The 144179-nt window shown below is 41.1% G+C and overlaps 1 protein-coding gene across 2 annotated transcripts; it reads left to right on the top strand.

The window, feature by feature from the left end:
• The first annotated feature begins 41380 nt into the window (after window positions 1-41380).
• On the top strand, window positions 41381-120319 carry HHIP (hedgehog interacting protein). 2 transcript variants are annotated; one of them, XM_054562822.1, is made up of 13 exons: window positions 41381-42145; window positions 47867-48059; window positions 53849-54005; window positions 54852-55053; window positions 97444-97595; window positions 97998-98171; window positions 98625-98768; window positions 101092-101213; window positions 103513-103636; window positions 104543-104673; window positions 107947-108028; window positions 116598-116746; window positions 119389-120319. In XM_054562822.1, exons 1-13 carry the CDS (start codon window positions 41867-41869, stop codon window positions 119580-119582), a joined length of 2103 nt encoding a protein of 700 aa, XP_054418797.1. In that variant the 5' UTR covers window positions 41381-41866; the 3' UTR covers window positions 119583-120319. The 2 variants fall into 2 exon arrangements, with proteins under 2 accessions (XP_054418797.1, XP_054418798.1); XM_054562823.1 differs by lacking the exon at window positions 119389-120319 and adding an exon at window positions 117490-117612.
• Window positions 120320-144179: the final 23860 nt, after the last annotated feature.

Raw genomic sequence — 144179 nt, 5'->3', positions numbered from 1 at the left:
CCATAAAATATCAAAGGTGAAAATGTCATTCAAAACCACAGTGGACTTTCCCTGGAATATTATATGCAGGGACTAATGGTCACTGACCCCTTAGAGAGAAAGGAAAATAGAATACTCTCAGGGACTGAGAGACTTATGAAAATAAACTTTAGAAAGCAGGAGTCTTTCTCACAGGTGCAAAGTTAAAATAATACTAATAAATATACTATGTGTTTACTGTGAGCCAGGCAGTATGTTAAATTCTTTCAATGTGCTATCCCATCCAGTCTTCCCAACCAGCCAAGGGGGAGGTGTTCTCACCCCCATGTTCCAAGTGAGGACATGGGTCTCCGACCTTGAGGTCACCCAGCAGGGAAGAGCTGAGCAGAGACCCCACAGTGGGCCTGTCTCACTCCAAAGCACATTCTCTCAGTTGTCAGCAACCTTAGGCATGGGAAGAAGCCACACGGGCGGGTCTGCCATGTATTAGGCCACGGGGGCACTGCTTGAAATTTCAAAGAGGGAAACCCAAGGTCAAGTCATCCCCGGCAGCACCCGTGGAAGTCCCTCCCTTGGAAGGCAGCGCAGGATGAAGCACGATAGATTCCCAAAGAGTCTTTCAACCACTTCTTCATCTCTTCAGTAAGTATTTATTGAGGCCCTGCTACGCACCAAGCATGGTGCTAGGCACTGAGTGTGAAATTCAGAATCAATTTCTCAGGGCAGAAAGGGACGCATCTTTAGGGAGGGCATTCTTGGCGTTTTTAGATCAAACTCAAGCATGACAAGCATACTTTAAAAAGGGGAGCCTTTTCTTGCCCTGACATAGTGAACATGATAAACCACAAATCTGACACATGTCCTACTGTCTAAATTTAACCCGAGCACATTTTGAGAGGTGGAATATTTGGACTATGGGTATGGTTTTCTGAACACTTGGAGAAAATAGCACCCGGTCATAATTTTGGAATGGTAGGAGGCAGCCTACTTTTTACATGTAAGATCTGCTGAGATTCCTTGTACATTTTTTCCTATATTCCCAAGGATCAACATAATAATTTTAGAGCTGGTTTATTTTCTACTAAATGATTTATCTTATATTGTCAGTGCTTCCTAATGTTTATCTTCAAGTTTCTCCATCCTCTCTCTCACCATGTCGACTTTGGGAGGACTGTAATGCCCCCTCCATAAAGCCTTGGAAAAGGGCATACACTTTCCTTAAAACATGTGACAGAGAAGGATTCTATGGGGGCTGAAGCTGTTTGGAAAAACATTATATTCTATATGAACAAACGAAAACATCAGGATATTTCCATAATTAAATACTCCCTTGTAACTTACAGAGAAGCTAATTTCATTGATTGAATTTGATCCTAGCTGCTAAAATTTTCCAGCTTGGGAACTCTATGTTTGTGTGAGCAGCTTACTTGGAAAATAATGGCTTTATGTTTATCAGCCGCCAAATGCCTAAGTGTAGGACGACAGACTCCCCGAGGGAGGGCTCCTGCTCAAGCCATTACGAAGGCGAGGCAGGAGCCCAGGAGGGAGGAAACAGGCTGCGCTGCACATGAGCATGGCCTAGTGGCTGGTTCACTGAGTGGCATTTATGGCAGTGACAGGAAAGGCAACTTGTCAGTTTTCCAAGTGTCAGGGCAAGTGATGTGCCTGAAGCTGTTGCTCACAGAGAGGTGGAGGAAAGGAAAGAGCAGCATCCCAGAAAGAAAGCACAGGTGAGGGAAGGACAGTCACGGCCTCTCACATTCGGCAGTGAGGTCTCCCCACTGCCTTCAGGAACCTGGACCCGTCAAGAGCACTTCATTGCCTAAGTAAACAGAATGCTCTTACTGATTCTTCACAAGGAACCAAAAATGATAAACTTTGCCTCGTACTGGCTCCCAAGTCATTGTGGTGAGTTTATTTAGACTGCAAAACATTTAACAGAGCGCATCGTGGTCAGTACAACTTGCCATACACATTCATCAGGGGCTGACTGGCCAGGGCGCAGGGATACGGCTAAATAATGGAAATACGATGCATTAACCCTAGAGAAATGGACAACCGCTATGTTTCATAGCCAAACATGTAATATACATGCCTAAGCACCTCTATAGTCCTTTGATAGCATGGCTTTGCATCCCTGTCAACATCGCCATTAAAGTTGACTAAATGGCAAATTATCTGAAGCACTTTTTATAAACTCTCTGAACTAAAGTGTTTCATCTTAGACACCCGACTATTGATGTAACAGTTAATATCCTGCTCCTATGCGAATTTATAGAACCAGACATTTCCTAGCCAGAATTGCAGACTTACTACAATATTCCTATAATCAGCCTCAGTAATTGTGGAGATAAGTAAGGCCAAAGATGCTCAAGTTACAGACTTGCTTAAAAAAATAAAATAAAATAAAAAAGCCACGTCTCAAATGTGTCATTTGAAAATTATGTTGCATAAATTTGCATATTATCTTCATGAAGCTCATCTGTATAAATTTAAATAATTGTTGGGCCATATTGCCTATATATGCAAATTCATTATTGAGTAGTAAACCCATGAATTGCTAAGAGTTTTTTAAAAAATTATCACATCTCTGATTAGAAGCAAAAGTAGCAGTATTGGAAGTATGAGATTCAGTAGGATTTACTAAAAAGGGGTTTAGACTAGGAGTACAGAGATGGGGTTCTAGCTTTCATTTAGTTGCAAAGGTGCGGCATGATCCAGGCCCTCAGCGTCCTGCTCTCAGATCATTGCTGGAGGGGGCAATTCATAATGTTCTGCATTAGAATGGTTCGTGTGGCAAGGACAGAAAAACCCAGCTCATGATAGCTGGAAGGATAAGGGACTGTTTAGTGTGGGGAATGTGTGAGTCAGGCGGCAGGCTTTGTGGTTGGCCTCCTGCTCTGTCTCAGTGGTATCACCAGTGATCTGCTTCTCTCTCTCTGCAGCCAGGTGTCAGCGTCATTCTCGGCCAGTCCACCCTCATGGTCACCAGGTAGCCACCAATGTCTGCGGATACACACTCAGAGACGATAGGTCTGTCTCATATGCAAAACAAAACACTTGCATTTTTACTGCGATTAGAGTAAAGGGGACTGCTACGCTCCAAGCATCTCAGCTGTGTGGGCAAAGTGTTCCTGCCCCTTGAAACCCTGGCATTTCTTAGAAGGAAGAAGAGGAAGAAATGAATGCTGTGTAGATAATCAATAAATATCCAGTGCAAGGTTTTTTAAAACCAAGTTTGACCTTCTATTATTCTAAGTTTCTTGGGCCTCATGAAATTTATGCATTTATTCAACAAGCACTTATTTAGAATCTAAATCATGGACCTTGGCCCACTCCCAAGGAGATTACAGCCCAGCTAGAGAGATAAGAGACACAATTATTTCTATAACCAAAGGAGAGAGTATATGAAAATAAATAAATCAGAAACAAATGGATGTGGAGGAGGGATGTTGTAGAATATGGGGGGAGGCATGAGGCAACAATCTGAGGACCATAGAGAAGGAAAGTGGCCAAAGAACAGGCTGGGTGGCGAAAGGGGACAGAAGATGACACGGAAGATTGTAGGGGTCAGACCATGGAGAGTCTTTGTGTCCCAGTGGGAGGAGCTTCTGACTTCTGCATCGACGTATTGAGATTTCTTTGGGGATGTGGAACACATGATGGTAATTTTCAAAACAGTGAAAGTATAATTTCAGTGCAATAGTACTTTATTATACTATTAATAAAGTATATTAATAGGTGGCCAACTCAGAACTTTGTTGATTGTCTCCTTTGCTATGCTGGAGACCTTTAGTTTGATGTGCTCCCACTATTCTGTTTTAGCTTTTGTTGCCTGTACTTTTGGTGTCATATCCAAGAAATCATTGTCAAGACCAATGTCAAGGAGCTTTTCCCTTAAGTTTTATTCTAGGAATTTTATGGTTTCAGATCTTACATTTAAGTCTTAATCCATTTTTAGTTGACTTTTGTGTGTGGTGTAAGGGCCCAATTTCATTATTTTGCATGTGGCTATCCAGCTCTGCCAATACCATTTATTGAAGAAACTATCCTTTCCCCATTGTATATTCTTGTCACCCTTGTCAAAGATAAGTTGACTATATGTTTCTGTGCTCTGTATTCTGTTCTATTGGTCTATGCATCTGTTTTTATGCCAGTAATGTTTTGATTACTGTAGCATTGTAATATATATTTTTTTAATTATATATTAATGATTATACTATTACAGTTGCCCTGATTTTTTCCCTTATGCCCCCTTTCACCCAGCAACCCCCACCCCCTCAGGCAATCTGCACACTGTTTTTCATATCCATGGGTCATGTGTATAAGTTCTTTGGCTACTCCATTTCCTATACTATACTTTACATCTCCATGGCTATTCTGTAACTACCTATTTGTACTTAATCCCCTCATCTCTTCACCCATTCCCCCACCCACTCCTCTCATCAGGCAACCATCAAAATGCTCTCTGTATCTATGAATCTGTTCTTCTTGTCCACTGAGTTTTTCTTTTAGATTCAATTGTTGATAAATATGTATTTTTGCCATTTTATTGCTCATAGTTTTGATCTCCTTCTTTTTCTTAAATAAGTCCCTTTAACATTTCATATAATAATGATTTGGTGATGATGAACTCTTTAGTTTTTTCTCATCTGGGAAGCTATTTATCTGCCCTTCCATTCTAAACGATAACTTCACTGGATAGAGCAATCTTGGCTGTAGCTCCTTGATTTCCATGACTTTGAATATTTCTTGCCAATCCTTTCTAGCTTGCAAAGTTTCTTTTGATAAATCAGCTGACAATCTTGTGGGAACTCCCCTGTAGGTAACTAACTGTTTTTCTCTTGCTACTTTTAAGATTTTCTTTTTATATTTAAACTTTGGCATTTTAATAATGATTTGTCTTGGAGTGGGCCCCTTTGCATCCATCTTGTTTTGGACTCTCTGTGCTTCCTGGACTTGCATGTCTATTTCTTTCATACCAAATTAAGGAAGCTTTCTTTCATTATTTTTTCAAAAAGATTTCCAATTCCTTGCTCTTTCCCTTCTCCTTCTGGCACCCTTATAATGGGAATGTTGGACCTCTTGCAGTTGTCCCAGAGGCTGTTTATACTATCCTCATTTTTTTGGATTCTTTTTTCTTCCTATTGATCTGCTTGGTTATTTTTCTTTCTTCCTTATGTTCCAAATCATTGATTTGATTCTCAGCTTCATCCACTCTACTGTTGTTTCCTTGTAAATTGTTCTTTATTTCAAATAGTGTATCCCACATTTATTACTGGATCTTCTTTATGATGCTGAGGTCCTCACTAAGTTCCTTGAGCATCCTTACAACCAGTGTTTTGAACTCTGCATCTGATAGATTGCTTATCTCCACTTTGTTTAGTTCTTTTTCTGGAGTTTTGATCTGTTCTTGCATTTGGGCCATGTTTCTTTGTCTCCTCGTTTTGGCAGCCTCCCTGTGTTTATTTCTATGTATTAGGTAGAGCTGCTTTGACTCTGTGTCTTCATAGTGTGGCCTAAAGTATTAGGTGTCCTCTAGGGTCAAGTGGCCCAGCCTCTGGTCTCACTCAAGATGGGTACTCAAGGTGCTACCTTTGCGTGGGCTAAATATACCTTCCTCTTGTAGTTGAGCCTTGGTTGCTGTTGGCAGATCAATGGGTAGGATTTACCCAGGCAAGTCAGCTGTCTGGACTGGCTGTGGCCATTGACCACCAACCTCCACCTTCCGTGGAGGATCAGCTGTGGAGAGGCAGGGTAGTAGTGCTCCAACATGGTCTATAGCTGTCCACTGGGTACAATAGCCCTGTGGTTTCCCGGGTGGTGCAGGCCAAGGTCAGCCGTTACCTTTGCTTTGCCCAGAGCCACCCTACATGAGCTATAAAGCAATATGAGATGACTATTACTTGTATTGGGCTTGGAAATTCCTAGGCAAAGCCAAGCTGTGAATCTAGGCTGACTGCTGACAGTACCAGGCCTGGGGTTTACTGAGGTCAGCTCTTGCTTGTTTGAGAAGATTCAGGAAGTTGTGCAGTATGGGCCAAGACCAATCATTCATACGGAAAAAGCAGCTTGGGTGGGCCTATAAGTTGAGTGGGGTGGAGTCTCTGGAGATCTCCAAGTCAGGTTAAACAGTGTTAACCAGGTTGACAGAGTCTCATATATGGCACCAGCTTGCCAGCCCTGTGGCTCCATGGGTAGAGGGTTTTAAAAAGGGACAATGGCCTCTGCTTGCCTTGATGCCAGACACTTCTCTTTCTCCCTGTATACCACTGATGCCTTTCAAGCTGCTACCCCAGTGCTGGAGCTCAAAGGGAGTGAGTCTGAGTAGGTGAGTCTGTGTGTGGGTTCTTTCAGAGGAACTGCTTGGGGTTCTAGAAGTTTCTTCCACTGACTCAATCTCTGCTGTTTTTTCAGCCAGAAATTGTGGGGATTTATCTTCCTGGCACTGGAATCCTGAGCTGGGGGGCCTGGTGTGTTGCTGGGACTTCTCACTCAGCAACACATCCCTCCTGAATTTTTATCTACTACACATGAGTGTCAGACAAGCCTAATCTGTGTCTGTGCCCCTCATATCAGTCTAGATGGATGTGATTTCTTTAATTCCATAGTTGTCAGATTTCCATTCAACTCAATTTCTGAGAGTTCTGAGTGATGGTTGTTCTATATTTTAGTTGTAATTTTGATGTGGTTGTGCAAAGAGACAAGCCATGTCTACCTATGCTGCCATCTTGTCCAGAAGTCTGTAATATATTTTGAAATCAAGAAGTATGATGCCTTCAATTTTGTTCTTGCTCAAAATTGCCTTTGGCTACCTGGGATCTACTGTGGTTCCCTATGAATTTTAAGATTGTTTTTCTATTTCTGTAAAAAATGCTATTGGGATTTTTATAGAGATTGCATTGGATCTATAGGTCACTGTAGAGAAAATATTTACAAACAATATATCTGCTAAAGGGTTAATATCCAAAATATATAAGGAACTCCTACAACTCATTAGCAAAAAGTAAATAAACTGATTAAAAAGACAAAAGAACTGAATAGAAATTTCTCCAAATAAGATATACAAATTGCCAACAGATATATAAAAATGCACTCAATATCACTAATTATCAGGAAAATACAAATCAAAACCACAACGAGATATCACCTCACATTTGTCAGAATGGCTATTTAAAAAAAAAAAGTGTTAGTGAGTGTGGAGAAAGGGGACCCTTGCATACTGTTTATGGGACTATTAAATGGTGCAATGTCCCTGGAAAACAGTATAGTAGTTCCCCAAAACCCTAAAAATAGAACTACCATATAATCCAGTAATACTACTTATCAGTATATCCCCAAAGGAATTGAAATCCGTTATCTCAAAGTATCTCAGACAATAACATAAATGAACCTACAGGATATTACACATAAATCACAATAGTGCAGCTATTTAATATACCAATTCTTTTTTTAATTTTTATATTTTAAATCATGTTTATTCTACTACAGTTGTCTCAATTTTTCCCCCTTTACCCTCCTTTACTCATCACCTGCCCCCCACTCCCACAGTCAATTCCCACACTGTTGTCCACGTCCATGGGTCATTCATACATGTTCTAAAACTACATGTTAAATGCAATAGTAACAGTAATAGCCTTAATCTTCAATGTGCATCGAAGAAATAAAACTTTCTCACTTTAGACTTCAGAACTCATTTCAGATGTCAGAATTATATTATGACTCTTGATTGAGTGAACTTATGGCTTCCTATCTAAGGAAATGTAAGCATCCTAGAGCTACAAACACAGGATTGTTTTGACTGCAAGAGCAAGATCTCTAATTCTTTGCTAAGAAGAGAGTGAAACTAACAACCCACTGGGCTATGCCGTCTTCTGATAGAATAAAGAGAGAGTGGTTTATTATTTTCAGGAAAAGGTACTTTGGCAATATGACTTTTCTTCTCAAATACAAATCACCTTAGCTTTCCAAATCACTACAGCCTTCAAATTAATATTCTAGAGCAAGTGGACAGACTGGAAGGTACTGAGGACCCTTGAATATGGGCCAAACGCCAGGCGCAGATGGATGTTAACCAAATAAATGCTCAGTTTCTTTATAACCAGGTGAGCTAAGGTTCTGGGAATTTGGGGGTATCTCTAGAGGATGTAACTTTGGATCAGAGAAGTTTCCAGGAATTTATTTGGAACCACTGCAGAAGGAAGAATTGCTAATGTATAGGAACCTACTTGAGAGGGGGCCCTTTCAGAATTGCATAAAACTAAATTTCTGTCAGTATCTTGTGGGACTCTCTGAGTGACTGCCCACCTCTGGACCCCTGTATTTTCTCCTGTGCATTTCAAAACACCTGGAGTAGATGTTCCTTTGGAAAAAAAGAAGACCAAGGTCAAAACAAAGTCCCCAAAGCAGCTGTGCATCCCTAGAATTCCAGGGATCCAGCGTGATCCTGGTGTTTTCTGGAGATTTCTTGAACATCGTGGAGCTGGACAATTTGGACCCAGTGGTCCAGGCTCTGACTCTGAGACCCTGAGGCAGGTCTGCTGATTAATTCAGGAGCAAAATGCCCGTTCTGTATTGCCAGGTGTTGTTTTCATGACTCAGCCTGACAGACAACAAAAGGCATTAAATCAGGGCTCCATTCCAAGGAAGAGGCCTTACTCACTGCCTAATTGCAAGTAAGAAATGCACAGATTTGTTTCCAGAGGGGAGGTGGTGTATAACCTTGAAACAACTTCAGTGGTCCCATAGCTAGGGGCCAACAGAGATTTTAGCTTCATTCATCTTCCGGAAAACTACTCAGCCATGTACATCAGCTGGAGTGTGAGAGCAAAACAAGTAATGAAGAAAAGGGATGAATTTTAAAGGAGAATCAACCACAACAGGACAAACAACCCTGAAACACAAATTAGAATGCTCCCATTGGCAGAGACGCAAAGGTAATATTTTCACTAGAATGAATAGTCCCAGAAAAATTTGTTCTCCAATATCAGACACAACCAGGCCTTTCCTTCCAGATGAGACATGAATGTCTCCTTTTTCCACTTCATCTTTTTCAGTTATCCAAACAAAATTTTAGCAGCAGAACAAATAATGAATTTAGTCCATTTTAGGTCCAGTATTTCCTCGTTAATGTATTAACTCCCTGGCAGTTGTCGCACAGGGCACTCTGACTCCAGAATATTTTTTCTTTTATCACCTTTAGAATCCCAATGCCACCCAGTAACCAATCATATTTTACTTCATTTTCAGGGCCCGGACACCTAACGAGCACATTAGTTTCATCCTTTGGCACCTTTGGGAGGCGTTGTACAGTAAGTAGCACAGAGGAGGGCTGCTGTTTCAGTGTTCTTGCTTTAATGTTTGTCAGGACACTTTCACTTTAACCACTCTGCTAAGAGGCAGTTGTTTTAGTTCAAAGTGTATGCGAAGGAGAGGATCTCACATATGAACTAATATTTGCTCAACTGTCTTCATTTCCCCAATGCCACGCTGCTCGAGCGCTCTGTGTTCCTCCCTTGAGCCGTCACAACAGTAAGTGAAGAGAATGTGTGGTGTTTCTGAGTACAGCATATGCCAGAGTCTAGTATTTGGCCTCGTGTTTCTCATAACTATGCGTTAAAGGATGCCTTTGCTTTCGTTTGAGGCTAAGCGGCAGCAGCAAAGGACAGAGTGTGGCCCTGGGGGCTGGCTCAGGCCAGTCCTTGGACCCTGACTTGCTGCTCCCTACTCCAGAAGCCAGAACGCCATTTCTAACTCCTTATGTAACCATTTTGCAAATAAATGAGTGCCACCCTGGGTGGGAATTTAAATGTAATTACAAAATCAACACCAATGAGAAAGAGACAGAGACACAGAGGAAGAGGAAGGAGGAGGAGAAGGAGGAGAAAAAAAGAGGAAGAAGAGGGGACAGGAGAAGAGGGGAGGTGAGAAGAGGAAGAGAAGGAAAGAGAACAAAGGTAGAAAAATTGTCCCTGTAGAAAGCTCTGGAAACTCACTTAGGACAGCCATTGTGAGTGCCCACTGCTCTTGGCTGTGGATGATAGCTGGGCGCAGTCCCACGCTGTCCATCATTCACTCCCGGAGCTGCCGAACGACTTGAGGTTGCAACACAGAGCCGCAGCATCAAAGTTCGAGGAGCGGTAGAGAGAGGAAGAACAACTTCTCAGCTCCTTGAATGCTGCTACACCTCTGCATTTGGAAAGACTTCAAACTGCCCTCCATTACTTCCTACCTTTCCTCTACCTGACCTTCATTTGCCCCTTCCCTCGTCTCCTCTTCGCTCCCTCTTGAGAACACACTATGCTGCACGTCGGGGTGCGGTCTAGGCGGTGGAGGATGGTGGAAGGCACATCCCGTACCCGCCTCCTTCGTCCAGCCTTCCCGCCAAACCTCCCGGCCACCTCCGCTGCTGCCGGTGGCTTCCTCAACACGAGTTCTAACGGTAGGCCCGGTAATTTCACAGCCAAGATTCCCAACATCGCTCTGCCCTTCTGTCCAGTTCAGAAAAGATCTTTAGCCTGCCTAGAGGGCCTAAAGATCCAAATGCCATAGCTTTTTAAAATCCACCTCTTCGTTGCCATTGCCCTGGGATCCATTCAATGAACCGCACTCAGAGCAAAGCTATCCCCCCTCCAGGTGCTTGGGAACAGCGTTGCCTACAGGCCTACCAAGCTCATGCCTTTGCAGACTTGATCCCAGGAGCTTCCCACTTTTCTCAGTGCTATTATACAATAAAGCTCTCTTTATAAGATTGTTTTTCAGTTGAGTGTTTGAAATAGAGAGGGGGGCGGCAAGTCCTATTTACCTTCACAGTTTGGGACACATTCATCTTGAGAGAGAGCATGTGTCTCTTTTGGACCACGGGGCAGTGCAGAGCAGAGCCAGGAAGTACAAAACAGTGTTCTCCTTCTGCTCCCCCATAAACCAGGCTCCGTGCCCCGAGCCAGGCAAGGCGGCAGCGCACCGCTCCCCGGAGCAGCTAAGCCTGTGGTCTCCCCTCCCGGCCTCCCCAGGAAACACAGCCTAGAACTATAGTTGATCCACCTCTGAATATAAGTGTTTTACTGTCTTTCTAAGGCCAATACCCCCGCCTCCCCGCCCCAAAGTCCTTTTGGATTTTTTCCCTTTACAGGCCCCACTGAGACGTCGCTCCGCTCAGTCAACATGGCAGTTGTCTCTGGCCGGGCTCTCTGGGCAGTAAATAGGTCAATTGTGACAAAAAGGTTCCAGTTGTTGCTGTTGCTTCTTGCTACAGGTGGCAAGCAGGTTCCCGCGTGTGGTTCGCATGAGCTTCTACTTACTATCCCAGCATATCTTACCTGTCCTCGCTGCCCCTCCCACCCTCTGGCCCATTTCTACAAAGGTAAGAGCGTCGTTTCTTCAACAAATAAAGGATTTCCTCTGCGCACAGGTTTGGTTAAGCTCCACTGCTTTAATATTTCTTTTCCCCACTTAGGAGTTCTTTCCAAAAAGAACTACACCACAAGTGCTATTGGATGGCATGCAATGTCAGGCTGTTTTTTGAAATTTCATTTTGAGGACAAGCACTTGGAAAACCTCAGTCACCTGCCTATGCCTGGGTTCTCACCAGGCTGTGGACTTGCTTATTCAGAGACTGAGTTCTTTTCTTTTATTTACCCTTTCATTAGAAAAGGGAGAGCCATGAGATTAGAACTGAAGCATTGGATTTTACTGCAGGCTGGTTAAGCCTCTTCTCTGGGGAAAGGGTGCTACAGAAATAGGAGAGATCAGTTTTTTAAAGTTTCGAAATAATCTGTAAGCATAGAAACCATTTGTTGAGCACTTCCTTCAGGCACTGGGCTACAGGCTGATACACATCACTTTATTTAATCAGTTCAATTAAACTGATTAATCTTCTGAGAGTCTCATTACTATCTCCATTTTACAAACGTATAAACAGGCTCAGACAAAGTGATTTGCCTATGGCCTCAGACAAGAAAATATCAAAGCAGAAGCACAAGTGTAGATTTTATTGAATATAAAACCTGTGCTACTAGATGCCTTGCCAAAGAACCCCCCTCCCCTGACTGATAAACTTATATTATTTGAGTTGCCCAACCTGTCATAATGGTCACTGAGAATTTAAGGCAACATAGCTGCCATCGATTTTTTTTTTTTTTTGCTATCTCATCTATCTATCTATCTATCTATCTATCTATCTATCTATCTTTCTATCTATCTATCTATCTATCTTTTTAAGTCTGGACTACTGATCCCCAGGATACCTGAATACACTTTTGCCCCTCCTGAACTATGTAAGGCCCATGTACCGAGTTTGGGTCATCCGTTGACTCCTGTGGTCTGTCACCTATCGGTGTCACGGCCTGTCCCCTTACATCAGACCAGTAGCCTGACAGTTGCAAAACTCTCTCAAATACATCACTAGAACACTTCAAATGTGTTACCCGCCCGACACGCTGACTGTTCAACACGGTGCTACTCTCAGTTTTTCCTCCTCAGACGCTTCAGCCTGTGTCCATGTTCCTCACCCATTTGCCCGAACCTCCTACGGTGCAGCATTCGTGGAACTGTACGGGGGAGGCTCTCCTCTTGTTCCAGCCCAATGCCACACGCAAACCGCCCTAACAAATTGGAATTTACCCGGATACGTAAAAGGCTTTCAGAGTTTGTCTATTCCAATCAGTATCAATTATTAATGTTAGTAGTACACATGAGGATGATTATTTCAGTGCATATTTCACATGTATGATCTCAATCCTCACAACATAAGGCTGATGTTATCTCATTTTACGGGGGGGAAACTGAGACTGAGAGATCAGCTAACCTTCCAAGAGCTCACAGCCAGGGAGTGACAGAGTTGGCAATCAACCCTGGGTCGCTGACTCCAAAATCAAGGCCACTATCCTGGTGCCAAATTAGGAGATACTTCCTTCCTAGGTCTTTACAAGGGCCTGTACCAAAGTCAAAGTGTATCCTTTCTCTTTTCCCTGAAGGATGGACTCTGAGGGTAAACAAAAAGAGACGAAGAAAAACTTAAAGCCATACCAAATGTCTTAGAAAACATTACAGAGAGGAGCCATTATCAATTAAGAGGGGTTTTAATTCTTTTTTTTTTTTTTTTTAGAGCACAGTGATTCTGCTGACCCAATCATTTATGAAGTTCAAGTCTGAAATATTGGAGCTAGTAACCCATGAAATATGCTGTTCATAGAAGCCAATTTGAAAAATCTAAGTTGCTAGCAATAACAGACACTGTAAATTATGGTATATATATAGGGTTTATATATATATACACACCCTAGGCATTTTGCATCTTGGAATAACCTAGCCAGTAACTGGTAGAATCAGGATGTAATTGCAGCCTCAATTTTGTCATCTGTACAGTGGGGTAAGAATATCCCTCACAAAACAATCATTATAAGAATTAAATATAATGGTGTATATAAATTTCTGGACATAATGTCTGGCATGTAAGTGACTATTAGTGATACTTTTATTTTTTTTTATTTTTTTTCCAAAGAAACAATTTTCATTATTTTATTTTATTTTTTTATTAATTTTTTTATTTACTTTTTAAATACATTATTAGTGATACTTTTAATTATCATTTTTTTCTTCTCTTCATTCTCCTCCTCCTCATGTTATATCTTCTCTGTCTTATTTGTGTTCCCATTCTTATTCTCATGCCTGGTATTTCCTGACTCCTACCTGTTGTTTGGGATGCTCTTTTCACTGGGAAACTTCAACCCTCCCGTTCTGCCTCTGTAATCGCATACTATGGCTTGTGATGGCTCTTCCCAAATACTTTCCACCACAAGGCATGGACCATCTACTCCAACCCGGAAAACTCCCCGTCCTTTGCAGAGATTGATATAGGAGAATTTATATGACCCAATTCTGGCCAATGAGATGTAAAGGGAATCTGCAGGCAATGGCTTTATCTTTCCAATGATAGAGACTGTCCCTCACCTTCATTTGGAGGTGGCTGTATCTGGATGTGATGCCTGAACTACTGTCATCCAACCAAAGATGAAAGTGGAGATGGAGGATGAAGGGTGGAGGAGGAGACAGAGGAAACCTGATGTCTTGAATTACTCACACTGAACCTAGAGCCCTGGACCTCTGGTCTTCTCACCATGTGAAACAAGAATCTTCTCTTACTGAAGCTACTCAGAGTTGCAGCTTTCTTCTTACAATAAAAGAGATACACAAATTTTATTCCAACTTTGTATGGTGACGGATGTTAACCAGACTTATGGTGGTGATCATTTCATAATATATATATAGATATCAAATCATTACACTGTACATCTGAAACCAATATAATGTTATCTGTCAATTATATTTCAATAAAAAAAAAATCGAATATCTCTGGTAGTTGGCCTTTTCCACTACATCAGTCAGGAAGGAACAGCAGAAAAATCTAACTACTGTGACTTAAATAAATAAAGATTTATTTTTCTTGGAAAAAAGTACTAAAATATTCACTGTCCTTCAAGGCTAAATTCCAATTCCACTTTCTTGGTGGAACTTGGCCTGTGGCTATCACGTGTTCTCTCCCTGTCCCTCATAAATTGCGGGGTCTCTCTCTCTCCTTTGCGCCTAACGCAGGCCGCAGCCATGTGTCTCCATGTACTGTAGTCTCCCTGGGGAGGTGTTCACTGCAGGTGGTCCCTGCATCTTAACCCCCTTTGCTTCCTCCTCAGGGCAGACCTTGGTGCCCTGTACGTGTGGAGGCGATTTGCCTAACAACATCTGTTCACATGGCTCATTTGTTGTTTGTTGAGCTTTTGTATATTGATTTTCTTATAGTTTGGATGGATTTCAGTGATTTTTTTTTTTTTATTAAAGGACAGTGGGCCTGGTACATGGGTGTGCAGATGCCCTTCCCAATTGTATTGTATAAGAACGTTTTTTAAAAATCAGCTCATTGGAAGAGGACCTCAAATAGACTATGATCAGCAGCTCTCTGATAGAAGAGAGCCTAAGAGGTTAAGTATTTACGAGAGGAAGAGAGATGAAACCCAGGTACTGGGCTTAATGGAACCTACTAGCAATGCCAGTGGACATCACTGAGCAAACCTGCGGGCACTAATGTTTTCCAGACATACAGATGACCTCGCGTGTGAATGGTTGTCCCTTTGCTGATATTACTGTGGGCAGGAGGAGGGAACATTCACAGGAGTGGGTTTTTTTTCCCCCTGCAATGAAAATAGTCCATACATTTTGTTCTTTCTTCTATTGGAGCCATCTCCTTATTTTTTCAGTCTCCAAACCCTGATCATCTGGACAATCACATTCAGGAACACAAAATATTTACAGATTTTGACTTTACTGCCACTTAGCATTAATTCCTTAATATAAGCCTCAGATAACTTTTAATTTTATTGGATCTAAGCAAAGACCGCATCATGGCCTTTGTTGGGATGAGGCGTAAATCACCCACCACTGTTGATAACTGGAGTTGTTATGAGAGGCCATGGAATTTCTGCCTCCAGGGCTTAAAATAATATAGGTGATAGATTCTCCTCTTCTACAGTTTGTTTAAATGCATCTGAAGCTTTGACTCAAATTGCCTCTCAATAGCTCTTTCAGCCTCTGATTTTAAGAGTGATGTGTCTGCCCCACCACAGGGTCTGAGAAGAGACTTGAGGGAATTCTAGCAGAAGGAAAGCTAGCAGTAGGTGTGCAGGAGGAAGTAAGGGGCTCTGAGGGTCTCCGGGCAGGGGCTTCACTGCTGGAGACTATTCCCTGATGTAAGGTCAGCACATAGAATTAGGCTAAAGCAGACAGTGCAGTGCCTTCTCACTGCAGGGCAGGCCGGGTAGTTCAGGGTGCCGTGGCCCCAAGAGAGGGCCCATCAGACTGGGAGAGAGAGAAGGGCAGGGACCTGAGCTGGGGGGAGTGTTCATTTCTAACTAACTGGGCCTGGTGGCATCCCAGCTCCTGCTTTGCTCTTTAGCAAACACTTCCTACTGCCTTGTGGGCAGGCGCCCTAGAGCAAGGGCTTCCTTTCCCCAGCGTCTGCTGGTGGGAGGGTACTGCAGGTGCTCCGTGGGCATGCTCCGTGGCTCCCAAAGTTGGTGGACAAAGAAAAATGGTTGACGTTGGAGACCACTGGGTGTTGACGTTACTAGCTTCCTCTGTGGTTTTTTAAAGCTCTTGATATTCTCGTGTTACATGGTGGTCTTCCCTGACTTCACACTTTAATACTTAGCTAACTCACTTTATTTTGTTGATGAATTGTTTATTCCTTCAACAAATGTTTCTGGAGCACCACCTCCATGCCAGGCACTGGGGCTCACACTAGGGACGCAGTGCCACCGTGGCCACCCAATGTGACTTCTGTAGTCAGGGAGCTTGCCCTCTAAAGTAGGAGGCAGACGATGAGAGCTTCAGTAAAACAGTGCCAGCCTTCAGACCCCTGCTTGAGGGGCTCCCACGGGTCAGCATGCTCTGCCCCAGATGTTCTCACCTTTCCCGTCTCTGCTCCAACGTCCCCTCCCAAGAGAGGCCTTCCTGGGTCTCCAATCTCAAAACCCTTCCCTCCCCACAGCCTCCCTCTGTCCTGTCATCCTCATCTGCAGCTCCCAAATCCAAACATCTCTTAGAAATAAAAGTTTTTCCTCTTAATTTGAGTGCAAACTAATTAGTGCTATAACCTTTATCCAGCTAACTATGCACATTTATATATTTTACTGTGTACCAATTGGCTTGCTTTGTTCTTGCTTCTCCATGTGGAGCGGTAGCAGAGACCAGGCCCCTCTTGCTCACTCTATCCCAGAGCAGTACTGGGAGCTTCATAAATATTTGCTCAGAGAGTGAGGGATCATTTTTGTATGAGGGATCATTTTTGTATGTGAAGCACCTCATGTTCTAGAAGCCATCCAGTTCTCACAGAAGTGAAGCGGCTTATGCTTATCCCAGCGTGAGCCCAGGGCTGAGCTGGTGTCTGGGTCCCGGGGTTGGGATGCCCAGAGCAATGGCCTTTTAGCTCACTGGTAAGAACAAAAGTCGGGACCCAAGAAAGTGAGAGCAAAATAATCCACGGACTTTGAAATAAAATCTATTTGTTTAGCAAAGGGGTGAAAAAGAAAAATGTTAAGAACAGCTCTGTCTGAATGATGGGGCTATAGATTATTATTTTCTTTTTATATTTTCCAATGTTTTACAATGATTTTATGTGCTATTATCATCAGAAACAATATACATCATTTAAAGGCACTTAAAATTATGAATATTATTGAAGATTATGAATACATATGTATAAGTTCTATTCAAATAACAAAATATAGACCATCTAACCTCTTCTCTTTCATGTCCTTCCTCTGATAAACTCACACATCCTTACAATTTTAAAGGTCTCCAAAGGCAAGAATAGCATGCTTGAACTCAGCACCTCACCTATGCTCCCTGTTTCCAACTGTCTGTTGTGCCTTCCTGACCAGATATCCTTCTAGACTCTCAAACCCAACACAACAGAAATCAAAGCAGACCTTCCTGGCTTTTGTATTTTTATAAATGGCACCACCAAGGACCTAGCCCAGGTAGGCTGCCAGGAGGTGACAATATAACACTTTCATTGGCCAATGTCCAATGCAGAGGAAAAAAATCTTGCCACTTTCAGGCATTTTGGGGAATGCTTGAGAGATCTTCATTAAGACTTCGAGGTGAACCAGTATTGCTCAGGTAGGTAAGATAGAAGTGCATGGTATATTAGGGGAATTTTATATCTCTGGTTTGAAGAGAAAACCTATTGCATGTAGGGATGGACAATGTGTACAAAAGACAATCTGGAGCGAAGATCTAAGGGGTCTTATAAATCATATAAGAAGAATGAACTTCATTTTTAATGATAAAGAGCTACTGAAGAAATTTAAGGAGAAGAATGGGATAATTCAATTTGCATTTTAGAAAGACAAGTCCGTTGGTCGTATTCAGGATGGTTTCAAACGAGACAGTAGACTAGGGATGATGCTACTACAATAGTCCTGGCCTAAGGTAGTGAGTAGGGAGGGAGAAGGAGCAAGTAGAAGTCACAGAATATCATGTGTGGTCAATGTAACAGTTGAGAAAGATGGAGGTATCAAGGAAAACTCCATGGTCTGGCCTATGCAACTGGCATCATTAATCAAATAGCTTCTGTTGGCCTTTTGAAATGTGCCCTATACTCACTCCTGCAGTCACCCTAGTTCAGGACACCAGTGCTGTCCCATGACTCCTTTAAGAGCTTCTATCTGGTATTCACAACTGGAGTTTCTTCTCCAGCCTGTCAACCCATTATATATATATATCACTCAGTACAATGTTTAGCGTCTCTGTAAGCTTGCTATGGTTTACGGCAATTCCATGTTAACTCCTTCCAAGACTTAATCAATTAGATCACAGACTCTACCTCCAGTAAGATTTTTCATGCTTCCCAATTGCAAAGAAAAATATTTAGAATTTAAAATTAAGAATTCTTCTTCATCGTAAGGCATCATTAGGAGAGTGCAGAGACCAGCCACAGGGTGGGGAAAAAAGTTACGACACACAAAGGGCTCAGATCAAGATTATATAAAGAACCCCAAATCGGTTTGAAAAAGATAGGTAATGCAATAGAAAAAGTGAAAATAATTTTAAACAGGAAATTCACACAAATATATCCAAATAGCTCATAAGCATGAGAAGGTACTCAACTTCATTTGTCATTAGGAACAAATTAAAACCTCATAACAAAACCAAAAAGTTGGAGAGGACAAAGAGCAAATTGAACTCTGTATACACTGAGTGTATAAATTGATAAAAATCACTTTAGAAAAAAATTAGCAATATTTACTAAAGTTAGACATACCACTTGACCTGGGAGTTTAATTTTTAGATAAATACCTAACATAGGAGCATATGAAGAGGGACCCAAAAAAGAAAACTGGAACGATCTTTGGAGGGCAGGCCCCTTGTAGGACAGGCTTCCCCCTTATTAGGTGAGTGTCCTAGGAACCCGTCTGTATCAGCGTTCCAGCAGGCGTGAGAGGCTGGTTTGGCCTCCGTGATCTTTTTTAAGACTCTTTCAATGCATTTGCCCATTTCATGATGGGTGATTTATGAGCATACTGTGCTGAGTGTTCAGCAGTTTTTGACCAAAAATGGGAGGACTCCCGTGGCCCACCTTCCCTGTTCACCCGATCTTGCCCTGAGCAACTTTTCCCTGGATTAAAAAAAAAAAAAAAAGGGGGGCCTCAAAGGGAAACGTTTTTGCCAATGTGGAAGAGGTAAAAAAAACCAAAACAAAACACAACAACGGCAGCAGAAGCATTAAAAGGCATTGAAGTCTGATGAATTTAAAAACTGCTTTGAGCAGTGGAAAAAACATCTCGATGGGTGTATTGTATCAAATGGAGAGTACGTTGAAGATGACTGAAGTTTTAAACATGTAAGAATAAGTATACATTTTTTAATAAATAAATTCCAAGTTTTTGGGGGTCTCCCCCTTATACATATGAGTACAAAAAGACATGTACAAGGATGTTCAGAGCAGCATGATTTAAAGTAACTAAAACTACAAAGAATCTAAATGCCCACCAAAAGTAGCATCAATCAATAATTTATGGTAAGTTCATATATTGGAAGCTATATAGCGGTAGAGATGAGCAAACTGCCATTATCACACATAATATTCACAGAACTACAGAATCTCCTAACAACGCTTTTATCAGAACATATCCCCATCGTTAAGTGCACGTGACTGTACTGCCATCGGTGTGAATAATAAACGTTTTCCTTTGTTTCAGATCCAGAAGTGACATGTCTCTGCCAGAAACCACGATAAGATAATCTGTTAGTCTGCAAGTAAGGAAAAATCACAGACCTTTCACTCCTTGACATTTATTTTCCGTGAAAATTACAAGATAAAAGCTCATTTCATAAGCGTCACACATGTGCTTCATCTAGTGCACCCAGAAGGAGATGCTGCATCTTCCCAGGCCTTTTGCTACAAACACCCTTCACGTGATAGGCTCTGCAACAGGTGCTCAGGGCCGGCTCTCAGGCCCCGCGGGAGTCCCGCGGGCCTGGGCGGAACTGGGCTCCGCAGCAGAGAGGAGGAGCACGCCAGTATTCCCTGAGAAGCTCGCTGCCTTTTGTCTGCTACGAAGAATCTTATATTGCCCTTTTCAGCGTATTATGTTATCAACATTCAGAGCTATGGTAAAACAGAGGATTGGTGATAAAACATTTTTAAGCCTGATTATTTAAGAATGGAGTTTACACAGTGGAAGGATGACAGTTTGAAAGTTCTGAGTCAAGATTCCCACAGCTACTTCTTCCAAATTCTTAGCTGTTTTATAGCAGGGTCTTAATCATACCCCGAACCTCTTGCCTCAAGTTCAGGCATCGAAGGAAGCTGGTACTATTTCCCTTTCCTCTAGTTTAGAGGAAGTTTCAGGTAAAAAGTGACAGGGACAATACCAGCTACTGAACACACACACACACACACACACACACGTATATATGTGTGTGTGTATATACACACACATATATATAAAAGATATGGTGACTCTCCTTTATTAGTAGAAGGGGACATAAAAAGAACAAAAGCTGAAAAACAATGTAAGAAGTACTATCGTGGTAAAAAAAAGTAACAACACGAAGGTCAGAATCATGAATTATGGTAATATTTTTATTCTAAAAAAGCCATAGCCTTAGAAAGTGATGAAGGGAAAGCAGCAGTTATTGATATTTTGTGAATAAAATATTTAAAAATTCAAGCAAACAAAGTTAAACATAATTAAATAGAATGGCTTCTCTAGAATGCGACTGCAAGATTAAATTTTCCCTTTGCAGAGCCCTACGGAAAAGAAAACAATTAAGGCTTAGCCTTGGTAAAGCGCATGAGTGTTAGTGTTCTCTCCAAGTTTAAATTGATAGAGGATTTTTTTTTTGTTCATTTAATAAAGAAGTTAAATAATACATCTTTTGAATGAGTGGAGTGTAAATTAACCAGAAATAACTTGTGCTTGGTAATGTCGTTTATAAAATAATTTAGTTTGGTCAGGGTGTTGTTAATTTAAACAAGGTGGCCTACCCTGCACATGACATTCTTGCCTTAACTAGAAGGTTCTTGGCTAGTAGCATCAGAATTTCCTAAAGATATTCCAGAAGACACAAACATATTTAGTGACGTTATCATGACAGGCTCCATGGCCATCACCCACCCAGGCCCTCCGGGTCCCTCTACCCTTTCATTCAGAAAACAGTCTCTGGAAGGAAAAAAAATGAGGGAGTAGTTGGAATAACTTGCGAAAAATGGAACATCTATGTTTCTCAGAATCACCACTTTTCCTGTGGAGTTTCAGCGAGTGTCTTAATTTATTATATTACCTTTGCTTTTATGTAGCCTTGGGTGAGACTCCATCTTTCCCTTTGAGTCATGTGGAACAGCTACTAATGGGAATGATGACAAGAAGGGCTGAGTCATCCAGTCAAGAGGGAAAGAAAAGCTGCCGCGAATGATCATGGTTTCCCCAGCCGCCACAGCAGGGTCAAGTAGCAGCGGTTACAAATTACAAACGCAGGTCCTTCCCTCCCAGCACTGGCAACGTGACAAAGGAAAATCGATAGACAACGATGTACCACGGGGCTTATGGTGTGGGGTGTCTTGTGGGTACAAAATATCTTCCTGTCCTCAAGACACTGGTAAACCAGTTCCAGAGACAAGCCCTAGTCACATGGGTTAGCAAATACCAAGCGGGAATCTCACTCTTTAGTCCTCTGTCTTTTAACAAATTTTTTTTTTCTACTACCACACCCATCTGAACACAGACAAGGAACAGTGTGTAACAGTGCTTTTCATGAGGTAGGGACAGGACCAACTAGTCACCATTCCTCAGGAATTAGTTAACACTCCTCAAGAGAATTCTTAATCCATGGAGTAGAGTACAGTCTCCTTGAATGTGGACGGAGAAGTAAGAAAATGGTTGGAATGTCCTGACCCCACAGACACGAAAGAAGGTGAGTTTCAAGATGGCAGTCATCAAAAGTGTGGAATGCTGAATTGACTCATAGCTTCTTTTTTTCAAAGTGCTTGTCTCTTTTGTGTCTCTCCATCCTATCTCTTCCATTAAAAGACCTTCAAATTTAAAATTCTTCACCGCCCCACCAGCACATCCATGGGGCACTTGGTATGCACTGTTTTTATAGAGACATTCTACAATTCATCCTTATTCATTGAGTCTTCTTACCTCCCACACACAGCTTTCTGCCATTCGTGGTTGTCCACCCAGACAGGTTAACACAGTCCCCTGTGTTGCTCTTAGCCTTTTCACGAAGTTTTGTAACTTCTACGCTTGAAATGACTCATCTCTGAAGGAGCTTGGGTTTGCCTCCATCAGTGGTTCCCTGAGAATTACATTTTAAGTGTGTTGGCATTTTAATGGCTGAGCTGCTCTTTAGCAAATGTGACGGGAACAGATATATTGTACAGTTTGAAACCAATGACTAACATAAAATTATGGAGTATTTATGCAAGATGTCACTTCACATGAGCAGGAATATTTGAGGTTGAACCTATCTTAAATCCTCTTTCAAAAACCATAACAATTTACTCAAAGACATTTGTTTCTCACAAATGATCTACAAGTAACTCTGTTTTGCTTCTCTAGATAAGGATGATCTGAGAAATAAAGAGAGAAAAAGAACTGTTTTAAAAGAGCATTTAGGTTATACAAGTCACAAGATGATTTTGTTTTTTGGTTGGTTCATAAAATGGTTCATAGGGCAATTCCAAGAAGGTGACTTTAAATTCTGTATGCGAAGGATGCACCAGTGGAAAAGAGTCTAGTTTTCTTTCTAAAGTGACTTTTTTCAGGGGTACAATGCCAGCCTGCTTTTATAGGTTTCGAAGGGCCTATTTAAAAAATTGCTCTCTCTACTTAAAAATTATACATATCCACCACTCAGATAAACTATACTCAGATTTTTCAATAATAACTGGTACCAACTTTATTGGCTTCAAAACAATACTTCAAATGTTTCTTAAAAACTATACCAAAATATTGTCAGTTTTTATCTTGGGGTGGGGGATAGAAGAGGGTTATTATGATTTTTTTCCTTTGTGGTTTTCTGTATTTTCCACATTCTCTGTGTTGTGAATGTACTTCTTTTATAATCAGAGAAAAATTAAAAATTATTTGTAAAGTTAGCTTATTCACATTGTGCTCTGGGGATGTTCAGCAGTACCATGATTCTTTCTGAGAAAACCCAACATTTCCTTTCAAAGGGGAAAAAATAAGGTTTATGTAAGGATTATATAACCAGACTCTGGTTGGCACCCTATTGAAAGAATTTTCTTTGAGTGACTTTTATGATTCAAAATATTAATTCAGCACATTTCAATTTTCTCTGCTCTTGGTGGCACATTATTTCCTCTCACTGACTTTCAAGGGGTCCTGCGCCGGAGCAAGCTATTCAGGGGGCGGGACGGAAACCTGGCCTCTCTGGCGCGCAGCACCCCGTCCTGGTTCTCTTCGTGGCTTGCACAGCTCAGGGTGCTTTGGGGCCAGGACAGCATTTGTTTATTAAATTTTCCTTAAAAGGCGCACGGAGCTTTAAAGAGGACTTCTTTAGAGAAAAAGCATGCAGGGGGTTCTCATAACACAAAGCATTTGAGAAAACGGAAAGGTTTCACGCATTCATTTGCTTCTCTCAATCAGAGTAATGTTACTTGTCCAACTTGGGACCTGGACTCGTCCCTTTATTCTTTGTAAGGTTCTTTTTAGATGGGTAGCCATTAAAAAATTATTCTACATGTTTGTAGTATAATGAAAATCCCAGCTTTTTCACTGCCTTGAGGACTTCCTTCTTTATTCCTGTTAACCCTGCTAGTTCAGGTACTAGTAGAAAACCTGATTTAAGAGTTACATATTGATGAATAAAAGTTAAAAGTTAGATTTTCCGGGCTTTCCTAGCTTCCCTCCAGCTCTATAAGGAACTATTATCAGGGAATCAGCAAGTCCTTTCTCTAAATAGATGATTCAATATTTGCCCTTAAGTATGTTGTATCATCAGCAGGACACTCGACATGAAAAATCTGATTTTGTCAGTGGATTTTAACTTAGTAATGAAGTAAAACAAAAATTCCCCCTGTACTTTTTGATTAGACAATTACTTTACTACATTTTTTTAAGGGCAACTCACCTTTGTTTTATTTTCTTTCTGTTCCTGGGCATCAACCTCCCTGGAAACAGCAGGTGTGAAATGGTATCAGTTAAGAAAGTACTAGCAGCCTGGGGTGTCTTCCCCATCTCTGCGAGATCCTCTTCCCCAGAGAGTGGGTGGGACCCCTGACTCACTTCAGATCAATAGGATATTGTCAAGGGGACGGGACAGACATGGTTACACGTTTGTGATCACACTACCCAAGACAGAAATGGCCACCTTGAGAGGACACCCTCTCCCCTTGCTGGCTTTAAAGAAGTAGCTGCCATGCTGTGGGGTGACCCCTTTCGGGGACCACACGGTAAGCAACTGACAAGGGCTTCTGGCCAATACTCAAGAAGCGACTGTCAGTTCAACAGCCTAGAAGAAACTGAAAACTGCCAACAATCACAGGAGCTAGAAAGCAGATCCTTCCCCCCATTTTGCCTTCGTGGAGACTGGAGCCCCAGCTGCCACCTTCAGAGCGGCGTGGGGAGGCCCTGATGCGGAGCCTGTGCTCCTAACGCATTGAAACTATGAAATATAACAAATGGGATTTTTAAGCTGCTGACTTGGTGATGATATTGTTCAGAAGCACGTGTAACTAATAAAGAGGATGCAGTGAACGAGAGGAATGTCAAACCAGAGGTGACGACAAAGCACAGGGTGTCATCTCAGAAGGAGGTAGAGGAAGTGGGGTGAAGGAAGGGGTCTGTGGAAATGAGGACACAATACAGAGAAACAGGTTGAATTGTCTGTTCCAAGAAGTTCAAGAAGTTATATATGCAGTGAGCTTCAGACTTCAAGACACACGATGAAAGCAAGTCCTGGAGACTCTCAGCAGTGCACATGCAGACGGGCGCGGTCTCCGACTGGTAATGAGCAGATGAGCACAATGTGGGGACAACTGTGTTTAGGATAAAACAATAATCACAGCTTTTGGAATCACCATAGTGAACTGACTGGCCATGTGTTTGTGCCATAACTCTGTGATTTACAAGCTATGTGACCACAAGAAATTGCTTCAGCTTGCTGAGGTTTTGTTTCTTGTGTAGAATGTAATTTTTTTTCACTGTACGATGCTACACTGATTAAATGAGATGGTATATGCAAAGCACTTATCTCCTGGCACATGAAGTAAGGGCTCAAATTTGCTCTTTCTACTGGGTTTTCACACAAGAAACTTCATGTCACATAAACTCTTTATCAAGTGAATTCAAAGACTAGAGGGAAATGTCCCATAGGTGTTGAACAGAGAAAGCTCTTACAAGAACCTACATGAAAAAAATAGGCATTCATTTATACAAAGAGAATAGCACAAAAGGAGTTGAGAAATGTATTACATCCCAGAAGGCATAAAGAGGGAGAAAAACACTAGTTTCAAGAGAAATGAGATAAGGCTGAATTACAAACTTACAGAACACAACCCTGAAATTTCAGAAGTATGATCTCATCTTTCCCCTGAGGATATACCACATCAATATCCATACCTCACAAGAGCAACATGTTTTACAAAGTTCCTTTTCCTAACTGTGAGGGAAAGACTTTATTGGAAGCTCATCTCCGTGTGTAGGACCGGCCTTGGGGTTGGTTTCACACCCAGAGCTCCTTCCTTTTTCTGGATGAAAATGAAGCCATTCTTCCTCAGGTGCATGCTAATCACATTAGGCTATTCTTTAAAGGCAATAAACAATGCACACATGGTGATTAGGAGAGAATTATTTTTCATAGGAAAATAAAGTCTGGCCCCATATGTTTTGGATTCATGCTCCCAAAAATAAACCCACAATTCTCCATTCCCTTACCAAAAAGGAAAAAAATAATCATCTGTTTTAAAGAATATGGAATCCTGACATTTCAGTTAATTTACATTTATAACTATCCAAATATATTTCAAGAACTAGTTAATATTTTAGAATATATATTTCAGATATTTTAAATAGAAAAATCACATTTTATGTAAGGTAAACAAACCAAAACACCAAAAGGTTGAATCTTGAAGAACCTATGGTTTTATGACATACAAGTAGACTTTAAAGTTAGAAAGCTTTCTCTTATATCCAACATTTATTCCAAATTTATGCATGTAAAAATATCTGTAATGTCTACAAAATGCCCAGGTGTTTACAACATTTAATAAATGAAAATGTTTGCAGAACTTCAGGCCCTTGGGTAGGACGTAAAATGTAGACATGTTTCCAACAAAGAACTGAAGAACTTCTTTATAAGTAAACCACTCATTTTGAAAATAAATTGGATACATACTATTCATGAATTTTAAAATAAGGCAAAATCTGTGGTCTCAAACCACACGACACAAATAATTTTTTAATTATATCACATTCTATCAAATCAGATATATAGTTACCTTGTATGTAATGGTTTCTTTGGTCCTAAAATTTAATGACTAAATTTTTGTTTTAGCCTGTCAGAACATTCTTTCACAAATATATCTCTCCCCTTCCGGACCGAATAACCACAAAACTATTGCAAGTCCACATTTTTAACTACATGATAAAGGTTTTTAAAACATACCATTTTTCCAGGGCAATTATTTATAAGATAAATAATATTTTAAATGTTTATTTGAACATATTTAAATGATCATATATTTAGGTTTGATCTGATTAGTTTCATACTGAATTAATCTTTTATATTTTAAAGAAATGTTTTGCCAGATTGTCAAATTACCACAATCGTACACAGCTTAGTATTTTTGAGGATTAGTTCAGTATCTTGATTAAGGTAGCCTGTTTTGAATAAGTAAGTCTTAGCATTTTTACATTATGCTTGAATTAAACACCTCTAGAAATAGAGCATGTTTTCATTCAATCATCAGTAAACATTCATTTGCATATGTTGTTTTTACAGATTAGTTGCCAAACATATACTTAAATGATAAATAGAAACTCATCGAGGAATTAAACTTTCCTACAGGGTGGTCTTGATATGAGTCAAAGCCAGAAAATTAATGCTTAGTTTCCAAAACACCTAATGCACACAAAAGTAATTAATTCTATAGCTGTGTGGGCTTTCAATTCTGTGAGTTTATAATGTCTTCCACATTTTATTAATTGTTTACATGGTGAAGGTATTGTACTTTCTCACATCATTTACGTAGGGTTGAGATACAAATGAGTTAATTTAATTGAGGTAATCGTTAATTATTGAATCATCTCAGTTGTGATCATTCTGTTTATGAGGTAATTTCATGATGCTGACTGGTTTCCATTATTTTATAATTAAGTCCCATTTCTGCACACCCTCCAGTCCTATTAGCTCACCCTTCCAATTCCATCGAAGGAAAACATATTAGCAAGTTACACACTGCAACTAATTCAGGTATTATAAGAAACTGACATTTACCAAGGAAAAACTCTAGTGGGTATTATAAAAATAACAGTTTAAGTCACTGCAATTAAATGAGGCTGTTTTTTAAGAAATAAATAAGTTTGAATTGACAAAACAATTCCAAGAGACACAGCTTCCAGCCATCACAAGAAATCTATACGAGAGATTCCTGGTGCCAAGCACCCAGGGATCTCCCTCCCAACCTCTCTCTCACTGACACCAGCTCTGGTCAATGTTCAGAGCTGGGGACTGTGGGTGGCACATCTGCAGAATCTTGGACACTGAAACACATAAGAGATGCAGGGCTGGCTGCACAAGAGGGAAGGTGACAGTGGCCATCACAGTCCCCGTAACTGTGGCCAAGGGCAGGGAATGCTGCAGATAGACTCCATCTAATTCAAAGGGAATGAGTCCATCATTCCTCCATGGTTCTGACATGATTAAGGACCAATTGTAGCTATTTAGTCAAGGCTGGTTCTCTGTAAGGAAACTCATGCAAATGCCATCTACTAATTGGTGCTGCCGCTTTTAGGGAATTTATACCTAGCAATAAAATTGTATTCAGTTGAATAAGTAAATAAATGTAATATGTAAAGTATAAGAAATAAAGGTGTACTTAGGGACAGTGGTGGTGGGAAAATGGAGGCAAATGTATTTGAACAATAAAAAAATGGAAAAAAATAAAAGCAAAAGAAGAGAAATACAGTGTAATTAATATGTAGTCTCTAAAAGTTGTTTTATAATTAGTTATATATAGTGCAATAATTATAAAGAGTTATGAATAAATTAAATATAAATGGAATAGAATGAAAGTTAATTATAGAATTATAATTCTATTTCATATGATTTAATGAATTAAACCACAGTTATTTACATCTACATAGTAACTAAGAGTAAATATCATGGAAGGAAGCTTGAAAAGACAACACAACCAAAGGAAACAATATGCAATTTTTGTGAAACTTATCATCAATACATTTTGAAATATAATTTTGCTTATGACACCACAAAAAATAGAGGTCACTACATGAGGTGAGAGATGTGTGATTGTGATAATGCTTTCACAATATACATTAAGTTCTCGACATCATTGATAGGCTGCTGGAAACTATGACTTTAAATGAAAGTGTATAAAGAAATCAATTTTCCCATAGACTAATTAGAGATAAGCAAGAATTAAGTTTTTACAGCATATTTCTGGTCACAAAATATCATCAAGCTTATAAATAAAGACCCGAGCATTTTTAATATTAAACAGTGAAATAAATGTGAGCTATACATACATTGAAGAAAGATAAGTATAAGCAAATAGGACCATTATTTTCCAACCAGGTTGGTGCCAGGTCAAGGTTACAAACTGAGCATATGAATTTATCTCCTCACACTCCCCAGCTCCCTTAAAATAGGAATATACCAGTTAAAAGGCAAGGGTCAAATACAGAGCAGCAGAAGAACAGGAGGAAGTTTCTCAGCGGATGAACTGTTTCAGCACAGTTCTAGAAGGTGGATGGCGAGTGGAGGAGTGAAGCAGAGCAGGAAAAGACAAAACCCAGAATAGATATGAAGAGGCCGCAGCTCAGGAGGGAGCTATTCTGCCTTTCGGAACTCGGGAGGGGTTGCAGGCTCAAGGATGCTGGGTGTGACCGGCAGCAGAGCACAGCATGGGGCTGAGAACAGAAGCATGTATTGGGAAGTCTGCTGCGGATTTCCCCATCTTTGTATTCAGAATACACAGCCAGGTGTTGCCCTCTAGGCAAAAAAGGGAAAAAAAGTAGAAGAAGGTGTTTTTGTGTGTTTTCTAAATATATTAGCACACTGTCCAGCATAAACAAGAGAAGTAACTGTTGCTGGTGGAGGCGGGGGGAAAATACACTCTGAGAGTCAGGGATCCCCAGGGTAACAGGGCACTGGGAAGAAGGCCTGGGGATGGTTGGGCACAAAGGGTGGAGGACCGAGCTCAACGGGCTGGAGAGAAGAAGGGGAAGGGTAGTTAGGATCGCTGCTCATCGTGAAGGGGAGACATGAAAAATTATTGAAATGAACTCCCCCCAGCTACTCTGTGAGGGTACAGATTATATGACGCTCTAAATCCCCCACCGACTTGGTGACTGAGCCTGTTATATCCAACACTTTTCAAGAAATTGAGAGTTAGTTATCAAAAAACCTCTCTCTCTCTCTTTCTCTCTCTCTCTCTCTCTCTCACACACACACATACACACACACACGCACACATTGTTGGACTTCTGCTTCTAGCCAAGATGGAATAACAGGGACCAACTCTACCACAGCACCTGAAACAACTGAACTGTCATTAGTATAACATTATAACAACAAGAACTAAAAAAACTGGACAAGGTATTTAGGTATTGCGCACCAACTAAGTAAGCAGAGGACCTTGATCCCTGAGAGAGGGAAAATGTAGAAGGTGAACCTTGTAACTGACTGAGCTTACAGCTTAGACAGATTTCCCAGGCTGCGGTACAGCGCGGGGGAACCCAAATAGAACAGGGCAGTACCTTGAGTTGAGCAGAGATACAAGGAGTCTAGAGGAGCTAGGAACTGGAGTTCAAACCTCAGAGTCCTGAGAGAAAACAGCTTCACAGAAGAAGAGCTGTGGGGATCCACAGAGGATACCCTTTGAGGTTTCAGCTGAGTATTTAGAAGCATATATGACTATAAAGAAATTACCTGGTGAAAGGAAAAGAACCATCTGAAAGGAGCAGATACTCAGAGCTCAGACAGGTGCAAGGATATTTCACGTCCCTAAAAGCCACAGGGGGGAACCTAATAATTCAAGGAAAATTAGGCAGAGCACCTGTACAATGGCATCACCTCAGCAGTGGAGAAAATCAGTCTTAGATTAAAGGTGATTCTGGTTTCACCTGACAAGTTTTAACAGTAGGCTTGAAAAGATCAAGCTGTTCCTAAGGTATTCAACTGTACTTCAGAGCATAACTCAATAATATTTATAGGAGTATAATATTATACATCTAACAAGACAAAAGTCACAGTCTTTGGAATTTAATGGAAAATTATCAAGCATACACAGAAGTAGGATAATATAAACTACAATAAAGAGAAAAAACCAGTGAATAAACACAGTCCCAGAATTGGTATAGATAATAGAATTGTCAGACAAGGACATTAATACAATTATTTTAACTACATTCCACATGTTCAAGAATGTAGCAGAATGATTGAGCAGGTAAATACAGACTTGAAAAACTTTTAAAGACCCAAATCTAACTCTTTTAGATAAAAGAGAAAGCATGTTTGAAATTTAAAAAAAAAAAATAGGTGGAATAGGTTCAACAGCAGATTAGACATTGCAGAATTCAAGATTAGTGAACTTAAAGATAGAGAAACTATCTAAAATGAAATGCAGAGAGAATAGAGTAAAAAAAATTGAAGAGAGCTTCAGTGAGTTGTGGAACACTCTCAAGCGGCCTATTGTACATAAAACTAAAGTCCCTAAAGGAGGAGAAAATGATTGAAGAGATAATACAAAAAAATTTTCCAAATTTGATTAAATCTATAAACTCACAAATTCAAGACACTCCACAAACCCTAAGCACAAGAAACAAGAAAATAAATGATGTACATTAGAATTAAAGGGCTTAAATTTACCAATAAAGGAAAAAATGTGACAAGGTATATTATATACAAAGGAACAAAATAGGAATGAGAGCAAGTTCTCATTGGAAAAAACATAATTAAGACAGAGCAGTATCTTTACGGCACTGAGGGAAAAAAATATCCCTCTAAACCTAAAATTTTATACCCAGCGAAAGTGTCTCTCAGAAAACAAAAGCAAGAGGTGGTCCTTTCCAAAGACCCCACAAGATGGTGGAAGTGGAGCAGAAAAAAGAAGTGGACCTTCTGCAAGCTCCCTTACCTTGGATCTCCACCAGCTGCTGGGTGTTCTCTGTGAGCAGCTGATGCAACTGTATAGCCCACAGCAGCCGTGGCTGCTGAACCCAGGCCTAGAGAGGAAGCGGCACTCTGCTGAGTGTCTCTGCACCCAAGAAAAAGGCTTCGCACGCCACCATGGAGAAGACACACCTGTGGCACACGTGATCATCCTTGCAGGAGATGGTGGGCAGCATGGAGGGCGTCTAAAATGGCAAGATGTTCAACCCGGTGGAAATCAAGCCTGAGATAATTGGCTACTACTGCACGAGTTCTCCATCGCCTACAAGCCAGTGAAGCACAGCTGGACCAGCACCGAGTGTCTCTCCTCAACTCTTCGTTCTGTTTGGGTTCCCCCTCCCTGTATCAATAAAAGTACAGACTTCTCTTTTTTTAAAAAATGCAAAATAAAAACTTTTTCAGACATACCAACGCTGAAAATAAAATCATCAGAATTACACACTTACTACAAGAACTGATAACACATGTTCTTTAGGAAAATTCTACACTATAGGAATGAAGAGCACCAGAAAAGGTAAATATGTGTATAAATATGACAGGCTTTTATTTTTTATTTTTAAAACTTTCTAAAAGATAAATATCTGTCTAAAGAAAAAATAATAACAATACACATTGAGGTTGATAATATATGCGGAGCATATGTACAAAGTGTGGGAGGGAGAAATGAAAGTATACTGTTAAGGTCTTTATATTATACGTGAAATAGTATACTATTATCCGAAGATACACTATGATAACCTAAAGACTCCAAACTCTAATGTAAACACACACACGAAAAGAAAAACTCATAGCTAATAAGGCAGTAACAGAGAAGAAATGGAATAATCAAAAATAATCTAAAAGAAGAGAAAAAGATTAAAAAGTGAATAAACAATAAATGGAACAAATAAAAAACAACTAGGTGATGGATTTTAAACACATCTGGATCAGTAATCACATCAAATGTAAAGGATCTAAACACCTCAACTAAAAGTTATAAATTATCACATTGACAAAAATAAGCAAAACTCAAATTATATGCTGCCTCCAATAAATGCACTTTAAATATAAAGATGGAAATAAACATAAAAGAATAGGAAAAATCTGTTAACACTAATCAGAAGAAAGAGTGCTTGTATTAATAACTAAGTAGATTTTGAACAAAAATTGTTACCAAGGATAAGGGACACTTTATAAAGACAAAAGGGGCAATTAATTCATCAGGAAGACATGACCACCTTAAATGCTCATGCACCCAATTATCAGAGCTTGAATATAAATAAAACAAAGACTGAAGAAACTGCAAAATTGACCATTGTCCTGTCCATGAAGATTTTTCAAAGTTTTTTTTTTTCAAAAAATCGATTCATACACATTATACTTACTCTACAACGGAATTGAATTAGAATCAACAACAGAAAGGTCTCCCCCGCCAAAAGCCCTAAGTTTTAGAAACTATATAAAACACTTTAAATAACATACAAGTCAAAGAAGGACTCAAAGAGGAAGTTAGAAAACATTTTGAACAGAATGAAACTGAACACATTTCAAAGTTTGTCAGACTTGGCTAAAGCAGTACTTAGGAGAAAAGGCATAGCACTAAATGCCTACATTAGAAAATGAGAGGCAGCGCCCTCAGGGGCCTCCCAGATCTGCCTCTTGCTTCAACACTGTTTGGATGGAACAGACCCAGGGACACCCCTTCTTCCAGCCTCCCACCACCCTCCAACTTTTTTCCAGTCACTACTGGAATCACCTCAGCCATCCTCAGCCTCCGAGACCAGCCAACACCCGTTTTTGACCTTAATTCCTATTGCCAAACAACTGTGAGCTTCCAAAGTCATCAAAATTATTCCACCAAGGTGAAGGCCATTGACCACGTGGTCACCCGGCATCTGCAGACTTTCTACACGTACCTCTTTCTGGCTTCTATTTCAACCGCGATGATATGGCTCTGTAGGCATGGACCACTTCTTCCTTGAGTTGGCCGAGAAGAAGTGCAAGGGCCCTTGGCATCTCCTGAAGATGCAAAACCAGTGCGGTGGCCACGTTCTCTTCCAGGACATCCAGAAGCCTTCCCACAATGAGTGGGGTCAAACTCAGGACATCATGGAAGCCGCCATGGCCTTGGAGGAGAACCTGAACCAGGCCCTTTGGGGTTTGCAGGCCCTGGGTTCTGCCCACACAGACCTTCATCTCTGTGGCTTCCTGGAAAACCACTTCCTGGGTGAGGAGGTGAAACTCAAGAAGATGGGCAACCAGCTGACCCACTTCTACAAGCTGGCTACCCTCAGGCTGGGCTGAGCGAGTATCTCTGAAAGTCTCACCCTGAAGCACAACTGGGAGCCTTTAGAGCCCAGAGGCCTTTGAGGGGCCCCTCTCCATCCCCCTATGTCTGGCTTCTGCCTGAGCCTCTCCCTGCAGCCACTAGGTAGGCTTTTAACCAACCTAGAGCCTCTCCTGTGTGTTGAACCAAATAGAAACAAAACTTTTTGCAGGACAAAAGAAAGAAAAGAAAAGAGAAAAGAACAAAAGAAGAGAGAGGTCCTAAATTAATGACCGCAGTTTCCATCTTTAGAAACTAGCAAAACCATAGCAAATTAAACCCAAAATAAGCAGAAGAGAGCAAATAATAAATATCAGAGGGAAAATCAATGAAATAAAAAACAAAAACAATAGACACAATCAATGAAACTAAGAGCTAGCTTGTTCTTTGAGAAAACCCACTAAACTGATGAACTCCCAGCCACATTGATCAGAAAATAAAACAGAAGACACAAATTAACAATTATCATTAGTACAGATTATGTAAATTAAAAGGATTGCAAGGAAACATTATGACCAACTTCATGCCAGCAGCTGAAATGGACAAATTCCTTGAAAATATATAGCTGTCCATTCTCCTGAGAGCTGTTCTTTGCAGAAGGTGCCCTGGTCTCCCTAGGGAGCAACACACATAATAACTAACTGTCACATGGGTTAGAAAAATTAGTCCACCCCAGCCCACTTGCCTCAGGTGAGGACAGATTCTATGGTGCAATTCAGGTCCTAAAGGTCATGTGAGGCCAGGCACCAGTTTCCCTCCTTAGCTTCATCCCCTTCTTTCTTTTTTTTTGAAAGAAGTTTATTTTTATTGTATTTGTGTGTGTGTGTGTGGGTTTTGTTGTCTTTTTATTTTTTAATTATCTTTTAAAAGATTTTATTTATTTATTTTTAGAGAGAAGGGAAAGGAGGGAGAGAGAGAGGCACATCAATGTGTGGTTGCCTCTTATCTGCCCCCTGCTGGCGACCTGGCCCACAACTGAGGCACGTGCCCTGACTGGGAATGGAACCGATGACACTTTGGTTCTCAGGGCAACACTCAAGCCACTGAGCCACACCAGCTGGGACCTTAGTTTCATCCTTACTTAGCTTTCTTCCCTTGCTTCTTAGGGTACTGTTTCAATACATTACTTGCTGACAGTTCCCTGTTTGGGGCTCTGCTTGACAACCTGACCTAAGACAGGACACCAGAGGGAGGCTGGAAGGGTAGGGGGAGAAAGGGGACTTGATTCTTCCTTTTACCTTGCTTTCCTGCCTGCACCACTCTGGCTGGCAATGAGCCCTTATCTTGAGTTATGGTTTAAATCCTGTCTCCCTCACCCACAGAAAAAAAGGTGGTAAAGTTCTAACCCCCAGTACCTGTGACTGTGAGCTTATTTTAAAATAAGGTCTTTGCAGATGATCAAGTTAAGATGAAGTGTATCTTATTCCACCATCACCGATGTCCTTATAACAAGGAGAAGTGTGGACACAGAGACAGACGTGCACACAGGGAATGCAAGGTACAAACCCTGAGAACCCAGCCGCAAAACAAGGGAAGGAGCCCCTGAGGCTGCTTGAACGAGCAGGGAGGCCCAGAACAGGTTCTCCCTCACAGCCCTCAGAAGAATCCAACTCGGCCCACCCCTGGATCTTAGACTTCTACCTTCCGGAACTGTGAGAGAGTACATTTCTCTTGCTTTAAGCCGCCTAAATTGTGGTGTTTGTTAGGGCAGCCCCAGGGCACTAACGCATCCTGACCATGGCAGTTGGTTCCAGTCTCAAGTTCTCTTCCAACACTCCCGTAATCAATTCATTTCACCAACGGGAAGGGGGTGTCTGTGCCAGCGGGGCAGCAGCCCCATCTCTTCGGTCCCATCAGGGCTCCCCAATCAGCTTCTCTTGTTAGCCCTGACTTGCCTTGTTCCTCTGCCCCCAGGTAGGTGCGGGAGCTGCTCCCTGCAGTGACTTGTGTACTTTAGTCACTAGTGTATTTCAGTGTTCCCTTTCGGCTCTTTCACTTTCCTGATACCCATTCAGCCAACCTCTTATAATTAATTCGTTCAGCAGAAGTAGGAAATAACGAGCAGAGATTCTTTATCTCTGGCAAGACCCCTGAGTGATCACCATGTCATTCATAGTAAAAGCCAGTCCACAACGTAGTTTACAAGAGCCTATGTTCTCCAGGCCCCTGACTCCTTCCCTCTCTGCCCTCCTTTCTTGTCACTTCCTCTGTCACCCACTCTTCTCTAGCCACCTGGGTCTCTTTGTTAATCTTCAAATATACTGAGCATGCTCACTTCTTGGTTTTTGACTTGCTGTTCCCTGTGTTGCCGGCGTCCGCAAGCATGCGACCCGCTGCCTAAAGTTTCCCTCCAACTTCCATGCCCTGGCCGGTGCCCACACCTCTGTGAACACCTTCTCTGATGCACATGCTGCATGACGACGTTTCAGTTAATGACAAACCACATGTGCAACAGTGGTCCAGTAAGGTTATAATGGAGCTGAAAAATTCCTCTTGCCCAGTGATGCTATAGCCATGGTAACATCACAACGCCTGTCATAGCACAGGGTATTTACTCACGTGTTGCGGTGACGTTGGTGTAAACAAACCTACTGGGCTGCCAGTTCTATAAGAGCACAACACATACAATCATGTAGTATCTGTAATACTTGATAGTGGTAATCAACGACTACATTACTGCTTTGTCCATTTACTATGGTATATAATTTATTGTTCTTTTAGAGTGTTCTCTTTCTACTTCCAAAAATGTTTTCCGTAAAGCAGTACACCGTGTGATGCCAGCAGCCACCATATGTATCTGGTGTTTACTGCCTCTCTCCATTGCATCATTTTCTCTTGTGCTTGATTTAATATCGCATCGTTTTGTGCGGTAACGTGCTGTGTGGGCTTGTAGCCCAGGAGCAATGGGCTAAAGCTCACTCAGCAGGGGTGTTTGACCTTTTGGCATCTCTGGGCCACACTGGAAGAAGAAGAGTTGTCTTGGGCCGCACATTAAATACATTGTGACACGTAATCACAAAAATATCTCACATTTTAAGTAAATTTACGATTTTGCGTTGGGCTGCATTCATAGCCATCCTGAGCCGCACGAAGCCTATGGGCTGCAGGTTGAACACACCTGCTCGTAGAGGGTGGGTGTGTAGTAGGCCAGCATTTCGGTTTGTGTATGTGCACTCTATGTTGTTCACATGTCTCCAGTGTAACCGTTGTATACAGGTAAAACTATATAGAACTATTTCTCTCAACCCCTGTATTCTGCTTCCCCATGACCCCTTGTCTTCGCAGCACTTGTCTTCTGGCAGACTGTTTATTATTTTTCTTCCCCAATAGCACATGAGCTCCATGAGACAAGTTTTGTTCACTGCTGTGTCCGCAGTGCCCAGAGCAGGGTCTGGCACACAGCCAATGCCAGCTTTTGGGAAAAGACCCAACGAACAACCAGAAAAAACCCTATCAGCAGCCCTACCATTGTGTCACTGTATTTGAATTATAACCAGTCTCTAATTTTTTAAAGACGCGTATTTATTCTTTGGCAGTGTTGGCTGGCCTTCCTCTGTGGAATCACACTTGATAGCAATGTCTCCTGAGACTCCTTAGTGATAATGTACATTGTCTTCCTTCCTGTTTAATAATTTAGAATTTTATAATGCAAATGTTTCCTCTAATGTCAACCTTTAAAAAGTATTAAGCCAAACAAGATTGGCCAGTGAGCAGCATTTGATGAGAGGCTGGCATTGAGCGATGAGACTGAACTAGACTCTTTTCTGGGGTCGCCGGAGAGGGATGTCATTCCTGTCCTGGTGGCGCTTACCATTTCATGCATGTTCAGCTCCCACACAAAAGAAAGTCTCAGGGTTATCAACAACACACAAATAAAAGCAATGAAAATGGACAATGTAAGTGCTAGTTAAATGAGACACAATGGCTGATGGGCCTTTCGAACTGGAATAATTCCTAGAAGCTGAGTGAAAAGCTGGAACTTCAAGATTTATGAGGATAAGGTAGGAAAGAAGAAATGGTACGTGCAAAAGGAAATGACGACAACAACGTGAGCACAGCTTCATTGGCTACCTTGTGTCTAAACTACACTATGAATTTGGCCTGTAGCCTTCCTCTTTATTATTGACAGTGTTCTGTGCTTTCCCTTTAATGTATCACATTCTATTTTGAATTCAAACGGTCTGTACTTTCAATGACAGGGCAGGGTGACTTCATAAACTCCTTCCACCTCATCCTCAGGTCTCAGCTGAAATGTCATTTTCACAGAGAGGCTTTTTCCGGTTACTTAATCTGAAGTAAGTGTGCCTTGTGATTCTCTATCTTGGTGTTTCTTTCATAGCTCTTAGCACAATTTCTAACCATAAATTTATGACCTTATCATCTGTCTTCCTTACTAGATTATTAACTTCCTAGAAGCAGGGTGCTCATATTTTTTTCATTACTGTATACAGATCACTTAGCCCAGTGCCTGACATTTAATATATGTTTGTAGAGATGGAATGAAATAGTGCATACTTCTGTGAAGTCCAAAAATCCATATGTAAAATTGATTGCAATACCAAAAATAATTTTATTTTAAACATTTACCAAGTTGGGCTAATTTCTGATACATGAGATGTGTATCAACATAACTATAATACATACATATACAAGTATATACATACAGAATTCATATATATGGTAATATTTGGAGCTTTACCTATTGAATTTCAACTGTGTCAAATATTTCATCTTTTACAAGAAACCTAAACTGTTCATGAGAATCTTTACTCTATCTGAGGTAAGGGATAGAATCCAGGGTAGGACTGGTATATGGGGGTGGGATGGGCCTGGTTGCTCCTGGCCCACACAGGGGGCCTTGGTGCTGATCAGAAGAAGGAGCCCCCCTCTGCTGGGTCGACCCAACCAAGCACCGATGCACGGAGCTCGGGAGCGGAGCTCGAGCAGGACTTGGCTCCCGTCCGCCGCCTCAGCCAGGTGCCCTGGTTCACATGGAGGTGGCAGTCCTGGATGGGGCTGCTCCACGCTGGCGCGAGCAGAACATGGGACCCAGCCACCTTTGTGCAGCTCCATTTAAGGGACCCCCACCCTTAGCACTCCATTCCAGTGCTTCAAAAAAAGACTGATTCATCTGGATGCATTTGGGCGGGTGGGGGTCCTCCTCACCCTCCTTTGATGAGGGAGCTCCCCCTGACCACTTCTCCAGAGTGTGCAGGTGGTGTGCGCCTCCAAGGGAGCTTCTAGGGTTTAATCTGAGGGAATAACCCAAAACTGATTCCTCATTCCTAGAAAGTGATGCTGTCCATCTGGCTGTAGTTGAGCTTTGCAATTTCCCTCTGCAAAAAAGAAAAAGAAAAAAGAAAAGAAAAGAAAATCAGAAGTTAGTTTATGTGTATAATACTGCTTAGTGACTGGAGATTCTATCAGTGGCACTGAGAATAAGCTCAGCTGTCTCATCAGTGACCCGATTTATTGACTGCCATGATTGTCTCATTTCTGTAATCCTTTATAAACTCTCTCGGTCTTGAAACTTAGGGTCATAGGTTATAACAGCTGCATAAGGTTCTATAACCAAAATTAATTTACCTTTCAGGAACTTTAGTCTCGAAGTGCAACCATAAGGCAGGCCTATTTCAAAACTACAAAGATGAATTCATCCCTTTGGGAGCCACAGTGACAGCTCAAACCACTGAGATCTAGTTTTAGAAAGATTTTTATTTTGGAAAAAAGAACGTAAGACCTTGGAGAGCCAAATACCACCTAGACTGGGTCCCTGGGTTCTGGTTTTTAAACAACCTGACTAGATGAGATTATGTGAATAATTCAGTCTTGATGGGGTTCATCTCCAGATCTGTGTATTACATGAGAGTTTAAAGTCTCAAAATCTTTATAACTCTATGCTTTATTTTATAAATCCTCAAAACAGGGAAAGTGTCAGATAACGTGTCAGTGGATCAGAAGGAACGTTTCGGATCACATGTTGCTGGACGTGTGTGCAGTGTGCCCTGGGAGACACTAAATTTGTTATAGAGGGCTCTACTCGGAGCTCAGTACTGGACTAAATATTCCAGCAGAACCTTTCCACTTATTCTAATTAGTCACCTTTTGGGGAACAAATCTAGCTCCACTAGCAAATCCGGACCCAGGAAGTGAATCGGGTAGAAGGCTTGTCTAGCTGCAGGGCCCACTTTACTAGTAATTAGCTCAATTAACTACCCACCTCCATCATCACCAACTTTGACGTTAGCTTGGCTTGGCGAAATCTATGTCCCAGCAGTGAAGCAAATCCAAATATGGCAAATATTTCCTCCATTGCCAAAATGGGAAAACTGCCTTATCTCCTCTTCAAAATCCATCTACCAGAAAAATCATCTCCCCTATTAAATGCTCAAGTGGCACTAGGCACGCCGTTGTGTGCGGTCCCTGTAACTTCAGCTCGTGGGGATCTCGAAACGTCAAGTCACCATTCTTGATAACTTACAGATCTTTTCAGAAACTTTCTTTAGGCAGACTACGTCTAACTGGGGGGAAGTTTAATTTATTTAGGTACACGGGATACATAGGGCATCTCGCTTCTGGACCTCAGCAAACCTGCTATGAATTCTTCCTCCAGAACTATTGCCTCCGTATTGAAACCCCCAGGGAAATCTCTCCGGGATTTTTTTTCCCCCCATTGAAAATGAAGCTGATTCGCGGCCAGCTCATTCGCCTCTCCTCCACCTGGGGCCGGGGAAGCCTGCGTTCCGGGGGATCGCCAGTGGGGCCTGGCAGAGTTCCAGGGCACAGGTGGGGGCCCCGCAGGGGGTGTCCGGGGCCAGCTCGCCCAGGTGGGCGCAATCCCTCCCGCGGGCAGACTTCGCCGCGCACCCCGTTCGTGCGGTTTCAGTAGCGCGCAGGACCTTAGGCAAGGATGGCCACCCTTCTCGGGAGTCTTCAAACCACCTCCACCTACACAGCGGCTCGCAGCATCTGGGTTGCACCCGCCACTAAATCAGACCCCAAGGAAGATCTTTATCGACTAGAGCTTCACATTGAAAATCACCAGGGAGCAGAGGGAGTCTGTGCGGGCCAGCAGCTGGAAAGGGGCCGAGAAGCTCCCTCCTGCCACCTCCAGCCGAGTCTCGGCTCATCCTCCCCCGGGGTGAGGGGCGGGCCGGGGCCGCGACGGGGAGGCCACGGAAGGGGCCCCTCCCTCCTCACCTCCCGCGGCCCACTCCTACTCACTTTCTCTCGGAGCCTCAGCTCGGCCGCCTTTAGCCTGGGGTGGTGCGGAGGGGCTGCTGCCAGGAGAAAGGAGAGGTGGGGACTCTCAGGGCCGCGACCTAGCCCCAGGCCGACCGGCCGGAGGACCGGGGCCGTGGACGCCCCCACCCGGGCACCCGGGGCGCCCAGGCCAGGCGGGCGCGTTGGGTTCCGCGTCCCGGAGGCTGGCTCCGAGAGCTCGGCCAGGCCCCCACCTCCGCCCGCCGCCGCGGCCCGCGACCCCTCCCAGAGCATCCCGGAGGTCGCGGGGCCCGGGGGACGCGCTCGCGCCGGGGCCTCCCCCTCCCCTCCCCCCAGTCCGGGCGGGGGCGCGCGAGAAGCGGTGACGTCAAGGGGCGCGCGGTGGCAGCACCTCCCCGCGCGCTAGTTAAAAAGAAGAAGAAAAGAGGGAACGAAACATGAGAGGCTGTGTGAGAAGCTGCAGCCGCCGGCAGAGGAGACCTCAGCATCATCTAGAGCCCAGCGCTGGCCCTGCGTTCGCCTGCCGCGCCGCCGCCGGTTCTGTGCCTGCTACTGTCTCACCTAAACAACTCCCGTTACACGGACAAGTGAACCTCTGTGGCCGGCTTCTCTTCTTCTTCCTCTTCCAACTCTTCCTCCTCCCACTGCCCAGCCGCAGCAGAAAGCCCCTAACCCCACTGACACTGGCACAGCTGTACACGGTGTCATCCGCCCAACTTTCTCTCGCTCCTCGGGCTCCCCCACGGCATTGGACCATCGTCTTTTATTTTTTGCAAAGTTGCATCGCCCCCTCCACCTCTCTCTGCCTCGCAAGTGTCCCGCCGCCCTGCAGCCTCCTCACGGAGCTGCGCCCTAGTGCCCCTGCTGGGCAGTGGCGTCCCCCCCCTTTCGCCCGCGCCCACCCCCGGCCGCTCCGGGCAGACGATGCTGAAGATGCTCTCATTTAAGCTGCTGCTGCTGGCCGTGGCTCTGGGCTTCTTCGAAGGAGATGCTAAGTTTGGGGAAAGGAACGAAGGGAGCGGAGCGAGGAGGAGAAGGTGCCTGAATGGGAACCCCCCGAAGCGCCTGAAAAGGAGAGATAGGCGGATGATGTCCCAGCTGGAGCTGCTCAGTGGGGGAGAGATGCTGTGCGGTGGCTTCTACCCTCGGCTGTCCTGCTGCCTGCGGAGTGACAGCGCGGGGCTGGGGCGCCTGGATCACAAGGTAGGCACGCACCCGCCTCACTGCTGCGAGATTGGCACGCAGGCTGGGTGGGGTCCCCTGCGGCTCCGGCAGTGCTGGTGGCTGTAAGAAAGGCGACACTTGTTTGGGAAGTTCTTTCTGATAACTTTTTTAAAGCGCTAGCGTGGCTCCGTTGTGCGTCCCTCCGGGGTGCGCAGAGGCACCTCGCCCGCCCCCAAGAGTCCGCGGTCGGGATGCTGTGCAAAACTGTCTGTCTCAGAAAAGAGAAGCTTCTGTGGTACCCATGTTCGGGGCCGGGTAAACATTTTAAAAGAATCGCGATTAACAGTGTGTTTTGGAGCGAATTGGGCACTGGCTGCGGTGAAACTGTAAATGAAGGTGGCTGTGGTTTCCGGTTTATTTTTCTAGAGTGAAAAGATTCGTGCAGCTTTCTCCACGTGCTCGGCTAGGGAGAGGGTTGACTCGTAAAGGACGGTGAAGCATGGTTGGTTTATGATCCCCAGCCCCGTCAGAGGGGGTTGTCTAACGTTACAATCGTTAAACAGCGAAAAGGGAACTCGTGGGACTCCAGCTGAGAACCCGCAACCCTGACGACAGATTTTGGCTGGGACGTGCCCACCGCAGAAAACAGACAATTCTCCGTCACTGTTGGTACGGCGCTGTCCTGTCATCGGTTCAGGCTTCCCAGGCTGTAGTTGTCTGGGACGATCTCCTCTAGAAACTTGTCTCAGGAGTGAGGGCATTTACACTTTCTTCGTGTTAGTCAGTTCAAACAAATGTGAGAATAGTGTTGGCTGAGTGAAAAGACAGGCTTATTTTTGAGTTTGCAACCTCTCTCGCGCGGTGGGACGCGGTAATGTGTGCTGTCTACTGTACTCCAAAGAGAGACTGGGGGGCACGTCATTAACAATCCCTGCACGTGAAATAAACAATCAGGTGTCTTTGCTCCCCCTCCCTTTCCCCATTTTAGGTTTAATTAAGAATTCCTCTGTTACAACACTGCAGTTGTCAAGGTCTGAGAGACTCTTGGAAAACTTGTGCTTCAGTCTTGCTGGCCCAGGCATAATAAAAAAAAAAAAAAAAAAAAAAAACCCAGGCTGAATCTAATTTTTATGCTCAGTTCACGGTAGATTTCACTCTATTCTCATGTAAACAGCTCCTACGAATCAACATATGTGTCTGGGTGGTATCTCTCACTTTGTTTTGTAACAAAAAGCCATATTGCATCATTTAATTTGCTCAAGTCATGCAAATAGGAAAAAATCAATAGGACAAAAAGGGGTCGACTTATCCTCCTCCCCACTAAACTGCTGCCCACACACAGAGTCCTGTTGCTTATGGCAAAAGAATAACAACAACACCATTGTGTTTGTTAGTTGGTTCACTAATGGGTGAAACTAGAGAACATCATTCTCTTTCAGTCCCCAGCTCTGTCCAAATGTTCATGCCTTTTGAGGGAGCATTTGTCCAACTCCCTCTATTCCCAGATGAGTGAGAGCTGTCTTGCTGCAGGTTTTCAGCTGCAACTCACTCTTTATTCTTACCATATGCAGCAGTAGTCTGAGATTCAGGGACAGATATTCCAGCATTTTATTCAAAACAATGTCATTAAGCTCCTGTGTTGTAATTGAATTAAGTTACAGCATAGCTACATTCACGTCATCTGCAGGGTTTTACCAGGATCCCAAAAGAACCAGGAAACTCAGAGGAAGGTTTAGAAATTTTTCCCAGCAGGTCTCCCTGTGTGCAGTGTGCACTGTGAGTCCACCCGTGATCTCCAGCCTCCTGCCACACTGAACAGGAACACAAGGGATGAAAACTCCGCTCTGAACTAAATGCGGTGAAGGGGCTGGGGGAGGGGACTGATGGGCGTTATAACCCTTAAGAGGAGTTACATTAAGTTTTGTTTTTTGTTGGTTTTTTTTTTTAAAAGAAATCACTCTTTAGGAAGCTATCTGCCACGTTAGCTATCCACATTCCTTTCCATTTTACGTTCTTCCAATCTCCACCAAACCCCTACTCGTTTGGGAAATGTGTCTGAATTAAATTTGGTACACTAGATTTTGCTGGTTTCATTACAAATGGTTTATAAACCAACTATACTCAAATTGTTCAAATCAGAGACTTGATATAGCTGTACCTATGCATTCTTAACCTATGGTAGCTCTCAGGTTGTAATAGTTTTTAAAACTTGTTATTTTTATAATAAACTTCACTCTTTCCCTTCTTTCCCTAAGCCTTCCAGGTTTATAATATATGTTAGGGTCTTATTTCATAATGTGTGCACAGAAGAGATGATGACTATTTGAAAGGGCTCTTTTTTGTTTATGAAAAAAATTCTCCCCCCGCCCCCGCCCCAGGAAGATTTCTGCAACTTTTCAGGAAACTGCAGAAGTAGCCTTTTCCTATCAGAAAAAATTTCATAGGCAGATAGTAGGAAACTAGGTAGGAATATTGAGCATGCTCAGCTGTGCCATTAAATCCAGTTTCCAGACTAACACATTTTCTTTCCTGTAATGAACCAGCTTTGAGTTCAATTTCTTAGCAACGGTATTATGCTTTTATATTTTAATTTTTTGTATACTTTAATAGTTTTGTGTATTGTAACGAGATGGCTATCTACCATTATAAATAATTATCGCCAAAATTTAGGAAGTTATATTGTCTTAATATATTTGCAGCTCCTAAGTACAACATGCTAAAAGGCTCTAATTCCCATGAGCCAAACTGAATCCACAACCAAGAGAAATACCCCCATTTCTAAAACTTAGATTGTAGCCACAGAAGCATAGAAGATCTCTCTACCTTGGGTGGTTTCACAGCCAAAGCTGTCAAGGAATGGGTGAAAAGTAATTGTTTTCAAGTGTGCCCTTTTACAATCATTTGTTTGCTCTGGCTCTTTCAGGGACAAAGGCTATTGTTGAACACATCCAACTAAACAAATAATTCATCCTGGGGTCCCTTTAACAGCTGCCTTAGTACAATGATCTATTTACATATTAGCCTAAAATTGAAACTGAACTCTTTAATGACATAATCCAGCACTATAGTCCAGAGGCCCATGTGTTCCACCCAACAGCTGAAGAACCTTGTAGCCATATGATTTTTAGAAATAACTTTTTATGTACCAAGTGATCTTAAGGTGACATCTTAATATACTGTCATGCATTTTCTCCTTTTGTCTGCTCATCAAGCCCATGTGGGGGCCTTTTTATTCTCTTTGTTTAGTTACTTGATAAAGAAAGAGAAATACAGAAGGTCTCTGTCACCCCTTTCACTGTTTGTTGATAAGCTATAGTTGTAGGCCACGCTTCCCTGTGTATCCCAGGATTTATCTTACCTTTCTTCTATGGATTTTACTTTCATGTGGCTAAAGATTAAAGGATGACCTGCCAGATGTTATAAATTAGTCAGCAACAGCCACAATCATTACTAGGCATGCTGTAATAATGTTTCGAAGTTTTACATGATTTCCAAAGTATATTTAGTTTAAACCACTATAATTTGATGGTTTCGTATATGGCTTTTAAAAATCGAAACAGGAAATTAGCTTAAATTTCTTCTTAAGATTGATGACATTGTCAGACATAAAGTTAAGGACCTATATAGACACAGACACATAGGCCAAAAAGAAAAAAAATACTCTACGCACACACAGCAGTACACATCTGTCTAAGACAGTGTTGCAGCTTGGGCTGAGTCAGTTTAATTGACTTCAGTAAGACTATTGGTTCATTGAAACCAAAGCCAGAATGATGGCTCTATCTATCTTCAAATGGGTATTTACACTGCAGACCTCACACAGAGCAAAATGTTACCATCCTGCTGGGCCGGAACAGCATGAAACTTTGCAAAGAATAATATTATACTTGATTTCAGATAATTTATTGAATCCTATTTCTGAAACTTTTGATGAGAGATCTTGTGGCCAGGACACATTCCAAAAATTGTAAAAGACAAAATTCTTTAGGCACTAAAATCAAGCTCTTCCTGGATAGCAGCTGGGAGAGTACATGGGGATCATTTTGTTTCAGCTATTAAAAAAAAAATGGAAGCATGCATATTCTCCCTAAAACCAAAGGTGATTGCACTGCAGTTTTTCATCCAGCAAAAGAGGTGGCTTCAGCACCCTGCAGTTGTTTTGTTCTTAGAGGACTGCTGTGTGATAAACAAACAGAACAAAGTCTAACAGTATTAATATTGAATAGATCTGGTGAGGTCTGCCAGCGTATGGACAATAAGAGACATTTAAAACATTCTTGGAATGCAAATTCTAAGTGTCTGGTGTATGTTTCCTTTTAGAAAACTTTAACCATTTAAGCTATTGTCATTTAGGTAAATTGATAAAAATTAATAGGCAAGTATAATGGTGATTAAAAATGACTTCTGAATCTTGTAGATAGTTACAACATATTGTGTATATATATTTTCTGAAATTGGGTTACTTCTGTTGAATTTTTAATGACTGCATGCTAAAATTTCAGCATGCTTTTATTCAACTACTTTTTTTAGTTGCTTTACTCTTTCAGACCCAGATTTTGGGATCACCTAGAATGTCTTTATTCTAAAAAATAGAAGCCATACAATGTACTCAAATTAGAACCTCAATTTGTGAATGAAATATTTGCTTTAAACAATGGTCTAGAGATTAAAATATTAATTCCAGTTTGTAGTTCTAAAGAAATGATAAAGTATAGATGTAGTTACATAAATTGAGAAGGTATAAAATTCAATTCCATTATGGTATTTTTTAATATGAAAAATCAGTTATTGATTTAGACAGCACTACATTTCATGTCTCAAATGTTATACTGATATCATTACCCTATATTTATTTGAGTGACTCCTGAAGGTTTTTAAAGTTAGCACTAGACACCAAGTTAGTACTGGACACCAAGACCTAACTTTAGTCAATCAATGACTCCCCAAATGGTCTTATTGAAATAAAAGACATAATATTGTATAAATAACGATAAAAGTATGTCTTTGCCCATTAGAACTTACTAAATACTATACAAAGGTACTTTTATTAGACTCTTGGGTTTATTTTTGCATATAACATACCTGAAGAGCTAGTTAGAAAGTTTTTCCTGGCTAAGATACAATGAATAATAAAAATTGCTCTTAAACCTGTTTGATTCAGCTTCAGGTATCCTTTTTATAAAACATGAAAGAGAAAGATTCCCCCCCCGCCCCGGCACTTTAGAAAATTTTCCCTATGCTATCTGTAGATTGAACATTAATTGAAATTTGAAAAATGTAATTCAAATTAACATCTTTGAGACTATCATATTAGGAATTTCAGGAGTGAAATATATTTTTAGCTAAGACACAAATAAACCATGTTTTAACAAATTCTGCTTCACAGAGTTGGATAAAGTTATTTGGAATTTTAAAGTTAAGTATCTATCAGTCAGTGTGCACTATGAGGCAGAGTAAAGTCATAAAGGATTAAAGGGTCTAAATATAACTGCCATTTAATTTTTTGCACCTGAAAGACAGACAAACCACTTTGACTTGCAAGAGTAAGAACACTTTATGCATCCCTACACTTGGCTCTTACATCTCATGCAAGAGAGTACCTGCATCCTCATAAAGGCATTCTGTATTGTCACGTGGTATTTCTTTTCAGACAACTGCATTGGCTAAATTATACTTTTATACTTACATAATTACAAAAAAGAAGTAACTAAACCTAACTTCACATAACTGAAAAGTTTATTTCTGATTTATGGCTTTCAGATATTTTCTGTGACCAACAACACTGAATGTGGGAAGTTACTGGAAGAAATCAAATGTGCGCTTTGCTCTCCACACTCTCAGAGCCTGTTCCACTCACCTGAGAGGGAAGCGCTGGACAGAGACCTAGTGCTGCCCCTGCTCTGCAAAGACTATTGCAAAGAGTTCTTTTACACTTGCCGAGGCCATATTCCAGGTAAAAAAAAAAATGCATACATTTAATAAACCGCTGCAGGATATCCTTCCAAGGCACCTGTTCTTAAATGCTTGCATACAAGAGTGTAAAATGTATGTTGTCTTTCAAAATCCCTATTCTTTCCTAAGAGTTAACCTTTTCACATTTGTTACCTCTTATTGCTGCTAAACAGGATTACTGTCCTTTTGGCCCACAAGCAGTATGTAGGTTGTGTTGAAATGTTCTACTTTTTGTCGTTGTTGTTAAACCAATGACACAGTTGGCGATCTTTACGCGCATTGTAGTATCAGTTGATTATCAACAAATTTCTCCTTGGTGTCTTTACCCACCCACATTGTATCAAGACAGGCTCCCCTTCTACACAGCTGAAACATACATAAATGCAGACTGTCCACTAACTTTGAAAGTATGTCCTTAAGTAAAATCCAATTCAAAATCCAAAGAAAGTAACATTTTACATAGCACTTTCACATATAATGACGAATCTGCTCCTCAAAACCCCTGGGAGGCGGGAAAGGTGGAGCCATCTCCACTTCAGAGATGAGGACAGCAGAGCCTCAGGAGACACTCAAGGCCTTAACCAAAGCTGCACAGTAAGATAGGGTGCGCGTGGGAGTTCTTATGTTCACAGTGTTCCAAACATACCTGGTCACCACCATGTTTTGGACCCTAATAAACATATAGAGTCTTGGGCGTTGATTAATTTTACCATCAAAAGTTTGTAAACTTGGGTTGTTGGTTTAGTTGGAAGAATCAACATAGAGGTAGAAAAGAATTTAACGAGACAGATTCTGTTTAGTTAGGCAAAGCCACACACAAACAAATCTACTGAAGCTAACAGTTTATAAAACTAAATGGCATTGAAGGAAAAGACAAGCTTTAAGAACTCTGGGATGTACTGGGAGAATTTTTTTCAACTGCTATACACATTTCACTTTTTTCTCTGACCCAGAAAAGTGTAGATTTTTTTTTTTGTATTTTTTTTTATAGAGCTCTCTTAATAAGCTAGGAAAACATTTTGACTAGGGTGGCTTGCTTCCTTTGGTATACCGTAACATATATGTAAACGCATTCCATGTGAAAATATTATTATTGTCTTTATAAACTACAGCCATGTTTCCGAGGCTTTTCTTAAGCCAGCTGTTTCTTCCTCTTTATCACATTCCCCAAAAGCAAAGGAGAACAGGTCACGGTTGCCTCCATGGCTTGTCGAGAAGCGATAACAGATTAGGTCCCATAAAGGTTTGCTGCACATTTCAAGCCTGGAAGGTTTGCCTTTACCACCCTCAGTTGAAAGTGATACGGACACTTAGCATTTTCATCTACCTCTCTCTCCTGGAGATAAAGCCGACCCTGCTGGATTTAGGAACTCATCTGTGGGGGTCTTCCTGTATCTGAAGTTATTTTAGCTTCCAAAACAAACCCCAGAAAGCGATACCCACTGTGGGAGAGAGCACAGCAAGCTGCTTAGGGGCCAGAACGGCAAGCACCTCGCTCCCCAGATCAACAGATGTGGTGACGAATGACAAATTTATTTTTCTACAAAGTTTGTATATATGTAAAACTGCTGAAGTGCATCAAGATGTCAAGTGCTTTTGGTGGCCACCCAGGCTGCCTTGAAAGATAACCAGATGAAAGCTCCGCTCCAGCGGTGGACGGAGCCGCTGGGACGCTTTTGCGGGACAGGCCAGCAGGCTTCGGCAGCCAGCAGAGGGCCCTCCTCTGGGTCTGTCCAATGCTGGGGATCGCTCTAAACACGTGTCCCCAGAGGAAGCTGTGGCAACGCGCTCTTTGCATTATGTTGGTCAGTTTGTTAGCCAGGCTGATCGTTGGCATGTAGGTTGCTGTTTCCTAAAGGATGATGAATAAGATGGTGATCGGCCCTCAGCCCTCGCCCCTAACCCAGAAGGCTCTTGAACATTCTAGACCACAGATTTTTTAGCGATTGCTCAAAAAGCAGGTTTTTAATGCTTTCACCTTCTTAAGTCTATTTCATAATGTGTTTTACTTTTTTCTGAAGTTCAAAATGATAGAAAAAGAAAAAGCCACTTTTAAAAAAAAGATTCTTTGTTTATATAAAATGAGTCAACATATTTTGACTATCGTCATTAATACCTTCACCTTTCTGCAAATCAAAAGCATGGAAAAGCGGGTATCCTAAGGCATGTATTTTGCTAAGGCAAATGCTGAAAGGGGTCGAAAATAATTCCAGAGACACCTCCCTGTCTCCCTCCCTTGCCCGATACATAAAGAGATCAATACATACATAAGCTATCCCTTTGTGTCACCTTCATGGCTTTAAGAACACACTGACCACTTTGGAATACATGTACCCCTGAAAGACAGTTACTTTCTAGAAACTTTAACTCAGGAATATTCATGGTCTGCTTACTTTCCCAAAAAGTGAGAAAGGAAGTTAGAAATCACTGTAATGAGGATACACTGGAGTTTTATGAACCATATTCTCCATTTGTGAATTTACTTTGGGAGGTAAATTCTTAAAAGTTCTAAAAACACTGAAATTACATTAAAAAACACCCATGCAGGAGCTCCTTTCTGAACGCCACAGGTCTCTTCTTCTGCCTGAATTATGATGAACAGAATGGGTGCTTTGCTGTTCACTAAATAATGGCATACCTCACTCTAGAAAGTCTTGCTTCTTCCATCATAGTCATTATCCAAACTGATTTTTATCACTCTTAGAGCATCATCTGTAGGTTATTGTAGCATGAAATGTCTGTGCCCAATTAGTTCAATTGGTTTAATCCTGTTACTAATGAGGCCAAGGTCAAGGATTTGATTCCACTGAGTTTCTCTAGTCCACAGCCACTCCTGACCCCAGTCAGATATCTTACATATGTGTCTTATTAGTCCCCAGGAGAGCAAACCAGAGGGAGTGGGTGGACACATCAAATCTACCACCCCTACTAGAAAAGTGCTCTGGAGTGCAAGCCTTGCTGACAGTGGGCTCCCCCGCCCCATTTTTTTCCTTATCATGATGAATACCACATGTAATAAAAAAAATAACTTTTCTCTAGCATACATGCTGAAAGAAAAACTAGAGCTTAGAATTTTTCACAGAGGATATTTGTTTACATGCAGTGTTTTATAGGGTGCTTCGTGGTATAATAGGACTGGGTTCATGGTCCAGGAGAATAGTTCCAGGCCCAAGACAGTTTGTAAGTTATCAGGAGTTTAAACAGAAAGCATAATTACTGGAACAATCGGTGAACTTCCATCATGAGTAGACTTGATCTTGTTACGATGACCCAAGGTGAGCTCAACACTCACTTTGAGTAACATGCTCTTCAGTGTGGTCTCCCAAACAGAAGGGTACCATTTGGTAAGTTACATCTTCCCTGGCAATAAACAATAGCCCAATGTCCTAAACGAGATCCCTTTAGCTCTCGCTAGAAAACTATATCTTATTCATCGGTTGTAAGAAAAATGCCGATATTTATATGTCAAAGTCTTCTGATTGGCTCCCTCTCTCGCTTAGATGACTCACCGTGTCTAGATTCTGTAAAAAGCTCAGAGTAATTCATTGTTAACCTTCTGGTTTTGTTTTGCTCTTAATTTGCTAGAAGAGCACGGTACCTCTGGAGTTACAGAGTTTATGAATTGGCACCATTAATCTTCTGAGTTCTCACTTCCTCATGTTTGTCCCCAGCTATTAATTTTGTATAAAATGGAACCAGCCACTAGTATTGTTCCTTCATTTCCCTCTAAGATGGTATTGGTTTGCAGGCTGTAAGGCTGGAATGCACACTTTTTTTTTTTTCAGCAAAACCAAAATTTCTTCTGAATTATGCTTTCAAATTTTTCTGTGACCCAAAATTTCTCCTTCACACATTTGGTAATAAACATATCCATAGTCTGACGCTCTTCCTGAATGTATGAAGATGGGCGTGGGTTCCTCCTGCTTGAGTGTAAATACATATCTCTATAAAATATATACATTCTAAAACCTATAATGTATTTTACATATAATATACATATAGATACATTCATTATATAAATATATAGATATTATATATTATGACTTATATACATCTCCAAAATCTCCAAAAGATCTAGCCCAAAACTATTCAAAAAGTTTAATTTAGCAACTCAGTTCTTCTTCTCTTCTTTCCACCCCAAGCAGACTTGTTGAATGCTACCAGGCAGCTTTGCGCTGTACACATAGCCATTAAAGATGAGAGGAGAAAGCGATCATTTGCAAATAGTGAATGGCTGCAGATGAGTAAATGTTGCTACAGGCTTCATTCCTGTCCTCAGTTTCTAATCCCTGATTTTTTTTTCCAAAGAAAGATGACTTTCCAGCTGCCTTGTCCCTCCCATGGAGCACCCTACCCAGCTACCTTGCCTCCTTTTTCTGGCTCCCCAAAATAAGATGTTTCTCAATAGCCTAATCAGATATTGGCCCTGAAGAGCATGTCTCAGAAATTTAAGGGTGAGATATTTTACCCAAAAGTTAGGTCAAAAATCCACATCAAGTTTTAACCATTTGGGACCCTCGGTTCCCAAGACTAGCTTTCGATTTGAAGGGACGTAGGTCAAGCTCACAGAAAATAAACTTCAGAGTCCTACATGTTCCTTCAATAAGCCTCACTTGGTTGTCTCCAAATTCTTGTTCTTAGAAATCCGTGCAAACAACAGTGTGTTATACAGCTTCTGAACTTCAACTGAATTACCAAGCATCTTTATCACAATATTGATGGGGGTACGATCATTTGATTCGTTTGGTAAAAATCAAGATGTTAAACATAATTAAAGGTATGAGACCAAAATCAGGAATTTAGGATTTCAGGTAAAGTCAACTCTGAGAGCAACAAACTCTTTTGATAGCAAAAATCATCAGAATATGGAAGTGAATCATTAATTAATATGCCCTCCTCCCAAAACACCAACACCAAATCATAAAAGTAATGTCAAAATTCTATTTTATCATAAAGTCCTCTTCTTACTCAAATATAGCTGTTTTAATGTCGTAAAAAGTGTTAATATGGTAAGAAAAATGATCTTTCTGATGCCTACTTTGCATTTCTGTTTTGGCTCATTATAATTTTTTTCAGTGAAGTATGTTAGCTATTCTGCTTGAGAAGATCGAAAGGATATTTTACATACAATTTTTGTCTTACAAAAATAATAACTTTCTCCTATAAGGGAGGTGTAGGAGAAAGGCACCTACATATCTGAAAATGGTGCCTCTGCTCTTGGCGTCAATTCATTGTTTAATGGTTGCCCAGCGACTCAGTCATTAATTATAGCATATACTGACCTTGTGACCATCATTAGATTTGTTATTTAACCATATGTGAGTGACAATACAATAAGAATTGTAAAATGGTCCCAACTAGCACCTGACGGTCTGTCTCTTTCTTGATTCTTATTTGTTGTTCTTAGGAAGTTATTCGTACTGTAAGGCAAAAAATGCCTGACTAGTGATCAGATAAGCTCATGAGTGCAACTATGGTACCTGGGGAAGCTTGAAAATAAGTCGATACAATAACAAGAGGAATGCTGGGCTTGTCTAGTGCGTATTTTCTAAGAGCCTTTTAAAATATCCAATACAGTATTATTTCGCTTTTACCAAACTTCTTCAGTTTGGGTTAAAAAATGAAAAACCCAAGGGAAAAAAAAGTTTTTCTTTCCTTTATTTTTGTCTATATACTTTCCTAGAATATTCCTAGAGTCTCTAAAAATTCTTTTCCTGTATTTTAGCTTTCAAACAGGATGTTTTACGTGACACTAAATATGGCTAATGCGTCTTTTTACGCTTTTTAAAGGTTTTCTTCAAACTACTGCTGAGGAGTTTTGCTTTTACTACGCAAGAAGAGATGGCGGGTTGTGCTTTCCAGATTTCCCACGAAAACAAATCAGAGGACCAGCATCTAACTACTTGGACCAGATGGAAGAATATGACAAAGTGGAGGAGATCAGCAGGTTCATAAAGATGATGCTCTTTAATCTTTCCTTAAAAATTTGACAAATCTTATGGCTTTGAAAGAGAATTGTCTACCTTTGCTTGTGTCCAGCAGCCTATAAACTTCTAATTTTTTTTTTAGTAGTTTGCTTCTCTACGATCATATTAGCTTAAATGCTTTTAATGCATAGACTACTAATCTTCTGTTATGAGCTTGGCTTTCCTATGATTCATGTGAATTTTATAAGTATAGTAGTTACTTGAAATTTATGGTTGTTATATTATGGTGTTGTTGAAATATTCAGGACAATTATTATTAGCAAATCAGAGTTTTATAAATATATCTTAGAACACTCTCTCTGAGCACCTTCCTGGCAGGGGTAATTATTGCAGGTAAAGCAGATTTTAATTATAATCACTGAAAGATGAGATAATGAGCTTATGAAGTTTTAAAATATACTTTTTTGGTAATTTTTGAAGCTGGATGATGTGTGAATGGTAGTTTTTTTAATTTTTTAAATTTTTTCAATTATAATACATTCAGTATTATTTTGTATCAGTTTCAGGTGTATAGCATAGTGGTTAGACAATCACATACTTTACAAAGTGTTCTCCCTGATGTTTCCAATACATGTTTTGATTCTCTCTTTTACTTTGTGATAGGAGGCAGGGATTTTTGGTTTGTTTTTGCCTTCCCCCAATTGAAAAGAACTTCAAAGAATCATAGTGTGCCTTTGGGTTAGCAGCCCTTCAGGACTGTCCAAACCATTGACTCCTAGAGGAAACATATTCTGAAAAGGATGCTAAGCGCATCCCTTCCCTCCCTCGCCTTAAGCAAAGCTGAGCGGTTTTCTTTCTTTGTGTAGAAAGCACAAGCACAGCTGCTTCTGCATCCAGGAGGTTGTGAGTGGGCTGCGCCAGCCCGTGGGCGCCCTCCACAGCGGGGACGGCTCGCAGCGGCTCTTCATCCTGGAGAAAGAAGGGTACGTGAAGATACTCACGCCCGAAGGAGAAATTTTCAAGGAGCCTTATTTGGACATTCACAAACTTGTTCAAAGTGGAATAAAGGTTGGCTTTTTCAATTTTATTTATCTTTGCTCTGGCTATGTTAATTTTTATTTTAGTGTTATCCTCCCTGAAGGTATTTCTTTATAATAAAAGAATGTTTAAGGAGAAAATAAGGAGACACCATAAGAGAACAGTAACTATGGCAACTGGGTCGGGACAATGACATTAAATTTTTAATGTTATTTGGTGACTATTAAACAGTGCAACCAGATTGGTATTTTGACATGCATTCCCTATGTAATTTACACGTTTAAAATAAGTCTTGGCCTTATAAAGTATTTGTTGAAATGTTGTTTAGTAGGCATAATACTTACAATTGTAGAATTGTACGTCAGTATTTGCTGGTAGAAACAAAGAGGTCTTTGGGTTATTTTGGCTGTTGCAAATCATTCTTGACCACATCTGTTTTTGAGCCTGTATCATAAAAGATGCTACTACTTACATTGTGACTTCCTTGTACAATGTTTTTGCAGGTAAGTCAAATGTTTTATCTATAATCCATTTTTATAAGTATATCAGCACATCTTTTGCCTCTTTCCCACTTCTCTCCAATTTGAGTGCTCATGTTAAGTACTCTAGTTGGTATGTAAATAAAATGACCAAATTTGTTTCACAAGAGAGTAACACAGTATAATATTAGCAATACTAAGCTGTAAAGCAAATTTTGGCATTCTATAATTAAGGCACGTAGAACAACTATTTTAGAAGGAAACAAAGTAATTGTATATTATTTGGGAAGAACTGGTTATCTTTTTCATTTCTTAAGTGGAAAAAAAAAGAAAGGAAGATTTATACTCCTCTGCTCATATAGAAATAAACTCCTCCTTGCTTTGTTGCGCTCTACTCAAAGGTAAGGATATCAAAACCAGAACAAACAAGTTGGAAAAAATACAAATACATTCCTGATACCTCTGTATTTGGTACCTACCATGCAAAATTATTAGAGTGACTCAATTAGAACATAGGGAATGCCCTATTGTTGGGACCACCCAGCCTCAAGCCCACGCCGTGACAGTGTCACCAAGACATGCTGCCCAGGAGAAGCGCCTTCTTATACTTATGGTCCTTTAAGGAAAAGGACTTTGGCACCAAGACATAGGTCATTTGGAAAATCTGTTTAACTCAGTAGTTTCAACTTTCTTCCAATAAAATTTTTCTTTAGAACTCACTACAAATAATCAAAAGTCTCTTAAAATGAAGCATTAGTGTTTTGCACATCGGAGTTCAGTAACTACATTCTGAAATGTGTTCTGATGACCCACTGTCAGAGTATCTGGTGAGCAAAGAAAAAGGAGCAGCTACAGTGCACTACTCACTGAGAGCGTATTTTTCTTACTCTGTAAGCAGAACAGCTCTCTAAAAAAGAAGAAAGAATGGGGAAAATATTTTTAAAACTTATTGCCTCTAATCCCATTAATTAAAGGTTATCACTATTAACATCTTGATATACTTTCTTCCAGTTTTTATATAAAAATTAAATGAATTTTTCCTGACTATACAGGTAATGCAGGTCCATATTAATAAATGCAGAAACACACAAAGAGATATGTTTTCATGTAGTTTTTATCCTAAAAAATTTTAAAATAAAATTGAAATCAAACCATATAACCATCTCCTTAGACTTCTTTTTTTTTCCCCCTAACAATAAATGCAATGAGTATGTTACTAGGTTTGAAAATTTTTCTCAGAAACTCCATTTCCTTTTTATGAGACATTTAGGATTACTCTGGTCTTTTCTTTGTATCATTCCTATACAAAGATTTGTTACTTATCATTCCTATATATTATTTAGCCTGATCATAAATGACTTTCTTAAGATTCATTCATAGAAAGAGCATTAGAGTTGAAGGGCATGCACCATATACACACACATTGTCAATTTGCTCTAAAATATGTTTTCAGGTACCTGAAAGAATAATATATCATTTCCAAATATTATTTTAGTGAAAATGTTGGCATCGAAAAGATACAGATGATAAAGTGTAGGTAAAAGGAATGAGCTAATAATACTTGAAAGTTTTGTTGTAAGGAACAAACAAAAAAAAACCCTGATGTACAAATAAGATATTTGTACTTTAACTGTCTAATGAATGTCTTCCTTTTAATTAGAGTTACTGCGGTCCCTCTTTTCACAAGCGTGCCCATTCATTGGGATATTGAATGGAAGTGTATCTTCTGTGCTGTTGAGACACTGCATCACGCAACAGCATTGCACAGCCAGCCTATGACAGGCTGTGGTTCTGCCGTGGGCGTGATAGCAGGCTTCCAGGAATTCTGCAGAACCTTCTGTGGCCCCTTCTCCTGGGCTTAAAACCAACTTCAAAATCCATTATCCCACATCTGTAGAGTGACATCTAATGTAATAGACCTGGTAGGGTAAGTCTCAGCAATCCCCCTTCCTAGAGGGGGCTGACCCCTGGTCCAAGGACAGATCCTGCTTAGTTACAGTCTCCTCTAGCAACTGGTGCAGGAAGAGGGGTGTGGCCCAGGTAAACTCTCAGGAGGGCTCCTACTCCATGCTCGGGGATGAACTTTCTCTTTCCCTAGACAGGAACGAGGAAGCCTGATGCTTCCACTGCTGCCTGCCTACACCCTATGAACATCATATGATACACTTTAAAGTGCCATATTTGAATCCCCTTAGCATTTGACACTTGTGCTATCAATAGGATACCAATCTATCACATGGATATTTGAGTGCAAGCTGGATAATGAGCAATGGGACCACGTCCTTATCTCTCAGGGAGGTTATACCACCGTTGTGGCCTTTATCTCAGTTTCCATGGAAATCCTGTCACAAGTCACGGGTTGGAAGCCTTAGAAGAGGCGGCTATAGGGATGGTGGAGGAGGCGCCAATCCGTCTGGGAGCTGCCCACGCCATTGATTCCCATGGTGTGCCCTTCAGAGACTTCAGGTGTTCCACAGTAATCTTTCAGGCTCCCTGATATATGAATAGTTAGTGTGTTCACAGCAATATTCTGTGTTTGTCAACAATCATTTTGCATAAGTAATGCAAATAGGAATTTTCATAAATTATTATGCATCACTTCTTTACTATTCTATTTTAAAATCCCAAGAGAGGCAATACAGCTGCTTCAACAGAGCACAGGATTGATGCCAATACTCAGGTAACAGAATTAATAATGTATACGAAACCCGACCTTCTTATGTTTGAAATGAAAACAAGACAACCCCCCAGTGGGGTCCTCCATGATATTAATTAATGACCAGCATGAGTACATTAAATCAGACATAAAGCAGAATTCCTGATTATAAGAGTTTCTAAAGCTAGCGCTGGCTGGAAGGGAATGTGAAATTCCTTTTCTGCTAATTGTCAATTAAGAATTGATAGTGATTTCTGTCACGTGAAAAAGGACTGACCTTTTTGTGGCAGCGACTAGCCTTGGTTGATCCCCTTAAACCTGTGCTAGCCCTGATTCTTGGAGCCAGCAAAGAACCAGCCCTTCAGGGGGCTTGGACAGCCCCTCCCAGTGGGGGTCCTACCTGAAGCTACCTATGCTGTCTTGTTTGAAACACCTAGGTTCTGCTGCTGGACTGTGGGAGAAGTCAGCACCCTGTGAGCATAAATGCCTGTAGTTTCACTGAGCAAAAGTTCTACTCAGAAATGCAAAGCACAAACTAAAGAATTGACTTCTTTTTGCTCTAGAAAATAAATTGTGGAGCTCGATTAATGGAGTACATTCTATGCTATAGGAATTTAAGCTGCCATTTCATTTAGGAAGAGATGATTCCATCCACAATAGCCTAATACTGAAATGACTCCTGGGATCAACTAGTTGGACACACTTGTCACTTGCCCTGTACCTTTAGCCACTTACTTGACCTTCCTTGTTCATTTTGATTAAGGAGGCGAGTTCATTTTGGCAGCATGTAAGATTCTTGATAGAAAGTCTTGGTAAATGGTATTTAATAATCTCGACAATTAATTCTAATTAGATAATCGTTTTGCCCATTAAATTTGACCTGTTTTTTTTTTTCCTTTTTAGAATCTGGTATTCATCTAGTTGACAAAACTGTTATCATTCCTGTTCCTCAGATATGTAATATGCTAAAAATACCTGAGAATCCCTTGTAAAAAATGAACAGGATACCAGAAGTTTCTCTAGTATAATTTCACCAAACCTCCCCCGGCCACCAAGGATGTGAGAGTCCACCTTAGCTTCTCATGTGCACAGCAGGAAAAACAAGCCTGCACCTGTCACCTGCATGGTGGCCTCTTAAGGGAACCAACAACTGCTACCCTCTGCCACCAAGCTCTCCTGAGCGGGCAGGGGAGGTGAGACTCACAGCCACAGCCCCTTCGGCTGGCGGCATGCAGCAGACAAGGCTGAAAGACTTGTCTGTCACTGGGACAAATGTGACTGGACTCCTGTCCCTCTCTATCTACTTGGATCCTCATTTCAAAAGATGCTTTTTGAAGCAGTCCTTTTACCGGGGTGGTGGGGGGGAGAAGGACGTAGGGCTGAAAGCTGCTGATTGTCCGGGTGACTGAGCCCATTGAGGTGAGGCTCCTGCGAGACAGCAGCCAGAGCGCCCGGGAGCCTCCGGAGCCTGTGGGGAGGACGCCGGGTGCGCCTGGGCAAGCCCTGCAGGGGCGGCCTCTGATTTCACATGCTTGTAAATCACACGCACAACCATGAGCATCGAAAGTTTAGGGAAACCCAAGGGCTCGTCAGCCTATTGGGTTGATGTCCTGCTTTTCTGAAGTTTGTCAGAGACCTAACCTTTTGCGTTGTCCTCAGTCTTTAACTTGCGACCTTAGGACAGCCCAGGAGATATTAGTGTATTTTTGTTCAAGTGAAACAAATCAGAGCAAAAGTTAGAAGCAATTTACTATACAAAATTAGTATTGAAAACATAGCACTCTCATATATGCATATGGTGATGACTGGACCACGTAGCAAATGCTCCCTCAGGAAAATCGTTAAAGCTCCACTTTTAAGCATGCTTCAGGTTGGGAGAAAGCCTGGTTCACCGACAGAAAGCTGCAAAGTATATGTGGTAAATATTACAGTAGAAGAATCACCATTTTGGAACGTTAAAAGTTTTTGACATAGCAAATGACTGCATCTGAAGTTGTTAAACCTCATCTTAAAAGAGAATTGCTATAGTGCTGGAAATAACCATTAGGTAAATTCATTTGAAAAGTGACCTACCACTTTTAATTGAATAGTCTCCCCTAACATAACAATTTTTCAATGCCTTCTTTTTTTTTTTTTTTTTTTTTGATAGTTTAAAATTCTAGTTCCGGACCATTAAGTTAAAATGTAAACAAAATGTAGGTCTACAAGTAAAATTTTTTAATACACTGAATTGTTATGTCAAAGTAGTAACGATATGGTATTAAATCCAGCTATATTTTATTATTGAATATTGCTCATACTTTACATCAGAATGCCCTATACTCTGAAAAATGTTTTCAATTTTAAATCAATTTTCATTTTAAATCTACTATGAATGTCCACAAAGAAAAGCAAAAAAAAATCCCTTAGTGATGTGAGATAATCTCAGTGTAATTTTCTGTTTAGTTATGTTGGTTTTCACGTGTGGTGTTTTTATATCTTCATTTTGGCATTGGCAACCCTGTTGATAAAACAGTTTTATAACTACAAATGTGCACATTGGTGGTGTAGGCCAAGATAGGCAAGGTTAATCTACACATTATTTTCCAGCGCCCGCCATTTGTTATTGAAGTGATGTACACAGTGCCTCCTAATGAGGTGAGAGAGGCCTGCCTTCTCCTGCATGAGTCTCGTAAGTCACAGCTGAGGTGAGGAGAGTATGTACATCAATGTCTTTACACTTATCTAAGACTCGAAGGACAGAGGAAATAGAGCCTATAAATCTGACAAGTCTGATGGTAATCGCTTAAAATAAGTGGAAACCACAAATTTTGGACCCTGAGAAGGTCTCTGCCACCTTTAAAAAACCATCTACCTGAGCATGGCAGCCACCATCTCATGGTACCTGGCGAGAAAGAGAGGGAGACTTGTCGGTGACATTAGTCATTATGGCTTTCCAGCGGCTATGTCATCCAATGAGAAGGAAATAGCAGGCGTCACAAAACTTTCTCTTAAATGGCGGAAAGTAGCACAGCCCTCCCTGCCGGAGACATTCAATAGCTTTCCTTTCCCAATGCCAGTCTCCGAGCGACCAACTTGTCAGCAAGGACACTCTGGTCTTCTTACTAGTCATGACCGCCATTTTTTAAGTACTTACTTTGCTAAGCTATTATACAGATTATTCTTGTAATCTTTACCGTAACCCCGTGAGGCAGGTATTGACATCCCATTTCACAGATGAGGAGACCGAGACCCAGAAGTTAAGTAAGCTGCCCACGCTAACACAGTGAGCGCGCGACCAGGGCCAGATTTCTAGGCAGTTTGTCTGGTGCTGGGCTCTCCACCACAGCGCTCTGCGCGCCCGGAGCCTTCCGGGACACCACTGTGTAGGACAGACTGAGGAGCACGTTGAAGAAACAGAGGCTGGTGATGGCTGGCGTTAGCATGGCTCAGTGCAGCTGGTCCTGACTGGCAGGACAGTGAGGAGGCTGAGGGCCTACATCTACAGTCAGGCATGGTTTCCCAGACTTTGCGTCGACACCGTGTGCTGGGTTTTTGGGCTCTAGGCAAACTATTTAACCTCTCTAGGCTTAGTTTCTTCATCTGCAAAAGAGAGATAATAAAAGGCTGCACCCACTACTGAACATGCACAATCTCACATGAATCTTCAGTAGTTTAGAGGCACTAGCTGTTACCATCATCTGTCTTACTAACATGAAAAGGAGGGGAAGGAAAGGAAAATGTGCCAGCTCAGAGAATGACTCACAAGCTCCAGCGGCTGCTGGGAATCTGCTCCCTCGTATTAACAGTGCCCCTTAATATGGGATTGAATAATACTTTATGGAAATTCTGTGACAGTGTTAGCATTTGCACCAAAGTATATGGCAGTCACACGCAAACAAAGTTACACTGATGGATGGGTGTGGGTTTTAATTTAAACGGATAAACCTAGAATATATTTTTATTTAAATGTGTAACTAGAGAAAGACAACACCTTCATTTTTACCGCATCGCCTATTGACATGAGCTGTATGGCATCGCTACCCACCTCATTCTGCAGAAGCCCCCGGTTCTGGGGCTCGTCAGAGCACGGACCTAACCATGATTAAGCACAAACCAGCTGACCCACGGGGCCGGCAGCAACCTTTCATCAGAATTTCCTTGCTTTCAGAGTAGTTTTTCTAAACCTGGATATTATAGTAATGTATGTCTTTTTGTGTGTTTATTTTGGAACATGGTTTATGTCAATCTGCCCCAGAGTTAATAAATTGTAGGATTTGCAAAGGAAATATACTGGGACTGAAAACTAAGAAGGCACATATTTTTGCTCACTGGCAACGACCGCTCAAAGCACAGATTTAGAATCTCAGGATCTGGGAGGGGAGCCATTGGGCAGAGGTGCTGGGAAGTTAACGGGTAATGTCATGATACAGAGAGTGTATTACTCAAACAAAAAAATGTCGTTTTCAAGCAGATCAGTAAAATGTTCCAGGAAGTCAGGGAAGGGAGAACTTTAAAGGAAGGTTTTGAAGTTAAGCAAGAGCAACAACAAACATCACTTAATTTACCTGTGAAACGTGCTGAGGATCAGGCGTGAGGACATGTACGTGGGATGATCAGAGCTGCCTCCCTCTCAGAACCCAGCCTACGGTCAACACCCCTCCTCGCGCGTTATCTCAGTATCCTAGAGGAAGTTTCCTAAATCTGCAGCCATGTTTGCTCTTTGGTTTGTCTCTATCTTCCTCTGACCCATTTTGGGAGTTTGAGCAGCATTTTGCTTTTACTGGCTTCTTTCCTTTTTTATATTTATAAATTAAATATCTAGATGCATTTATACAATATGATATTTATATACAATAAATGTTATCAATTACTATCATATACTTTAATATATTTGCATCAACTGATGTTTAGTTATTTTAAAACCTATAAAGTCTATGGTTATGTTGAATCACCATCGTGTCAAGGGGGTCAGAGCCGGGTGCACGTCTAAGGTGTTTTTTAGACCTGGGTCACTGCCTAGAAGTCAAAATCAACTTTGGACTTTTCAGTCAAAATAGGCTTTGAAAAATAAGGTGCTATTTATCAAGACCATATGTTCTAACGAGAAAAGCTTGAGAAAATCTTTTCCTCCATTGTGTGATGTGCTGTCCTCTCATGATTCTGTGATACTATGTGACAGTGCATAGGGTCACAGCAGCTCCCAGGAGGGACCACTGAAAGGGAGGTAAAATCTAAATCCGTTAGCAAGTGCAGTTCCATTTTCCCCCAGCTGGGCATGCCGTTATGATCGAATTTTAAGTTCATCCATTCACTCATTTTACAATATTATGTCACTCCACAACCCTAAATTCCAAATCACAGAGAATCTGTAAAAAAACAAAATCACTATTTGTTAAAGATAAAATATATACTCATTATTCTTTTTTTTTACTCAGGCTTTATTCTTGTATTATCATTTATTAATGATTGTATTATTTCCCATGTGAACAACTGTAAATCTCCTTTCCACCCTACCCTGTATGTTATATAATGCTCACCAGGTGATTTGAGGAAATAGGAAGAAATCTAAGTTAACTTCTTTGGCACTATATATATATTTGTGGAAATCTGACTATAAAATATTAACAGAATGTTTTCCCTGGAGGAGAAGATCAGGGAAGAGAACAGAATATAGTTTAATTTTTTTCAGATGGGAAAACTACAGGCATTCTATGAAATATGGAGAGGAGAGAAAGATCAGACATTTAAATAATAGAAACAGCATACCTAGCTTTTCCAGGTAGCTCCTAGGAAAGATACAGAGAAGGAAGGTGTGGATAGCCCCGGGAACTGCAGGTTGTACAATATCCAGTCATTTATACCTTGCTGAGATTTATGTTCAAGGAATACTTTTCCTTTTGTTTTGTTTTGTTTTCTTTTTTTTTTTTTGCTTGTTTGCTTTTTTATTTTTTATTTTTTAAATTAATTTATTTATTTTTCCAAATACATTTGTCTCCACCTTCCCCCCACCACTTTCCTCTGCCCCCCTCTCCCTCCCTCAATCCTTCCCTACTTTGGCTTTGTCCATGAGTCCTTGCTGTATGTTCCTTGATTTGCCCCTTCCCTTCCTTTTTCCCCACCCACCCCTTCCTTCTTCCCTCTTGTCTCTGTTGGTTTCTTTTTCTTACATTGTTGCTGGTCTTATTTTCCCTGCATCTTTGTTTTGTTGGTTAGGTTCCACTTATAGGTGAGATCATATGGTATTTGTCTTTCGCCCCCTGGCTTATTTCGCTTAGCATAAAGCTCTCCATATACTCACTATTCTATCACACATATATGTGGTAGGACATGAACAGAAAAAGAGACCATCAATGAATTTGATCTAAACTAATTCCATCATCACTAGCAACTGAAATTATTTAATCTGATTATAGAACTGAACCCAATAAACTGAAGCTACTGCAGAAATAAAACATAATGACAAAGGATCTTAAAGGTTTGCATACTGCCACAAAATTCCTGAGAAAAGGACATTCCTTTCAAATGTTCAAATATTGAATATTCTGGCTTTCTCTTTAAGAGTAGCTGAACTCTTTACTTACAAAAAAAAAAAAAAAAATCTAATAAGCTGTTTCTAAACCAGCCTCTTATCCTAAAGCACCTTTGATCCTATTGGATCACAAACTTAAATAAAATGACATCTGTCCTCAGGCTATTTCCAGATAGGGAAAACACATCTGCTCAAGAGCCTTTAGCCGAAGGGTTCAGAGGGAAAAAAAGAAAAGAAAAACTTGTGTACGCGGTGTGAAGGGAAGATGCTAGAGGTTGGGGGACAAAAAAAGACAACCGAATTTAATTCCTATGAAATGTTTAGCCTTTCTACGAAAGATTGGGTGACAAGACTCCCACAGTGGGAACGTCTTTGTGGATGGATGTGAACACACCTGTTCAGGAAAAGGGAAACAAAACCTGAACTGACTTCCCTGCACACACAGGTCACCAAACATCTGTCATAAGTTATCAATTACTAGCCTCAACTGGGCTCAAGCCTGTGACCTGAGGTTGAAAAAGTCACATAGCTCATTCTCTCTCTTACCCAGTGTGTGGTTTTTCCCTGTACCCCCATTAAAGCTTCTGTTTAAATCTCCAGGGGTTTGGGAGATCAGGTTGACCCTGTGACATTAATAATGTATTTATGCCCAGGGTCCCTATGAGCATTACCCTGGGGCTGATCTTAGCCAGGATTTTGTGACTTGCAGTAATGGGGCTAGCTCCAAAAAGATTTACCCATAGTCGGGCATAGTTCCTTAATTGCATAAGTTTCTTAATTGCAACCTAAAGACAATGTCTCTTTGTGTGTGTGTGCATGTGTGTGTATTTTAAGATTTTTGGCTTTGATTAAATATCAATACATATAAAACCTCTCACAAAAACAACAAAAACAAACAAACAAAAAACCCCCTCTGGGCATTACTGCCCAGGTGAGTTTCTTCCCTTGAGAATAATTAATTATTTGAGGTGCTACTAAATCAAACTTTTGGTGACAGCATCAATTGTCAGCCTCTTTGATCCTGATGTGTCACATCCCTGGAACATCCCGCCTCAGCTGGGGAATTAGCCACGGCGGGGCCACAGCACCCATCCATTGCCAAGCCAAGGACACCAGTTTGGCCAGGCATTGAATGATTTGGAGCAATCAGCTTAACGTTCGGGGATCTCTGAAGCCTTGTCTTTGAAGTCTCAGCTAAACGATACCCTAGGTCCTTTCTAGCTTTAAAATACTGTGAAAATAGAAAGCAATGCAAGAAAATTATGGGAAAGAGGAGTGTAGGTGGTCAGCGGGGCTCTGGCCTTGGAAGTCTGTGGTTGCCCAGGCTCAGTGCGCTGCTTACTCTGCCTCACTCTGGCTTTCCCCCTTGGGTCTGAGCTGGAAACCCAGTCAGTCTCTGCCAGTGCAGCACCCGCTGGGCGCCCGCCGCACGGACGAATAGGTGCCCTCTCCATCGCTGCAGTTAAACTTCGAGGAGCGGCCTCACTCGGCATAAGTGAGACTCCAGGAGACTGTTTAGTTAATGTCAGGAGAACGTCTTCAATGTGTAGGGATGACAGGGTTAGGCGTTTTCAAACTGGGTTTGAAAAGAAGATGCACCACGGCCTTGCAGTGGGCAGAGCTTGGTGTGCTGAGGAAGCAACGGCGGGGAGCTGAGTGAGGGAGGGGGTGGGGGGGTGTAGCAGAGGGGTGCGCAGAGCACCCGTGTGTTGGTGGCTGTGGGAATTGTGTGTCAGGGACCCGGGGGACTTTGGCTTTTACTCTGAGTGAAATGGGGGATCATTGGAGGATTTTGAACAGAAGAGTGACAGGATCCGACAACCTTTTAAACAAGTAAATAGCAGCCACGTTGAAAGTGGACTAGGAGGGCCCAGGGGAGAAGGCGCGGTGGGTGGAACGCCCACTCCTCACCGGCGCTGCTCGGATCGTGCTGCGGGCCCTGGGGCCAGCCATCGCCCACTGGAGCCTCCACGTTCCACCTGGGAAACGGGAGATCTGTGATGGCTGAGGTTCCTATCCATTCCCGTTGTCAGTGGATCAATAATTGGAGGAATACTTAGAAATTGGCCCTATTAAGTGTAAGCATTTTTACACACGGTGTTTACTGAATCTGTACCTTCTTTTCCATAGTTTTAAAAGACAAATTCTGAAACCTAGTACCTTAGCAACATAGGACATTTAAGAGGTTCTGGTGGAAGGTTTTAAATTACAGCAGCATATCAGTTGTGGTAGGAAAAGGAGAGGAAGGCTCACTCGGCGCCGGCTGTGAACGGTAGTGCGGGAAAACGGTAACCACAACTGTAGACAACTGCACACACACGTTCCTCCTGGGAGAAATGCACATTTAAGTAGAAAGAAGGGAGGGGGGGGGGGGGGGGGGGAGGTCAGGTGATTATTTTTTTAAGATAATTATATTTGGATTTAGCATATAAGATGTCGAAATCCAGGCATCTTGGAGTCAGAGAAGATTAAAATGACAATGGAATACAAAACTAGGGACCTCTCTTAAAGGTGTATGTTGCTGTGGGGAATTTCTAACTCTTTAAATTATAACAATAATGACCTGATTTATAAAGTACCCATAATTCACTCTCAAAGAGAGAAATTTGCAGATACACCCTCAGGGAGTTTCTTTTCCCTTTGTTGTTGGCCATTGAACCTCATTTAGCTAATCAATCTTTCGAGCTATAAATTAAGCTGGAGGGGGGAAAGAAAAGCTGTCTGCTTTTCTACTTCCTTGTGACTCTACAAAAGTTAATTCGGCCGTGAACAGAGTACACTAGATGTGAACAACTGAAAGGGTAGGAAGCTAAGGCTTGATCATTTTTACTTGCACATGTAAGGAGTTCAGCGCTCTGTGTTTCCTTGAGAGAAATCCCGTGGTGCCAATTAACCTAACTTATTCCAAAACAATTCTCTGTTTGGAAAGAATAATTTTCATTGTGGGTGTTCCTGGAAATTGTATGCCTCCTCCCCTGTTATTACTGAGATGTGTGCTTTGCAATTGAACGTCCCAGCTTCGTTTCCACGCACTGTGTCGATTCTAGCTGTATCCCACACACGGTGTCAGGTAATCTGTTTTAATTTTGTCCAGTGCACACATACTTTAACCTTTAGTCATTTTTTTTTAAATGTGGAAAAACCATCTCTACCTAATATTAAGCCAAATAGTTCATGTCAAAATTATCAAAAACACTAAAAGCAGGAGATTTGTTTTAATCAGGAAATAGCTTTTCTTGCAAAATTTTTAAAGTACGTTGACTTTCTTGGCTTAAATGGCATCTTCATTTTTCTTTGAAATACTGTGAGTGCGTTTTCCCTCCAGTGTGAGACAAAACTGGACGAGAAGAGATTGAAAAGGATTTAACTAACTTACATTCTCTATTTTATTAGGCTGCTTTGGCTATTTGGATTTCTGGAGTATTTTTTTTAAAACCTAATAAATCAATTAACCAATGTTCATTCTAAGATTTAATTTGGCGAATAGAATATATGGGCTTTTCATCAGGTCACGCATCTTTTTTAAGTCTGAAACCACCACACACAAAGAATTTAATTCTGACAGACATTTGTTCTCAGCATAAATACTTTAGGGCCAATAGTTGTCCCCACTTAATCATGCATCTTAAAAGTGAATTCCAGAAGACTTGAGGCTCCAAGTGACCCCTGGTAAGGTGAGTTGTCAGTAAATTACTTTTATGATGTGCCCCAGGGAAGCAGGTCTGCTAGAAACTTGGTAGGAAGCTGGCCCCCTCCTGCCCGTAGGGGGATGACCTTTAACTTTATCTAACCTTTGCATTTCTAATTCCAAATTTCTGGGAGGCATTTAGTCACATGGGCAGATATTGTATTAAGAGAGAGAGCTCTCCTGTGCCCGTAAGACAGTCTTCACCGCACATTTGCTGCTAAAGCCTCCAGGTGAAGCATGCCAGCAAACTTTTTACTTCTACAATTTAATTTTAAATACCGAACATTTAATGAGTTGAAATGTAAATGAATTCAAAACTGATTCATAGTTAAATTATGGCTGTCTTGGGTGCCATTTGGAAAACACAGTAGAAAATTTAATCCCTGTAATTTTGCTAATTTGAATTTATTGTGGCACTGGAAAATTTATAAGTACCATTAAAGGTGAATGATGATATTCCATCAGGATAAATTTATTTTCTCAAAAAGTGTTTAGTTTTTGAAAGTAGGTCTTGTCAATTCTTTTCTTGTGTCCATTATGAGAGAGATTTTATTGTGCTATTTGGGGATAATAACGTACATCAAAATTATCAGAGGACTTTCTATTCAATTTTGGATGGCAAAAAATACTCTTATTTGGCTACATTGGAAAATAATGCTTTTTACAGGGTATAAAATATAAAGTGATCATTAATTTCCCATTAATGGTTAGGGCATAATTGAGGTATGTAGACCCAGATGTCTACATTTTACTTCCATTGTTTTAGTTCCATGACTGTCTAATTTTTCTTTTTTTCCCATTACATTTGGATGACATTTAATGGCCCGGTTAAGAAGGAATTTTTAATTCCTTCTTAAAGAAAAGTATTTACTTGCTCAGTTTTATTGTCTATAAGTATATTATATGATTCAAAAATATGTGTGTATATATTTATACATCTACATATATAATAGAACACTGGGTGGTTGAGTGAAATATTAACAAAATAAACTTTTCAAAAAATTACACACCTAATTTTTAATCAATGTTTAGGTATATAAATGCATAGACCAAATGTGGAATATTTCTATAATCTCTTTGATTTATAGTTCATATGGTAGCATAAGCAAAGCCAAACAGTGAGAGTTTGCATTTGATATCAACCCTTTGAAGAGATCAACAATTAGCAGTCATAGAGGCAATTAATATAACTTCAGTGATTTCTTAGTGGGGAAGAAAAGAATTCAGCAAATTCTTTCCTGTAAACCAAAGGATCTGGCTCAAGAGCATATATAAACAAGATGTAAGTTTTAAATATAGCTTAAATGCCACCCAGGAGTGAAACTCAACGGTAAAAGAGTTGTCAACAGAGAACACTCTTGAAGTGATGAGGAAAATATTACGCCGATTACTCCGACACTGAAGTGAGGAGTACGTAGGCGTGCGCTTCCAACCGCTCCACCCACGGCGTCTTCCTCCCCCCGACCCCCGCACTGCCCCCACCGCCCCCAACCCCGGCCCTGTTGTTTACTTTTGGATCCAGCGAACGTCATAGTAAAACATAATGTAGTTGTAACTCATTGATAACTGTGGGAAGATTTTACTTGGGAAAAAAAAAATGGCACTCAATGCCACAGTTTTGAAACACATTTGAAAGTAATAGTTACAATGAAATAGATGACACATTAAGATACTAATATTCAAACTGCCCTATGATGTTTGCTTATTTTAATCCTACCAAAAGCATTCCTTTGTCATCATGTCTGATTCGGCTGAGATACGACTCCATGGTTTTTGCTAGTGTGTTTGTTTGGTTTTGTCAAAATTTCTGTGTGAAAGTATCTTCATGGCTTTAACTACTACAGCCTGTTCCACATTATCATTGTTTGGAGACCTGCTATTCAATTACCATTAAACTTGGACTAGGAGGCTCATCCATGGTGTGTGTTAAGTACTGAACAGGGCCCATCTCTGGAGCCATCTCTGGAACCCAACCCAAAACTCAGGACCTGGACTGTGAAGGGAGTTCTCTGCAGGAAAATGAGGGAGAGAAAATAGAATAAATGATCTAGTATGTGCTATCGTCACAGTTAAGTTAAGCAAGGGCTGGAAGAGTCCAGCGGAAAGAGCAGGTGACGGCATCCGAGGCTGGTGGCACGTCATAGGGAATGACTCTTAAAGGGTGTGGACAAAGCGAAGAGCCCTTCATGTAGGAAGCACCGTGAAGGGGTTGAGATCAGGCTAGACATGTAGCCTGAGTCAAGAGACCGTACCCAGAAGGGGTGTTCCACACTCTGCTAGGGATTCTGAGTTTCCTTCTGTGGCAGAAGGTGACAATAGTTGTGGCCAGCACCCTGGCAATGTGTTAGGCTCCCGCGGTACCAGGTGGTGTATTCAGGCTACTGGGGCTGCCCCCCTTCCCCTGGGAGGGGTGTTGCGAGTTTCTCCCAGTCTAGAGGGCAAGGCAGCTTAACAACTGAATCTAGAAAGGATTGAAGAATGAATAAAAGTGAACAAAAGGGGAGAAGATGCTTTGGAAAAACAGAAACTCGGTTCAAATGGGCTTAATCAAAAAAACAAAACAAAACAACCACTGGCTTTGCTTTCCACTCCCAGTGCCTCCTTTTCCCTGATGGTGGCCACCTTCTGGGGCAGGTTTCATCCTGTGGCCCAAATTATAGCAGCTCCAGGCCCACATGCTACCATCTTAGCGAGTTAGAGGAGCAAGAGCAGCTTTTGCCTACGAGTTCCAGCACAAGACACTGAGCCAAGGCCACTCATGGGCTCCGATCATGTGCTACCTACCACAATTGGCTTGAGTCGTGTGCCCTTCTCTGCAGCCAAGGGACATGATCAGCATGGTCTAAAGCAGCAATTTTTCAGCTAGTGTGCTGCAAGAATTTTTAAAACATGCAATACCTGTTTGGTCAGGGACACCGACCTCGTTTCCTTTAGACTGTTAAAAAAAAAAAAAAGAAAGACAACAGCCAATATAACAATAGCCATCGGTGTGAATGAATCAAAACTATACCTGTCATTTTTGCCCTGGCTGGTGTAGCTCAGTGGTTTGAGTACTGGCCTGTGAACCAAAGGGTTGCCGGTTTGATTCCCAATCAGGGCACATGACTGGGTTGGGGGCAAGGCCAGGTCCCTGGTAGGGGGCATGCAAGAAGCAGTCATACATTGATGTTGCTCTCCCTCTCTTTCTCCCTCTTTTCCCCTCTCTCTAAAAATAAATAAATAAAATCTTTAAAAAAATTATACCTGCTTTTTAATCAGATTGGCAAAAAAATTTTTCTTTTTTGTGCTGCAAAATTTTAATAATTGGTTTATGTGTGCCATTAGAAGAAAGAGGCTGGAAACCACTGGCATAAGCACTGAAGGCCGGGTGTGGAAGGGGTGATGCCCAAAAGGAAAATCGAAGCACTGCTGCCAGCGGGCGGTCACTACTCAGTGGCCGAATAAGGCTCCTTTAACTCAGAGCCCAGGCTCTTAACACACAATCCTGCCTTCCTTCATCCCGCTGCATTTTTTAAAAACAAAGTTTTATTTATTTAGTTTTAGAGAGAGGGGAAGGGAGGGGAGAGAGAAAGAGAGGGAGGGAGAGAAACATCAATGTGAAAGAGAAACATCAATGGGTTGCCTGGAGCAGGGATCGAACCTGCAACCGAGGTCTGTGCTCTGGCCAGGAATCAAACCCCCAGCCTTTTGGTGTATGGATCATGCTCCAACCAAGAGAGCCACACTGTCCAGGGCAGAGGGTCCTTTCTTCATGGGCACATAATACTAATTTCTTGCTTATGTCTACTTTCATTTTTTAAGACATGCACCCCATAAAACCTAGATTTGATGTACAAGTAAATTATACATCAGGGGCATTGCTGAATCACCAGAAGCAAAATGGGGTCAAAAAGACTGATTTAATAACTTCTGAGTTGCAGAAAATGACTCATTTCTTTAAAAAAAAAAAAAAAGTAGCTGAGGCCCTAAAAGAACATAACTACAAACCCCAGTCCTCTCCTTATTTTAAAAGACTTTTGTAAAATTTCCATTTCAGTCCCGTCCGTTAGTCCCCTTTACTAGTGAGCACACAGAGCTTGAACCCAGCCCTGTGGGGACACTGGGAGTGCCTAGCGGTCTGCCTGCAGGGTGCTCCCGTAGGGAACAGGAAGCTCTGAATGGTAAGCTTTGTAATTCTGTAACATAATTTTGAAATATTTTGCACCCTATGGTTCTGAAAATTCACATTGTCTTTCCAATGATGTTGAACTCTATTATGTGCAATTTAATTAATTTTGGTAAACAAGTTACATGTTTTCATTTGTTTTAGTCGTAACAGTGCAATCAATGTGCTGTAGGCTATTTAAAGAGTGATATTGTCATGTCTTACACTTTGAATATTCATTTGCATGAGTCTGTGAGTATGCCTTTGCGAGGTATTTAATATGCATATTAAAATCTATTCTTATTTATTCATTTAAATGATAGAAAAAGTCTAAAAAGCACAAGTTCTGACTCTACCCAAGAATGTGTATACTTTTATGTCAGGAAAATCTTGAAAGTAATCGACTATTTTCTTGTGGGAAGCCTTTGTCACATTTCAACCTCTTCCTCAAATTAATGCTAAGTGTTCAAAATAAAAAGGTAATTTCTTTTTAATAAAAAAAAAAACTAGCTTATGTCTTATGTCTGAGTTTGAAGTAGGGATAGCATTACATATGTATATGACAGACTTCCTCATGAGCCTGAAAGCACGCCTGGGTACGCACTACTCCTCACTAAAAAGATACGCTTGTTTCCCTTAGCATGCATTATACCATTGTCTGCTGTATCCGCTCCTTCTAAAAGCCGTGTTTAATGTGTTCATGCAGAAAGTTGCAATGATATGGCCCTTCTGCTTTATTTCACCGCACGGGCCCCTTCAGACTAGTCATTCTGCCCTCTGACTGTGCCAGCTGATGGGAAGCCTGTTCATTCATGGAAGGTCCAGGTAGGGATCCAGCCGGAGGATTGTTCACCAGAAGATGATAATAAAAGCTACTCTGTGTTTGATCAAAAAGCTGACAGAGCTGTGGAATCCGGCTCAGAGGAACCCACTATTGCCCAGAGGGCTCTCCCTAGGGCCGTACTGACTGCTCTCCCGGTGCTCTGTCGATCTGCAGAACTAACTTGGCTCAGCCTCACGGGGAGGTGACTAGCAGTGTGTCTTTTGCTTATTGATGATTCGTTCATCAAGCTCTCGTGTATTGGACTTCTAACTGAGCCAGAGGAACTGGGAAAAGTCCAGAAATTCTGTCTTTATATGTTGATGGGTTACAATGAATCAACTGTAAATGTTCAGATAGAGATTTACAGTATTAGAGAGTAGGATGGAGGGCATTTGGATTCGTGTCTTGGGGTTTCTTTCTAGACAAGGCAAATACCTCCCCATTTACTTGTACACTTATTTGGCATGAGGCTGTCTCATTATTGTCAATGCTGCAAAATACTAAAATGGATAAACTTACCGTAACAAGGAATGGGGACATCTTACTAACTGAATATTTTTATTAAATAATAATTGAAAAGATGCATGGTGAAAAATACCAATTTTCAGAGAATTGAAGTTTTGATGAAAACAGTGCCAAACACTATTTATCCTTCAGTGCAAAATTTAAAATATTGTAGTATTCATGTCATCATAGGAATTATATTGAGTTTGCCACTCCCTGCCATCCTTTAATGAAACCATTGAGACTAGATAAGTTTCAGAATTCAGTGACTTTTCAGATTTATACGAAGTCAGTCTGGTTCACATAGGACGTGTTACCCGCCAACCCTGGTGGGGTCTGGGATAGCAGCTTGTAATATTATTATTGATATTAACATATCTGCAGAAAAACATCTGAATGTTCAGACTGTGTAGAATAAATAAAGGCTATAAACTGCTTCACAACCGTTCATGATAAATACATTTCCGCTAAATCTATTTTTAAAAAAGCTTTTCAAAGCTTATGGGGGTTCAGAAGTGCCCGGAGGAGATGGCGGGCGGCTTGGTCACAGCGCTGCGCTTTATCAGCTCACTTGTGTGGCGATCCGTTCAACGTCGACTTTCAGGGACAGGGCTGGGAAAGCCAAATCAAGCAAAAATGGCTCCTGAGCTCCAAAGAAAATAGCCATCACTAAGTGGTTTAGTCACAAAATCACAAAACATTTAGAAGTTCGAAGAAAACCTCTGGGATCATTGTACAACTGAGGAAATTAAAGCCTGCTGCGGCAGAATAATGTGTTTGAGATCGGTTAGGCATGCAGAGCCACCCTGACATTGAGTTATATGTAAAGGTGACGTCCTTCTTTAACAAGTCTGGTGTTCTGCTATAGGCTTTCCCAGAATGTTCATGTCTTTGAGCGACAGTGAACAGTGGATTAAAAACATGGAGGATATAGAGGGGGCTCTAAAGACTGATTTACTGAGAAGTGGAAACCGATAGCAGAGAGAGAAACAGCAGGTTTGCTTGGCAGAAAAAACTTTATACTGTAACACACCCTGTAGGCTAGACAGCGCGACTAATGGATTCACGTTGGGGTGACAGTATCTGTTGGTTATTCAGATGCTCTGCATCAAAGGAGATGCAGTGTTTTGCCATGAACACAAAGGGAAGGTCTATATGGTACTACTTGTTACCAACCTATTCACCTTGTGCAAAATTTATTTCTTTCAAAACATACCCACTTGACTTGGGATGGTGAGCACACAATACAATATTACAAATGATGTATTGTAGAATTGTTTATGGGAAACCTGCATAATTTTAGTAACCAATGTCACCCCAATAAGTTCGATTAAAAATAAATTTAAAAAGAAACAAAAAGCATCCCCAAATATCGAAGTGAAAAAAGAGAATTGCCTCTACTTCTCAAGGATATTGCTATTTGATGAGATTTCGTTGGGAAGAGAGATATGAAACAGGAACATTAGTGTTGTTTGTTGATAGTTATTTGAAGGGAAAAAAATATGTGCAAAGCAACATATAGATGAGATCACTTTTTTAAAGGAGGATACTAAGATACTAAGAAAAGGTTAAAATTGTATTTACAAAAGCAAGGATGTATGAAATATCTTTTTAAAGGCAATCAATCCAATTTTTATGGCTTGGCCTCTGTTAAAATGCAAGCATGCCTGGGGAAGCTGACTCTTCTCTTTACTGGGAGTTTTCATTTAGGGAGAACAAGTTTCAGCTCTTTTCTCAAGGACAGATTTTGATGGGGAGAAACCTCGGGGATGTCTGGGTTCAGGAAGGGAGAAATAGATAGCTTTCAGCAGAGAAAGGAGGGCAGAACCTGAGAGAGTTCAGGCACTAAAACAAATCTATGATTTTGTGATCTGGCCACAGGAAAATAGTAACTTCCAGAATCAAGCTCCATTGTCAGATTATAGGATTTTTTATGTTCTTAGTTAAAAATGTTTAAACCTCATTAATTTGCTTAGACTATTGACCTGTAATCTGATTGATATTCCTTGTTTTTTGTTTTTAATAAAGAATCTTGGATCGGCTTTAACAGAGATAAAATATGTTTTCATTATTGATCCTCACTTGGGATAAATGACCAGAGAAAATGCTATTTACTTTATTCTTCATTTTTATAGAAGAAATAAAGAATAAGTGTGATGTTTATGAGGAGTGTATGACTATAAAAGTCGACTGGTGGCTTAAAAAGAAAGGACATAATTACATAATTTTCTTTTTGTTTTAGTATTGTTAAAGAATTAACATAAGATCACTGTGGTTACAATGGATGGTTCTTGGAAATTAAATTTAACATAATAGTTAAATAATTTAAAACTTGCAATAAATTATACCACATAGATGAATATGAAAGAGCTTGTGGGCCAGAGTAAAGTATACTTAAGACGTAGTATGTAGTAATGATTTAGATTAAGGATTGGCAAACTATAGGCAGGATCTGGTCCACTGCCTATTTTTATAAATAAAGTTTTATTGGAACATAGCCACACCATTTGTTTACATATTATCTACGGCTGCTGTTGAGCTACAACAGTGGAATTGAGGAGTTGCCATACAGAGACCATATGGCCTGCAAATCTTAAATATTCACTATCTGGCCCTTTAAGAAAAAGTTGGCTGTTCTCAATATACTCCTCACTGAGAAGCTTTCTTGCTTTAAATCTTTGAAGACACTAGACTATCATTTACACAGTGATATTTGAACGGATTAGAGATATCTTGAAAACTTGGCATATTTCTCTAAATGCACATTTTCTATCAAAAAGAATCCTAATTGTTTTATGGTTTATATTTCCTAGGGCTTTGAATATTTTTAGGACATCCTTACAAAGAACTATTTTTGAGAGTTCCATATATGGGACTAGCGAAAAGGAAGTGGTCTTGGTGCTTTTGATCGCATTCTGCAACTTTCTACTCTAAGTGACTTATGGGGGATTTCCATCTGTGATTGGCACACCTGGGGTTTATGCGCACATCCCTCAATCCCAGCCCCATTGTGTTGCCCCGCTGAACATACTGCTGCTCCCCACCACTGAGTGCACCACTGAGTATATAACTGCATCCTCCTGCGCTATGTGACATAGCCCAGGAATGCTCCTGTGAGTGCAGCCGTTACTGTGGTGCTGCCATTGGCTGCCACATGTTCCTGGAACTGGGGCCATACTAATGTCATCTACCTACCTGCCAGCCTTTGGCACCATTTACTATACAGAGCTGATATGGTCACCTAAACGTATGCTTTTAGAATTTTCCTCCCTTGCCCCTGCTCAGTAGTTGAAATGTGTGTTAAAAGTAAGGGTGACCTTTTAACTTATCATCCAAACTGGAATACTTCTGAGACTAAAGAGAGGCTCTTTATCATGTTACTAGAACACAGACCAGAACTTTGTCCAGGCAAACTAGGATACATGGTCAGCCTAAGTTTCATATGTTTTAAAACTACAAAGTACCCTTAAGTATACCATATCTGATCATTAAATATTTATCATACAATAGACACAACAATGACATCGATGATGGCAACAAAATTACTGAAAGCAAAAATGTTTTAAAAATTGAGGGCACGTCAATGATCTTGTGCTTAGTATTTTGCGTCTGTGAAAAGCAGTCGGATGACCCAGCCACTTCCTTTTGCTTCCGACTCCCACATCCCCGCCCTGCTCTCTCTCCCTTCCGGTCCGCAGGAAAAGCAGGTGGCTCTCACCCTCGACACTTGCCATGAAATGTAGAGGGAGAAAAGCAGAAGGAAGAAGGGGGCTGATGAAGGGTCATGTTGGGAGTAGGAAGCAAAGTCTTGCACAAGCCGTCTTGTTTCATTTTTCTTCCTGTTTAATAATCACTGCTTTTCAAAAGAAAAAAGTGTAATTGAGCAAGCATCGATCTTTCAGTAAGCTTCACTTATACAGTAAAATTTGAGCACATGTTAAATTATGCAGTTCACTATATTAAGCCAGGACTTTCCAGTCCACCCAAAGTTTCCAGTAAAGTTCTGTTTGACCTTTGTATAAAAGACCACCTTTACTAGGTGACTTATTTTTGCTGCCCTCTTGGGTGGTCGAATGAGACAGATTTCCCTGTTGAACAACATACAACCTTCTTTTTGCCAACTGAACATTACACTGGGATGTGGCTTGGAGGAACAGTTTCTCAATACTATAAACAACGGCTTTCTTGGAACAGCTTGTTGCTTAAGCATAAAGAGAGGTTACTCTTGGTTTCGCCTTGAGTAGCATATGAATTGGTTAAGGAAGTAAGTGTGGCTGACCCACCAAATTACAGTGGCCATAATGTAATTAAGTTCAGTATCCTCCCTGGAGGCCCTAAGAAGTATTATTATGACACCAAACTTAAAGAAAAGGAATTTTTTGAGAGCCAGGAAATTAGTGAGAAGCAGTCATTGGGGAAATGTTGCAAAGTTAGGGGAAAAAAAAACAGTAGAACAGCATAGGAGTTGTTCAAGAAAAAAGGCTGGTTAAAATACAATATTTTGTTTTCTGTGATCCTGAGTATGCTACATCAATCTTTCAAAAGAGGAGGATGTCTAAGGATTAAAGGTGCTATTGGAGCTAGGATGGGGAAGAAAAGGAAATTCAAGATGCATTTGAAATACTGAAAACAAAGGAAAAATAGGAAATGTTCCTCAAAGGAATTTTTGGGAAGGCATTTGCTCTCTGCTTATACAAGTTAAATTGTACTTAGAAGTAGAGTTTCTGGTAACAACTTGGACTATTAAGTTATAGACTCAGTATAGACTATTAAAAGGTTATTAAAGGCGTAAAGGACTCTAAGCGGAAAGAAGGGGACAAAGGAATGCAATTGTAGAGAGAGTCGTGGCTCACCATAAGGCCACTGCATTCTCAGCAAAGCAACCTGTGTGGTTGTCAGAGATACAGAGGGGCAAGCATTTCTCAGAAACTGTATGAAAGTGTTAACACTAAAAAGAAAGATGCTTAGACTGGATTTCCTTCTATTGCTTTTCAAGGCATTGTGTTTTTTTTTTTCTTAGACCCCCTGACAGATTGGTATAAAATAAATGATCAAGGTTTATTTTATGATCAAAGACAAGGGTGATTTATTCCGTGGTAAAATACCACAGCTTTGTCACTTTACGTAATTGTTACACTCAGCCAGTCCTCATACCATTCATGGTTATTGCTGAGTAACCGGGTAATCCTACTTACGCGCATCTGTCTAGGCACCAGCCATCCAGGCGATAACTCCTTCAATGTCCTAATAATACTCTCTTTATGTATCCTGCGCAGGGAAGCTGCATTGCAATAAACATTGCTTTCATATTAAGTAGAGTTTGGGGAGGAGGAGAAGGACTGTCACTCAATGTGAAGTATACCCCATAATGGTGCTGGTCAAGCCAATCGCGAGACTGAACGTACTACCTGGCAAGTCCGTCTCTTACGCAGCCAGTCTTCTCCACCCCTTCGGTTTAGACAATGCACTAATCGTATACTAGCATAAAACTTAATGTTAGGTTCTTGCTTAATTTCTACCAACTTCAGAGAAGCTATTTCAGCCTCCTAGAAGTAGGAACTAAGAAAGTTTATTAGATAGGCCCAGAAGTCATAGAGCCTCACGTGGGAAAAGAGAAGACAGCCCCATGCAGCGTTTGGGTTCTGTCTGTGTGGAGTTGCTCGAGGCTACACTGGTGCTTCGGTGTCCCCTTCTCTGCCACCATCAATCTCATCGTCTTCCCACCACAAAGCCATGAAGGTCATTGGATCTAGGGAGTGCTTCAGGTGTTCCAGGTGCCAAATAACTTTTGGAATATTTTTGCAGTTGGCCAATAGGCCATTTCAGCATTATCAAAGCCAAAGCTAAATTTGATACCTTGCATTCTACTTGCATATAATTTTTAGCTTAAGGAAGGCCATGTATCTTTTCCAAGTTCTACTGGTTCCAGAGAAATTACAAGACATACCCTATTTAATCCTCACAATAGTCCTACAACCTGGCTATTATTATTCTTATTTTATAGAAGAGAACATTCCTGTTTAGAAAACTTAGTATTCTCCCCAATGATCTACATCTAGTAACTAGGATTCAAACTCCTGTTAGTCTGACCCTAGTAACTAACCCAACATCCATCCAACAACCATCCAAAATCCAACCTGTGAACAAGTGAAGATGATTTGCCCCAGGATAAGCACTGATGCCCAGCTCTGCTGCCATCTATGAGCATTACGTAATGAACCAATACGCAGTTAGACTCGGATCATGCTCCTGCTCTGGTCAGCCCCTATTTCCAAGTAGGGGTCAGCCTTGGAAGAGCTTATTGAAGCAGAAAAAGGAGCTACGCTTGCTTTGGCCTTGAGCAACATGCATTGATTGTCAAGGAAGCTCTGTATGGCTTGTTAGAAGGGCCCCAGTTTGACACTGGCTGACAGAGGGTCCTGGGCAGCCCACAGGCAGAAATACATTATTCATTAAAGTCTTGGGGAAAGGGCTCACGTGGTGAGGTAAGCTTTTCCCTTTCCTGGGTGGGTAAGAAATTTGATTTTTCTCCTGAAATAAATTGAGAGTCTAAGTGTTAAAACTTAGGGAGAAGGTTATGACCTTTGAATGTATTTGAAGAAACCTGGGGCTCTTCTGTTCTTTTGTTTTCCCAAGTCCATTCCATACTCCAAAAGACACACGCGCAGGAGCATGTTAAGTGTCAAAGAACCTCTAAACTGGTAGATGTTAATTAACTCTGCCAGATGAAACAGTTACAGAATGGGATAAATGAGAAAGTGCATCATCTAAGAAGTTACACGCAAGAATGGAAGGGTTGAGAATTCATTCTCATTATCCAAATCTCAATTATCCCATTTCTCCTATTCTGCATAAGTTGTAATTACTTATATATTGGATGTAGGTAACTTCCATGGAAATTTTGTGGGTTGTGAGTGTGAGCACCAAAAACTATAACTATAAATGTCATTGGAGCATTCATTTCTCTGACAAGTTTGGTGTCTTATAAATGTCATCTAGGGCCCATGCCATACCAGTAGGCAAATATCATTTGGAGGCTGGTTTTGGATACTGAGACCATTGCAAAAATGAAAAAAAATCTTTTCATAAGTTGCTGGATTAGGTCATACATTTGTCTCAGTCCATAGCATTTAAGCTACATCTGTACACTTGTGATTTAAAGAAAAGATTTGACTTCAGATGGCTTTTATTAATGTATTTTATTTCACCCAGAAAGTGTTCTTTATAACAAACAGGAAGCCTCACTAAATATAACCGAAAGTTTAAGCAATGGAAAGGCACATAGATGATGTCGTATATTATAAATATTTTTTGTACTTGCTAGCTTATTTCTAAGGAAATTATGAAAATGACATCATAATGATGACTGACTTTTATTAGTGTTTTTGCTCTGAAGCTCTAAACAAATAGTTATAAAGAAAAAAATCTGTCTAGTGTTATCCCTTACTACTTTACTTGATGTTTTCTAGTAACGTTAATCCTTAGGAAGTAATTCTAAGATGACTATGTTATCTTTAGTGTTCTTTTACACTTTTATCATGAAAAACAATATGGTAGCACAGCACAAATTTTCTTAAAACTCAGAATGGCAAATAATTACCTGTTATTTTTGTCTGCACTACTGCTTGGATTGGTCTACAACTCAAAAAACAATTTCAGACTAATATTTTATAGACCATCCACTTGTTGCTCTCAGAGGAAGTCTTTACATAATGCTTATTGTATATTTTTGCAATATGCTCCTTTGTTCTACTAATGTCAAGTGGAAGTCATTAACATTCTATTACAACTGAAGCTTTACATTAGTAACTTTTCTAAATTAATTCTTTTAAATGATTTCATTGATAAAAATTGAGGCTTAGAAGGGTGTGGGGTAAAGATATGCATAACACATGAGATCAGGCTCACAGTCTTATTTCTTTTATTATACACTCAACAAATACTTGAGTGCCTAGTAGGTGCAGCCATTGAACTAAGTGCTGGGATACAGTCAAAGAGTAGTTAGACTTGATTTTCACTCAAGATTTCTTGTTTATAGGGTTGGAAGACTGGTAGGGACAATCAACCCAAAATGATATGGTTGTGGGGAAAGTGTTACAGAGTAGAGAGAGGCATGCTGAACTCCGGTCAGAGAAGACTGCTGAGAGGTTCTTCCAGAGCAACTATTGAGATGGAGATTCAGAGGGAACAATCAAATGTAAAGGCATCAGGAGGTGAAGCCCAGGGAGCACCGAACTTGACTGTGGTGGGAATGAGAACAGGAGACAGAATGGCAGAGCAAAGGCTGGAAGGAGAGGCTAGGGCGAGCCTGTGAAAGGGTTTTGTGTGCCCTGTTAAAATGATTTGGACTTATATTTTTAGGTGACGGCAGTAAGAAAGTTCGGTTTTGTTTTGCTGTTGTTTTTGGAGGCAAGGTGAAATGATGGCATTTGTCTTGTACAAACCTGTGTGAAGGAGGTGGGTACGGCTCTCCTTATCATCACACACAGCCAGTGGAAACCAAAAGCCCTCATAGCCAAAGAAGAAAAATGAGCTGTCCCTCATCTTGTCCATGGTTTCCTTACCTTCATGTAGATTTATATCAGGAAAAGTGTTGATTCCGAGAAAACTTAGCTTTATCTGTGCTTGACCAGCTCAACAGCAGTGGGTGCCGGTCTCCCCAGCACTAGGCGAGGCTGTCCCATCTCAGGCCCTTTCCTGCTCTAGACTGTTCTGGAATGGTATATGGTATCATACAAAATAATATCTCCCTGTATCTGTGATGGTCTACCGTTTATCACACGATGGGGAGGCTGCCAGTTTTCCAATTTAAAATGATAACTTTTAAATCATATAAAATATGGGTTCCCAGATAGCTGGATGTTTAATATTCACTTTGATATAGGCTTACATTTTGGTTATAGGTGTAGGGAAAAAATCCTTTAAAAGTTTTATATTGTGCATATTAATTTTGATAGGTAATTTTATATTTCCTGACTCCCTACACTAACCAAGCATATAGGTGTAACATAAAAAACAATGTGCTTTGCAACTGAAATTATTTTAAAAAGAGCAGAACAAAGTAGTTTTTTGATATTGCTGATGAATTCGTGTATGTCGTAATGAGGCTGATGAACTGCTGCTTCTAGAAATTTGCTGTGTTAACCATATGATCATTCTCAAAATATTTATATAGTTTTTGCTAATGTATTTGTGTTTATATTGTTTATATTCATAAACATAAGTATCTTTGTTTATTTACATAATTAAATAAGTCTATGTAAATTTAGATTTTATACATAAAAAGGTCTTTTTAAATTGGTTCTTTTGGTTCCGAATATTAAAAATACACAGTAAAACAAGCAGCTTTGCTGCAAATGTCACACACGGACGACTAGGTGCCCCCCAGCAGTGGCCCTGCCAGGACTCTCACTCCCAAAGTCACTTTGCCACATGTGCCATCAAATTAGCGAAAAAAAATCAACACTTCATCCAACCATAGTGTTCCACTTGAGATCATCAAAATGGGAAAAAAATAAAACAATTTTTCTTATGAAAAGGAAAAAATTATAAATGCTTAGAAGGAAAAAATTGAATTATCATTTCTTTTAGAGCTGACCTTACACATTTTAAGGGAGGCCTCTTGGTTTGGGGTCATAGGTCTGACAGAACCATCAATAAGGGAATAAATGATTATTGATCCCTGCATATGCTCTTAAACTCTCCGTTCTCCCTGACATTTAAGGAGAGAGCTCCTATCTCCCCTGTCTGGTGCATGAACTACAAGCCCACCCCCACCCTCCTCCATGAGGAGGAAAAGAGCTGAGAAGTGAACAGCTAATACTGCCAGCTGAGGGCTAGTAATTTAAAATTTTTACTTTGTGTATATTTCATTTTAAAAGAAATTTTATGAAATAGAAGTTATAATTCATTTATAATAGGAAAAAAAAACCCTGAAGCTTGAAGGTGCTAAATTACCCCCAAAGTCAAAGAGCCTGTAAGTCAGAAAGCAAGGATGCAAACCCAGCCCCAGTATACAGAGCCCACAACTGCTCCCCTCTGTAGACATGTGCCCTCAGAGAAAACTCCCCAGTCAGAGAGCGAGAATGGGACAGTGTACCTGTCCTCCTCCCTGACATTTCCCTCTTCCCAAAGAATCATACTCAGTAAAGCATCTCTCTGGGGGCTGCTATGCTTTCCTTCCTTGGAATTTTCTTCCCTTTCCCTCTCTGGCCGCTTAGACGCCCCCACCTGCTTTACCGTAACACCCTGCTCTTCTCTTCTATAGTCCTCTTCAAAATGTATGAATTTATTTGCTGGCTTTCTTGTTCAAAGTCCCTCACCCCAACTAGAATCCAAGAGCCGGGCCATGGCATATAGTAACAATGGCCAACTTCTCCTGAGCAGCAACAGGACATCCGGGCCCACGTGGCACTGTCCAGTAACTACTTCACAACAACCTATAGGATAAGAAATGGCCCCCATTTTGAAGGTGATAAAACTGAGACACTGAGAGGCCAAGTAACCCTCCCCTGTCGAAAAGCTAACAAATGGAGGAGCCCAGTTGCAGCCCTAGGCCATCCGAACCCCTGAGTCCATACCGTTGAACACGAATGAATAGGAATTGAGCCGCACTGACACGGACGCAAGTGGCTTACCGCCTGTGCCGCCTGATGACAGAGCGGCCCTGCTGGAACCTGAGACGAGGGCTGCGCAGGAAGTGAGGATGCATGGCACTGACGCTGAAGATGTTGAAGAGAATGGGTCTGGCGTTTGGGAAGCTGGAACCTTCACAAACATGTCATTGGCCCTGGGGTAGAACCAGGAACTTGCCTCTGCGAATTAAGATACGAAGCATCACTGTGCCATCCTGTGTTGTCCAAGTTGCTCTATATGTTAAATTATGAACATATTAGGAAACTGCTCCATCTGTCACTGTTTGGCTCTTCCCTCAGTTAACTAAGAACACAATCTCATGCAATTTGAATGTCAGATATTCCCCCAAGTTCTGCCTTTTGATCCAAAATTATATTATTCCTAGATATTTAAAGTATATTTCCATTATGTTAAGAATTAGAGGGAACACAGCTTCCTCTGCTTTGAAAATACCTCCTGGTAAAACTTTTATGGAAAAGGGGAACAGCCAGAGATACTGGCCTCCTTAAAATAAACCTTCGTGTACTTAAAGCAAGTTTAAATTTAAGAAATCCAAGCCCCCCTTTAGTCTTCCTTCATAAATCTTACTCTGATTTTTTAATTACTTTCCTATCTTTAATATGGACTTCAGATTTTTCAGATACCTATTATATGTAACTTCCCACACTAACTCCATCCTAATAGAATAGTATCATAGGTTCCTGATTGTAGAAAAGATGGAACTGCAAAACTTTACATTTTAAATTTTACATAATTTAATATTAAAGATGCATTTTAAGAAGTATATATTAATTGCTTTTATTCAGTATTAGTATAAGTATGTAATATACCAAATATTGAAATAAGTTGCTTAAGTTGGATATCCGAGGCATGGCAAATGTTTGTTTCCTAAATGCTGACTTGTAACTAATGATATTTTGGAATTAGAATTGATTTTTTAATGTAAGAATGGGTGTTTGGAGTGTTGCTAAAATTCTGCATTTGATCATTTTGTAAAATAGTGGCTAATGAAAATATCAAAGAGTCAAAGAATTTGATTTTGCCCTTTTGGTAAATTGCAAGTTTAATTGATATATAAATCACATAAACACAAATTCTACTCAGAAAATAATTTGAAAAGTACCATAATTTTTATATGACCTTGAAGTTCCAGCCATCTATTACATAACTTCTCAAGAAAAGTCACATTGAGGAAACCTCATATTTTCTTAAATTTATTAGTGCTTCTTGGTGGTCTAAACTGTTGGGGTTTTTTATTTTTTCAAAGTTTCTTTTTCAAAGCAATAATCTTACTTAATTGTTTAATGTTTGTTCTCATGGAAGTCAATTTGAGTTCTCCTTTAGAGTAGCAATAGGAAATATATAACAACACAGAGCAGTGAAACATGACTAGGAGACTCAAGTACACCAGGGTTCTATTTCTGTATAATGATGTGAAGATAATGCCTTTAGCTGCCTTTAGCTGCATGACCACCATATTAGCCACACATCTTAAAAAACAAACTTTATAAAAGCAAGAGGTCAAATTCATTAAAAACAATTTTGTTCCATTTTCTGACAAGAGAAAAAAAGTATTTTTCAAACTACAAAGGTATAAATCAGATGAAACTATCAAGGAAACATGCTTTATATTTTTGGGTTTAAGGTTTAAAGCAAAATGGTCAGACTTTATACCGCAAAGATTTTAGCTGTCAAGATGGTAAATGAAATCATGTGAGTCCATTCTACTTCATTTGTTTTTAATACAAAAATTTAATATTCCAAATAATCCCTTTAAAAAGTTGCTTTTATTCTTACAAAAGTTGATAGTGCTTATGCTCATAATACTTTTATTAATAAACTGGGAAAAGTATTTTTCTTTATTATAGGCTAAGTCATTCTAAGAAAGATATTTTCAAGCTGCAAGACAATAGAAGGACACCTTTTTCTTACCCATCAAACAAAATAAATTTGGGATAGTTTGAAGAAGTTAATGCATTTTCTAAATTGTCTTCCTAGTTCCAAAGGAATTATTTGTTTTTCAACAAGATTTTCCCCATATTTGTCAATGTAATAATTTTTGAAAATATTTATACTTTAAAAATGATTCTAAGAAGGAATCCTTAAAAGATTGAGAAAAGCAAAAATTGAAACTCCCCAAACATAAACAAGTATTTCCTTTACTCTGTAGCATTATCTAATTTGGGAGGTTTTGTGTGTTTTTTTAATGATGTGAGTATTCTTATACACTCCTTGAACAATTTTATATTCTTCATTAGTTTCTAATCAGATACCCAAATATGAATGTAAATTCAGTATCTTATTTATATAAATATGTGTAAATATTGCTCTGAGGTAATTTTCATAACTGTTGCCAATATTAAGAATATATCTTAATCTTGGAAATGCATTTTTACATAGAGTTTGTTTTGGATGGGGAGAAAATATCCTTGTGATTTGCCATCAGTATTATTAGAGAACACACACATATTGGGGCTGATTTGTTTCCACTATCCCTTTTCTTTGTTTTCTAACGACATTACTTGATGTTTAGCTTTAGAGTATAAAAATACCACATATATATTTTTAACTGAAAAGAAGTAATACTCCTCCAGTGGCCAAGTATGTATATTTCAATTCTAAAATAAAAATTCAGATTACCTCAAGTCTTGAAAATCATTAATTCATAAGCCACTGGTAACATGTATCATCTAAACCCCCTGAAGAGAGATAGACAGATCTTTATCAAAACTATGTGGTGAGCCTGATGCTAAATATAAGTATAAATGTGCCCTTCCATGCCTGCAATTTTCTGAAGTCCAGAAGTTCTTTGGATGGTAGGCAGCAAGATAATAATACTTCCTACATAATTTAAATGCATTCCTTATCTGATGGAAATGTAGGGCTACATATTCTCTACCTCCAAATCACATTCCCTTCCAAAACCTTACAGTACAGATCAATGGAATTTAAGGGTGGCTCTTACGTCTCTGTTGTAACAGCTACCATTTCAATGCAAATACCGCATTGGAATTTAGAGAGCGACTTATCTGAGCGACCGTTCACGAGAAAGGAAGGGTGTTCACCAAGAAGTTTTCACTTGCCTCTCTGCCCCCTGCCCGCCCCCCCGTTCCATAACCAAGTGAACAGCTTGAAAGGGTTGTTCAATGTTCTGCTCTATTTTTTGGGTGGTACGCTAGATTTTGTGTATGTTTCACTGAAAAATCCAGTAAGAGATACCTTTTCTTTCGTGTTTAATTAATGATTTATTTAATTAGTTAAACCCCGGGTTAATTTACAAAAAGATTTGGGTGCTTCACATCGAAAGGAACAGGTATGACGAAAATGTTTAAACAGGAGAAAAAAGAAACGAGCAGAATGACAATGGAGGGAAAGAATCAAAGGGGCTGGAAGGAGACGGGAAACCCCGCGAGGGCGGCCCGGTCCGGGCTTGTGAGAGCCAGTTGTGCTGGTTCCTGCGCACCGCGCGCCAGTCCGCGACGTCAGGCTGTGCGTTTGCAATCAGCCGCGGAGGGACGGTTTATGTCACCGAAAGGTACACAAGTCAGGATTCCGCCCCCCGCCCCCCACCCCGAAATTGTCGGTTTACTAGCACATTGTCCTAAAACCGAAATTAACCTTTGTGTTAGCACAACAGATATGAGCTTTATTATGTCTCATGCAAGTGAAAACGGCTCAGCTGTGAGCTTCATTTCATTCCCTGTAGGGCCCTGGAAGCCTCGGGCCGAGAACAATGGGTACTGATGGGGGAAGACAATCTATTCTTTGTTGGTTCATTTCTTCCTTTAGGATATATGTGGTGGGGTGATGTAACAATAGTTTATATTATTTGTCCTCCACTCACAATCTCTGCCACGTCTGGTTGTGCATGTTAAGCAAGTTACTCAAATCCTTTACTCAGAAAATGTGGATAATATAAAATACCATAAACTCGAGAGTTGTTATAAAGTTGAAGAAGATGATGCTTGCCAAATACTTAGCATCCTCTCTGATGCACAGTAAGGGCTCAATACATGTGAATTTTTATGACGAGGTTTCTACTATACATGAGGGCCTTTGTAAGACACCAGAAACACCAAGATGAGTCCCTGCCTTCCAGAAGCTTACAGTCTAGAGAATTGATCTAGTTCTTAATTTATGTATCTGAGGTTTTGCCATGTCTAACAATATAACTACCCCATATTTACCCTTTTACAATTCAGTCTAGAAACGAATACTTTCAAAAATCTAAGGTCTAAGAAGGATTAAACCTTTAGGCTACAATAGGAGGGTTGAGTATAGTTACAAAGCTTTTTAAATTGTCATTTTTATTTATTTTAAATTCCCATATTCTTGTAGTTTTTTTATGAAACCTTTCATTTATTTTCATGAAGCCTAAACACCCGAGCATGAGAGCTTTGCTTTCTCTATGTGTTGCCAATTTTTCTATCAATTTTCTTTCTTCAAAAAAAATATTTAGTGCTAGGATTTTGTTTTTGAGAAGACTTTAGATTTTTTGCCATTTTATTATTTTGTCACTTTATTACTTCAAAAAGATGTTTCACAGTTTGATTTTATCGAAGCATTTTATCTTTTAGAGAAGATGTTTTGGAGAACTGAACTTCGGAAAACCAGATACTGTTAATACTTGACACGTATTGAGAAAAATAGTCTCAGTGTAAAGCCATTCCCTGACACCACGGTAGCGCCCTTGGGCAGCACGTAGCGAAGGCTCACTCTAGCAGCAGCTAACCACCAGATAGACAAGGCGAGAGACACAAGTCAGTCCATTAACTCATGTGCCATAGTGTATCAAATACCACAGTTCAAACAGGTAAAAAGCCTAGGAAAAAAATCCAAATATGAAATTTAATTCCATTTGACAAATACATAGCTTATACAAAATAAATCAGGTACACACATTCATCACCTACTGCGATCATAATCACTTTTAAGTATATAACTGAGTGTGTATATCCATTTTTCCCTACAGGCATGAGATGTCAAAAGAACATTAGTATATGGAATAAGCAACAGCTGGGAAGCTGGAAATCTAGAAAATAACCACTTTTAGTATCTTCCCTCTGTGTAGGTTGTAACCTAAATCCTCGGGTTTATTTTGTTTATGTTTGAAAAGAGTGGAGAAGAGAATTGCTGAAGAAAGCTCGTGGGACTTTTGGTTAGTTGGTCTCCAACTAGAGTATATTTCATTCTCCCATTTGTACATTTTCTAATCCGTCTTTGCATTTACTACCTTTAGAAGATAAAATGTGTAATCCTAAACACACATTTGACACGGTCCGATTGCTACATACCAGACATTATATACCCCATGAGACACTTCCTAAAAATGCAACTCTGCTGGGTACCCCCACCCCCCTCAGCCAGCAGCTCTGCGTTTGGAGAAGAGCATGTTTCTTTGTCAGGGGAGGGCGGCGGAGGTGAGCTCAGCCCGGCCAGCGTTTGAAAATCTCATATGCTTCCTTAGAGGACCTGGAGCAGCGGGTAAATACCATTCAACAGCAAGAGGCCTTGAAGAGATGAGCCGATCCTCGGCATTCCGTTGTCAGGAAACCAGAGGATGGCTCAAACAAGTGAAAGGTTTACCTGAAAGCAAAGCCAAGTCTGGAAAAATAGAGGACATTTTAAAGGAAGGGGTGAATTCGTACGATAAGGGAGAGGTCCTCGGCGGCTGGCTTTACCCCCTCAGAGAAGAGTGAAGATAAGAAAAGCTGAGAGTGAACGATAAAACGACACAAGGTATTTTATAAAAATGTGAAGTTCCAGAGTAAGATTGGCATGAAAAGAAGACTTCCAAACTATCCCGTGTATTCTTTCACTTTAACTTCAGTACAGTTATTCATGATTACCTCCTCCCTACACAAGAAGATGGCCTAAGGAATCTCTGTGGGGGGTTTTTCTTGGGGAGGAGAGAGGTAATATTTTCCGACACCAAATAAGATTCTTTTTTCTCTCACCAACCAGCTACCCAACGACGATTGGATGTCCAACCATCCAATTCAATCCTGACACCATTCTGACGCGAACCGGGGGTTAAGGGCTCAGCCGCTCAGACGGCCGCCTCTTCGTGCACCAGCCACCAGCGGGGTGCCCCGGCCAACCACCTTTCTGGCCAGCTGACTACAAATTCAGGGTTTCCCATCAGTACCCCACCTTGGGCTCAGGGATTCACTAGAACAACTCGCAGAACTCAGGAAAGTGTTTTACTTACTAGTACTGATTTCTTTTAAAGGCCATGTCTCAGGAAGAGCTGAAAGGAAACAATGCATCAGGCAGGGGGCAAGAGGCGGGGCATATCTATGTCCTCTCTAGACGTGCCACCCTCTCCACACCTCCACATGTGGACGAGCTCTGCACAGCCCGCTGTTCAGGGCGTTTAGGGCGGCCTCACTGCAGAGGTACCCCTGATTCAGTCCCTGGCCTTTGGGGATGGAGCTCCGCCTCCAGTCCTTGCCCACTCCCAGCAGGCTGGGGGTGGGTGGAGGTGAGGCTGAAAGTTCCAATCCTGTAACCACATTTTTTTGGTTTTTCTGGCTTCCAGCACCCATCCTGAAGATTTCCAGGGATGCACCCCAAGTCACCTTATTAGCATAAACTCCAGTAAGGCTGACAAGGGGATCATTAAGAGTAACAAAAGGTACTCCCATCGCTCAGGAAATCCCAATGGTGTGCCAGGAACTGGTGATAAAGACCAAATACATTTTTCATTCTACCACAGAAACAAATCGTGCAATAACTCCCCAGGCTAACTGGCCATCCTCAGGGGATGGACTCATCTTTCTGAGGGACTGTGAAGAAATCACTGCTCTACAGCATTGCAAAACTTATGGACAAAGCAAAATAATACAGTTTCAACGAGCTTAATATCCTCCAGTGAGTAGAACCGACATTTAACTCTTTACCTTCTTTGCACCCTGTGATTAACACAGAGCTTGTTGGAGTTCAACTACGAAAGTGTCATATGCGCATGTTAGCAGATGGTCTTCTTTGCTTCCTCCTTCAAGATTCTGAAAGTGAAGGCTTACAATGACAGAGTTTTCCTTACACATCTCCTTGTAAACTTAATAGGTGAGCTTCACCAGTCAACTCTCTCAGGGTGCTCACTTTTGGGCAAGGCCAAGGTGGTTCAAGTCATTCATAAACAAAGGATCCTTTTTAAGAAACAGATTAACATGTCCAAGTGGCAGGCAAAATAACGACCTTCTCCAAAAGATGTCTGTCTCTTAATCTCCGGAACTGTGACTATGTTATGTTACCCTACATGGCAAAGGGAAAAGAAAGTTGCAGTGGAATTAGATTGCTAACAACGGCATAGGGAGGTTATCCTGGATTACCTGGGTGGGCGCCACATCATCGCAAATTCTGAAAAGTGGGAGAGAGAGGAGGCCAGAGGCATGAGCTGTGCTATGTGATAAGGACTCAGCCCACTGTTGCTGGCTCTGAAGATGGAGTGAAGAGGACCCAAAAAAGAAATGCAGATGGTTTCCAGAAACTGGAAATGACATTAATAAGGAAACGGATCATCCCCTAGGCAGGGGTATCTAACATTTCGGCATCTCTGTGCCACACTGGAAGAAGAGGAGTTGTCTTGGGCCACACATTACTACATTGCAACACGTAATTATTTTTAAAATCTCATAATGTTTTAATAAACTTTATGATTTTTTGTTAGGCCACATTCACAGCCATCCTGGACCACATGCAGCCCATGGGCTGTGGGTTGGGCACCCCTCCTATAGCCTTCAGAAAGGAACACAGCCCCACCGGCACATGTGTTGTAGCCCAATGAGACCCATGTTGGACTCAAAGCTACAGATTTTAAGATAATAGATTTGTGTGGTCTCAAGCCACTGTGTTTGCGGTGATTTTTTGCAGTAGTGACAGAAAACTAATACAATCTGGTATTGTGTTTGCATTAAAGATTCTAAAACAAATCTATTTCACGTTTCCGGAGAGCAAAAGTTTCCAGCCTGAGGGAACTGAAGGTTTGCATGAGGAAGGGCCCATGTTAGTCCCCAAGTCCTCACGTTCTTTTCCTGATATGTGCCAGCAAAACGGGGACATGTGAATGACATTAATAAAGGAAGTAGGATGACTTGCCTTATAATAAAAGCATGTGTTTTACAGAGAGTTAAAATTACCACCCCTCTGTTCTTACGGTAATTCTTAGAAGCTGCTTCATTACTAAGAAGACCACAATTCTACTGGAGGTCTTCATTCATATCTGTGTGCCTGGGTCATGCACATAAAATAAATTAGATGGTCTTGCTATTTGAAGAAGCCGCCTCATTCTTCTTGTAATTTAGCTTTCACACAACTAAACTTTTTTCTTTTCCCTACCAAGTTTCAAGTGGAGAAACCTCAGATCTTAATATACTAATTAGCCTTTGTGTCAAAGTTACCCAGAATACTTATTTATTTTCTTTAATACTTGTCTTTGGCCAGGCACATGTCTAAAAGTGTAGCATTGCTTATCCTCCCCCCAAAGGAGCATCATAAGAAAGTATGGCAGGAAAAAAACAACTGAGAGCTTCACTTTGTTATCTGCTTCCAAGTATAAGCTCCTTAAGGGCAGGGGTTGGTTTTTACTGATTGTCTTAGCCCTAGCACCAAGCACAATGTCTAACACGTAGCAAGGTATTCAATAAGTATTTGTCAAATAAATGTTAAGTACAAACTTTTTTTTGACAAGGCAACAACAAGGAATATCTTGAACTTAGCACTGCATTGTTAACTTTTAACAGATGTTTCATTGATTTCTCAATGCTGTAAGGCTGTTTTGTAGATTACTGAACTTGAAGCCAGTCACTGGCCAAAAGGTCACTAAGAAAAACTAAGCAAAAATGGAAAATGGTGCTTCCAGTTAAGGCAAATTTTAAAGAGACCAGCAATCAGGAAAAACTACCTTTAACCCCACCAAAAGTATGAATGAAATGTTGTCTTCAGAATAGTGTCCAATGAAAGAGACTGTGCTTCATAATTTCTCTAAAAAAGAAAAAGTACTTTATGGTATGATCATTTTGTGATTACTTCTCTTTTTCAAATTCTAGATACTTTATTTCCTTCATAGACCAGGAATGTTCTTAGTCAACTGGTTAGAACTTTGATCTGTTCACCAGGGAAGAGTATAAATCCCACAACCATAAGACTAGATTTGATCTTGTACTTACATTAAAGTCATCAATACTCTTTGTCTGGGGTTTTGCCTCTTTTCTGTTGACCCCGTGAAATTTATCCTGAGAGCTGAATGATAACTGAGTGGCAGTTAACTACTTAGTAAGAGTCCCTGGGGGTAGGGGTAGGGGTGGTTATGATTTACTCTGAAACAGGGCTCAATCTCAACATTCCAAAGTGTATAGGGACATTGTTTTCAAATCATTTGGGTACCTGGTTTTGAGGAGTCATCTGAGCTGGGCGTGGGGCTACCTAGAAGTGGATGTAGTATTGGCAAAGCCGGGCAAAAGGGAACGAGGCTCTCGTGGCAGCTTACAATGTTCCAGGGAGTCCTCAGGCAGTTTTTTTTAAAAAAAAAATGTAAGCAGCATGGCCCGGGCAGAGGAAACCCTAATGTGTTTGTAAATCAATTGCTGGCCGTTGGGTTCCAGCAGTGATTACACTCCCAGGAGCACAACGCGCACTCCGAGCATTGAGTACCCATAATGCTGTCTGACGTACAATAAAACGTGCATGTTTGGACAAATTGCTGCTCTTCACATGGGGAAGGATGAACATTCTGGACATCAGTTACCAGTTTTCAACAGCAGAATGGTAGAAGGCAGTGTCCTTTTGAAAGCCATCCTCTGTTTGCCGTTCTATTAATGCAGTTTTCCCCCTGTGAGCAGCTTGGCCAAACTAATCTGAGGTTCATTCTCTCCAGATGCCCACTAGAAACAGTTCCATAATTTGATGTGTCCAAAAACTACACATAGAGAGGGGAAAGGATGGGAAGGAGTAAGAAGAGAGCGGGCGACTTCGGCACAAGGACTTTCTGAAGCCCAGAGAGCTGGCCTGGCTCTCGGGCCGGCACAGCGGCCTGGGGATGAAGTCTGTAGGGGCAGCAGCCACAGAGCCCCGAAGGCTTCAAATGCCTGGTGTCGCTTCCTGCGCTGTGGCTTCTGACCCTGGTCCAAAGTTCAGCCTTCAGTGGCCAGTCAACATGCTTCTCCATGTAGAGCTTGAAAAATGACCCAGACCTCAAAGACAGGTTTGCACTGGAGAGGTGAGCCTGTCAACATTTTCGTCTCCCAACCTCATAGGTCCCTCATGCCTGATCTCTCAACGTTCAGGAGGCATGTTATACTATTTAATTTGAGAAGCTAATTTCAAGAGACACTCTAGGATATTTATACAATACGTTAAATTTTTCATCCATGTAATGATAAAAGTGAGTATTTCTCTGAAATAAGAGTAATTAGTCTTGTTTCTCAACCAACCAGAACACTAATTTGTGCCTGGACATCGACTTAAAAATAGGAAATCATATTTACTGATTAGACAAATGAAAAAGGAAGAAAGCAAAAATATATACTGATGTATATATATATATATGTATGTATGTGTGTGAGATAGAACATATATTTGGAAAATGTGCTAACCCTTAGTGAATTTGGATATGGGATATATGGAACTTCTTTATATTGCTCTACAAGTTCTCTGTAAGGTTGAAATTATTTTTAAAAATCTACGTACATAATATACTGCATGTAAAAGACATGAAATCATATGTAATGATTAAACAAATAGAAATCTTCTAACCTGAAAATCTCTAAATTATTGACATTTTTAAAATTGCTTTTTTGATTTATTTCTTGTCACTCACATGTCTCATTCTCTTTCCATATTTGGCACTTTCATAAACGTCAGTGATGTCCCCGAATTCCCTCATGTGATCGGTGACCCCCGGGATCTGTGTCAGTCTCTTTTCCCAGCAGTCCTCCCCGCAGTCCGTGAAGTCTGCACTTCCAACTCCTGAAAGGCAAACCAGCACAGTTTTAAACCACGCTGCTATCCAACTCCAATTGGATTTCAGATGATTTGATTAAAAACTACAAAAGAACTACTTTCGACCAAAGCTTCCTAGAGAGGGATACAAACATTCGTGAAGTGGGCCTGCAGACCTTCCCCTGCACTCGCAGCTTTAGAGAGAAATCTGTGCAGAAGAGGAGTTAACCACAGACTGCGTCCCACCCCCCGCCTCCTGACAGGGCCGCCAAGGAGGTTTAAACGCGCAGGCTTTTCTGCAACCGAATCTTAGTTACACATCCCAGCTTTCAAAGCCCCATAAGAAAGGCCAGAGATATTTGCTTAATGAAGATTAAAAAACCAAAACAGCACCATCAAGTTAACATTAAAATTATTGTAACAAGACAATCCGAAAGATAGAGGCTCATACATAAATCAGTCATTAGAGCCTACCCTTCAATGAAGTAAAAAAAAAAAATTGGTTTTCGATTAAAATTACCATTAAGCACATTGTAATATGCAAAAAAGAAAGAGGCTTTTTTTTTGGGCATTTGAACAATGGTTTGGTAGTTCTCGGATATTTGGGTCGACTTTCTTATTTATATAGTCATATAGTTTGGATGTTTCCACTTTGGATGGCACATATCTGAAAGCATTTTTTCTCTAATCCAGGAAATCAATCAACAATGTTTACTAAAACTGAGCTTTTATGCATAAATCTTACAATTCTCAAATCCACGTAGGATACAAACCACAAAGAGATTTATGTGTTGCTAGTAACACATGCTGTTCTGGGGGCAACACGCACGAGAGCGCCTCCATTCCTGAGCATAACCTTGTGAGGGACTCGCAGTATCAGGGACGGTGTGCCCTCCTCTAACACTTCTAAGGGAGTGATTTATAGCTTTTTGCCGTAGGAGGTGTGTTTTCAATGAGAGTGTGAATAAGGTGATGTACGAACAGCCTTCAATTTCTCTGTCACTTTTTTCACCACTGTGAGTACCGTCAGGCCACAGAGAAAGGGCTCGCTGGCTTACTAGGATAGGAACTTACGTCTCTGATCTAGATAATTTTAGATATTTTGATTTCATTATAGAAATTCCTAGACTACTTGTGGGATAAAACAAATGCTGAGACCGTATTGAGTTTCAAGCTGAATTAGCAGAAAATAAAGATAAAATGCCTTTCTATTTAAGAACATGATGATGTTTTAATTGTTACAGCATTTGGCATGCCTAATGTACACAGTCCTTGACATTCACATAATAACAAAAGAAAGTTGTTTGGGATTTTTATTTCCTAGTGTCCCCTTTCCTCGCTCGTATTTCTCCCACCCCCATCCCAGTGCTGGCTTTTAGCTCTCCTCCCATTTCCCCACCCTTCTATAAAGAAACACTCTGAGCGGCGAAGGGATACATGTAAAAATACCTCATTTCTATGCAGATAGGCCAAGGCTGCTTATTACTGAGCTATGATGAACAGACCACCATCGTTGTGACAACTGATGGAGATGCCTCCAGGGTAAAACAAAGGTTTACATATTACACAAGCAATTTAACTGTTTTCTAAACATAATGCCAAGACAGTGGGAGTTGGCAGCCCACACTGTGTTTTAGGTTTTAGAACTTGGATTAGAAGTGACTGCTGATTATGAACCTTTTTATTTGTCTTCCATGGACTACAAGCAACCTAGTAACCCAGCAGAGAATTCTTCCCAGCACTTAAACTTGTTGTCCTAGCTTCCCAAGATTACGTACACAAATCACTTGACAAAAGTAGCATAAGGGTCTTGTGCATAGATAACCACCCAAGACAACTGGCTTGTCCTAACCCTTAAAGAGCTCCGCAAAGTGAAATGTTTTATAATCCTTTTTTGTGCAGTAGGCGAGGAAGAAAAGAAAAGAGTTTGGGCAAAGATTATACAGAAGAAAGAAAGAGACTCTTTTGGGGTTCCAGTTGAAACACAATAAAGAACATAATTAACTTCGCGATTCTTTGTGTTTTTCATTTGACTGCAGGGAGGAGATGAAAGAGGACTGCTAAGCCTTGCATTCCACCCCAATTACAAGAAAAACGGAAAGCTGTATGTGTCTTATACCACCAACCAAGAGCGGTGGGCTATCGGGCCTCATGACCACATTCTTCGAGTTGTGGAATACACAGTATCCAGGTATCCCTGAAACGCAGGCAGGCACAAATGTTTTTAAATCTTATTTTCTCTATATCTCTTCATCATTTTTTTTGGTTTGGAAATTATAAATAGATAGCCATACGGTGGCAATAATTAAACCCATAATCTCCCTCTTGCTTAAAACCCCATGTGTGCCCTGAAAGAGAAATGAGAAAAATGATCGCTTTGGCACTTTTCCTCAATTACCTTTCAGCTTCAATGCTACTTCTGAAACTTGGAAAATAACGTCATTTTGGGGTAACTTTTATTAGCCCCACTTCAAGTATGTGTTTCCTATTTACAGGCCAGGTGCGCGCTTCCCGGGGTGTGCGCTCTTTGCTTGTCAGCGGATTCACCTTACGGCTCTAACAGTTGCGCTGTTGTTTCCTCCCCGCGCTGTAGGAAAACCCCCCATCAGGTGGACCCGAGAACCGCCAGGGTATTTCTGGAAGTGGCAGAGCTCCACAGAAAGCACCTGGGAGGACAGCTGCTGTTCGGCCCCGACGGCTTTCTTTACATCATCCTCGGCGACGGGATGATCACGCTGGATGACATGGAAGAAATGGATGGGTTAAGGTGAAAAACAGAAAACAGAGAGCAGGTTCCACTTGATGGTGGTAAAATGCCTTGAGGGCCAGGAGGGAGGGCGGAGCCAGGGAGTGGAGAGCAGCCTTGTAGTTGCATCACCTTGGTTAAATGCCTCGCCTTGGGCCTCAGTGTCTGCGTTTATACCGTGAAGGGCAGGCATCCGGGGGCACGCGATGTCCTGTGTCTGCAAGGCGCTAATTCGAGGCGCCCAGACCGAGTTACTGCCGGCGGCTCACGTGCGCACAGCCCTGGGAAGCCAGCAGCGTTGCGTCCTTTGCAAGCTCCCTGCGCGCCTGCTGCGGCGCCGCCTGGAATCTGGAGCTTGAATAACGAATTGTGTCTCAGATAGGGAGATGATCTGCAGCAGTCTCTCTGCGTTCGGTTTAGGTGAAATTATGTGACAAAAACGAAAGTACTTAACGTCGTCCTCCAATTTCTCAGTGACTTCACAGGTTCCGTCCTCCGGCTGGATGTGGACACAGACATGTGCAACGTGCCTTACTCCATCCCAAGGAGCAACCCGCACTTCAATAGCACCAACCAGCCCCCCGAAGTGTTCGCCCACGGCCTCCACGATCCAGGCAGGTGAGAACACCCGCCGGGGTGCAGGGACCGGGAGAGGAACGGCGTCCCGGCCCAGGGCAGGCAGGAGGGCGGCGAGGCCGAGCCTCTGAAATCACACGGGCTCATCACCGGAGCCAGTGATTGGCCCTGTCTTCTCTTCATGCCCGAAGCAGGTTCAGATGGCAGATCAGATGGGGGGAAAAGGACACATTCATGGAGAAAACTCGTCTTCGAGTTTGGAGGGCTGTTATTAGAGAAACACTGTTGGGCCAGACTTCAATCTGAATAAGGAGAGGCATAATAAACCTTTTGTCTCCTTCCATCCACGTAAACGATACTTTCCTTACTCATTAATTGGGGGCAGTGAGAGCTACGTTGCAAGGATGCTGTAATGATTTTAAACGTATCAATGAGTAAAGCATGAAATGGCCTGCCTGACACACCTGATTTTAAATAAATTATAGCTTTTATTATCATAGCTTCACTTATATGATGATCTGATATTAATTCGTAAGGAATTGACTAAATGTTGACATTCTTTTCATTAAAAAAAATACTGAAGGATTTCTCCATGAACTGTTGACTACTCACTATAGTGAACCACACAGAAAGGAACACTAAGGAGGATATAAAGTGAATGGTTTGGGGGGCACTTTAAAAAGCTGTGAAGTCTAACCCAGCAGTTCTGTCCTGCAAGCTTCGCCCAAGCCGCAGTCTGAGGGCTATCTGGCCACATTCGTTCATTTACTAGCTAAAGTATTATTGCTATTTAATGTTTATTGAGTGTTCACTGTGTGCAAGGTGAGTATTTTTCGAACTTTTTATTTTTATAATCCCTCATGCCCTTCATCTCCCCTCCATCAAAGTCCAAGTCTACACTTCATTTCCTCTTTGGCATCTCAGCAGATCTTAAAATCTGGGCGACAGGGAATAGTTAAGGTAGGTTCAGGATGTAGAGGAAACTGTCACATTCCATTCCTATAGCTCAGGGCTCACAGATGCCACCACAAAGCAGCGCTTTGAAGTCAAGCAGCCTGAGTCATCACATCCCACTGGTGCTTCGTGCAGCTTCCCCGGGGCGGGTGGTGGGGGGCGGGGGGCTGGCCCTTCAGGGTAAAAGCACAGGGTGAGGCGCTTCACAGACCTACCTGCCCCCAGACGCCCTGGGCTGGGGAGTCCCGCCTCCCCTGCTGGCAAACAGCTGAAGGCACAGTCATGCCTCCCTCCAAGATTCTTTTAAACAGAGGAAGACTTAATAAAGCAGAAGGGGAACTAAAATAATTATTGGCTAAACATAAAGCTGACTTTTATGAAGCACCTTGGTGCTCAGGCCTGAGCTACGTATCTTATGCTCACCATCTTGCTATGCCTCTCAGGAGTGCTCCCAGGGAGCTGGTATGGGGCCCCCCACCTTTTCATAAAACTAATTTTTTTAAAGCACTTTTAAGATCACAAGAAAGATGAGTGGAAGGTCCGAAGGTCTCCCATATACCCGCTGCTGCCACACAGGCACAGCCTCCCCCGCTACTGCTCTCCCCCACCAGAGCGGTCCATTTGTGACAACTGATGAAGCTACATCGACTCATCATAGTCACTCCAAGTCCACAGTTTACATTAGGGTTCACGCGGTGTTCAACTTTATTCTTCCCCCAATCCAGACCCCACACGGCTAGCCCCTCATTGACTTAAATGCTGAGCAAATAGTGAGCTCTTTTTCAATTCCCAGGTTTCAGGTAGGTCATGCAGAGACAAAGAAGTTGGAAGTGGCTCCTGTCCTCATGGAGTTTATGGTCAATAACTTAAGTCATAGATAAATCCTGGTCCAGAATATGAAGACAAAAGTCAACCATAAGACCTCAATGGTTGTGGGACCCAACTTATTTTATTCCCTAAATTGGAGTGCACGCTTCCCTTTGTCAGAGCAGCCTGAGTCTGAGAATGTAGCAATTCCAAGGAAGACACACAAAACAAAAACTATAACTAATTTTATATTGTCTGTCGCAAATGTTGGTAGATGCAGCTACTGATTGTTATTCTTACACTTCAGCAGTTTTGTATCATGTGATATTCCTTAATGACAGACTAACAAGTGTTTTAAGTCAGGGCACACATTCACAATGGAGGGAGATACCAAGGGAATTTAAGAAACATTCTCTAGATATCATGAAGCTCCAGGAGAGTAAACAAACACATCAGGATGTTTCCTTCAGTCTTTTCTAAAGGATCCAAGCTCAACAGCCCAAAGGGGCCTTGCCAGCCCACAAGGGTTCCTACGTCAGGGCTCTCCAGGCAGAGCTTGGAAGACACGTGTAGGGATTCATGGGTGTCCCTTTTGATTACACAGATGTGCTGTGGATCGACATCCCACTGACATAAACATCAATTTAACAATACTTTGTTCAGACTCCAATGGGAAGAACAGATCATCAGCCAGAATTCTACAGATAATAAAGGGGAAAGATTATGGTGAGTAGAGCATCGTTTGTTGATTTTGCCTTAGTTTGGGTTTTTATCTTATTTTAGTACGTTAATTGAAGAGAAAAGGATTTCTGCAAGATGAGCATTGGGAAAGCACGAAAACACTGGCCTAACAGTGGCGAGGGAGGCGAGCAGTTCGCTTTCTAAAGGCCCGGTGACTCTTACAAGCCCTCGGGGTTCCATTTGGGTCACTGCCTTTCCCACGGATTGAATGGTGCTCTGTAGGTCCGAAAAATTTAATGGACCCTCAAAAGTTAGCGGTTTATATTTTGCTCATCTGAGAATCGAGATGAATAACTTCTATTTATTTAATATATAAGGGAGAACTTGTCTTAACATCTTATATACAGAGGAAAAAAACAAGTGTTAAAGGTAAGAAATATTTCAATAACCAGCATGCTAGTCTTAGTAATTAGGAATATGATAAGTGTCTCAAATAAGAATTTAATTTTTTAAATGTGTTTATTTTAGAGAAAACAAAGTAATAGCCTTATAAAAACATGTTACTTACCCAGGTCATGGAAATGGGATGTTAAGACATTTTTAATAACATGACTACTATTTAGAGACATATAAAAAAGAAAGTTGGATAATATGAAGTCAAAGATACTTAACATTTTTCAGTGTTTTAGTATTTATTCCTTTTGGAGGAAGCAATATATCAAACATTATGATTCAGGGAACATAGTAGATTAAGATTATTGAATCGATTGCTTCTTCTATTTACTCATTCAATACAGATATTTATTTAGTACCAGAAATGAAGCAGCTGTGTTCATTCATGTGGTATTCAGTTATTTTACTTTTTTTCCAGGTATTTATATATGTGTGTGTGCATCTTACAAAAGCCAAACCAAAGAATAACGTGGTTTGCAAAAAAATCTAATGAGTCACTAGCTTGATGGAGTTCCAGCTATGTTTGTAGATTAAGCTAAATTCTAGAAGCACATTAATTGGGGTTCAGCTGAAACTGGTTACAATATTGGCAGCCCTGCATTGGTGTTTTAAAAATGCCTCCACAGAATCCTTTCACAGTGTATATACACACATCAAGGCACCATGATGTACACTTTAAATGTCTTTCAACTTTATTTGTCAATTATACCTCAATAAAACTAAAAGAAAGAAAAGAAAAACCAAATAACCACGTTCACAGCGCTCACCACATGTCAGCCCCGGCAGTAAGCACCTTATAAACTTGACTCATTTCAGTCACCCTCCGTGGTAGGCACTGTTGTGGGCCCCACTGTCCAGACGAGGAAACCGAGACACCCGAAGGTGAACCGTCACACAATATAAAGTGGCAGGGCCTGGATTTGAACCCGGCAGTCTGACCCCAGAGTTTATGTCCTCAAGCATTTGATTATTCTACCTCCCAGTGTACTGGCTATTTAAAACCTATCTTTTCTACTTTTTATAATATATTCACCATAATCACATGGGGAGGACTTTAAAATTACCGTCTTTCCACAAAAGTATGTGCCTAAAATACTGTCTATTGATAGGGACTTATTGATATTAAGCACATAATGTGCTTAATAGGTAATGAGAACTTCTCAGATTTATTTGCACCTGGCTTTAGCTCTTTTCCATTGCAATTAGCATACATGTGTTCAAGTGTATAATGACATGCGTGGAAAGATTGGGTTCCAGGTCCGTGCACATGGGGTTAAGAAGGAATGATTGCTGCGGCCTTTGTTAACCACACAACTCTATCAGCAAAACTATTACAATATTCTGAATGAAGATATTACTTGACTTAAGTGACAATGTCATAAATGGACAATGCAGTTTTAAAGATCTTTTATGTACTGTATTTTTATTTTCATTGAAGTGCGGGCTTTTAAACATTTTATATAACTTACTAGATGTCTGGCTCAGTTTATTAAATATGTGTAGAAGCAGTCCTACAAAAAATTCAATATTAAAAAATGAAGTAGTATTTTAAGTATTTTGGTTCTAAAGTAAATAACCGCAATTTCCAAAAAGTCCAGATTTGGATCTCACTGAAAAGTTGTATATCTTGGCAGTAATAATAACAGCAAGCATTTCAGAGCATTCTCATTTCATTTAGCTGTACATGGAGGCCCTTTAAATCTTACGCCATTTAGGCAAAAGGAGTAACTATTTTCAGTAAATATCTATAGCAAGGCTCCACTTTGTGCACCATGGAACACACTTCAGAGTGAAAGTAAATGACGGGAATAGTTGTTGCGTGGCCTCCATTACTTTTTCTTTATAAAAATATGTTTCCTTTTATCTAATGCTACTGTTTATTTCTTTCTAGAAAGCGAGCCGTCGCTTTTAGAATTCAAGCCCTTCAGTAACGGCCCTCTGGTTGGCGGGTTTGTTTACCGAGGGTGCCAGTCGGAAAGGCTGTACGGGAGCTACGTGTTTGGAGACCGTGACGGGTAGGTGCCCTGAGCCCACAGTTTGATATATCAGATGACCTACCCATTGATTAGACTGCCATAAAATATTCCAGTGAATGTGTCTCCCTTTGGGAGTCAGCTCCGGGACTCGTGTAAATATTATTTATTTTTACTTCCACTACATATGGTGGTTTCAAGGACTGTCTAAGAGATGCTCTTTAAACAGACTTGATCAAGTTCATGAATTAATTTTGTTAAGTGCAAAGGAGGTTTCAGAAGGACTTACATTATTTAGGCTCTTCCCTTCCTTACCATAAGTTTACCATGATAATGAATAATTTGAAAACTACTGTTTTACACGAATTTATAAATATTTTAAAGGTTATCTTGGAAGGCTGAGAATTTTTGCTTCTGCCTTCCAGGACTTTTGGCAAGTTAATTTTTGCCTATAAGTAGCAATACTCCAAAATTCAATTTTAGCCTAAATTCTAGAGGTTGCCTTGTGGATAATTTTAAGAAATTCTGGGATGAAACCCCAATTAAGGATCTTGTTTCCCAAGTCGCTGCATTCGGGCCCATGGCAGAGCTGAGCTGCTTGGTGGCTACGAGGAGCTAGAAAAGTGTACTTACCCCACGGTCTTCTCCTGTCCCTCTCTCTGATTAATAGCGCAGCATGGAGTCTAGTCCTGGAGAGGAAGTATCATTCTCTGGACGAAGGGGAGGGCTTTTCTCAGACTCAGGTACTTTTAGTGCCCCCGCCACCAAAATCTCATCTTCACATACTTTCTCCCCACATGGGAATTTCACAGTATTCACACATGTTATGGGCTATATACTATTTTTCCCTTTAGAAGCCAGGCCTATGGCACGACAATTATGTATTGATCGTTGTGTTTTCTCTTTTTAAGCAAAGTCATGTAGGTTTATGGTATGTTTGTGTTGTAGGAATTTCTTAACTTTGCAGCAAAGTCCCGTGACCAGGCAATGGCAAGAGAAACCACTCTGTCTCGGCAACGGTGCTTCCTGTCGAGGATACTTTTCGGGTCACGTACTGGGATTTGGAGAAGACGAATTAGGTACTGTACAGACTGTTCCTATCAAGTCTCTTTTTCACTCCCTTGCTGGAGAAGTGGTGTTCTGTTTGGAAGAGTAAACCTAACCCTCTCATCTTCCATTTGCTGGAAATGTAACAGCAAAGATAGCCTACTGTAGAGATTTCAGATGGTCCAGTTTTGTGTTTTCTCTCAATAACCTGTCTTAGGGTGGGGGTGAGAAGGTCTTTACGTCTTATTTCCACTCCTGAAATATGAAACTAACCAATGCAGGAAAATGAGAGGCAGGAATGAAAAGATAAGGTTTGAGTCCTGAAGAGAGGGAAAATTTTAAGTGTCTATTGATGTATTTTTTTTTTGATGCATCTGAGTCATTTGTTTATATTCTCTATATGAAAACCTTTCCATTTATCCACGTCTCTTGAAATAAATTAAAAATTTGACACAATCTGAATTTCACCTTATTCTCTGTTTCCTAATTTTTTATTTTTATTTTTTTGTCCATCTGGGTGTGAAATTTATACAAAATAATCTGTAGATCTGCTTTCCAAGGGAGTAGAAGTTATCTCTTCATTGATGATCTACAGGATAACATACAATTTATTTGTTGGGATGTTATCAAAATGTCTGCAAAGAGAAGTTGAAATTGGAATGTGATCAAAGAGTGGAAATGCTACTAATTTTAAAACTTCAGAGATAAATGTCATTTTCATAATGACTCCCTTTAAACAAACAATGACTCCCTACAAACAAACATGACTACTATGCTCCTTTAACATCAGAGATGAATTTCTCAGTATTGAGAAAGAGTTGTGTTTCCCATCTGAATCAGAGTATTTTCTCTAAAAGTGCAGATTTGGTTTTCCTATAGTAAACGGAGGATTTGTCAGAAATAGTTCCATGCCATTTACTTAGGTTAACGAGGAACTCAGACAAGATTCCTGAAACGCATATCACGTTTTTCAGAGCCACAGGAATATAGTCATTCAAAGAAGAGAAACCCAATCTGTCCTTTTCCTGTTTCAGCATTTTGAAAGCACTTTACAATTAATTTTCCCATAATATTCTCCTACCCCACTCATAGGAACCAGAAAGATTCCCCTCTTACATAAATCCTCTGCAATGTAATTTAAATTTCATGGACATACTCTTGTTTTAAAATACAAATTAGGATTAAATTGTTTGTGGCAGAGTTAGAGACAAATATTTAGATGCTGAGTCATTTAGATGTCCCCAGTCCTTAGTACACACGGTTCACCATCCATCACCCTATTCACTTCATTGGCTCAAATAACCAGGTGTCTGTCTCCACTTAATACTGTGTTGGGAACAGAACCAACAAATGAAGGACATGCAATCCTTGCTGTCCAAAAGTCACCACATCATATATACTTTGTAATCAAATATACTTTCACTGAATTATGCTTTAATATGAAACTGGACTTAATTAAGAACCATTTCAGAAAATTAGTAAATTTTTGCATTTTTTGAAACCAAAAGTTTCAAAAATGACAGTCTGTTTTTTCTATGTGTTTTTTTAACTGTTAAATCAGGATGCGTTTGTTGAAAGGATCAAATGAGGTAAACTATCTAAAGTACTTGATAAAATAAATATTAATTTGTCACTTACATTCCTTTGCTTTTTATCTTCATTTTTACTTTCTATGTTGAGTCCGTGTTTTTAGTGTAAAGCACATACATCCTTTTCAGGAGTACGGAAGTAATCGGGTTCACTTGATACACAATAATAGAGTGGAATAGAGAGGTATTGACTAAATCAAAACTATTTCATGAATGAGAACCAAATACAAATTTTAAAGCCCTATAAACATGTAATTGTAAGTACAGCCTCTAATTCCCTGTTCATGTGATCCACTCTGAAACCTGGATTAGACGATAGCACTGGAGGTACACAAGAGAGGCTCTCTCCTGACAGGGCCTCCGTCTGTGATGTTTCACCACTGCGAACCCAGCCCAGCACCAAGACTTAGGGTGGGGCTTGAGCATGAGGGCCTCTCTCCCTCTCTATTTGCAGATTTTCATTTTTATTTATTTTGTTTTAAAAAGCTGAACATTAAAAAGAAGTACCCCAATTCCATCTGGCCCCAAATTATCAATTAACAATGACAACATGGTCACCAAACCTTTCAATCTTGGGCAGAAGAAATCAAAATAAAACTTGCCATTCAACACTCTTTTTACAAATACTTACTTCTATTCTGTGCAAAGCTCTGTTCTAGGTATTACAGATCCTGCAGCAAATTTTAAAAAAAACTTCTAAACTGTTGTCATAAAATTTGTATTCTAAAGGAAGATATTAAAAATAATAGTTTTTAAAAAATATACTGTATGCTAATTGGTGGTAAGTGCTTAGGAGACAAATCTAATTGTGAAGAGGGATAGAGTTTGCTAAAGGTTGGGATAGTGCAATTTTTCAATAGTGCAGTCAAGAAAGGTGATATGGAAGCACAGACTTGAAGGAGGAGGGAAGGTGAGCCTACTGGTAATCTACAGAGAGCAGGACCTGAGTGAGGCAGAAGCCCGGGACAGGAGCCTGCCTCATGTGTTCAAAGCCAAGAGGTCTTCAAGGCTAGAAAGGAGTGAACAAGGGAGTCACACATCACAAATGAAATCAGAGCAACAAGGGGGGACAGTGTAGGCCACTGTCAGCACTTACCCTTGTTCTAAGAGAGAGCAGAAGCCACCAGAGGGTATCAGGACAAGAGCGTGATCCAACTCAGAGGGTCTAACTTGCTTTACAAGAATCACTGCAGCTGGTATATTGAGAGAAAACATAGAAGGATAAGGATAGAAGCAGGGAGCTCAGCTAGGAGGCTGTTGTCATAATCCAGGCGAGAAGTTAGTGTCTGCTTGTCCTGGAAGAGCAGTGGGATGCGGAGAGAAGTGAGCGAAATCTGGGTGCACTGTGAAGGTGGACGTGTGAAACTGTCATAGTCTTAGGCAAGTGATATTCCTGAGGTGGGGTGTGTATACACACATACATATATAAAATACATATACTGTATATATGAAGTATCTGCCCTGGCTGCTGTGGCTCAGTAGATTGAGTGCTGGCCTGCGAACCAAAAGGTCACTGGTTTGATTCCCATTCTGGGCACATGCCTGTGTTGCAGGCCAGGTCCCCAATCGATCTTTCCATCCCTCCCTTTCTGCCCCCGCTTTCCCTCTCTCTAAAAATAAATAAACAACATCTTAAAAAGTAAAACACCTGCAAGGGAACATGAAGGAAAGCCTTGTAATACTGTGGATTAACTTGCTGTATTTCTCTCTACATAGGGGAAGTTTATATTCTATCAAGTAGTAAAAGTATGACCCAGACTCACAATGGAAAACTCTACAAAATTGTAGATCCCAAAAGGTGAGACTTTTTTAATATTCATTTAAGTCAAGAAATGTTATTCTCCACATTATTTCATGCATTCAAATTATTGATAGACAAATTGCAATTAACAATCAAGAAAGATGAATGCTTCTGCCCTGTCTGCATGCTACATACTGTCATGAGAGTACCCCCGAGCCCAGTCTATGAGGGTTAGACTGGACTATGCCGAAGCTTACGTGTCTAAGTGAAGTCACATATTCATGTCATTCTTGTTGTCATCAGGGAGCAGCATTATGTTTGTGGAATGAGTGTTCACTCAGTTAACTGCAGAGGAGGACCCAGATATGTGAAGTGGCTTCAGCTCTCCTAAGAGAAACAATAAACCTTCCTTGTCTTTTGAGAAAACTAGAAACATGCTGGCAGAAGCTACAGCTGCTTAGTATGATTTTTGTTAGGCAATCAGGATAAGTTATTTTGGCAGTTCAACATCTGAGCCTCATTTCAAAACTATCTGGAAGGTCACAGCTCACATGCAGGTTTCTGTGACGAAACAAATGGAAACTGAAAAAGTGTTTGTTATATACCTCAGCAAAAGGAAGACTTTAATGTTATAATCCTTTAAAGAGTATATTTATCCCTCCCTTGGCTTCTACACCTACGCATCACACACACACAATGTTCAAATTATCTTGAATCATAATTAGTCAGTTGTTAATTTCATGGATAAAACCGGACCATCAAAAGCCGCTAAAATTATGTACTGCCAAACAGATATTTGTCACAAGTTTAGGAACAACTATTATAGAGCTTAAGTGTCCTCACAAAGACGACTATTGTTGAACACGAGTAGTTGTCAGAATCCAGCTACACCATGCTGAGAATTTCAGATTAGTTCTATACTAACTTATCTTCATAAGCCTAATTGCAAATTTAAATTTCTGAACTTCAAGTCTTTCAGAAGAATAAATTCTAGCCATCTGGAAAGTTTATTAAGAGCAATAATTTAGCTCTGTTCTTAAATTATTTGCAAGTTGTAAATTGTGTATGTTCTGAAGAAGTCACCAGCTAACAAAACGGAGATTCTTGTCCTTTTACCATATCACAAAATGTTATCTCTTCTGAGTAAAATAGAGGTTGCCATTGTTGCTGCGGAACAAAAAGAAGACTGCTCAATTCTGAATAGTCTCTCCACAGCGTCACGGGCAGGCACCGATCACCCAGGGACAGCGTTCCTTCTCCAACGGCACACGTTTTCACTCACAGTAAGAAGAGTGCCGGTCTATGCCCTCCAAGGGCTCTTTTCCTCCTTGAGTGTGAGACCAATGTTCTCTTTGTGAAAAGCAAAGTGATGAATGAAAAAAATACCAGACACCTCTGTGATGGTTGACGTTGGCAATATGAAGAACAAAATTCAAACTAATGCTAATGCATAAAAATTTCAGCATTCTAATGATTCACGACGAGGCCTGTGGGGTTCGCTCCGATGGAATGCCATTAGTCTCAAAATAGCCATTGTTCTTCCATTACGTTTGTCAAAGCTGATTTGCTTTTGCAAGCTTCCTGGTAGTGGTATAATTAATTCTCCCTCCTCCTCACGAAACTCTCTCTCTCTCTCTTCATCTGGATTGTTTAGTCTGTTGGTGGTGCACTGAGGTGAATTTTACACCTTCAACCCATTATTAGGGTCTAATTACCAGGGTTGCCATCAGGGACCTTGGCTTTGTGATCTCAGGGCCTCCTCTAGTAGGGTGGTCTCAGAATGACATACCTGAAAGGCCGACTTCTCATTACGGTGCCTGTTTCTGGTGAGTCGTGTCATGTGTGGGCCAGGGTTAAGACGTGTGTTTGGTTTTCGGAAGGTGGGGGAGTAAGAGAGTCCCAAAGACACCGTCCTTGTATGCAGGCATAGGCATAAATTTCAAAATTAAACTGACTGTAAGAAAACAAATGTTTTCATAAACATTTGTTGGGAGCCTCATGTTGTTTTGATTTGGACGCCAACGTTTATTATTACAGTATTTCTGCCTAGATGAGTTGAATTGCTATGTAAGTACACACTGTAGTGTGTGCGAGCGGGATTATTTTGAAAACACAAGCTAATTACCAGCCTCACAGTGTTCAGGATGTCTGTGTGGAAGCAAAGTGTTTTTCTAAAACTTTTGAGGGAGAAATTAAAGAGAGAGCCTCATCAACTGAGAAAACAATACATAGACGTTTCTTGTTATATGAAAAATTTATCTCATATTAAAATTTTAGGTTAATTGTATTCTTGTGGAGGAGCCAGATTTGTTAGAACATTGTTTTCAGAATAACTTACAAACATCAATTGACTCCTGGCGCTGGAGGAAAAGAACAACAAATTATAGATTTTTTATATTCTATATTACATGTCATAGAAGTTACTTTCTTACCGTAGGATTTGTTGTTTCTAGTTTTCCCTACATACACATACCAGTCCCTCCCATTTAAGAAAGGTGAGGGAGTTTGTAAACCATATGCAATGTTCTTAAGTCACTTTGGCAAAAGCAGGCAAGGTTTTAGAGTTACCACCTAAGGCTATGAAGACAATGTGGTCTGAGGCTACATGTTACATAACCATTTACGTAAGTGTACACTCTTCTACAGTGGGCCTCCTTCTCAGAAAAGGATGGCCAGATAACCTCTTATAAAAATCAAATGCCATTATTTAAAGTGGAAAAAAAAAAAGAAAGAAAATCCAATGAGAATACAACCAGATTTCTCTAAGGCTTACCTAGGATTCTGGAGTTATTTAAGGAAAATGCAGAAAAGCAATAAAATCTGTCTTCAGGTTAGAACATTGAACAGTCCCCAGGGGAGTCTTCTGAGGTGGGGAGCAGTCACATCTCATGCCAAGTGAGGTTAGGACCGAGTCCATACCCATCACCTCGCTTGTTGGGCCAACGCACTGGGTCCCCCAAGCTCTCTGGTAGTGGGTTCTGCATGCCCAATCTGGGAGCTCTTTCCTCCAGCAGTTCCAGAAAACAAATTCCAATACAGTGAGCATGAGAACTGGGCAGCCATTTTAGTTTCCCTTGGTAGCATGGCCCGAGACTAGTCAAGAGGAGGAGTGAGTCTACCCTAGTAGGACTGGGAGTCAATTGGTCTCGTCTCTGAATCTTCTTCAGTGAGACTCTGCACTAAGTGATATTCCATGGTGTGTCCCTTTGCACACTGATAAGATACCAATGATCATTCTGCCCTGCCTCCTTTCTGCAGTGTGCAATGAAGATCTTTAAATAATATGTTTAAAACATATTAAATTCTTTAGTATGGTTGGTGTTCATTGAATGCAATGAAGAATTATTTTCAGGTGATCTCTCAACATTTAAGGTTGTATTAGTTCCAAAATTAGGGTAAAAGTATCCATGGAGCTACAAAGAGCTCTTCATACCTAGTTTTCAAATACCCAAGACATGCATTGGATGCCTGCTGCTTATGAAATTGTTTCAGGGTCAAATGACGCTCCTCGGGGGATAGAAACTAAAGAATTCTAATAGAGTTACAAATTTTCCGAGCTTTATTGTTAGAGAACACTTTTTTATTTTGCACTTTTGACAAAGATTCTTTCATTTTTGTTTCAGATGACCTTAAGCCAAATGACTTTCTTTTTTTTTTTTTTTTTTTTTTAATGTTTCCGAGAATATTTCTCCAGGAATTTGTACAACAAAATTGTTCTTAATCATATTGATTTAATTACTGTGTACGCAGTCATGCTGTGTTTTAACCTACTGCTTATCTGTTACCCAACCGAGCCTTACAGACCAGTCCCTTAAGAGGTCTATAAATTAACAATGCAAATTCCAGGCTTGAGAGGTCATTTTACAGACATGTGGTACCTCCAACTCCTGTGTGACCCATATCAAACACTGCTCCTCCTGCCTCCTCCCTGCAGCTCCCCTCCCAGGCCCCACTTGCTGCCCTTGGTTTATTTTCTTAAAATATCTTCATCCTACTCCTTATTATACTGGATGCTGAAGAGTGCTTTTTAAAAAAATAAAACAAAACAAAAAAAAAACACTCCGTAAGAGGAAATCAGTTGTTTATCCTTTGCATGTGTCTCAGGGAGCAGGCAGGCAGCTCTGCCATCCCAAAGAAAGTCACGCATAATAGAGAGAGGCTTTAGCCCAATGAGCCAGTCTTGTCCCAATTCATCAGTCAAAGTTTTATGCAAGTGGCCCCCCTAGGTTGATAAATCCCCACGGTGCCTGTTGACCCAGCTGCCAAGTCCTCTTGCTGCGGGCGGTGTTTTCACGGCCACCCTGACAGTAATACAAACTGTTTAGCAGCTCCATTGACCTCTTAGCTATTAACAGGGACACAGGCTCCACTAGGGACTAGTTTTCAAACATGACAGAATTTCTTAACACTAGAGGTCATGAACAAGCATATGCCCTATAAAAATCCATTCAGCATGGTGGATTTGAAGTCTAAAAGACAAGGAAGCATGTTCCACATTTTTGCTATTATTTTTTCAACATAGCCAGTAACTTAAAATGGATATATCTTCCAGGTTCTATTTATTCTTAATATCCCATAGTTGGTGTTGTGGTACCCAAAACCTTTTTAACTAACCAATCCTTTCTAGGCTGTAGTACATACAGCACCTGAAATTTTAAAGATATATTATAAAAAATGGGATGAGGGTGGAGTGAAAATTTCTAATGAATGGATGAGCATGCATATATAATATATAGCAGGGGCCTGAGTATAACTGGAATTTTATTCACACTTTACCAAGATTTGTATGTGTTTATGTATGAACCATGTTTATATAATCCATACAATCTTACGTGGAACCATCACCTATTTCAAAATAAATAGAAAATATTGTATAATATTGTAATTTATAGAAAAAAGATTGAAATGACCATGTTACTTTAAAATGGTTATATAATTCTTACATGTATGTTACTTCCTAGAGATGTGATATATGACCATATCATTGAAAGGAGTTTTCTGCTTTGCACTATATATCATAGTCTCTCTTAAACTATCAATTTTAAATGTTGGAATATCAGTACCTAGAGTAATTGTACAGATGCTATGAAAGCTTGATTGAATTACCACATATAAATGGCATTTGTTAGCAAGACATAAAATGGAAAATATGAATAATGAAGAATATATTCTTCAAAATGAGAATCATTTGATAGGAGTTGAAAACTCTGAAAACATTTCTTTGAATTCCCATGTTTCTCCCCTGCCTGGGGCTACAGCAGAAGATAATAGTATCAGACCTCTGACTATCTTATACTTCTCTTACCAGGCAGCATATCATCAGATATTGCAGTACTAAAGACAAAGGCAGATTTTATTTTGTGTAAAACAGCCACATAAGTTTGTAAAAAGATGTTTTCTAGAGGAAGGTGTCCTAAAGAAAAAACTGCATATTAGCATCATTTTTTTAACTAATTCATTTTAGTCGAGTTAAAAAAATCTATTGTTTAAATGACTTGCTTTTGTCAACATTGACAAATGAATCAAAAAGTGTAACATCAAAATTTGGGAAATTATCTTCATGTAGTTTATAGTCCAGAAAAAGTACTTGAGAAAGTTTCTACTTTCAATTTCAATTTCATATGCATTCAATTTAATTTAACAAAAATTCATTGGGTGCCTATATTGTACCTTCCTAGCTCCTATGAATCTAAGTGTATGAAGGACATAAAATACTGTGGTGGCTTAAATGTCATCTTTCTATAACATCCCTCAATCCCAAGCTAATTGCTCCCTCGCCTGTATTCCTGTGTCACTTCGTTCGCACCTGTATCATAGCAGATGTCACACTGAATTATACTTGTGTGTTTGCATGTCTGTCTTCCCCGTGGTGGCTCCATGAGGATCAGGGCTCTCTCTTGGTTGTGTCTTATCCCCATGAGGAGCTCAGTACCTGCCTGAGTAATGACTGGACTTGGAGAGGATTGAATACGTAGTTTTTGTCCTCAGAAAGCTTTCATTCCAATTGGGAAGGGAAAAGGGAGGGTAACCCATTCTTTAAGAGAAGTGCAGTCCTGTTAGAAACAGGCTGTTTTATGTAATTTTCAGGTGAAAGTATCCTCAATAGAATAACAGTTTAAAAGAGAAAGAGAAAATGTATTAGACATGCTAAGCAAGAAATGTTAGTTGTCAACTTCATAAAAGAAGAAAAAGATGATTTTCTTAGGTATTTAAATAAAAACTGTATGTGACAGCCACACCATCTTCTATAAGCGAACATAAACAAGCCCAAATATGAAATAACTTTATCCATAGGTAGATAAGCATTTACTAAATCTTAGGCAGGAAAATAAGTTAGAATGCCACCCATAATCTGTATTTCCATGTATATGAACATTGGGTGAAAAGCAGCCAAAGCATCTAATTGGAGGATTGGATGGAAACAGGGATCAGAGAGCCACCCTGCAGAGCTGCTCTTCAGCACTGGATGTCTGTTCTCAGGCCTCACTTCCTTTCCCCGGTGACTTCCCATGTGAATCAGCGCCCCCAAACTCTGCCTCCAACAGGCAACATCTTCTGGCTGTGGTCCTTTAATGGGAGCCACCTACATGCTTGATCTACATGGGGTCTTCTCTTTGGATTCATCTGCTCAGCCATAAACCATATAGTTGAGTACACGTGACCTATGTGCCTCCATATTTTGCATCCCATAGAACATGGAATATATTTTTGCCACACTCTTTCTGGGTCTCCTTTCTTGAATGAGTCAGAAAAAGGGCAAACGAATGAATAACAAGTGAAATTGGATAAACAGAATTTCAGTTACCAGTAAAGTTTGAACAACACCTATTTGCTGAATGACACTTGGTAAATGATCACAGCCTGTGACCCAAGAACTTCATGGCTACTGACAAGTGTCTCCTTGGATGGTCAAAAACACCACCACCATCTCACCCAGTGAGAATTTCAGATGAGAGAGAAAGAGAGCAGACTTGGGCTGGGCAAGAACAATGAGAAGAAGGCGAGGCCAAGCCCCCACTCCGCTTGGCACAAGCATTGACCATCCTCTCCACCCTACCCCGCCCTGCCCTTACTCCCAAAAAGACTCCCTTGGGGAATGATGGGAAATTGTCGTCAGTGTTTTCTTGGTAAAAATACGCTCAGCCATGGTATGCCTTAGGGACCTTTCTAGAAATGGACCATTTCTAGATTAAAATAAGAGGTTGAATAGAATGTATGGGGGTTTTCTGAAATGTCACATTAGTTGTAAAACATAGTGCTTTCAACTTAGACTGGGACTTTTATGGGAGAGAGAAGCCAAAGAAGTCACTATATATTTTTAATATGGTTTTGAGTCATGATAGAAACAGCCGGAAGTCAGCCCCCAAATTATTATTGCCGTTCTCAGTGCCCCGTAGGAGCGTAGCTCTGGAAGACTGAGTCTGAAGGGCCTAATCATGCTCTTCTCTCAGAAAGCTACATTGGTTACCTCTTATGGTGGTTCTTACCCATAATCCTCACCTTCTTTGATATGGTACTTCAGGAATCCAGCTGCTCTGGCCATTCTAATGACGGCTGTTGGACTGGTGAGGATGTGTTTGTTTACATTCCTTGCCCACCACACTGCGGCACAGGTAACAGGCTGATGAGAAGTGTACCAACGCACATTTTCTCCCAAAGGTTATTACATAGTGAGTAGTTTTCATTGTGCCTGTGGTTTCAGCCCAACCCAGCATGAAAGGCAGCCTGTTCTTTCAAAAACGGCAAGAACCATAAAAATCTGAAGGCATCTTGATCTCTCTCTAAGTGATGGCAGTTAGAGAGCAATTAAAAGAAAATCTATGACTTTCACTTGGCAGATAAGATGTTTCTCTTTGCTACCAATAGCGTTCTTTTTCTTCATAGCAGGACAAAATTTTAAAATTTTAAATGTATATATACACACTCACCTACACATGCATCATTGTTTGCATAAGAAGTTGAAATCTTGGGTCAATAGAACACACACTCACACATGCAGTGTGATAGCCCTTCGCAAAACTCAGTCTAAAGAATAGTTATCTGAAAACAAATGCAAAACTGAAACAAAAATGGATTCCCAAGCCTTTTAGGCTACAAGTGTTCATTCTGATGAATACCCTCAGCCATGTGATACTGCCAAATATGTCACTAACAAGTGAAACCTATCTCAGATACTATTCCTAAAAATTTGTGTAGATGTGAGGGAAAAGTTTTAAAAATATCTATACATCTTTATTTTTAAAACTGTAATTGCTAGAAATTCTTAGCCAGTAAATGTAAACTATCAATGCAACTACATTTTTAATCAGTGAATTTTGATCACGCATAAAGTTTTTTAAGATGTCTGTCATGTTCTGTCTACTTTAAAATGGCTAGTTTATTTTCTATTCTTAGAAAGTTGTGAAAGAAAGAAAGAAAGAAAGATGGAAGGAAGGAAAGAAGGAAGGAAGGAAAGGAAGGAAGGAAGGAAGGAAGGAAGGAAGGAAGGAAGGAAGGAAGGAGCTAATCTTTTTGAGTCACTTAAAAGAAAGGTCTGCTTAGAAAGCAAGAGATATGCTTTGTCAGTTCTAAAACACTAGGTCAACTTTTAACCAAAGGCCCTCTCGCTCGCTGTCTCCTGCTGCAGACCTCTGGTGCCCGAAGCGTGCAGAGCGGCTGTGCAGCCCGCCCAGACGCTGGCCTCCGAGTGCTCCCGGCTCTGTCGCAACGGCTACTGTACCCCCACGGGGACCTGCTGCTGCAGCCCAGGATGGGAAGGGGACTTCTGCAGGATCGGTTAGTATTTCCATTGTCCCCAGGAAAGGCTGGGCATGGGATGGCCCTTAGGAACTCAAGAACTTAACACCAAGTTATTTCTTCTAGAATTATTGAGTATTCAACATTCAATCATTCCCTATAATATCAATGCTCGGTCTGCTCCTGAAGTAGCAAATGAAATCTTTCCTATTTTCTTAACGGAAAAGATTCACATACATAAATTAGTCATAAACATAAAAGACTTTTAAATAATTGCATCCTTTCAAAAGGTAAAGATTAAAAACAGATCGTCTCTCTAGGCTCTCAGTCCTGAGTCCGAGATCTCCCACCGGCCAAGGGCACTCCCCAAGTGTCTGTGTCCTTCAGACACCCCACAAATGCCTCTCTAACTTCACTGCCTGCTTTCGGGCCACAGTGCACTAAAACCAGGGCTCTTTGGTGGGTGCTATTAAATAAAAAGGGGAAACGCAGTTACCTAGAGGCATAGATGAGATTTTTAAATCCCTTTTGCCACTCCCGCGTGAATCGTCAACCAGACATGCAGATGCTCAGAGAGCAAAGGAGAGTCACTGCAGGACCCCTCTCTTCCAGGATTAACTGGGGTTTTCCTCATTGACATGCAATGATGTTCAAATTCTACTCGGTGTGAAATTTTTTTAAACATCTACATACATTTAGACACTTAGAGTTGAAGATGTGTATATTGAAAATTCGTTTTCTGGAGTATTTTTTTCCCTTTCTTTTCATTGTATCTCTATCAGGTGATGGATGTGAACTAAACCTATTGCAGTAATCAGTTCTGGTAAAGCAAAGCGCCATGGTGTAAACTTTAAACTCGTACAGTGATGTATGTCAATTCTCAAATAAAACTGGAAAAAAGGTTGCCACAGGAATTAAAAAATGCATTGAAACAACCAGCATATACATATTACTTACTAAAAATTTTGATCTCTGCTATTTCAAATATTAAGGTGTCTTGCCAATGAAAATTAAAAGCCCCATTCTTAATTCATAAATATTCTCTTTTTTAATCCTAAACATGTATGTTTCAGAAAAATTACAACCTTAACTTGTCTACTTTATATATGGTATGACAAAAATTAGCCAACATTTAAAGCAACATATACAATCTGCACTTTAAGCTTAAATTGCTTCAGCATTAATAACATTACATGATTGAGCAATACTATGGTTACATACCCAGCAAAGAGCTATTGTGATTAAAACCCGAGAGAAATTAAGTAATTACATTACTTAAAACAAATGCTCACATTTTATTGACCCAGTCTGTCTCCCTTTTCCTTAGTTCAGAAAAAAACGAGAATCAGTGTCTAAATGCATTAATATTCTAAATTCTGATAATATCTCTTCCCTCTGCTTCTTTTACAAAGTGTCCACCCTGCTTTTTCCTTACTTTGCATTTTGCCTAACTTCTCAAATTACTAGATAACAAATATGTATTGAGTGCTTTCTAGCAACAGTATGTGTAAACTGAAGGTAAACAAATTATTTTGCCTATGGCTTGCATTATATATGCATCATAATAGATATTAACAATAATAATAAGTGATATAAATGAACACAGATATTCTGAGTTAACATAAAATTCTATTTCAATAGAGTACTTTAATCTTTCCATGAAATCAATTTAAATAATTTGAATATGTAAGATAAACCACGAACCATTTGATAAAAGTAAATCATTCATGATATTTGTGACCCAAGCAAGAATTTTATTCCTATACTCACATAGTTGACTCATCTCCCACAAATTTAAAAGGGAAAATAATCTATTTCCTTTTTGTTCTTCCCTTGGATTTTGATTAATGCACTTGCAAAGATTAAAATGACCCTGTCCACTGAACGTATAAGGAAATGTATTCAAGGAATTTGATTCTGTCTACAGGGCTACACGCCCAGATCTATCCTATCAGGCAGTTAAGTTATAGACCCAGTTTTCTCTCTCCATCCCATTTTGGCAGTAAATCTTTGCACGCCCACCAGTATTGTAGTGGTAAAGTCCTTCTCTGAGAAGAATCTGTGCTGCAGAGTAGCCCTGGCACGGACTGTGAAGAACATCCTTTGCTGCCCACCTGCACTGAACCAGGAAGGACCTTCCAAGTGGACGGAGGCGAAGCAGGGGCTGGGGCCCCTGGGAGCAAGGAGGAGGGGTCCTGGGGGGGTCCAAATGGCAGGCACACCACCCAGCCAGAGTCGAGAACGAACCGTCCCTTTCTGTTGCTTTGGGATGCTCAAGCCACAGGGCCACCCTCCTGGGCCAGGCCCTGTTCGCCTCGAGGCCCAACCCTGGAGGTGCGGGCGCAGAGCTTTACTGGGAGGCCCTGCGCTGGAAATGCCCCAGTGGGGCCGAGACTTGAAAGAACTGAAATCCTCGTTTTAAAGAGTCAGTTATGAAAGGGATTGAAATTGCTTCCCATGATCCTATGCTCTGGAAATGTCTCCCATCCTCTGCTGAGGTCCGGCCCCCCATGAACTGGGTCCGAGAGCATTCTTCCCTTCTTGTCTTTAGGGTCTTTTGGATAATTTTGCAACTGGCTCCTGCCTTCTTTCCCTCCTTTCCCTTATTCATCAAATATTTGTGTCATTTCTGACATACACAATGTGAGTGTGATTTTATTGCTTTTTTTTCCCCCTTCCAGCAAAGTGCGAGCCAGCATGTCGTCATGGAGGTGTCTGTGTCAGACCCAACAAGTGCCTCTGTAAAAAAGGGTATCTTGGTCCTCAGTGTGAACAAGTGGACAGAAACATCCGCAGAGTGACCAGGGCAGGTATTCTTGATCAGATCATTGACATGACATCTTATTTGCTGGATCTAACAAGTTACATTGTATAGTTTCTGGGACTGTTTGAATATTCCTTTCCAATGGGCATTTATTTTTTATCCTGTCATTAAAAAGAAAGACTGTTATCCTGCTACACACTCCTGTGATTTCATTTTCTTTTATTAATTTAAAAATAGTTTCCAGAAATGTGCAGATTCCGTGTGTGTATGTTGGCACATTTGTTCACATGCGCACGTACACACACCCACTCACAACCCCTGTACGTGTGGTTGCATAACAGATGGGTTTTAAAAGTATATATTTCCTTGTGTGGAGCAATTTACACAGAAATTCCATTGTAAATTGATAACGGAATTTTTATATCACCAGAAGAGATTATTTGACTTCCCAGGAATTTTCTGTCTGTAATAACTAAAGTCAACTTTAATGGAGTTTTGAAACATTACTGTGCAATCTGATGGATCTAATAAAAAAGGCAATATTTTTATATTAAAGGACTATAATGTGAGAATGTTTCAGAACTCCCTGATGAATTTCTATATGGGCAACTTGATATAAAACTGTAATCTTCATTTTTATCATTGTATCCAATTACAGAATGTTATGCACTTACCTTTTTATTGGCAGAGAAATCTGGTTACTCTAGCTTAATATCAAGATTGTTTTCAAGTGTTTTATAATTAAATCATAACAGCATATTCTAAAACCAATCTTCCTAAAGGGTCTGCTTTTATTGTATATTTTATTTAACAATAGGCACTGGGTTTGTATGACATATTTATATTTTTTATTTTATTTTTATAATATAGACATCACCTAGATGAAACACCTTTACCCTGTCCTGTAAAATACTAAAGTTACATTTTTCACCAACTTAATTGGAAAGAAGGGGAGTGAGAAAGCAAACAGTCTTAAATGTGCTGTGGATCTAATCTAGCAATGTATCCTTGTGCCAACATGTAATCCTTAACGGCGGATGAAAAAGCAAGAGAACAGCCAATCCTTATAAAATTCCAGCATTAAACCTTGGTCACGTGCTTTTCCCAGTAGCAGAACCATCAGTGTCTGTGACTAGAACCTTTCCGATGGCCCACTCAGTCGAGCCCCACTGGACAAGAGCTCACTCGTTTTTAGCGTATCTTGGCTATGTAAGTGGTCCCTTGTACAAATTTTTAATATGATAATTCTTGCCAAATATGACTTTTCATGTATGTGTTCCTTCAGAACTCACTGAAAATCCTCCATGGTGAATGTATGAATAAATTTCTGTAAGTGTTCTGTTCAGGTTTTGAAAGAAATGCTATGTTCTAACTTACAACTGCAGAAAGTCTGATAGACATTTTTCTTAACGGTTCTCAAGGCCAGCTCTCTGTGTCTGGATTACAACAAAATTATGAGACCTCTTTGCACTGCTGAAAAAAACATCTATCGTGACACACGCACCCCCTCTATAGGTTGCCCTTCAGTAAATAGCTTTTCCTCCAGAATCTAAGTCAGAGAGCAGCACAGACCAAGCAGCACAGACTGGCTTTCCAAACCTGCTCCTCACTTTCAGGAAGAGGAACCTCAATTAAAAAGGACAAAATCTTGTAACCAGTATTTCTCTATTGTTTTAAAGCAGGAGAGTTGCAATTAAAGCACAGGGAGCGTTTATACAGAAGCCACAATGTGGAAAGATTGGTTAAGTACACTGTTCTTGTCTTCCATATATGATTACTTAAGTTTCAAGTGACCTCATGCCAAATGGAAATGGGTTGAGAAATCTTGGTTCAGTGCTTAGTGAACAATAGCCTGCATTAAAAAGTGCATGCATAATTTTGCACAATTTAGATTCAATTGACAGTCTATTCAAAGAAGTCTCAGGATTAAATGAGCATGGAGACCAAATTGCCCTCTTACCCCAGAAAAGGGGTGGTCCCTGCTAGTCACGCTAACACTTCATTGGACCAACAGTGTGACAAATCTTGCAATGAACCCTGCAGTAGCCTTCATCTGTAGGTTAATAGCAGTCTTTTGTCTCCACTGCTTTCTCTTCATAGCCCTTTTACTGAATTCCATCACAGAAAGTTTTACAATTAAAAAAAAAAAATGTCCTGACAACCATTTTTGTAAACGGACCTTACCATCTAATCATCCCTTATTCAACGTGGTGACATTACCAAAATGTGAACTTCTTGTGAGGGAGCCAGCTGTCTAAATCTGTCAAATTGTGCAGTTTTATTACACAGTCTCCCAGTGATAGTTTCACTGAAAACAACAAGGATACTGGTATATATTCAGCAAAATCTCAAAAGCCAGCATTTCTTCTTACATTCCTAATCTTTCCATCTCTTCCAAAATAATCTCTCCAAAAAACAAGGTGTTATATTGCCATTAGTTCTCCCATTTAAAAATATCTATATGAAATTGACCAGACCCACATTTTTTCTACAGGCCTCTTCCAAGCAAAAGAGTTTCAGATGACTTAGGAAAACACATGTACCCCAGGCGTCATTGCCTTTTCTATTGGGAGTCATTGGAACGAAAGATCAAAATCTTCCAAAGACAAGATAGCAAGACCCGTGGATATTATACCCAAGCAAAGAAAAGAAAGTCATTTCTTTCTGTTCTCAGGAGAGACATAAATAGCAATGGTTAACTGATAGCTACATGTTTTAAACTCAGTGGCCCCTTCAAAAATCTTTGGAATTTTTCAAGTAGATTTTTAAAATATGTCACTGGAGAATCGTCTTCAGTGATTCATAATGAGGGACAGAGAGGAACTGGTTAAAAAGTGTGAGCGCAGGAACAGTTACCTGTCCATCGCACAGAGGCAGCACCTGCACCAACTGGGTTCAGAAAGCACACAGTCCACATGGAAGAACAATGTCCTCGGTGCGAACACAGATGTGGGAAATAAAACAGCGAAATAGGAAAATGCATATTGTTACACCTTTGCCCATTCTAGAACTTAATATTTGGGTGTCAGTTTAATATGAAATGCTGTTATGACAGGTTTTAAAGACTTGGAAAAAAAACTGTCTACCGCTGCTTCTACCACACTTTTGCCCTAGTTAAGAGAACCTTGATTTCTTGCCAGTTATATATGGTAATGAGAAAAAAATAGAACTGACACATTACTAAAGTGAAAAGAAGGGATGACTTCAGAAATGTGAGTGATGATAAAAAAGAATTTTTATCCATACCTTTTCTTCTTGGAATTTTGTTTTAATGAGGCTATTATAAAATATGTATTTTATTTTATCCCAAAAAGTGCTCAGATGTTTTCTCAGATTAATGGACTATCTCCTAAAGAACAAAGAAACCTACCCTTACAGTATATACACACAACCTAAATAGAAAAGTTTTTCACTTGTATGCTTCAGAACAGGCACTTCTTCTGTATTTATTTCTTTGGAAATAATCAGATAATAATGTACTTACAATTTTAATGTATTTCTTTTTAATATTGTTTTTATCTCTGAATCATATACAACAAAGCCTACTAGGTATTAAGACATGCGGTTAGATGCTATATCTAGGATCTTTTAAAGTACACATTAATTTAAACTTTTATTAGTCTAACTTTCTTAATTTTAAAAGATAAAAGAGAAACTAAGTCCAAATTTTTAAGAGACAAAAAGAAGGTAGAGCACAGGCAGTTGTAGTTGGCTGATCAATAAAGTTTCTGAGTATCTCTCTATAGAATGTTACCTATGAGACCTATTTCTCTCTCTCTCTCTTCCCCGCCCCCCTCCACCATCCACCCCAATAGAGCCTTCTTCCTTTCACCCTTTGCCTTCTCTGTTTCTGTTGGGGTTTTTTTTAACCAAACAAATATGTCCTCAATACACCCATAATGAAGATATCCTGGGGTAGGCTGTTATTGATTTTGCTGGTTATGATCTTTTCTTTATTTTCCTAGTAAATACCCTCTCCTGGTCTCATATTTGCTCAAACTCTATATCATGAAGAACAGTAGATAAATACAAACATACCAGACTGATCTATTACAATCACTGAAAGACATGACCAAAAGCAGAAATGACTAACAGCCCAGATGCTCCAGTTCAGTTGGCGTTCCTTCACAGACACAGAAAAGACATGAAAATATCCCCAGTAGGGAGCTTCAGCCAACAGTAGGAAAAGTTAGGAGCTATTTCCTATTCAAGCAACAACCATTAACATCTATGCAGCATACTCTGAAGAAGGTTATTTCAAATCTATGAGGCAAAAATAAGAAATAGTTCCTCAATGGAGACTTTAGATATTCTTTTCCCACCTCAGATTAGACTTGAATTTGCAAAGAACTCAGACAAACTTCCCATGCCCAGAAAATGTACATATTTCTGTAACACCCCCAGGAAGATAGTGGCACTATTATTGTGAATGCTGGCAACACCTGCAGACAATTCTTCTTTAGAATATCCAAAAGAAATATACGTTTGTTTTCTTACCTTCTTTCTCTTCACCACACCAACATAAACTAGCCATACCGCCAATACTTCATATAATGTCAAAGAAGGTGAGAAACCTAAAAGCAGAAGCATTCTGATATTAAATATATTAAAAACATGACCCTAGAAACTGTCAAACACTAGCCCCAGCCAACCTCAACACTTCGTTTCCTTAAATATCTCCTCATAAGTTTTGAAAACTGCCTTAAAACAAGTGTTTACACTTGTTTTAGGAGAGGAAGATATATTCCTGAGACTGTAAGGGAGTGCTGTGTGCTGCCATGAGAGACTTTTTCGTTTATAAGATTAGCATGTTTCTGAAATTCTTCTTTAAATACAAACGCAAGCTAGATACACCATTTACCTTGTTTTCTTTTATATAGGTCATATATAAATTGGTTGGGAAAAAAGACTAATGGATCTTTTGTATCAACACAAAACTAGGCTTAAAACCTTTACTGCTGTTTTTAGTCAGACTACATAGTGGCTTACCAAAAAAAAAAAAAGTATGAAAAATATGAATTCTAAGGTGCCCTCTCACGTACATCACAATGTCAGACATCACGTTTCAGTCAGGATGTGTTGGCATATGTGGTGGATATATTACTTAAAATCAAACCATACATACACATATAGAAGCAAGTTAACTTAAAAGTTTGGTGACTTATTGCAATTGACTATAATCTTTGAAGTTAAAAAGACATTTTAGCACATAGGATAGAAAGAACAGAGCATTAACAGTGATGGAAAATTCGTAATGGCTGAATGAATATACAATAAACTTTGTTTTCACAGTTAGAAACTAATTCTTGTACATTTCTTTTTGAACTAAAAACTAGCTAGCCAATACTTTCCATTCACATGAACAATATATAATCAGGTTTGATATAGTTTATGCCCCAAAATATATTTTGGATATTTCTTTACATCATGTTCTTAAAATCTGAGACATAACTTTCCTAGAATAAAGTAAGAGTTCATGTATAGTAGAGCCTAATACTATTTAATGCATTAACACATTCTATTCATATTACTATTATTGAGAAATCGAGTTGGTAACTTTATCAGATATCACATATACTGATAGGACATTTTTGGACATGCATTTCACCAAGAATTATGTAGTAACAAGGTAAATGACACAGAGGTATTATGGAATTTTTGGAGCTTGATTCCCTAGGATATGTGAAAATAAGCTATTTATTTAAAAGAAACCCATCTAATTAAGGTGAAAAAGTTACTGAATTATTATCTTTAATAAGCATAAGAGAAATCTAAAAAGAAAATCCCTTGTCTTTCTGGGCTTTATCTGTGATTAACTTTGTGCAGTTTTAAAGAATGGTTAATTTTAACATTCTTCTAATACGTTTTGATTTTCCTAGTTCATTTTCCTTCAGGTTGTTGATAATTAGGGTAATTTGTCCACAACCTCACATACCAGAACCAATCCTTGCTTGAGTTCCTATTAATAAAAGGCAGGATGCTGTGTGAACACGTATAAAAGTAGGTACATGTTTGAGGGAGCAGAGTTAATATATGTGTAACAGTTGGGATTTCTATAATTGTTCTTCTGAAAAGTAACATGCAAAGTCATTAGCTCAGATAATCCCTCTAAATTTGAATTACTCTGATTTATTTAACCAAGTTATTATAATACACTTTTCTCTTTGATCACTCTTCTATTATTCAGCCACCCACCCTTTCATTAATTCAACAAATATTTATTGAAGTGCCTAGTATGATTATGTGATATAGAAAAGGCAAGGACATTTAGTGGGGGATGGTGAGTCCAATGGGTATGATAAACATGTTTGAATCAAAAGACACTAATCATGCCCAACCAGCTCCAATTCAGCTCAACATTAGAACCCAGCAATAAGAGTACAGATGGCCTAACGTACATCTGTGTGTATCTGTACGTATGCACACACCCATGTATATATATTTATCTATCTGTACAAACACACATATGTATACACACTATCTATGTAATATATAATATATGTATAATGCATATAAATTCTAACAAGTGTATTTGTGTTATCTTTAAAATAGAACAATTGTATCTTGAAGTGGTAAATGCAGAGAATTGGTTTTTATTGTTGATCTGTGGATTTAATGATTTTTTTTAGGTGAAAAGGATGTTTAAGTGTATAATTTCTTTTCTTAATTTAATATATTTATGTAAATGCATGCCTGAAATTTGGTTAGATTGACTGTGTTTTGTGCCTTTTAACATGATCAAATGTATTAAACTTTATCTTATGACCTGATATACATGTGCTATTTTAAAATTCTTTTTTTTTATTTTAGTATTTAAAAATTTTCCTAAATGTTCATATGGATTATACGAACACCAATTTTTAGATATTCTACACACAAACTACTTCTTCGGAATATTCTTGCCTTTTGTTATTTTTCATGTTTTAATTTTAAAATTTGCTCCCCAAATATATGCCACTTTTAAGAAGTCACTTTCATTGTATGGATATAGTAGGCCACCATAATATGTTATATTGATTCCAATTTATTTGAAGTTGCAAATGCAGAAAGACTTCAGTCTGGTCCCCCTTCAAGGAAGGAAGAGCTAACAAGGGAAGACCGTGAACCGAGCAGTTGGGAGCACTGAGGGCCCAGCGGGAAGGGGAAGCAAGTGGAGAGGGAGGGGCGTGAGAAAAGGGGATTGCAGATACCCCCAAACTTCGCTGACCTTGTCACTTAGCTTCCGGTGAACCCCATCAGGAGTATTTACATAATGTCACATTATATAAATTTTGAACGTGGCTATCAAATCTGCCAATGTTCTTTGGAAGAGCAAAATGCGTTCATCTAGACTCCTTTCTCCCTCAATAGATACAACTCTGACTCATCAAGAGGAAAAGCTGTTTCTCTACAAGAGAGGACTATATCTAAGAGAATAAAATGTGTTACAAGCTTATTCACAGTCTCTTAGCTCAGGTACCTCTCTAGAAGTTTGGAGTTAGGCAACGTGACATGATGGGAAGTGCCCTTTAACTCACTCCACGGCGGCCCAGGGAACCCCAGCGATCCCTCACTGCTCTGCCCTCCCACGGCTTCGAATCCGTCCCCGTGGTTCAGTCTCAATCACCTTCTTTGTTGCTCGTGCATATCTGGTCTCTCCAACCAGATCGGAAACCTCCGGAGGGCCAGTCTCCTCCTTTCAGATCCCCTGACAGACTCAGAGCAGCTCCTGCGTGCGTGCCGTAGGGGAAAGAAGAATGACACGTCCACGGCAGCCCAGAGGCGGCGGCGGTTTCCTGTCGTTGCCGATCCGGGTTCTTCACTGTCCCCGGACTGACTACGCAGCTCTGCCGTCACCAGGGGAATCGATCCCCTGCACTACAGTCCCCTTGTGGGAAACACCTGGCATGGTGCCTGTGTTCCCTTTGCAGACTGAGTGAGCTATATATTTGATTTAAAGCAGATGAAAAGAGAGAGAACATGGTAGCATGACAAAGGGACATGATGAGATTGTCTTCAGGAGGACACGATAAAAAACCAGGGCCTTGAATCCCACTGTGATCACAGCAAGACGGGGTCAGAGGGGCGGCCCCACCTCCAAACCCGAGGTGTAGCCCTTAAAAGATCTAGGCCGCGACCCATGCAAAGGCCTGTTATTCCCACAGTTGTCCCTAAGAATTTTCATAGCTCACATTTGTGCTATTAAAACTATCCATTTCCACTCTGTCCAGGAAACGGATAGCTCATGGGAGAGAGAATTCTATGAACTTGCTTCTTTACATTCACTTCTGTAAAAGAAGTGTTCAGAGTAATGTACTATTAACGGTGGAAGCACAACTGAAAAGAGCGGCCACACTTAGTATTTGATCAGAAAAAAAAAAGTTTTTTTCTATTTGGAATTCCAGAGAGTTCTCTCTGAGATGAAATCCTACCATTATTCAAATGAAACGATAAAAGGAGGAAAAACAACTGGGATGAAATGTCTTCTGCATTTTCGCAACTTGATTTATGTTTGATTTCTATACAATATTTCTAAGATTGAAACAGGCGGACAGAGTTTAAAAGAGGGAGAGGAGGGGCAGGAAGAGAGAGAGGCCTGGTCGCTCCTGACGGTGAGGCTCATTCTTCTCGGGACTCTGCCCACATCAGAAACCACTTGAGCTCACTGTCGCAATTTAATAAGATGTCGTCAGATCCCTTTCACATATTTACAGCCCAATAATTAAAACTCCTTGATGCAAAATCCATGTGCTTCATGTAAAGCCATTTAGATGATCAAAGATACCCCGTCCCATGATCCACCAAGCATCGTGCTCACCAGGTGTGCCTGCAGGACCCTGGGCCAGGGCTGGGCGATGCGGACCCTGCCTTGAGTCTCCAAACGATTAACCGGGTGGCACTGGCTGAGTCCTTCACTGCGCTGCGCTGTTTCCTTAGGTATCATGTGAGACTTAGGTTCCTTGCAGCTCTACCAGACATTGTTATTAGAGATTACTAATTCCGGGGTACACATATGTATTGCAAATTTGAAATTGTAAATCTCAGACAGGCGTCCAGTAACTACTCCTTTTTATTAATTTGGAATGGCTAAATAATTAGAAAAGACACTCTACTCATTTTTCTCTAGTCTCCCAGCCTCTTCTCCTCCTCCCCCTGTGGTTCTTTGTTGCTTTCTCTGATGTGTTCTCTGAGTCTTTTTCTGGTCTTCCCATCCATATATGGTTTATTCTTTTATTTTTCATTATTTTTCATTGAATATTTCAATTCCAGTTGACATTCAATATTATTCTGCATTAGTTTCACGGGTACAGCAGAGTGGTTACATATCATCTGCTCTACAGAGTGATCCCCTGAGACTTCAGTACCCACCTAGCACCACACACAGTGACTACAACATTCTTGACTATATTCCCTATATTCCCCACATCCCCATGATGATTTTGTAACTACTCATTTGTACTTCTTAGTTCCTTCACCTTTTTCACCCAGTGCCCCAACCTCCTTCCCCTCTGGCAACCCTCAGTCTGTTCTCTGCATCTATGCGTCTGTTTCTCTTTTGTTTGTTCATTTATTTTGTTCCTTAGATTCTACATATAAGTGAAATCCTATGGTATTTGCCTTTCTCTGACTGACTTATTTCACTGAGCATAGTACCCTCTAGGTCCATCCATGCTATCACAAAAGGTAAGATTTCATTCTTCTTTGTGGCCGAGTAATATTCCATTGTATATATGTCCCGCAACTTTTTTATCTACTTGTCTACTGATGGACACTTGAGCCGCTTCCATATGTTGGCAATTGGAAATAACACTGCAGTGAACATAGGAGTGCATATATTCTTTTGAATTAGTGTTTTGGGTTCCTTCGGATATGTTCCCAGAAGAGGAATCACTGGGTCATAAGGCTGTTCTTGAATTCTTTACTGTCCCCTACAGCTCTCATTCTAAACTTCTAAAACCCTTTCTGATCTCTCATCATTCATCTTTGTGCTGAAGAAGTGCACCGTTACAGGCCACCACTCCCTCCAGGGTAACTCAGTGTCTAGTTTTGCAACTGTCAGAAACATAATTGTCTCTTCCACGTGTTCCCATGAGAACTATTGCAGGTATACTACCTAACAGATAGATACCATATTCTGGGCAGGCACAGGACATAAATGCCTACAAGATATTATCTAAAAGCCAGGCAATGCATGTCACAGAAGAAAGTGCAAGCAGGAGTCTGCCAGGGCTGCCCTAGCAGCACCACCACCTGGGGCGCAGGAACAGCAGAACCTTGCGGTCTCCCAGTGCCGCAGGCCAGAAGTTGGAAATCCAGCTGCCAGCAGAGTCGGGCCCTTCTGAGGGTTATGAGGGAAGGACCCGTCCCAGGCCTCTCTCCCTGGCTTGTGGATGGCCATCTTCTCCCTGTGTCTTCACAGATTCTCCCCACTACACAGGTCTCTGTGTCCAAATTTCCCCTTGTCACAAGGATGCCAGGCAGGCTGAATTTGGGCTCACCCTAAAGACTTCCTTTTAATTTGATGACCTCTGTAAAGACTTTCTCTCGAAATACGGACACGTTCTGAGGTACTGGGGCTTCGGACTCCAAAATATGAATTTGATGGGGGCGGGGCGGGGAGAGGAAAGACACAATTTACCCCAACCCATAAGACCATGCCCCGGGAACCACACCAGACTCGCCAACCTCTCATCTGTATTGTCTACGGCAGCGCTTCTCCAACCTCCATGTGCCTCCAGTCACCTGGGCACTTGGCCAAATACAGATTCTGACTCAGTAGGGCTCGGGTGGGGCTGAGGTCTCTCCTCTCCAATAAACTCCCAGGGGATGGGATGCTGCTGGTCCATGGGCCCCACTCTGGAGAACAAGGATCTAAGTCATGCTCTACAGGCCGTGTTAACTTCAAGGACAGCCCAGGGATACTGGAAAAGTCTTGAGAGAAGCATGACTTTCTGCCTCTAAAAAGCAAACAACGGTATGTCCTATGTCTCAATTCCAGCCATGCGCTTAGTTGAGTAGAGGGTACACCAGCACACAGAGTGACTGCGTGGCAGGGCAATCTGTCACCGACATCATGCTGGGGCTTCTGGCTGCTGTGACTACGGCTGCAATAGCTTCATGATCACCAAACAAAGACAATATTTTCATGAATGTTGGACTCCATCTATCTGTTCAAAATAAACAGGGTTGCTAAAGTGATACATACCATAAAATAAAATGTGTGTTTGTGGTAAGCTGTGTAAGTTCTGCCAAGAGAGTGTGTAGTAGGAACAGAAAGCTATCAACAACTCCTATCAAGAGAAAAAAATTAAAAAGAAAAATATCACTATGAGTAAAAATACTTAAAGATACAAATCTTGAAAAAAAGAAAATGAACGTCTGCATTATACTGAATTTTCAGAAATAAGATTTTATTCCTGTATCTTAATGCCAAGATATAATCACATAACTTAAAGTTGTAAACACATTCAGAATTATATCAAAAGGTCTTGGAATCAATTTAGTGCTATTCACCACGGAACAATACTTACTCTCTGATTCAAACACATATATTTTTTAGAGCAGGGTTGTCCAACAGAGCTTTCCGTGTTGATGGAAACATCTTATACCTGCACTGCCCAACATGGTAGCCGCTGACCATGTATGGCTACCAAGCAGTTGAAATGCATCTGGCAGGAATGATGGAATGCTTAATTTTATTTAATTTTGATTAAATTTAAGTTGCCTACATAAAAATAGAGTGTCTTTTTATATTGGCTACTTCAAAAGTCAGAGCTAAAGGCAATTCAGGTAGCTCAGTGAGAACGTTTTGGTCATGTGTGGGTTTGATGGTCCCTTGGATGTCATTCACAGTGACACGTTTCACATTCCCCTTAACTTCGTTTTGCTCCTGCAGCTTATTCCAAATAGTACTATACATACCCTTTGCTCTGAAATTTTTTACATTGGCCTTTCACCAAAACCAATAAAATTCTTAACTCTAGGCATAGTTTTATAGTACAGTCAAAATCTAGCATGCATGAGTGGAGACTGCGCTGTGATAACGTGTACACACCCCTGCGCGAAAGCAAGGGAAGCAGCACCCCTGCCCCCCCCCCACACAGGGAATCACTGGTGGCCACAGGTGATGGGGACTGGCACTGGTTGGGTGCCAGCTCGCCCCTGCATTGGAGAAGGCACAGGCAGAGGACCAGTGGCATGATGGTGCCGCTATGTGCCTTTATAGTTCATTCTATAAAACTCTCCTGGAAGAGGAGAATTTTTGGAGCAATAACAAATAATATTTAAAGGGAGAAAATAAAACCCATTTAGCTGTCTAACAATTTTGCCACATGTAACCTGAAGTAACCGTGAGGCATAAGCAAGAAGGTACAGCCAAGGGGAATGTCAGCGGTCCAAAGCGAGGGCGAAGAACAGATCTCTCCCTAAACGGGAGTGGCCCCAAAAGGCATAGGACAGTAGTAGTGATTCAGCAAAGCCCAGTGGAAATAAGTGGGGCCAACGGTAGTAACACCTAACATTTCCATGGTGCTGTGTGCAAGGCATCTCTTCTAAGGACCCTCAAGAACTAGGAAGGGTCTATGTCAGATTTCCCTCTCATTAGGAGCTAACAAGTAGCCTGCCATGATTTCACGGATGCTGGCAGAAGACACAGACTCCTGAGTCAGAGACACAGAACAGTTTATTACTCACCAGACTGGCCACAACCAGTAACCAGTTCTCTGAGCCCCAATTCCCAAAGAAAGGGCCATGTGGTGCTTGCACAGCAGTGGGCTGAGTTATAGAAGAGGACCTCTGAGCTTAGGGACACTAAAGTCTTTTATAATGGACAGTAGACAAACTTACCCAACCTTCGCATTAGAGGGAGAAGCTATCTCTGTCTTCCAAGGCTGTTTGCTAGACAAGCACCCTTGAAAAAAATAGTTCGGAAGAAAGGCAGTAAGTGCTTCTGCTTACGAGATGTGCAGAGATGCAAAAGACCCTTGGAGAATTGTCATCTACTGAGCACCTGGCCAACAGGAACTCATTTAACCTTCTCAGCAACCATGTGGGGGAGGTACTCCTGCTCCATTTCACTGAGGAGGAAACAGGGGACACAGCTATGGAGAGTGAGGATCTGAATCCAACCACCTGGCTCTGGAGCGGCCTTGTCCCACAGGAGTATTATGGGAGCCACATGTATCATTTTAAATTTTCTAGTAGCCACATTAAAAGAGGAAAAAGAAACAGGTGGAAGTAATTTTAATAATATATTTTATATGACTCCAGGTTCCCAGAATATGATCATTTCAACATGTAATCAATATATAAATCATTAATGAAATATTTTACGTTCTTCTTTAATACTAAGTCTTTGAGAAAACCAGTGTATATTCTACACTTACAGCGTATATTAACTCAGACAGGAAATTTTTATCAAAATACTTGACAGTTGGAAAGGCAGATCCACATGCCCACATGGTTCCAAACATAGTTAACACCATTCAATAGCTGACTCAGGTATCAGTTGTAAAGGCAAACTAGTTAGAACAGAGCATATTAAACATTCAGCTCTTAAGTCACAGTACCCACATCGCAGGCGCCCCGTGGCCACACCTGGCTAATGGCTCTTCTGTCGCACAGGATAACCTCAATCCCGTGCCGTCACCTCTGTGCCCTCCTGCCCCACAAAGGAAGTGCATTTAAAATGCACATCAATTTTTACTTAATTCTTTGTTCTTCTGCTTTAATGGCTTCACAGAGGCACAGTTGTTTACTCTCTGGTGCCCCCGCTGGAGGCCCGTCGGGGCAGTTCAGGGAAGACGAGCAGCGTGGCTGGTCCGAGCAAAGGCTCACGGGCACAGCCCCAGGCGGGTCCGGGCTCCGTAGTATCTGTGTCACCCTCTCGGCTGTGTCACCACAAGCGTCCTTCCTGACCTGGCGGAGCCCAGCGTCTTCGTCTTTAACGTTCGACAACAGTAGCAGCTCTGCAGATTCAATGGTGCCGTCCACATAAAAGCCCTTGGCACGGTGTTTGGCATACAGTCCTTGCTAAATAAGTATCAGTCATTATTTGGTAACGGTAGTATAAATCTAACACGAGAGATCCCAAAAGCTTTAGTGTCCATCGTTTTTAGACGTCCATTGGTTTCCTGGAGGGAGGCTTGCGCACTTAGCTCTGCAGCCCGATGTCACCCTCTAGTGCCAAACACCTCGAACAGCAGGCGTCCCCCACGAGACCTCCGGAGCACTACACCTCGGAGAGACTGTGTCCGTGTCCTAAGCTCAGGCGCTGTATCTGACCCAGGTCGCTGCCCCCAGCCTGGGTCACTAGTGCTCTTTTAGCTCTGTACTTACGGCACTTCAGTGTCCTTTCCTGCCAGTTACCTGGGCATCTTGTGAACAGCCGTACTTTTTGACTCACGAAGTACGAGGCGGAGCCTGAGCGTCCGCTTGTCGTAGCAGCTCCCAAGGCATTTCAGGGTCCCCGCCCCGCAGGCCCTCTTTGAGTAGCAACATTTAAGGAAATTGGACACATCCTTCCGACTCGTTTCAAAGGAACCTCTTAACTGTTAGAATAAGGTATTGCAGCATTAAGCTAAATGTTGTCTTCTTTCGTCTATGGGCATGTGCAAGAGGAAAAGCCCGAACGGGAGACCGAATCCGAAACACATTGGAATTTGAAGGATGGCTTCCCAGAGAGCAACAGCGTTCATCCTGGGAGCGCGCGCCAGCAAGAGAAAAAGAGGGCAGATGGAGCGATAGGGCAAAGCTCACATTCCCTTCACTTTAGAGGGTCATACTGTAAGGTCATATGCTATTCTAATAATATAGAGTGCCTATGAATTAATGAAAACTATGTGAATTAACCTGCGTTCATAGTTCATGGCCCAAGATAGTCTAAACTAGATGATGGCGTGGCGGTGGGACTGTGGACCAGCAATGGAAACAGAGTCAGAATCTCCGCAGCCACTGACCAGTGGTCTTTCCAATGTCATAGCCAAGAGACAGTGGAATGCTAACACTTGGAGGAAATTATCATCTATACTTAGTTCATATTTGGTAAACTAGATATGAGGATAACTGCCACTTCCCCCCTGCAACATGAAAGGAGTTACCACAGTGGAAGTACTTTGACAATAGTATTCCACGGATAAGAATATAATTTGTGTCTGACGGGCCAAACTGGTCCAGTATCTCCTTGGCAAAATAGACAGCATTGTTTATTTCTGGTAAGAAGAAAAGGACAAGGGGGACTTGGGACTGATTTAAATTTGTCTATCTGGGGTTTTTTTTTTTAATTAAAATGTCAATGACTTAATTACTCCAAACTTCTAGGTATTTGTGTTGCCTCCCACAACGTGACTGCCAAGTTAATAATATTTATCCTCATTTTGTTTTCAAACATTTATTTCTGATGATGAGTTTAATACACTACGATGCAGTCATGCCTTGTTGATAAGTTTGCTTATTATCTAGCTGGACTCGTTTTGTTACCAACTTTGGTAAAAAAAGTCCGCAGGATTTTCAAAGGCAAGCTGCACGTTGAACATGGCAGTCATGTGCACGGTCTGTCACACTTATCTCACCAAACACTGTGATACCATCCCAGGCCTGAGCTCACTTAACCCCCTTCCCACCGTGGATATAGGTGAAGACTGGCCTCTACCCTTCCTTGTTTTGTTGTGAGAAATGACTTTGTTTCTATTGGCTTCTTAGAAGCTTGTTTGAAAGTACTTCACTTCCACCTGTTTTGACTTGGGAATCTCATATTAATGTGCTTCCCCTAATTGATTCCCTCTCCAGGATTAGATTTCAAAAAACCACTCATATCAATGTACTATATGTACCATAGGTGTAAAGGGAGAAAGGAACATTTGACTACAAGAGTTAGAAAATAAAACAAAAATAGAAGAAACCCAGCCCTAGACTTCTACAGGGATAGAAAATCAAAGAAGGAAGGTAGTAGGAAGGAAGGGAGGGGAAGAAAGAAGGAGAGAGAGAACAAAAAAAAGAGGAGGGAAGGAAAGGAAGGAGGGAGAGAAGACACTTGGAGGCTTGCTTTCTGCATACATTCTCTCTTTTCATTCTCACAATAAGACCTGACACGGGGCCTAGGAAACAGTGATTTCATCACAGGACCACGTTAAGAAAGAACACGTACAGCAAGCCGCCAATCAGCTACTAAATCATCACCGAAGACTAATCTGGGCCCTGCTGGGAAAGCAAAGGTGCGCACAGGGCAGGTTCTTCATTCTCAAAACGCTGAGACCGTGCAGGGAGAAACGACACCTGGATATTAAAGATAACGCTCGCCTGTCTCAAAGTACTTGCAAGGCAAAGCAAAACTTTTTCTTCAATCCAATCCATATTGGTTATTTATTTACTTAAGACCTGTGTTTGGGCCCTGCGCCAAGAGTGAAGCGTGAGATCTTGTGTTACAATCCAGACTCCATGTGAGGTTTTCAGTTAGTCCATTAAGTAAATGCATCACCATTTGTCACCCTGAGCACTATTGGGGTTCCCTGCTCTTCCCATATCCCTGTCCAGGCCTACAGGAGGGCCGGGCCAGCCTGACGGCATCTTCCCACCCGCACCTGCTATCACGAGCTCCTGGTTTCAACCTCGTGGGTCAGCCTGCCTATTCGACTCCAGGCCAAGGTTTCTGCTCTTCTCTTTGTTCTTGTGTTTAGGAGCCGCTTCACAAGAGGTGGAAGCAGCTGCAACAAAACACAAACGCAGATTCAGAAAAGTTTATTTGCAGGCAGGTAGCCTGGGCTGGTGACAGTATGGCACAGTCACACTGCTCCAAACAGAACGTCTTCAGTTAATGCTCTACGAAGTTAAATTCCCGAGCAGGAGCGTACCGCCTGTGGCCCAACACAAAATCGTAAATTTACTTAAAACGTTACAAGATTTTCTTTTGCGGTTACATATAGCAGTGTATTTAATGTGCGGCCCAAGACAACTCTTCTTCTTCCAGTGTGACCCAGAGATGCCAAAAGGTTGGACACCCCAGCTAATGAAGAAAGACAACCTGATTATTGCTACAGAAGCAAAATAGGAATAGGGAGCTCTTCAAGATTAAAATTTCATACTGCTGGTCTTACATCATTATCCAATTTGCTTCTATCCTTGTTACAAAAGGAGAGCAGCAATGCTAACATTTGTAAGGAATCCTCCTCAGACAACCACCATGTGAAGACACATCATTACACTTCCTCTGGAAGACACTCAAAGCACATTTCATGTTCAGCATCCCTAAAAAGCACTCACACGATTCTCCTACAAGTTCTTCTTGAAAAACTTTGACTGGACCTATTTAACCTCAATTCCACTTGTTCCCAAATGACTTCCTAAGCAATTTAACAAAACACTTGAGGTATATGTATTAGAGAGTTTAGCTAATTAAGGGAACAAAAGAAAACTTAAAGGCAGTCCCAAAATGCCCAGCAAACAGTTCCTTACTTAGATGCGGAAAATTATATGGAAAGTTAATCAGTGGCCAAATGTCTCACTACCTGGGCAGGTAAAATGTGATCCTATAAAATCATTTCATTAGGTGTCTGTAGGGAGAATTCCCTTGCCATACCCACAGTCCTGCACTGGGGGTCTTGGAGAATTGCTGGAGAAACTGGCTGGGCAGAGGAAAGCCAGAGAAAGGAAAGTACTTGATCAGCAAACCCAGCATTTCTGGTTAGGCCTGGGTGATGCAGTCCTGGAGCAAGAAGGCCAAGGAGCACAGACAGCCTCAGACTGTCTGTGTCTTTCAAAGGCGAGCCCAGCCGCATCAGAGAAATGTCTACTTGAAAGGAAGAGGCCGGGGAGACATCTCGCTGCTGCTGTGCAGGTCCTGCTGCATCCCTTAGAAAGTAGGTGGTCAAAGACAAAAGGCCACTTCACAAGTGATGCACTTTAGTTTCATGAAAGACTTGAGTCGAAGCTCCAACGTGTCCTGGCATTTGGGCCTTCGTTCCCCGACTGCGCACCCCTTTAGGCAGGTGGTACAGGAGTGATGAGGATGGACAAGGCGCCAGCCCTCAGAGAACACACATTCTAGAGAGGGAGACATCATGGAAAAATTAACAACAAAGACCGCAGTCGCACACTGTAAGGAATGGTACTGTGACAGACTGTCTTTCCCCAGGTCGCATGCAACAAGATCTCCCTCCCACATGCTTTCCTAGAGTCATCCCCCATCAAGACATGGAGTCTTATTCCCCGACCCGTGGGTCAGGGCCATTAAAAAGTAGAAGTGATGCTAAGTAACTTTCAGAGTCACTGTCATACAAAGTTATGCAATGTCCACATTGCTCACAAGAACCTGTGGCTTTGGAAGCCTTCAGCCTTCATACAAGCAGTTGGACTCCTTATAAGCAGTTGGATGAGCCTGCTATGCTGAGAAGAAGAAGCTAAAACTAGTCTTTCTGGAGAGACCATGAGGCCGCATGAAGGACAGTGATGCCCAGCCAGGCCAGCTGCTGCAGCCCCATACTCCACTCCAGTCACCTCCTGCCTGCAACTGCATGACAGACCCCAAGCAAAAGCCACCCAGCCACGCCTTTCCTCAATGTCTGCCCCAAGGAAACATAGAGATGTAACAAAATAATTGCTTTTGCTTTGAACCACTAATTTTGGGGGTGCATTCTTGCATAGTAAGTGATACAGAACAGCCCAGAGGGGAACGAACAATGCGATGGTGCAGAGAGAAAGTGGGTGTGAGAGCTCCTTGACACAAAGAGGCCACAGCGATCTCCTCTCAGGGGGAGGCTGTGAATAGCTTGGGAAGGGGCATCCCAAACAGCAGCAAAACCAAGGCCTGGATGGTAGGAAGGACTAGCAGGGCCCTGGAGGCCAGACTAGCGGGGGTACTGAAAGCAAAACGGATACGAGGTCGGAGATGCAGGCAGGAGGCACTCCTGTGAGGCCTTGTAGGCACCAGTGAAGAGTCTGGGTTTGATTCTAAGAGCTTTGGAAAGCCCTTGTGTGATTTAAAGCTGCTCCCACAGTCCATGCTCATTTCTCCCGCTGCCATGGTTACAAGGCTCTTGCTCTAGGCCGCAAGCTCCCTTAGTGTGTGACCACCAATCGCCAAGACGGGCTCAGTGTCCACTGGACACTGAGTAACATCAAGAGGTAGTACATCCACAACTGCAGTCACCGATTTCTGCTCACACTGCTGTAGGCCTTGCCTTCTCCAGCTCAGAGACTGCCACACAATCCTCTACAGTTGCCTGGTGACCAGGGATGTCTGGTCCTGAACTCTCTCAACCTTCCACTCTCTATACTTTTTATCTTCACACTTAGTTCCCCTACAAGGATTTTCATTTCTGTATTTCCCCACGGACCCTGCCACTGGGTACATACTCATTGAATGAACGGCCCGCTAGAACAACGCAAAACCACAAAAGACATACCAAAGGCTTGATTTCCTAGCCAAGCCTTGAACATTTAGTAAACTGCAATCTGAAAGCCCTGTCCTCCACTGCATATCCTGATGGGTTCTTCTGGGCGAAGTCCTTTGTGCCCAGGGTCTTCCATATGTCTGCCCTGATTTCCCAGGGTCGTGGAGTCTGTTCTTTCAAAGAGCATTTGAAATTCTAAAGATCTTCCAGGCCTGTCAGCTGGATGAGCAGAGAAGGGAGGTGGAGGGGGCTGGGATGAGATGGGCCAGGGTGGACCGGGTGGTCGACTGGTTCTTATCATAACTGTTTAGTTTCATTTACATTTTTCTCTGGGTTGTTCAGGTCCAGGGCAGTGTTATTTGATGCGGAACACCTGCCTTCACACAGGGAGTGCGGCGGCTATTCCTGCCAAGAGCAGCATGGCCGTGTCCGCTCCACGAAGTCGAACGGCGGGGCCGAAAGGTGGACGCCCACAAGCGTCTGTCTGGTTCACAGGACTCTGACTCACAAAGAATCACTCCAACCACATGACAGACATGCTAGAGTTCCTCCTTGTGCCTTTAGTCCCTGTGGGTAGGAGCAAGCCTGTCAGTGAACTGAAGCCATTTCATTGTGCCCAGTGGCCACTCGTACAGGTCTCAATCCACTCTTTGATGAGGCAGGAGTGAGGGTTGAGTGAAACCGTAGACGATATCTGGATTAAGCTGATTCTCAGGGAGAGCTTGGCCTTATTCAATCAGAGCTGTTATTCAAAGCGAAGGCTATGTGACTCAGGGAGAGAATTCTATCCTGAGAATCCAGAACAATCCCTGAACACTGAACAAAAACAAATACACCAGGGCCTCGAGAGCGGCACTTCTCCAACTTCCACATCCATACAAATGACCTGGGCTTCTCAGAAAAGGCAGATTTAGATGCAGTAGGTCAGGAGTGGACCTCAGGCTCTGCGTTTCTAACAGGCCCCCAGGTGATGCTGATGCCCTGGCCCAGGGCCACATTTGGGGGGTAAAAGTCTGGTTTAGGCCCCAGATCTTACAGCCCAGGCTCCTAGCACAGTGGTTCCCAAAGCACGGTCCCCAGACGAGCAATGTCAGCAGCACCTGGGAACTTGTTAAAAATGGGAATTCTCAGGCACCGCCCCCGACCAGGAATTGCAGCGGGGAGGCTAGGCACGCGGTGCTCCAGTGGGCCCTCTGGGGGTCGTTGTGTGCTCTGACATCTGAGGATCAGGACCCACTCAGAGGAACTCAAGAGTTTCTGCCACTGTCTCCAAACTTTGACCTGATGATCCACAACTCTAGAATCAATAAGTTGGGTGTATTTAACAGAAATCTAGAGTTTAGAATTGAAATTCATTTCAAAGTGTTTCACCCTCATTGTCGACAGGCAACTTCCACATTAAAATCCTCAGCATTTTTTTCGCATGTGAGAAGATTAATCCCTTCGGGCCTCATTTAACAATCCTCTGGCTCAATAACAGCATCTTTGGACAAATCCAACATCCTCAAAGCCAGGCTCTTATTGCCCAGGTGTGGACACTAGGCCAGGAAGCACTGGAGTTCTTGGAGTCCAGGGACACTGTTGAGCATTTCCAGGGGCCTGTGGCTGTCCCCAAGGGGAGGCACAGAGACAGCTCAGGGATACCTCTGACTGAAAAATGGTGGTCCCAGGAGGCATTTCTTCTGCTCACACAGTGTGAACCAAATGGGTGACCTTCTAACGCGACTGGCAGGATCAATAGCCTAGTAATAATCAGATTAGCCTCCCAGCATAGGCTGGAAAATCATCTCTCACCTCAGGCCTTGAGGCAAAATTTCCAGGGCTGCCAGGACCCCGTTAACTGTCTCTCACCTCTGAAAGTGCAAAAGGGCATGCTACCCCACAGGTCACCAGAGAAGGTGGAACCTGGAGCCTGTCCAGGCCACATCACACCACCAGGGACGCCTGTGAGTCAGGCCTGCAGGCTTCGTACCTTCTCTGGTTTCAACTTTCACAACTGGGACCACTTTGCAATTTCAGTTTTAAGAGTAATCTTGGGGAGAAATACATAAACCCCTGACTCATTCCTTCTTGACTATAACGAGGCCAGTACAAGGCTGCGCAGCAATCGAATAACGCTGACTAATAATATGTTAGACTCCTGTAGCCCTTTTCATGTGAAGACCTCAAAGCGCTCCGCCCATGTGACCTCACAAATCCCTGAAGCAAGTGCTGTGAAATAAATGGGAAATGCTATTATCCCCATTTCTCAGGCAGAAAAAAGGAGAGCACCTGTGAACTGCCTGGGTCTCACTCTTTGCTCATAACTGGGCTCGAGGCGAAGAGCAGGAAGAGAGATGCGGGGCCTTGAAGGTGCTCAGGAAGAGGGAGGACAGAGGGTTGGCCATCCAGACGGGAAACAACTGCAGCTGAAATGGAAGCGACAGGAATCACGGGACCAATAGAATTACTAAAAAACAGAGAGAGGGTTGGCTTTCGGATTTTTGCTGCTATTGTTTTGTTTCAGAAAACACACTTTTATCTCTCCATGCTTTGCTTTAGTCTTTATTCGGGTCCATGTAGGGAGGTCATTGCCTTCACGCTCCTCATTGCTCAAGTTCATCTTGTGAAGTTCTGCCCAAAGGTCAGTAGCTAAGCTTACACTTACAATTCTGATCCTTCGTTTCCTGACTGTTCACAGATTCCAACTTCTTTTTCCCAATACTGCTTTTGTAATCCACATTTTATTTATGCAACAATTGCAAAAGTTTCCCCAAGGGGTCGTTGAGGATATTATCAAAAGTACCTCAGATTTCCTGAACTGATAAGTTAATATTTGAAACATTTTAGAATGGTGCAATTGCCTTTCTCTCTTTCTTCCTTTCTGTTTTTTTCTTTCCTATTTTAAAATGTCAAAGGCTTCCTGACATGCTCTGGCCATGGAAATGGAACATATTTTCTCATTAGGTTAATTAATGGCTCTGCTTGGGTGGCATAATTTGGTGTAAGTTTCCTTTTAGAATTCTGTCATAACTAAAAAGGATCTTATTTTTGTTATGTTTTGTGGTGTCTTTAAATTTTTATGACTTCTACTTTGTTTAGTCTGTGTGTAATCCTTCTTTTGAAACCTAATGTCCTAGAAAATTTACAGTTTTCTCTCAAAACTGGCACTTTTTACATTTTATGGTGATTCCTGTTTCTTCGGTTCTCACTAGAACTTCGTTTAAGTCCTTAAGGTGTAATTCGCAGCTCGGGGAATTTATGATTACATCGTCAAAGTAATATATTAAACCTGACAAGACGCTGTTCATGAATCTCTGAAATACAGCCAGGTGTGACGCAGCGCAGTGAGCTTTCCAGCTGAGAACAGCTGAAGAACTCCCAGCTGCCCCCACAGGGGACGATTCCTTCCTCTTCACTGCCAAGGCCACCTGGGTGGGGACTGAAAGGGCCCAGCGCCCTTCCTTTGCCACATGTGGTGTTCCTACAGCGCTGCATCTTCTACACCTTTTCATGCCTTTGTTCCATCAACAAATACTGATTGAGAGCCTCCTTTGGGTCAGGCACCAGGGAGACCTGGAAAGACTGCAGTGTCCAAAACAGAAAGAGTCCCTTGCTTCATGGGGCTTATAGTTTTAGGTCTAGCTATAAATAAAGGCCCAAGTCTCCCTCTCTCAATACCACCAAAGCCCTGTGAGGTGCACTGCATTGCCTGAACGGGCAGCCCTTCTTCTGTGCCCGGATGCAGCTGTCATGCACGGCAGCTCCCACTGCCTGTGAGTGAGGCGGCACTCAGCCCCGTCAGCGCTCTGAGGGCGGGCTTATCATCACCGAGGCACGGTCATTGCCGAGGAGCCGCTGGAGCCAGCCTGGGGTCCGTGGGCGCCTGCTCAGAAAAGCGGAGTCTGGCTAATCGCTGTGCAACACTACCTCTAGAACAGCGTGGAAAATCCAGAGATGCAGCAACACCCCTCAAAGACATTTCCCCAGACCGTTCTGTTTGCCTCTGTGAAACAGGGCAGGCTAAATGCAACATGGTATTTTGAAACAGAGGAAGGGCATGAATGGAAACCTGGCGAAACCTGCGCATGTCTGGAGTTTAGTTAGTAGCAACATGCCAACATCGGTTTCTTCATTTTGTCGAACATGCCCTGGCAATGCAGGTATAACACTAGGGAAACAGGGTGAGGAGATCTAGGAACTCTCTGTGCTACCTCGGCAACTTTAATTCTAAAACTACTCCAAAACAAAAAATTTTATGTTACAAATGTTTGCTTTCAAAACAGAATCCTTAAAATGAATAACAAAATGCAACTTAAAAAAAAAAAAGGCACACAGTAGGCACAGGGGCAAAAAAGATACAGCTTCCAATGACATGCTACAATTTTGTTCCTGAAACTAAGGAGAGAGAGATCTAGAAACCCAAACCCAGAGGCTGATAGTCTAGGAAAGAAACATTCTCACTGGGTATTTTCCTCTTTCTCTCCTGCCACTTTTAGGTTGCTCTGGTTGGTTTTAAGATCTCCTTTTAAGCTGTGTGTAAAAGGCACAAGTGTGTGGAAGAATCATATGTCCCAAGTTAAAGAAGCAAGGTTCCCACCTTTTTATTTTTTTAACTCTGAATGCATGAGGCTTGTTCTTCCCATCACTGCCATGTCCCTACATCACACACACTGACACAGACTCACAATCACACACATACACTCACACACAACCTCACACACTCTCACACACACTCTCTCTCACCCCCAATCACGGCTGAAGCCCAGCGAGCTCGTCCTTTCCTTTCTGCCCACTCTCTCCTCATTTTCCTGCATCTGCCCAGCCGTGCAGAACCTTCTCTGTCAGTAACATAATGAGTACTTCTGTGTGCAGACTGAAGCTATTCAAGAAGCCTTGGCTTCCAGTAAGCGAGTCTTGTTTCACTAGTCTGGTTACACTGCGGGGCAGTTACACTACATGTGCCATACACGCTCCCACGTAAATCTCGTCCGGGAGGATCGCCCGTCTCCAGACAGAAATGGCGGTGGGGAAAGCAGTGTTTTTTTTAGCTGGCTGCACTCTCGAAGAGATAATAGTTTTCTAAACACCCCGACAAACTGCTGCCACAATGAAAGAGGGCTTCCCTGAACGGCAGAGTCAGCCGTGCCCGTTCGAAGGGCGCCTTGTTTGGGATGGACATCGCTCCCTGCCCCGGGAGTGGGTCATAGAATTCGAATGGCGGTGCTGGGAGGAATCTTAGAGAGCACTTAATATAATTTTATCTTATTAAAGATGAGAAAAGCAGGCCTGGGCGGGGCTTAATGACTGAGCTGAGCCACATGCAGACACCCAGGTGCCAGGCCCACTGTCCCCTCCCCTGGGC

The sequence above is a fragment of the Pteronotus mesoamericanus genome, unplaced genomic scaffold (assembly GCF_021234165.1).
Source record: "Pteronotus mesoamericanus isolate MK-2021 breed Mesoamerican mustached bat unplaced genomic scaffold, CSHL_Meso_final contig_163, whole genome shotgun sequence".
Taxonomy (NCBI): Eukaryota; Metazoa; Chordata; class Mammalia; order Chiroptera; family Mormoopidae; genus Pteronotus; species Pteronotus mesoamericanus.
The sequence above is the reverse complement of the archived record's forward strand: the minus strand, read 5'-3'. Positions and strand labels throughout refer to the sequence as shown.

Excerpts from the sequence above, each read along its gene's own strand:
- HHIP (XM_054562822.1), top strand. The coding sequence starts at position 41,867 with ATGCTGAAGATGCTCTCATTTAAGCTGCTGCTGCTGGCCGTGGCTCTG. Across the intron at positions 101,214-103,512 it reads AATAAAGGGGAAAGATTATG|AAAGCGAGCCGTCGCTTTTA; the intron begins GTGAGTAGAGCA and ends ATTTCTTTCTAG. Across the intron at positions 116,747-119,388 it reads AGGGGACTTCTGCAGGATCG|CAAAGTGCGAGCCAGCATGT; the intron begins GTTAGTATTTCC and ends TCCCCCTTCCAG.